This window comes from Cibotium barometz, chromosome 3, assembly GCF_041138505.1.
Source record: "Cibotium barometz isolate CiBa-2024 chromosome 3, ASM4113850v1, whole genome shotgun sequence".
NCBI classification, from domain to species: domain Eukaryota; kingdom Viridiplantae; phylum Streptophyta; class Polypodiopsida; order Cyatheales; family Cibotiaceae; genus Cibotium; species Cibotium barometz.
The window spans coordinates 70,365,266-70,509,444 of record NC_141048.1 but is presented as its reverse complement, the minus strand read 5'-3'; the positions used below and the strand labels follow the sequence as shown (position 1 = coordinate 70,509,444).

At 44.2% G+C, this 144,179-nt stretch overlaps 1 protein-coding gene across 1 annotated transcript; it reads left to right on the top strand.

Annotated features, from left to right (window-relative positions):
- Positions 1–46,825: 46,825 nt before the first annotated feature.
- Positions 46,826–134,981, top strand: LOC147640487 (uncharacterized). Its single transcript, XM_086781262.1, has 20 exons — positions 46,826–47,000; positions 47,154–47,354; positions 47,446–47,565; positions 56,110–57,725; positions 58,532–58,704; positions 58,829–58,908; positions 76,202–76,333; positions 76,539–76,655; positions 76,745–76,837; positions 77,234–77,311; positions 77,483–77,539; positions 89,573–89,993; positions 90,075–90,130; positions 90,235–90,326; positions 90,434–90,516; positions 117,438–117,517; positions 132,300–132,379; positions 132,542–132,587; positions 132,689–132,839; positions 132,936–134,981. Exons 4-20 carry the CDS (start codon positions 56,119–56,121, stop codon positions 134,432–134,434), a joined length of 4,845 nt encoding a protein of 1,614 aa, XP_086637388.1. The 5' UTR covers positions 46,826–47,000; positions 47,154–47,354; positions 47,446–47,565; positions 56,110–56,118; the 3' UTR covers positions 134,435–134,981.
- The last annotated feature ends 9,198 nt before the right edge of the window (positions 134,982–144,179 follow it).

Below are 144,179 nucleotides of genomic sequence, written 5' to 3'. Positions count from 1 at the left end.
GGAAACCTGTCAACTTAAGAGGAGCAAAATAGAATAATTTGTCTTTCCACCCCAAACCTTGCCACATACCTTTAGCATGAACCAATGCCAATTCTACTAATTCCCTTACCATAATAGACCATATTTCATCCTAATGCAGACATTTGGGAAGCATTAAGGCAGCCCTTGCTAAAGTATGAGTAGGCATATGCAAAATTTCAATGCCCCCTTCCCTTTTGGAATAGATAGCTTATCCCATGCCAACTAGGTTGGAGCCCTTTTGGAAGCTCTGCCACTCTTCCATAAAAAGCCTTTAATAGGTCCCACTATCCTTTTCCAATGACTCTTTCCAAAGTCCATCACTGGGCATAAAAACATTATATAAGCATTCAACACAGCATTATAAATTGCAATCCTATTATTATGAATTGCAATCCTATTATTATGAAAGGACACTCTAATCCCCTCCCATTTCCTTGGCTTTTCTAAAAACCTGCTAACTACCTAGTCAATGTTTATTTGTAACATAAACCCCAAAAGGGATTCCCAACAGTTTGACAATTTGTCCTTTCTGAACCACCTCACACCCCCACCTCTGCAAGTCAAAATCATTGTCCTCAGTCAAGCTTATAATTCTAGATTTTTGAATGTTACATATGGATCCAGATGCAACGACAGTCTTGTATAATTGCCAAAGCAAGTCTTATATTGTTATTCTCGGCTTCCAGAAACAGCAAAGAATCATCGGCAGAGCATTGTATAATCAATTGCTCATTGTATCTTAGTTTCAGCCCAGTGACACTCCCACCTCTACTACAGGCATCTTCTAGAGATACCACCAAGGGGTGGGAAGCAATAGCAAACAAGACGAGAGCAAGGGGGCAACCTTGCCACCTTACAGATCTTCTAGAGATACCACCAAGGGGTGGGAAGCAATAGCAAACAAGACGGGAGCAAGGGGGAAACCTTGCCACCTTACAGATCTATTTACCGCAAACCCCCCAACCACCCTCCCACTTAACAAAACATTAGAGTGCCCTCCTCCCCAAGTCAAGGTGTAAATACATGTTGCCATTTTAGTTCCAAATCCAAGTTTCTCCATCACTCTTGCAATAAAAGACCAATGCACTCTATTGAAGCCTTTTCCAGATCCAACAACATGATACATTTTTGCTGGGTTTTAAGGGCAACATCACTCCTAACATGGTTGCAAAGATATTATCATATATTGATCTGCGTTTAATATACCCATGATGTTTCTTAGAAATTACTTCTTGTAAAACAGGGGTAATTCTGAGAGCAATCACCTTAGCTAAGATGTTATAGACAACAGTCAATAGTGTGACCGGCCTCCAATGTCCAAACTTATTGCAGGCAGTTTGCTTTGGGATTAACTTCACAAGCCCTTCTTTGAAGTCCATATCCATGCTGCCAAAGTTGAAGGCCTTTCTACATACTTTCCCAACAATATCCTTTAGGGATGGCCAAAAACCAATGAAAAAATCCACAGATAGACCATCCCATCCAGGAGCCTTGTCCCTTCCTAGTTTTAAGAGAGCAACCCAGCACTCCTCAACATCAACATCCCTCTCTAGCCATCTAGCCTTGTCAAGGTCCACACTATGTTTGATTAACCTCAGCAATTTATCTTAGACTCTAGTTCTGCTATCTCTGATCATATGCCCTTGAAATGGAGTTGGGCTGCCCACTGATGGGGAGGAACTTGAACTAACTCAGTTTCCTACTAGGAAGTTGAGAGTAAATAACCTTCTTCTCAGGGATGATTTGTTTGTTGAATACATAGAGGAAGCCATTGGGAGGCTTAAAAGGAGAGGTATGCCAAATGGATCATGGAGGTAGTTTGCCAATGAAATGCGAGGCATCATTGAGCTATTGGTGGCAAATTGAGAGCTGAGGAAAGGAGGCGAGAAAGAAAGATGTGGGCAATACAATTGGAGAGGCTACAAATTATAAGCTAGATTAAGAAACTCATTTTGCCGAGGAGACCAATCTTTACTTCAAATGTCAATCTGGATTAAAACTTGATAATGTAGCTCTCAACTCCTCCCATTTTCCTTTTTCCTTACTCCTTACCCATTAGAATAGTACTTGCCCCACACCTATCCACCCTTTTACATTCCATGTACAACCTGAAAATCCTATTGCCTTATTAGTGACAAAGCCGTTTCAGGGACCATATCCACTTCCTCACCATCCCTTAGTGCCACTTCCTCTTTCTGGATCCCCTTCCAAGCTTCCTCCATAGTCAAACCTTTACACCGAAGAAGGGCCACTATCCTCTTCCCTCAAAGGGCTATAAGGATTAGAGTACATTAAAGAGCTCAAGCTACCTTGAGATTTGCTATGTTTTCCTTCTACCCTCTGATCGGAATGATTTCTTTTGGCTTCCTCTTTGGCCTGCCTAACAATAGTTTTCCCTTTTACTCTGACCCGCTCCCCTTCAGACTGTCCCTCGCCCCCATCCTACATTTTCTCTTTACCTTTAGCTTCTATCCCCTGGCTAGCAGTCGACTCTGTTTTTTTAATGTTATTTTTGCTTACCTCCTTTTCTCCTCAACTTTACCCTGAACTTGTTCTACACAATTCTTAGCTATATCTCCAAAGCCCCGCATTTAAACACGCTCCCAGAAAAGATCTGAATTTTAAACCCAATTCTAATATTCCCAAATCCTCTCAATCAACCTCAATAGTTTTCTGAGTATCTATGGTAGTATTCCAGGAGATGCACACACTATTAGCTTGTCTACCCCCCTAGCCTCATCATTTGGAAGGTGCAACATCGGACCCAATGAGTAAGCAATATCCCGCAAAGTCGGCCTAAACCAAGGTGGGAGTTCAACAATCTCTACCCACATCGGACACGCATTTTGAAGGCTTTTATTAACATCAACAAACAGTGGATCAAACGGAAACACGTGTACCAGCCTCTGCCCCAAGAAGAGAGGACCTTTCGCAAAACAGTTCCATAATAGACTGACCCTTAACAAACAGCACGTTAAACAAACCTTTACCTAGATAAAAGACTTTAGAGACCACCTTATCATGCAAGACAGTGCAGTTTTCTGCAAAACAGGCATACGTATTCTATTGTGGACCGTGCTACATAGCACGAGTTGTTTTCTGTTCAGTGTTTGCTTCATTACAGGTAGCTTTTGCATCAGTTTCAGTCAGTGGCCATGGCTGATAACAGCAATGATGTATTTCGCATGTTGTCTGTTGGATGACAAACTGGATGGAGACAGCAACTACCCACTTTGGGCATACATGATGCAGCATGTTTTGGTTGCAAAAGGAGTGTGGAACATTGTGCAAGGTATGGATGTACGTCCAGGTTCTGTGGATGTAGGATCTGTTGAGGATGTTGCAGGTTCTAGCAGCTCTACTGTTGGTGCTGTTTTACCCACTGCAAAAGGAGTGTGGAACATTGTGCAAGGTATGGATGTACGTCCAGGTTCTGTGGATGTAGGATCTGTTGAGGATGTTGCAGGTTCTAGCAGCTCTACTGTTGGTGCTGTTTTACCCACTGCTGAACAAGCTCGTTGGGATGGTAAAGATGCGCAGGCTCATGCCTTGATTGCACTTTCTGTCAAACGTAACATCACTCCACATATTCATTCAGCTAAAACAGCAAAACAGGCTTGGGATATTCTAGCTGGGTTATATGCGGGTCGTAACGAGGCAAAAATCTCTTACCTGCATAAAGAGCTAGAATCGAAGATTATGCAGGAAGATGATGACATGAATGTTTTTCTTGCTGAGATTAAAGATCTCAAGGAACAGTTGATTTATGCAGGCGAGATTATTACTAATCATTCTCTTGTGCTACAGACTGTTCTTGATGCTTTACCTGAGTCATATCAGACTTTTGCTTCCACGTGGAGACTTGTTACTGAGGATAGAGCTGATGTTGTCAAGTATGATACTTTAGTCAAAAAGCTCTTGCAAGAAGCGTTGTGCAGGATACAGAATGGGCGTTTAGCGTGTATTGCCAGTTTGACCCATCTGTACATGATGCATGTTTGGCAGTTTCTGTTGACTCTGATGTTTGGTATTTTGACAGTGGTGCTACAAAGCACATTGCCTCGCATCGTGATATGTTCACTTGTCTTGAGGCTCCTTGTCTTGAGACTGTCCCTAATGGGAATACTGTCACATGTGCCAATAATGCTTCTTACCCAGTGAAGGGCGTTGGTAAAATTATGCTTACTGCTACAAATGGCAGCGCTTTCACACTTTCAGATGCTTTGTATGTGCTAGGGAAAAGAAGAATCTATTGTCTGTCTCTGCGCTTGCTAGACTTGGACTTGTAGTCAAATTTGTGGATGACAGATGTACTGTTCATGATTTGACTTCTGGTGATATGATTATTGCATCTGGCACTTTGTTTCGTGGGCTGTATAGGCTCAATTCTTATGACAAGTGTGTGGAAGATTCAGCAAATGCAGTTTCTGATGAAAAGGCAATTTCAGATGCAAAACTATGGCATGCTCGTTCTGATCATCTGAACTTTTCTAGTTTGCTGCGTTTGCAGAAATTTGATATGGTTGCTTCATTGCCCCCTCTTGAGGCACCATTAAAACATGTTTGTGAAGGCTGTATTTGATATGGTTGCTTCATTGCCCCCTCTTGAGGCACCATTAAAACATGTTTGTGAAGGCTGTATTTTGGGCAAAATGCAGCGTTCTGCGTTTCCAAAGGATGGTTCTGTGCGGGCCACTCGCAAATTGCAACTTGTACATAGTGATGTATGTGGGCCTATGCAAACTCCGTCATTTGGTAAACACTTGTACTTCGTGACTTTCATTGCTTATGGTTGAAAATGTATCCAATTGTACTATGGGCACCCTCCGTTCTGATCGAGGGGGGGAGTATATGTCTAAAGAGTTTGATGCATTTCTTGCTAGTCGTGAGATAAAACACCAATGTAAAGTGCCGTATACCCCTCAACAAAATAGTGTTGCTGAAAGGAAAAACAGGTCACTTATGGAGATGGCACAATGTATGGTCAAGAGCCAAGCTTTGCCACATGCGTTTTGGCTTGAGGCTGTCATGTGTGCTGCATATGTACTCAACAGGTGTCCCACTAAGGCCTTGCAGTTTGTTACTCCATACGAAGCTTGGCATGGCAAGAAGCCTTCTATTGGTCACTTGCGTGTCTTTGGTTGCTTGGCCTATACTTTAGTGCCTATGCAACAACGTAGAAAATTGGACGATAAGGCTGTCAAATGCATTTTTATTGATTATAGTGCTGAGAGCAAGGGTTATAGATTGTATCATCCACAGTCAAAGCGTATCTTGATTAGTCAAGATGTTGTTTTTGTGGAAGATGTTGTGCAGCCTTTGTTATAATGTACCAAAGAGACAGGTGTGAGCTCACGGGATGTATTTGATATGCTGTTGCATCTGTTTACAGGTGGGAATTCAAATGTAAGTCCTAATGAGGCAAATATTCAGCCTATGCAAATTTCAAACGACATCATAGATCAGCCTATTTCTAATGCAAATTTACAGGATGTAATTATGAGGATAGGGCTGAAAATGAGCAGGCTAGAGATATGCCTAAATGACTGGTGCAAACCTTGCGTGATAGTAAAATTGATGCACCTATTTCTAGTCGTACTCATTCAGGTTTTCTCAGCATGCCTCTTATGCATCAGATTGTTTTGCTTTGGCTGTGTCTAGTATGTGTGAAGAGGAAGAACCTCTTTCATTTGTTGGCTGCAATGCAAAGTGAATATGATGCTATAATGAAGAATGGTACATGGTCTTTGTGTGATTTGCCTATTGGTAAAAAGGTCATTGGATGTAAGTGGGTTTTTAAGTTGAAACGAAAGCCAGATGGCAGTGTTGATCGCTATAACGCTAGACTTGTTGCAAAGGGTTATGCTCAAGAAAAGGGCATTGATTTTGATGAGACCTTTGCTCCCACTTGTCATATGACTACCATTCGTAATATTTATGCATTGGCAGCTCATAATGGTTGGAATGTACATCAGTTGGACATAAAGACTGCGTTCCACACATCACTGCCTATATATATGGCAATTTAAAAAAAAATTTGCACACAACACACACTGTATTAGATTGTGTCAATGTACAAAAGATAAGTTAGCCCTAGAAGGATGGGCGTATATACAAGCCGGGGAAAAAAACCTCCTAAAGAGGAAAAAAGTGCCCCGGCGGTCCTAAGTGTGTTCACACACATCACTACCTATATATATGGCTCCAACGGCCTGCATGTCCCTGATTTCTGTGCACCCTATCCCCACCGTAGATGTGCCATATAGTGCTGAGGTTTGGTGAGCATTGTGGGTGCTTTCTGGCCGCCATCCACACAAGTGTTCTCCCATGAGTATACATATTTTTCAACCAATCAAAATAAGGACAATTGTTAAATCTATCTGGTTTTTGTTTCCCAATCTCTAGGTTTTATAATTAAAATATATAAAAAATCATTCCTAAAATAAAGGCTACTTAAAATTCCCAGCGAATTTCAAGTATTAAAACCTTATGGATTACTTCACGATGGTATTAAAACCTGATGGTAGGTCTCCCGACTTTCAAAGCGCAATTCAAAACTCATTTTACGCCCAACACTTTTACTTAAAAAAATTTAAGTTCACAAAACTATTACAAAGTAAACTCGATTTACTCTGAAAGTAAACCTTGCTCCTGGCTAGTATAGTAAACCTTGCTCCTGGCTAGTATTAAAGTTTTTTTATTTAAGCCCATGGTAAGGTTACCAACTCTCCACGCGCACATCTTGAGTTAAATCCCCATGTTTGAAACTTTTTGGTTGAACGGTGGGACTTAAAAAATTCCAAGTCCCCGCCCAAGACCTAAGGCCAGGTTTACTTTGTAAGCAAAAAATAAAAAAAGTAAACCAAGCCATCCTAGGCTGGGTTTACTCTGCGGGCAAAAATAAAAAGTAAACTATGCCACGCCTAGGCAAAAGTAATCAAGATTCAAACTAGTGACCCTCGTGAAAGTAAGAAGGAGCTTTACCAATATGCCAAAGCATGCACGATGCTCAATAAAGGACATTTCCGAGGACCTCCGACGGTCAGCAACCGACGCCCTGGTTTACCAAAAAGTAAACCAAGCCCGCCACCCGCATCGAACGCCCCACGTGCCCCCGATTTCTGTCCACCCTCTCCCCACCCTAGATCCCATGCCTCTTGTTTATTTAATGCACTGTGCCATGTAGTGTTGACTCTCTGAGGCCCGGCAAAGACGTTTTGGCCTTGCCATAACCCGTTGTAATCCATGTAGGCATCATCAGCCACCCTCAGCTCTATATGGCACGGTGCATTAAAGAGACCCCCAAGTGGCATCTACGGCTGAGCGGGCCCGATTTTAGGCGGGGGCGATTCGGGTCGTTGGATCCCCGAAAGTAAACTAGGGTCGGATGAAAGTAAACTAGGGCCCTAAAGTGAACTAGGGCTGCCCCGCATAACAAAAGCATATATTGATATGGGCCAGTAGCAAATATTATAGCCTAATGGTAAGACTATGGCATCCCTAGCAGCACGTCGTGGGTTCAAAACCTTTCTTTTGCATTTTGAGACTTAGGCAAAAAAAAAAATCTAAGTCCAAACTCGGGAGAACTCGAGTAAACTCGGCAATATGGCAAGCCCAAGTTTACTGTGAGGTGACCCTAGTTTACTTTGGGGCCCTAGTTATTTTGTAAACTAGGAAAGGCGAAGCACAACATCACAAAAAAAACTCGGCTTGTGAAGTAAATTAGGATCACTAGTTTACTTCATAGGCCGAGTGTGGACATCACAAAAAAAAGCCCGGATCGCCCCTGCCCAAAATTGGGCCCCCTCAGCCGTAGATCCCACCTGGGGGCCTCTTTAATGCACCGTGCCATATAGAGCTGAGGGTCTGCCGCCCGCAAAACAAGGGATCCTCTTAGGTCGGAACGTGGCCATGCCGCATGCGCACATGAAGCTAGCTGTGTGGACAACAATTTGATTTGGCCATCGGCTCGATATGAAGCGTTCCGTTCCAGCTGGCGGGTGGATCTTCTGTAGGAATGTTCACCGGAAGAGTAGCTGCATGTGCGCATCACTTTTTGTCATTCTATATATTCATATCATCATCATTAGTAGAAAGAAGGGTGGGTGGCCATTCACGAAGCATGAAGTGTTAAATTTCGGAGTCATCAATCATTATTATTCGGATATATTCAAAAAGTAGAGCTATTAAATAATTATTCGGACTATTTACTCAGTTATACTAGTATATATATTTTTTATATGAGCGTATATCAATTTATATATAATAAAATGAATCGACACTGGACAGTGACGCTTGCAGCTGGACGCGCCAATTTGGCTTTGCTTGCCGCGTTGCATCGACCTGACCGGGTCCACGCGCATTCCCGCAGCGTGAGCGTTTTTTTAAATATAACAAAATAAATACGGCAATAACGATGTGTTCCTTCAAGACTTTGCGTGGTGGCAAAATATCAACCGTGGACGGTGGGAGACCCACGGATTTTTGGATTTACGTGATCTGTATTTTTCAAACTTCAATTGTGGAAAGGACTCTTGAGCTTCTCAAAAAACTGGCTGCTTATATTAAGAAGTTAGAAAGAGACAAGTTACAACATGTTGAGAACTGTAATGAGACCAATGTCTATGCACATGACATACAGTTCCGCAGGCCCTGGGCTTGCCTTTGACTTAATTGAGAAGTTTCTCTCCTCTTTTCATGAGTGTGACTTTCAAAAGGCATAGAGTGCTTTGATGAGCAACACATCCTTGGAGATGACGGCCTCTCTCATCTTCCACAATTCCTGAATTTGCTGTGTTATCTGATCCACTTGCTTTCCTATAGCTTTTTCTTGCAGAGCAGCCCCGATGAAGCTTGGAGTCCATGTCTTTCAACCTTCTTTGTATGCATCTTTCACCTACATGAATCAAGTTCTCTTTCGGCCTGAAATTGTTAGTATGCATACTGTTAAAAATGGAATCAAGTCTATTTAACCATAAGCACCATAACATTTCGGTTCTCAAGACAGCCCATAGTTCCAAGGTGCACCCGATGCCTTCTCCAAGTAACAAGTTTTTCCAACCAAGGGTGTAGCCATTCCATAGCTGAATGCACTTGGCCAATGACTCGAAACATTTCTTTGCAATAGGACAATGCATGAAAATGTGCAGGTCATCCTCCACCTCCTTGCATCTATGGCACTTCCCATCCCCTATGTTAAGTCTGAAGGCTTTAAGCTGGGTCCAAATAGCTTTGAACATGACCATCCAAGCTATTTCCACATACTTATTCCATAGCTTGTCAAACAGAAAATACCATTGCACTATGTCTAGAAGGATTCCCCATCTCTTGTTTAGTGTGCAATGGATAGGATCAGTCATCTGTTTGGGGGGAATAGGGAGAAGTCCTTTTTGATTCTTCCATTGGAAAGCTTTGTGTGCTGGCATATCTTTAATCGAAAGCAGCCAAGTGTTCGATTGGTGCCATAATTTGATTCTTATCCCAATAAGGTCTAATTCTGCATATGAGACATTATAATCTCTGATCAGATCAGCTCTGGACATCCAAGCATTGATGTCTCTGTCCCAAATATCCCACCATCAGCAGATTCCTTTCTTGTGCATTCTCAAAGCCGCTTCAGCTTGGGCATTATCAATTGGGGGGAGGGGAATGCTTGGCCACCAGATAGAGTCTCTCCCGTGTACCCCCCATGTGTAACTAGGCTTCTCAGACAGGATAAGGTCAGTCTTGATAGCATTCCAAGCGGACCAAAGCGAATGGACCAATTGGCTGTCAACTGGTTTCACCAAGTATTTGCTTGCCATAATTGTGAGCGGGGGGAGCTTCTTCCACTTGGGGAATTGTTTGAGCTGGAATTGTTCCAGATTTCTAGTGATCAACCAGGCCCAATCTTTAGAGGGGTAGAGAAAGCTTCTCAGCACCCACTTGGGTGGCACCCATTCTATTGGCCAGATTGGACACGTCTTTGATTCCAAGGCCCCCTTTACCTGTTTCCAAACAGCACTATTCCCACCTGACTTTAGGGATTTTCCTAAATCAAGGGGTCCCCTCCCCATAGATAGTTCCTGCATAGCCTTATGAACTGCAGTAGATCAGAGTCTGGTGGTCTCCAGCAGCTAAGAAAGTAGATGATAGAAGGGATAATGAAGTGGTTAATTGCCATCTTTCTACCCCCCAAGTTTAGATGCATTTTCTGCCATCTGGTAAGTTTCTCTTCCACCTTGTTTAGCACCCACATCCATCTTTGCTTAAGGGTGACCTTGAATCCCATGGGAATGCCCAATAATCTGAAAATTACTCCCTCTTCCAGGACTTTGCAGCCAACTTGAATCAGCCAATCAGGAGGCTTGTCAATAAGGGTCCTGATACCTGTTTTTTTATGGTTAATGACTGAGCCAGAAGCCTACAGTAAATGTCCAAGCACTCCCAAAAGCACTTAATGCTTATCTCAGTATTGGCAACCATGGCATTAGTATCATCAGCAAACATTTGGGTGCATAGTTGTTTATTGTTGGGCAGAGAGATACCATTCATTTCCCCTTTGTCCATCCTATCTTTAATCAGCCAGTTCAGACCATCTGCAGCAATAGCATAGAGGAGGGGTGCTAGAGGGAAGCCTTGTCTAATAGATTTGGTCAGGGAGAACGCGTCAGAGAGCACACCATTGACGTTCACCCTAGTCGTGGCATTCCCAAAAAGAGTACTCACCATCTGGTTGAAGTGCTGACTTGCCCCCATGTGTTTAAGGGATTCTAGAACATAATGCCAACCGAGCCTATCATAGGCTGTCAAAGTCAATTTTGAAGAAGATGTAGTCCTGTTCAGATTCTTCTGCATACTCCATACCCTCCCACAAGGTGATAATGGCATCCAGAATAATGTACCTTCCTTTGATGAATCCCTTCTGCTCCTGTCTGATCCAATTCTTTAGATGACTGGACAGTCTCAGCACCGCAAGGGCCTTGGCAAATATTTTGTAGGCACAGTTTAACATGGTAATCGGTCTCCAATTGCTCAAGTCATTCTTCTCCCCTTTCTTATGTTGGATAAGTTTTATCCACCCTTCATTGATCGGGCGAGGCAACGCCCCAAAAGAGACAGCCTCCTGCCACACCGCCAGTAAGGGAGACAGCAAGAGATCCTTGAACATCTTGTAGAATTCAGCGGGCATGCCATCAATCCCCGGGCTTTTCCTCACCTTTAGGCAATCTATGGCCTTGCCAATCTCTTCCTTGGAGATATTATTTTACCCACCTGAGCATGCATTCTTTTCAATTCCTTGACTATCTCCATTTCTTTGGGCAAGCCATTTTCTGTATCAGACAGAGAATGCTCAACCCTGTCTTGCTCATCTCCCAACGGGCCAGCCGTCATTGCGTGGGGTAGGAGCACTTGGTCATGGTCCATTTGATTAGTTTCGGCCAGAATTCTAGATCTATCCAACAGCGTGGATTGACTGATCTCTTGGGAGCCAACCGAATCATCCGGGTCAGATATGCTGTCTAATAAGGCAAAGGAGTTGGCAAATGCCCTGTGGTTTCCCGCCCTATTCTGTCTAAAGGTCTTATTCCTATTGGGCACTGTAAACTTTTCTCCCTTTTCTTTTGAGGTAGAGGGAACAAGGGGAGAAGGCAAAGTCGTATTCTTAATCATTCCAATAGGCTGAGCTTGGTTGATGGCTAAGGGAAGATTTGGGGCACTAGTGGCACTCAAATTGGGGTCTTTTGAAGGACACTCTCTGATAACATGTCCTTGCTTCCCACAATGGAAGCATGCGTCGGGTAGGTGTTTGTATAGAATGCTATGCTGGATGTTATACTCACCGCAATTAATTTCAATCTCATCAATAAGAGGCCTATCTAGATCCACTTCCACAAGGACCTGAGGATGCCAAGCCAGGTTGTAGTCATTCTTGGGTCTCATGCCTAGCACTTTCCCTATAGGGGAGACAATTTTTTTAAGCCGGTACAAGTAGAAGGGCAGGTTAGGAAGCTCAACCCACACCGAGCAAGCTGAGGGTTTTGGACCTTGAGGGTTAAAGTTCTTGTACCAACTAAAGAAACAGAATGGGATGTTCTTGTACATCCATTGCCCTGAACCTAGGACCTTCAGGGCCATATTTGGGTCCTTGAAAAGAAAGAGGTAGTACCCATTTGGGAGGGCTTGGATGATCTCTACCTCAATACCTATGGAATTCCAGTTGTCTTTTACCCACCCCCTAAGGAAATCTACTGGTGGTCTTGGCCCAAACATTAACCTAACTAAACAACGGGCTGTGTAATCAGTTTCCAGCGAATGAACCAGCTCAGGTGGAAAACCACAGGATTGATGGAAGAGGGTTTACCTAATGTGTCCATTACCTTAGCTAGAGCTTACTTGTTGATTTGGTCCTCTTCTTCGACTTGTTTCTGCAGCAAAATCAGATTTAGCTCTTCCACTCGGGCTCTGGAATCTTCCAGCTGTTTTTTGGTGTCCATGAAGTCTTCAAACACCTGCTCATACTTCAGCATGGTTTCTCTGTTGCCATCCATGGCCAGGGGCCATTTGTAGGAACTGCTGAAAGGCAGCGTGTGTGTTCTTGGCAGGTTGAGATGATTTATACCCAGAGCAGGTTCCCTGTTCTCTGAGCAGAGTAGGGGTTCCCCTCCACTCGGTGCCCATGCACCTGAGGGGGGGTGCTGTGGAAAGTGAGGAGGATAGAGGGCTTCAAGCCTCTGGGCAGGGCAGCAATCGCAGGGGTGCTGTGGAAATTGAGGAGGATAGAGGGCTTCAAGCCTCTGGGCAGGGCAGCAGTCGCAGGGGGGAGAGCAAGAAGGAGACGCAAGCACTCATGCGCACTCCATCTCTGTGGAGGAGCTCACGCAATGGTAACTTTCTGCTGTGTATTTTCCCAATTTGAACTCTTGAGCTTCCAATCCCGCAAATAGGGAGGTATTAATGTTCATTGTGAGAGGAAGGAGAAACAAGAGGCTCTCATGCTATTTGATTTATTGATTTCATTTTTCCCCATGATTCACATGGGTACCTATTAACTTTTCCTGCATTAATTAATTAATGCCCACTAAAAATGACAGGTTTTTAAACCTTGTACAGGTCACCGTGCAGAGACCCGAGGGGAGAGAGAGAGAGGTCTCCGTGCACAGGGCGAGATAGAGAGGGGAGCTCCAAGAGGGAGAGGGAGAGGGAGAGGGAGCTGCGAGAGGGAGAGGGAGATTTCGTGAGGGGGGGGAGAGAGAGAGAGAGATCGGCATCATTAAATTAACCCCCTCCATCACATCAGCATCATGACATGAATCTACCAAATCTTGTGTGTCAAAGGTTATCACAAAGACAATTGCATCAGTAAAAATGTTACCACCAATATAATATTTTTTACTTCGAAGTAATATATGGTATTGTGTATATGTGTCGCATGTGCTCGCTCTCTTAATTTACAATATGCCATGCGGCCTATGCTAAGCAGCCAAGAGAGAATGAATCCACAACATTATGCCAGGTTATCCAACTAAGCTAACACTTGCTAGTGAAGCATAGCTTATTGAATAGAACATTTGTAAAATTGATGAGAGCATGTCACCTTCAACCTCATTATATATAGAGAGAAGTGCATTAACATAATCTATGTTCCTACAAAGGAAATGGAGAGACGACACATGGTGAATGTGTGGCCTTCCCGCATTTCTGTATTGGTCCTTCAACATTGCCATGATGATTGATGTATGGAGAGACATTTTGTAATTTGCATTTGTAGTGAGACACTCCATGATTTGAACCAGCAATCAAATGCTAGAAAATTAGTGAACCGTCAAGACATTAGGAGCTAATCTCACCAAACCAACCATATGTACACATGTTGCGAACCACCCTTGAGCAATTGGGGAGAGGAGCAACAAGACACCAAAGTGCAAGGTTCTGAGACCACTCCACCACCTTGCCCTTAATCCACTGACGGATGCGTCCCATACCATGTAAGCAATTTTTTCTTGGGGCATACGGTCTAGGATCAATCCCCATGGGCTAGATCTAAGTCCAAAGCCACACTATGTTGTTATGGGCAGTGTTAATTCACGTGTATAGGTCCTCTTGCCCCTATAAAAACCCCAATTGATTATTCACTTTACTCTCCATCCAATATGTGCTAGTCACCAATTGCACCTAGTAAGAATGTTATATACTTCTCCCTTTAGAGTATATTTTTTTAAGTTGAAAGTAGGAAAATTTCTCTTCGAGGCATCCATGCTTCCATGAGCTATCATCCTCTTGTTTGCCTTTCCCACATATGAGATTGAAAGAAAGCTACATCTACATTAACCTAGATTGGCGTAGCTTAACTTGGATTGACCTAGCTTAGAGTGATTAGCCTAGGATTAAAGAGAAAAAATGATAATTTTTTTAAATAAGTGATTAGTGCCAAATTAGGCTTATTTGAGTTATATACATGACCACCCTTTCACATTACACTTTAATGTGTCCATGGTGGGCATGGTCCTTTTCCCAATCATTAATCTCTTGGCCTTGGGTCCAAACCACATGAGACCTTTTAAACTTTGTTACAAACTATCCCCTCCCAAGAGATTTTGTCATCAAAACCATAGATGTGTACAAATATAATCCACATGGATGCAATATATCACCAAGGACTCATGTCAATGATCATGCTCATACTCATGCCATGTATGTGGTACCAAGAACACATATATATGGCTGTAAACTACCCCAAAAGCCTTCAAAATAAGCCATAACATCTACACCATAATGGCATATTAAGAGCCTTGTATAACTTCCAAACACTATGCATTCAAAACCCAAGGGTATAGGGCTGTCCACAATGAATTTACAGGGAATTCCAACAAGCTAATTCACTCTTATTAAGCCTCGTTGAACCCCTTAAATGCATCCAATAACCCCTCAAACCCTTCCAATGTAGAGGCAGGTTGCTAAGAAGCTTCTTCCTTAGGTAATCCTTGCCATTTGACCAAGTATTCCATCAAGGTACAATTGCGTAGGATCCTTTCTCTTGTGCCCAAAATCAATTCCAGCACATACTCAATCATCCCCTCCTTATTCATTAGAGGTAGCTCATCTTGCACAAGAACTTTCTGCCCAAGGTAAGCTTTAAGATGTGATACATGAAACATATCATAAATTCTTGTGGTTGATGGAAGCGCCAATTGGTAAGCAACTTCACCAACACGTCTCAAAACCTTGTATGGCCCATTGTATCGGTGAGCTAACTTCGTGTTTGTGTTTCCCTTAAGAGCACCATTTCTAGTCTTGTGAATTCTTAAGAAGACCCTATCTCCCTCCTTGAACTCCAATGGCCTCCTATGAGCATTTGCAAAGTGTCTCATCCTTTCTTGAGCTTGCTTCATATTAGCCTTGCATTGTTGTAAGAGTGCATCCAGCTTTTCCATCTCCTCTTTTGCTAAAATGGAGTAACCATAAGCTGAGATTCGGGACAAATCATTACATTGATTAACATGTAATTAGCAAGAGATCATACACAATGCCTAATTGATTTAACCTTTCACCAAAGGATGGAAATAACTTTCCATAAGCCAATGTATAGTAGCTCTAGGCTCTAATGTATGTTGAAAAGTAATATGATCAAAAAGGTACAAATGCGGGTCCATGAGCCCCTTTTATACTTGAGCCCTATGACCATCAACCTAAGCTATATGACCATAAACCTAAGCTAACTATTAAAGTTTCTACTCGATTACAAACCATCCCTTCCCCAAAGATTTTTTCCTGAAAATCTATTATGTGTACAATTACCATATCTCCCATATACATCAATGAGAAGAGAAGGTTCCATCATATATACAAGACAATGGTAGAGTCTCCAAAAGTATCCATGTTGAAGTAGTATGAACCCTAAATAGATTCCATGAATCCATAGCATGAGCAATGTAGAACTAGACCCTTCAATCATATGATAAAAAAGGTACAAATCTGGATCCATGAGCCCCTTTTATACTTGAGCCCTATGGCCATAAACCTAAGCTATACGACCATAAAGCTAAGTTAACTATTAAAGTTGCTACCCATTACAAACCATCCCTTCCCCAAAGATTTTATCCTCAAAATCTATTATGTGTACAATTTCCATATCTCCCATATAAATCAATAAGACAAGAAGGTTCCATCATATGTACAAGACAATGGTACAGTCTCCAAAAGTAGCCATGTTAAAGTAGTATGAACCCTAAATAGATCCCGTGAATCCATAGCATGAGCAATGTAGAACTAGACCCTCCAATCATGAAAGAAGTGCTCTTGAAGCATAGTGGAATGTTATGACAGCCCATGTCGATGTTGAAACCACTTGCAAATCTCTCATGAAAACACTTCAAAATGAGCCCCAAATGGCATGTGCATGATGCCAAAGCATATACATATAAAACTACCATCATAGTAACCATTAAAGCTCATTGAAATCACCAAAAGACTGAGCTCATTGAAATCACCAAAAGACTCCCAAAAGTGCCTCTGCCAAATCTGTCTAGAAAATTCCAGAATGCACATCTTCCATTGTAGGAGTCATAAAAGCCTATATAATGCATGCCAACAAATGGTCAAACCACATTCTCCCATAATAGACCTTGTTGTTGTACATCAGAAAGTGGTTGCCATGTAGCCTCATCCATATATAAATCCACTAAAGCGTGAACAACGCTCCCATAGATGAATCCCACCATGGGGGTCAAATGGAAATGTATCCTTTTGAAATGCCGTGTCATCCACAATGTGTCCATTATTCCAACCACCAGGGTCAAATGGAAATGCATCACCCTCTTTTATGAAAGAGTGATCCTCATGTGACTCTTCAACTTATGTTCCTTCATGGAAGTCTTTAAACTCTTCAACTTCATGAGACTCCTCTCCTCCATCCATGAGAATCATGGTGACTACAACCTTCTTAGCTTTGCATACATGCCCGGGTGACCATGTCTCTTTGCACTTGAAGCATAATCCTTTGCTTCTTAACTCATTAATCTTTGGGTCATCCATCCTTTGAGTCTTGTTGAAGGTTTGAGGAGACTTCTTGGTGGAAGTGTTCCCTTTCTTTGCATCAAAACAAGCTTCAATGTTGGGCTATCCACCCCCATAAATGGTAGGAAATCTAGGAATGGAATAGGGTGGCATAGGAAGAGAATTTTTACCCATGTTAGAAGAAAATAATGGGTGGCATAGGAAGAGAATTTTTACCCATGTTAGGAGAAATAATGGGTGGCTTAGATGAGTCATTCATTGAGTAAAGTGGACTGTGATTTTCTATATTTGAGTGAGATTTGGGCTCATAAAACTCCGCCAACCTCATAGCCTCTTTAAGGGTAGGTGGTCTTTGCGCCGACACATCTGCCTTGATGGAAGAATCCAACCCATGCACAAATTTCTTCAGCTTCATTTCCTCACCTAGCCCTTCCACATACATGGATAACTTCACGAAACTCTTTATGTACTCCCAAATTGTCATGTCCTTTTGAGTGAGCTCATACCATTGCTCATGGTATCTATCAAGCACCAAGGATGTTTATCTCCCTTTTCAAATCATCCCATGAGTATGGTATATTCCCAAGTTTAACCATGTGTCTCCACCATTGGTGAGCATAATTTTCCAAGTGTAGGGAAGCAAATTGCACTTTATCTTTGTTTCTCTCTCGCTGATTTCCCTCTCAGCAGAATGGCAAGACAACAGTCTGGGGGATGACAGACCAGTCAGGCAATGTCGTGGGAGACGTGCAGTCTCCCACCAGAGTTTTCGGGTACGAACACCAACTCTCAAATGGTCTTGGTGACACACAGAGCAGCACTCTACTAAGCAAACCGTCACTCTCACTCTCTCAATTCTCACTGTGCACCTCTCCACTAACTATCTCACTCACTTTCTCACACATACACAACATGTTCAGTAAAACAGGGACACTTCATACTCAATCCACATAGTGCAGAGAGTAACACAGAAAGATAATGAAATGGCAAGATTGCTCTTAGTTACATTCCGGAAGTATTGCAGACTAATACAGAGAAATTGCCCAACACAGACTACCATTTCTTGAGAACTATCACTGTAACAAGCTTCATGACACAGACTGTCAACTATCAGTTGAGAGCATACAATGACTGCACCCTTCATACATTCACTCTATCTGAGCATCTATCACTCTTTCTATCTATCATCGTATCTCTCTTGTGTCCATCTGTAGTGACCAGTTGTCCTTTTACGTCGAGTCTTCTTGTTCTTGGCAACGACTCTCTGGTGGTTACAGTTCGCCACCTCCACACGTGCGATACCAAGGTGGTGCTCACGACGTGTGGAGTGGGTTGTCTGCTCCTTCTACCACCACTGAGCTATTGGGTGCAACACCTAACACGCCCAGTGCTCGAGCTTCTTCTCCAAAACTAGTTTCCCTGACAAATTTTTCTTTGAATCTTATGAACATCTCTGGGGGAGTATGGTTCGGGATGTATACATCATCGGAGTAGGTGGAGTGCTTCTGCATCCTCTTCAATTTTTATGCCTTTTCTTCTAAGCAACCCAAACCCCTTTTGTCGGTTTGTGGTGTCTTTTGATCAAAAACTTTTACCAGCAGTCTAAGTGGGGTCTGCCCTAGTATTTTCTTTTTCGCCATTGGTATGGGCCTCCACTCAACCTGTACAGCTTCTTCATATTCTATTGGATCATCTGAAGGTGAGCTTTGTACCTTTTTCACTTCCGGGTCTCCGGTGCCCCATTTCCAGACATTGACACTTGTAGGTGGTTGCATTCTAGGAGGAAGCATCCTCCTTTCCTCCGGTGCTTGCGAGAGCAAGAATTGTGAGCATGGGTGTTCTAGAGGAAGGGGTTTCCTAGTAAGCATGGATCTTATTCTGTCTACATTCTGAAAATATTGTCGTAGCTCTTTTGTAGTTCTCAGTAGCTCAGGGAACATTACATGTGAAGCTTCAAAGAATGGATTGTCCAGGCTGGCCCACGGAGCTATGCTGAGCTATTGACTAGTCAGTCTTTCAGGTGCTCATTTTCTTTGTGCAAGGCTTGGCTGGTGTCATGCAACTTTTGAACCTCAACCAATAACTCTTCGTGCTCCTTTCTGGGTACTCTGGGTGACAACATTTTCATGCTTTCTGTGGCTAGCTCAACATCGGCCTTTACCTTTGTGAGTTCTGCTTGGAGTTTGGCCATTTCTTCCTTTGCTTCCCTTAGCTCTAACTTCCACTATAACCTTATCTTTTGGGTTTGTTATACCCTTTCTGTCACTTGCTTCCCTTAGCTCTAACTTCCACTATAACCTTATCTTTTGGGTCTGTTGTACCCTTTCTGTCACTTGCTTTGTCTCCTCTATTTGCATATGGAGTGCGACTTTGTAGTTTTCCTAGTCCCCAAGCCCTTCTTTTCTAAGCTGATTTTCATCCTCCATGTAGTGCTACATTTCCAACTCCATGCATTCAGCTCATTGATGGTGTCTATTTCAAATTTAATTCTCCTTTCAAGCCTTTGTTTGTACTCCTCTACCTGCTCTTTGGCCTTGTCTCTCTATCGTGGAGAGCTTCTCTCAATATATCTGCATATTCCTTGGAGGGTGTGGCGTCCTACAACTCTTGCTGCAATGCCTTATTTCTTTCAGCTAACTTCTTCACCTCCTTTTCCCAGTGTTCTACTTTCCAAGTAATGGCCTTCAGTGCTTGCGCCAGATTTTGGTCTTCATTTTCTACTTGTTTTCCCTTCCCTAAAGCACTTGTTTTGGGGGACACCTGGCCTAGTGGCTATTCTGTTGATGTTGTTGTTGCTGTTGATGTTGTTGTTGTAGCTGTTATTGTTACGCGGCTCCATGTCTGCAGCATCGTCTTCCTGTAGGTCATGAATGACCTATTGTGGTTTACAAGACATTTGTTCTTGAATTTTTATCAGGGCTTATAGTGCCCAAACCTTGCTGAGTCTGGCCTTTGTTGTTTTTATCACTGTTGCTTTGGCATCCAGTGGTAGGCACATAACTTCTTCTTCTTCTTGGTTTTTCAGGGCTTGGGCTTCTGAGACTGGGCGACCTCCACACCATTGTGTTATCCAACACTTCATCCTTCAATCATTGGATGGTTTCAGCCCAGACCTTTGCTCGCTTTTTTGCTTTTGCTAATTCTGCATAGAGCCCTTCCACCTGAGCTTGGAGCAGGTGCCTTTCGCTAATGAGGGATCTGATCTTCCCCTCACTCAGCTCCTTTTGTTGTACTAGGGTCCTCTCCCCCATGCCGATCTTTTTCTGCATCTCCTCGTTTTGTTGTGCCATCATCTTGAAACAAGAACGCAAGAAAGAGCAAAAAGACGACGATGACAAGAGCGTAAGAGTTTAAGTCTGACATTCAATCACATCAAGCCAATGGAGATGATGTACGCAGAAATTTGCTCTCTAACTCTTTGGCTTTAGCTCTGGCATTTGTTAATCCAATTCTATGATTAACAAGACCTACCACCATTATCTTACATCAAGGAGTCACGATAGATACACCAAAGGGTCATACATTCATGATATGAAGCAATAGTGTCCAAAGCTACAACTTGGATGGGCGCCCGTAATGGTGTGACGATGGAGTATTTATGGTGATTCCTGCTTCAAGAGCGTGTGGTAGCAAGTTAGGATGAAGTCCTAAAGTGATGTACTTCATGGATATATTGGGTCAGGGTAGTGAGCCATAACAGCATTCATTATCATTCCATGCTGGTTATGATTCCGGGCGGCACACATTTGAATGATTGTGCTCTGGGCCTTCATCTCATACTCCTCCATCGAAGAGAGAGCCTGCAACAAGAGGATGTTTTGGGCCACAAACATCAACCCTTTGTTTGCATACAGGTGTTGGCTGGCGAGTTTCGCCTCCAACTCTCCAGGTAGCTTGAAGTTGTTGCTTGGGCCTTCCTGAACCTTATGTGCTAGAGTCACCACTTAAGGCCGTAGTTCTATTGGTATGACAACTTCTGTTCTTGTGGTCTATTCTTGTGGGTAGCTTCCCCTTTTGAGCTGCTTCTTCTCTCTTTTTCTGCTATTGTCCTTCTCTCCTCTTCTTCCTCCTTCCTTCTCTTTTCTTCTTCCTCCTTTTTCTTTTCCTCTTCTTCAAGCTTCTTCTTCCTTTTAGCTCTTCCGCCAACGGCTTCCTGCTTCTATCTCTCCTCTAACTCCCTTTTTCTTTCTTCTGCTGCTTTCTATTTCTTGACCTCTTTCGGGTCAGCATCTCTTCATCTATTCTGTGTTTTCTCTTCTTGCTAGCTTTCTGGGCAATTTTATGCCATTCCTCCTCATCATCTATGTCATCCTCAAACGAACTGAAAGTCACCTTTGTAGCTTTTAAGGATCCTTCGAATTCCTTATGTTGCTGTTTGACATAGACATCTCTTGTCCGACGATCCACCAACCCGGCAGCTTGAGCAATCGCCCTTAGGTGCACATGTACTATTGGGGGCTGTTTCTCCTTAGCCTAGGTGGCTACCCTCTTCGCCAAATTTTCTTTGTAAATGGTAGCCCAGTTAATTTTTTTTCCTTCTTCTGCTACTCTGAGCAGTCTGTAGTTTTTCTTGGACATATCTTTCGTTTTTCCCATGAACATTATAAGATTCCTCCCTCCAGCTTTTGAGGAGTAAAGGTATAAGAACCTCCCCTTTGAAATAGAAGAAAGATCTTGTTTTACTATGTTTTGGCCTAGAGAGAGAAAATGTCTAGAGTGAGGTAATTCAAAATTGAGATACCTTTGGATATAAAAATCCTCCTAGTGTCTAAAATGGATTCCCCCGAATTAGAAGTTCAAAATGAACTTTCCAATGTGCATTAGGAATTAATTAAAAATGGTATAAGGGACCTTAGCCTAAGGGTCTATATTTTCAAAAAAAATTGGATTATGGTCCAATTAAGGTGCAATGGGCCAATTGGATTAATCCAAGTGTTGGAATGAGATAAATCCAAAGAATAAAAGAAAATACCTAAAAATGAGTAAATGCTCACATAAGATAAAGAGTTGAATGAGTACAAGGTTTATTAGTTAAAAATTAAGAGATATTACTAAAAAAATGAGATATTTTAGAGTAATGATGCATTTTTGATACCTTGGTAAGGAAAGGGGGACCTTTGAGGTAGGCGCCTTTTTCACATGTGTGGTTGGGTTTTTTAATTCAAAAAAATGTGATATTTTTATCTATCCTCTCTCCTGGATGAAACTAAATCAAAAAGGAAGCCAAACTGATCCAAATCTTGTCCAAATTGAGTCAAACTGAACCTGGAAAATTGTAGAACCCAGTTGGACTTGGTTAGTGGCCTCCCTCACCTATAAATAGACCCTCATTCCTTTGTATTTTCATATTGGAGCTATACCATGCTAGTATTATATTAAAATAATCATATTTTATATTATCCCTTAAATTTTTCTCTCTCTTGGGAGCTTGGATTTTCTCTCTCTCTCCAACAACTCTTGGAGTTTCTCTTCTCCTCTTGGTGGACCAATTGATTGGTCGGGGGCTTCACTGCTAAATAGAGAATCAAGCCAAACTTGGAGGTAAAATCGATTTATATGGTTTTTTTTAATTTATCTCAATGACTTTCTTCTTCTCAATCCCTCTCAAGCTTGAGAAGCTTTCTAAATGATTGTTTTAATTCAAATCAAGCTTTCCCTAAAAATATTAATGTTTAATTAAGAGAAAGTTAATCTTTATGCTTATTTGTAATGCTTTCCCTAAAAATATTAATGTTTAATTAAGAGAAAGTTAATCTTTATGCTTATTTATAATGTTTTCTTTAAGTAAATCTCTCTCTCTAAAAGAACAGCCATCTTTATGGCTAAATCCCTTGGAAAAGGATGCTTCTCAATGATAGTCTCTTAATTCAAAGCTAAACTCTAGGCTTGATGAGCTAGAGATTAAGAAAATGATATTTTCATGATTTTGTGCTATTAAAATAATGGTTTTTTCTTTTAGATTTTTTATGAGTAGTTAAAAACTACTTTAATTCATTCTAAATGAGAAATGGATTATCCGAACAATTTGAAAAAAGAAGAATGTTGAAATTATCTTAATCTAATGGGATAATCATAGTTACGTTTATAATTATGATTTAAATTATGATTTAAATTATGATTTAAATTCATAGTTTGATTTTAAGCATAAAAGAGGAACTACTATCATATTTTCATTACAAGCTTTTACTCTTTTAGGAAAATTTGAGAATTATCAGTAATAGCAGAGCGAGGCTATGGTAAAAATTTTAGAAAATAATACATATCTTATTTTTATGCATAATGCTAAAAGAGAACTTCCTACCATATTTTAGGATTGGACATCCTATGCAAAAAGAATGATTTTCATTATATTCATGATGGGAATTAATTTTTTGTAATTATGCATAATTAATTGATTATGAGAGTAATTTTTGGTAAATTTATTTTTATGAAAAAAAGAAATTTCCATGATATTTGAGATCCAAATAGTTAAATGTTAAAAAGATGAATTTTTGGCATAATTCAAATTATGAGTGTTTATCAAAAGTGAAATTTTGAGTATTATTATTTTTGTTGGGAAATATGGGTAGAATTAATTTTTGTAAATCCCATGAATCTTTTATTCAAAAAGAAGAATATTGAATATATCTTACTTGAGAAATTTGAGAAAGAATGTGAAAATATCCATCAAGAAAACTTGGATAATTCTTATTCAGAAAAGGGAATCTAGAATCCCTAGGAAGATCGAGGAAGGATCCAATGAGTAAACGGAAGTTTAGAATTAGTTCTCATTAATGAAGCTTAAGGAATGAAAATACAATATGTAAATGCTCTTTCTGAGTTTTTACTATTCAATTCTGATAATGTTTATTTTCTCTTTTTAAACCTTCAACAACACTCTAATACGTAGATTCCATGATGGGATCAAGAAAAAATACCTTTAACTAGGCCAAGCAATTGGCAGAAACTTAGAAGAGTCCTATCAGTATCGAAAGTATAAAATGGTACTAAAAGTGGATGTGATAAGATGTGATGTGGATCTGAATGAATGTAAATGAATGTGATGGGATGTAAATGGATGCGATGTGATTAGATGAGATGTGAATGTGATAAGAGGAGATGTAAATGTGATGTGATAAGAGGAGATGTGAATGAGATGTGAATGTGATAAGAGGAGATGTGAATGTGATGTGATAAGATCTGAATGTGATGTGATATGATAAGATGTGAATGTGAAAGTGATGAGATGTGAATGAGATGTGATGATATGTGAATGGGTGTGATGTGATGTAAATGGATGTCGATGTGGAAGTGATGAGATGTGAATGAGATGTGATGATATGTGAATGGGCGTGATGTGATGTAAATGGATGTCGATGTGAAGGTGATGACATGTGAATGATATGTGAATGGGTGTAATGTGATGTAAATGGATATCGATGTGAAAGTGACGAGATGTGAATGAGATGTGATGATATCTGAATGGGTGTGATGTGATATAAATGGATGAGAATGAGATGTGAAGTGATAGATGTGTATGTGAATGAATGGATAGATGTGAATGTGAATGAATGGATGGATGTGGATAGATGTGAATGTGAATGAATGGATGGATGTGGATAGATGTGGATAGATGTGAATCTGAATGAATGGATGGATGTGGATAGATGTGAATGTGAATGTGAATGTGAATGAATGGATAGATGTGGATAGATGCGAATGTGAATGAATGGATGGATGTGGATAAATGTGATGAGATGTGAATGGAAGTGATGAGATATGGATAGATGTGGATGTGATGTAATGTGGATGGAATGAATGAGATATGATGTGGATAGATGTGGATGTGATGTAATGTGGAAATGTAATGTGGAAGGAATGAATGTGATGTAATGTGGATGGAATGAATGAGATGTGATGTGGATAGATATGGATGGAATGAATGTGATGTGATGTGGATGGATGTAAACGAGATGTGATAAGATGAGGATGGATGTGACGAGATGTGAATGAATGTGGGATGTGAACGGGTGTGATGGATGTGAATGGGTGTGATGTGATGTGAATGGGTGTGATGAGATGTGAATGGGTGTGATGGATGTGAATGGACGTGATGAGATGTGAATGGGTGTGATGAGATATGAATGGATGTGATGAGATGTGAGTGGATGCGATGAGATGTAAATGAATGTGAATGTGATGTGATGATATCTGAATGAATGTGGTGGGATGCAATGAGATGTGAATGTGATGTAATGAGATGTGAATGGATGTGATGTGATGTGATGTGGATCTGGTTAGATATGAATGGATGAGATATGATGTGGATAGATGAGATGTGATATGATGAGGATCTGGGTAGATGTGAATGGATGTGAAGTGATGTAAATAGATGTGAATGTGATGTGATGATATCAGGATGTGATGTGGATCTGAATAAATGTAGGTGGATGTGATGTGATATGAATGGATGAGATGTGATGTGGATATGTTGTGACGTGATGTGATGAGGATAGATGTGATGAGATATAATATGATGTGATTGGATGAGAATGGATGAAGGACGATGGAAATACATATGATTGGATGTGGAATAAGCAATGTGAATTGATGTAAAAGAATGTGGAATAACAAGAAATGATGTGGAACAATGTTGAAAGATGAGAGTTTGTTAGAAACTGTATTTATAAAACCTGTTTTTAAATGATTGTTTTATGTCAAGAATGTTGGGGAAGCATTTTGACCATCTTGTGAATAAGGTCGTGGAGACCTAAGTGATAAAGTTACAACAGCTGACAAAGAGTCAATGGAGGACGTCTCGCGTAGCAAGGTCAACTAAGGTCTTGACCAGCCTCAGTTCAATTTAAATGGTGAGCTTCCGGTACAGTGGATGAGGGACCAAGGAAGCGACCTATGAGTGAAGCACTAGGTGGCCTGCGAAGAAGCCTAGAGGGTGCTGACCATACGGTGCTCGGGCTCTGGGTCATCGAAGATATCCATGCATGCATCAGGGAAGAAAATGGAACAAGGAGTTAGAGTTGTTTTCTGAACTCGGGCATGGATCTGGTTGATTGGCCTTGCTAGTCCTCTCAACGAATGAGTCCATGGCTCTTTTATATGGATCTGTTGGTTGATCTTTGCTGATCTTAAATGGATCTGTTGGTTGATCTTTGCTGATCTTCAATGGAGAGTCCATCTGGATTTTTCTTATACGATTATATTTTCGGGTACTATGAGCTATGAACTATTGAAAAGGCCCCTGAGTGAACAGGTGGTGAGCGTTTTGGTTTTGCCAATGATGCCATAGGTACACCGATGAAGGAATGATTGGAAATTAGAATTCAAGCTAGATATTTTGGAGGATTATGATCAGTGATACTATGGTTTCATTAAAAGATTGTTTTAAAGACAACTGAATCTGTGAAACACTGTGAAACAGGCAATTTCATATTGGGTGTGTAAGTGATGTGACTATCTTGAAGTTTGCTTGAAGCGCCGGCTACTAGGGGGCCTGGGAACTCTTTTCCCTGGTACCCAGGGTAAAACATAACCAAATTTTTAAATGGATCCTATCACTACAGTGGTTGGGCGGTTGGCTAACCCGTGGGATTGGATGGGGTTAGGCTGGACTGATGGATCCCTAAAATGAGACTCAATTCTATTATGTTACGATAGTTGAAGTAAAATCCCAGATAACCCTTGTTCTATAGAAAAGAATCAACGACTGTGCCTCTTGATGAGGAAAAAATGATCCAAGTGCAAGTCTCTTCTTTGATCTGACCATGTGACTTACAGGTTCGGTCGGATCAGTTTGGTTAGTTAAGGCTCTTGACTATGTTAGAATAGATTTTTTCCGGTGGAATCGCCGATGTTTGCTGGGCGAGGGAAGTTTTTTCAAATTCGGTTTTTGAAGAACCGAGGGATTAGTCTCTTGTCCAGATATCCACGGGGGTGAGGCCTCGAGTGGGAGACTCTGCCCTGCGCACAAGAAGTGCTACTTCTGCTGCTAGTACCCCTAAATTTGTTGCGCTGAGGGGGCAAGGATCTTTCAAACATGACATTGTGCAAGAAAAAGATGAACTGTTCCCACCGGATTTCATCCACCACATCCTTCACCTAGTGCATGTTTCCAGTCTTTGGAATTTCTTCTTCCACCCTCGACTTCAAGTTTGTGTCCATTGCACCAACAATTGACAATCCCAGGTGCATGATCTACTACGAGCTCTGAAAGTTTTATGGGCTCCTTCCCGTCTATGTGCACTATGTTGATCTCCATAAATTCATTTATTAGTTTCCCCCCATCCTTGGGGTCCTGCAGCTCCTCCCACTAGTGCTTCAAGAGTTTTTTCAAACCCACACTTCTTCACCCACTCCTGATGTTCTTTCTTCATCATGTCAGGGCCCAATCATGGGTATATAACAACACAGCTGCTAAGTTTGAGGCAGAGAGTGGTGGAACAAACTCGACCCTCAATGCAAATTATTGCTAATTGGTTTGTCCAAGGGCTTAAGCCGGATATCCATGCAACAGTCAACACAAACCAAGTGGAAACTGAAAAGGAGTTCGAGCAACTGGTTGATCTGGCCAAAATGGCAGAAAAAAGAAGTCGAGAAAGGAGACAAAAGAGGAAGCCCAGGAAGAGTGTCACCACTAAAGAAGATGATACAAGTGACTCCTCACAGGAAACTCTAGTGGTAGTAAAGAGAAAGAAAGAAAGAAAAAAAGAAAAAAAACTGGGAAGACACAAGCAAGCCCCGGAGAATTGATGCAGCAGGTAAAGCAGCTGATGCAAGAAATAAAAAAGAGCAAAGGCTCAAATTTTCACAAAAACGTGTTCTATTCCCAATGCAAATAGGAAGGTCACCTCAAGGAGGAATGCACTATGCCACCAGCTTGTACCATTTGTAATATGTACAATCATAGTACATGGAACTACAAGAACAACATGAAAAATAGAGCTCCCATGGTGAACAGCACGGAAAGAATACCCCTAGGAATGGGGAGGTATGAAAATAGACACCGCAAAAATTATTCAGAAAGGAGAGGTCAAGGATGAGCCGATGGTTCTACAACCTTCACATGCTACTATTGTCAATAGCCTAGACACACCAAAGCAGAATGTGCCATGAAGAAAAAGCATGATGAAGAAAGACACAAGCAGAATTTATGCAGTTCAAAGAAAATCCACCAAACGCTAACATGATGCAGGCATATGACATACAGAGGAGGTGCATGACATCTTGGAAGTCACAAGGTCTAAAGCTAATGAACCTGGTGTAGTAATAACTCTGCTACATAATCAAGAATCACCCCAAGCTCGCAAGAAGGCAGCTGTGGACTGGGAATAGTAGAAAAAGGTGAGGATTCAAACTACTAAGGAATAGAGAGAAGGCAAGGTAAGTAAAAGGAGGATGGCTCATGCAGATCTTCCGAAAACAAGTGGAAGCAAACATACAAAGCACCTCAATAAGGAATGCCTGGAAGAAAGCCAGAAGAATGGTGACTAAAATGTAATGCAATGTTGTTGGATAGACAGGTCTGACTGAGACAAGTGGTGGACTTATGTCCAAGATTCAAGGCCAAAATCCTAATGGCAAGCATTGAAGGACTGAGCAAGGAATTAAAGCACTCAGTAGAGGAAAAAACCCTCGAACATAGCAATATGCAAGCCAAAGAACCCCCAGCATCCAGAGATGGATGAAGTGGCTAAAGTCACAATTCAACTGAACAACGTACTCATCATCAATGATGCAGTGTTGGATGGAGGATCCGAAGTAAATGTCATCACTAAGGAAACTAGATTGGGATTTGGTCTCAAGTGGGAGCCCATTCCATTCTACATAAGAATGGTAGATAGCAGGGTAGTAGTACCTAAAGGAATCATCAAAAAAGTTGACTTCAAGGTCAACTTAGTGGTTATTACCATAGAAAACCACATCGGGTCTTACCATGTGTTATTGGGAAGCCCCTGGTTGAGACATGGCAAGGTAAAGCAGGACTGGGCAGGAACAGAATCACCATCAAAAAGGGAAAGCAAAAAGTACATGTTGATCTCTTTGATGCAAAGGGATCAGTGAAACCTGCTCAAAGGCTAATCCATGCTAAAATATTCAACATGTCAGAAGGCTTTGATGACGATGAAGAGAACACAATACTTTGTGAACACCCAGACTCGGTTCCCTCATACATGTAAAATGTGGATGAAGTAATAAGGCATTATGCGGAATCAAAGGGTGAAAACGTAGAAGTAGCACAGACAATGAAATGAAGAGAAAAGAAGCAGATTCTGAAAAGACAGAGGGCTCAAAACTGAGCAAACCTTTATAGAAGAAAGCCTCGAAAGAAATTAAATGGGCCCGAAATCTAGAGCAAGAAGAAGAGATCTAGGAAATCCGAGATTGGGTGCAAAAGCAAAAGGAGAACCAGGAAAACAATGCTGCAAAAGTAAGCTCGAACAAACTACATAAGGTAAATCTAGGGGATGGAAAACAAGAAAAGCATGTGAAGATCAGCCTTGAACTGGAAGAAGAATTCAAATAGGAGTTAGTGCCCTTGATAAAGGAATAGCAAGATGTCTTTGCATGGTCATATGAAGACATGGAGGGCATCGACCCTAAATTCTTCCACCACAGCATCAACTTAAAAGAGGAACAAATAAAATCTCACAAAGAGGGCAGCCACCTGGGCTAAGGAGAAACGAGCCACAATAGTACATGCGCACCTAAGGATGATTGCTCAAGCTGCCAGGTCAGTGGATGGCTAGACACGAGATGTCTATGTCAAACAACAACATAAGGAAGTTGGAGGATCCTCAAAAGCTCCCAAGGTGACTTTTAGTTCATTTGAGGATGACATAGATGATGAGGAGGAATGGCAGAAGATTGCCTAGAAAGCCAGCAAGAAGAGAAAACACATATTATATGAAGAGATGCTGCCTGACCTATAAGAGGTCAAGAAACAGAAAGTAGAAGAAGAAAGAAAAAGGGAGCTGGAGGAGAGATAGAAGCAGGAAACCATTGTGGAAGTTGAAAGGAAGAAGAAGCTTGAAGAAGAGGAAAAGAAACAGGAGGAAGAAGAGAAGAGAAGAAGAAGCTTGAAGAAGAGGAAAAGAAACAGGAGGAAGAAGAAAAGAGAAGGAAGGAGAAGAAGAGGAGAGAAGGAGAACAACAAAAAAAGAGAGAAAGAAGCAGCTCAAAAGGGAAAGCTACCCATAAGAATAGAAGTTGTCATACCAGCAGCAAAACTTCGGCCTTGGGTGGCGACTCTAGCACAAAAGGTGCAGGAAGGCCCAAGCCACAACTTTAAGCTACCCGGAGAGTTGGAGGCGGAACTCCAACTTTAAGCTACCCGGAGAGTTGGAGGCGGAACTCCCCAGCCAAGAGCTACATACAAACAGAGGACTAATGTTCGTGGCCTAGAATATCCTCTCACAAACTCTCTCTTTGGAGGAGTATGAGACGAAGGCCCAGAGCACAATCAATCAAATAAGTGCCCGGAATCATAAACAGCATGGAATGCTAATGAATGCCACAACTAAAGCCAAAGAGTTAAGGAGAAAATCATAGATGATGGCACAGCAAAACGAGGAGATGTAGAAAAAGATCGCCATGGCAGAGAGGGACCTAGTACAACAAAAGGACCTGAGTGGGGAAGATCAGAGCCCTCATCAGTGAAAGGCACCTGCTCCAAGCTCAGGTGGAAGGGCTTCATGCAGAATTAGTAGAAGCAAAAAAGCTAGCAAAGGCCTGGTAGTAAAGAATGAAGTGATGGATAGCACAACGACGTTGGTGGTCGCCCAATTAGAAGCCCAAGCCCTGAAAAACCAAGAAGAAGAAGAAGTGTGCCTACCACTGGATGCCAAAGCAACAATGATAAAAATAGAAAAGGCCAAACTCAACAAGCTCTAGGATAAGGCGTTGCAAGCCCTAATAAAATTTTAAGAACAGATGTCTTGCAAATCGCAATAGGTCATTCATGACCTAGAGGAAGACGATGATATAGACAATGAGCCATGCAGCAACAACAACAATAGCACAATACTAGCAAACAGCAACAACAATAGCACAATACTAGCAAACAGCAACTACAGTAGCACAACAGAATAGCCAGTAGGCCATGAGTCCCCTAAAACAAGTGCTTCATGAAAGGGAAAATAAGTAGAAAATGAAGACCAAAATCTGGCACAAGCACTGAAGGCCATTACTTGGAAAGTAGAACACTAGGAAAAGGAGTTACCAGAGCAGGAGTTGCAAGATGCCACACCCTCCAAGGAATATGCAAATATATTGAGAGAAGCTCTCCAAGACAGAGACAAGGCCAAAGAGTCGGTAGAGGAGTATAAACAAAGGCTTGAAAAGAGAATTAAATTTGAAATAGACACCATCAATGAGTTGAATGCATGGAGTTGGAAATGCAACACTACATGGAGAATGAAAATCAGCTTAGAAAAGAAGAGCCCGAGACTAGGAAAACTACAGAGCCACCCTCCAGATGCAAATAAAGGAGGCAAATCAAGTGGGAGAAAGGGTACAGCAGACCCATAAGACAAGGCTATAGTGGAAGTTAGACCTAACGATGACGTATACATCCTAGACCATACTCCCCCAGAGATGTTTATAAGTTTCGAAGAAAAATTTGTTAAGAAAACTGGTTCTAGAGCAGAAGCTCAAGCACCGGGCATGCTAGGTGCTACGCCCCCCAGCAGCTCAGTGGCAGCAGAAGGCGCAAGCAACCCACTCCACATGTCATGAGCACCACCTCGGTATCGCACATGTGGAGGTGGCAAATTGTAACCACTAGAGAGCCGTTGCCAAGAACAAGAAGACTCGGCATAAAAGGCCATCTGGTCACTATATATGGACACAAGAGAGATACGATGATAGATAGAAAGAGTCATAGATACTTAGATAGAGTGAATGTATGAAGGGTGTAGTCATTGTATGCTCTAAACTGATAGTTGACAGTTTATGTCAAGAAGCTTGTTACAGTGATAGTTCTCAGGAGATGGTAGTCTATGTTGGGAAATTGCTTTGTGTTAGTCTGCAATACTTCCAGAATGTAACTAAAATCAATCTTTCCATTTCATTATCTTTCTGTGTTACTCTCTGCACTATGTGGATTAACTATGTAGTGTCCCTGTTTTACTGAACATGTTGTGTATGTGTAAGAAAGTGAGTGAGATAGTTAGTGGAGAGATACAAAGTGAGAACTGAGAGAGTGAGTGTGAAGGTTTGCTCAATAGAGTGGTGCTCTGCATTTCCCCATGACCATTTGAGAGTTGGTGCTCGTACCTAGAAACTCTGGTGGTGGGAGACTACACGTCTCCCACGGCATTGCCTGACTGGTTTGTCACCCCAGCCTTTTGTCTGGCCTCATAGACTTGTTGATCTTCGTCATGGCACTGTTTTCTAAGAGAGTGTTGCAGATGGGTGAGAGAGTTGTAAGAAAAAGGGCAGATTGTGAATGTGCATGTTTAGACTCCTTGTGTTCTTCTTTGCGATGTTTTCTCCTTTTCGCTTCCTTTTTTGGGGCGTTGTCGTTTTCGGCTTCCCAATTTTTGATGTGATGTGACCCTTGATTCATATCATGCCCACCATCTCAGCTTAATGGTATTAAAGCATTCTTGTTGTCTTCACGTCTTAGTGATGCGCGTAAGGTTTTAATGATCATGGCACCTGCCCTCCATGTAGTTGCTTATGCCAACATCATGGCCTTTTGAGTTGTTTTTTGACGTGGATCGCGTTGTGGTGCACACTTGGTCACTTGCTTTTTTACTGTCTTGGCTTTGATTGGTTGCAGAGATCTCATATTTTGTGGTCTAGTTACCCTTGCAGACTCACCACCCTTCCACGGCTTTGTGGTTTTTTGAATTTTCCATATCCACCTCCACTAATGAGATCATGCCACAGCATATGCTCCAAAACGGCTCCTGGTCTTCCTCTTCTTCTTCTTCCGGTGTAATTACCACCAATTGGCCCTTGTATTTTCTCATCCTGAAGCCATTTATTGTCTTTAGAAAAGATGTACCATCCAAGTTTTCTAAGGTAAAGGCATTGTGGGCTGACCGGGTCTTTCACTATGAATGGTCCTATCCACCGGATTTTGAATTTTTCGAGATGAAGTCCCAGCTTGGGATTTTAGACCAATACAAGGTCTCCTTTCTCAAAAATCTTGTGCTTGAGATGCCTATCAGTCCAAGCGTTTCTTCTCCCCGCTACACTATCTCCGCCTTTAGAGAGCTGATTTGCCTTCCTTCCTTTAAGGTTAGGAGTTCCTGTATTCTATGCTCTCGGGATTCTTAGGACAATTCTCTTGGTGAAATTTCTGCTTCTTAGGACATCTATCTTCTTCCTGTCAGCGGTGTAACCTTTCGGAAAAGTCCCATCTTCCAAAAACTACATCATGTCATAATACCAGTTTTCTTCCACTTCGACTTCTACTACTGTGAATAAGTTGGTATCTGGGAGTTGATCTTCCACACCCTCCAAGGCAGGTTCTCTAGAATCTAGTCTAGACAAAAAGTCTGCCACCGCATTTTCTTTTCCGAGTGTGTGCTAGATGGTGAACTCAAATTCTTGAAGTAAGAGCATCCATCTTGCCATTTTTCCCACCAGAAAAGCTTTGTTCACTAGATAAATGAGGGCTTGATGGTCCACACGGAAAACAAATTTGTTTCCCAAGAGATAGTGTTGGAACTTGTTCACAGCATAGATCATTGAAAGGGGTTCATGCTCTATTGTCATGTAGTTCCTTTCCGCTCTTGTGATGAGGACTTTGCTGGCATAATGGATGGGTCGCATATAACCTTTTTGCTTTTCCTGCATCAGTGCACTGCCCACTGCTTTGTCTGAAGCATCTACATAAACATGGAACATCAAATTCCATTCTGGGTTTATCATCACTGGTGCATATGACACCATGCTCTTTAGCCAATGGAATGCCTTCTTACACTCCAGACTCCATTCATACTTTGCATCCTTCTTGGTAAGCGCATATAATGGGTAACCTACATGTGCTAGATATTTAAAAAATCTTGCACGCCACTTCACCTTACCAAGGAATCTTTCAAGTTCCTTAATGTTCTAGGAAGCAGACGTTTTGGATATGGCCTCCACCTTGGCCAGATCTATAGCCAATCCTTGGGCTAACACAATGTGTCCTAGCAGTATTTCGGATTTTACAGCACACTTGGCCGGATTTAACTGGCAGCCTAATATCTTTGCATCTCTACCAAGTTATGCTACCACAAATTACACAAACCGCAAAGTGCATGAAAACCATAACTTGTTTTTTGAACATAAGTATTTGTAGTTCCAACAAGGTTCTAATATAAACTTGGCTCCCATGCATTACAATAGGCTAGCAAAGTTTGTTGGGGGCTTGAACAAGTCTGGAAATATAGGAAGCCAGCCCTCATCTTTGGGAGGATGTTCAATGGTGTGGGAAGATTTTCCCACAGGGTTGCCTATAGACAAGGACACTCCGCTAGTCCCTCACTAGAACATTTGGAATAAAGAGCTTGTTGTTGAGGCTGCATGTGTTCTTCGCAATCAATGAGTTCTTAAGAGAGGATGGAACCTTTGTAAGCACTTGCATATCAGTAATCATTTTGGTGATGTGGTGGAGACAGCCAAAGCACATGATCTTGCTCTACAACGTACTTTATATCTTGAGTTGTAAGAGAGCTACCGTCACTCTGATGAGAGAGATTTTGAAGAGGTACGAACCACCACTTTATTTTCTTCTAATATTGGGAAATCAAAAGAAAACTCTAAATTATTATTCAAACAAACGAGGTGTATGTCATGAGTGTGCAGGTAGTAATGTTGATTGTTGGGGTATTTATTCGACACCCACCAAGCGTCCGACAGTTTTATCTTTGCATAATCACGCTCATTTAACCATATCATAATGTGTGAAAACCATGTCAAATAGGTGTTTCCACTAAAGGACAATGAATATCAATCATAATGTGGTGTAAACACAAGTTTTTTATTACTGTGATTCTTCAACAATCACAGTAATAAACTGTGATTCTTCAACAATCACGGTCGTGATTTCTAACACCTGCAAAATTGTGCAACCACGTGGCCACAATGTTTTCTCATCATGTTTCCAATCTAAGAACCATTCTTTTGTAATGTCATGAAGTTTCACCACCGTGATTCTCAAAATCACACTTGTCGGTCATTTATAAAGCAAAACAGTCAGTAGGAACACTTTTACTCACCCACCACTAGTGGAAACCTCATCATCGACACCTTCTAGGTACATCTCTAGATGGGGGGACCATGGTGGGTGTATGCCTGACCTAGGGTACGACCCATCACCTAAAATTCCTTCGCTTAACCTTGCTAATAGTAGTAGATGATCTTGTCCAAATATCCTCTAATCCTTTACAACAATGGATCCAAATCCTTGCAAGTCAGCTAAATCCTTTCAATCCTCTCCAAATGTTTTGACTGCCACCAAAAGCTCCAACAAGAGTTTCAAGACTCACCCCTTTTTTTTGTATTGCATGGTATATCAACTGAACTAATTCAAAGAGCATTTAATTGTTCTTAATATATAAAAAAGCACATGGGAAGTAAAGTAGGTTGAGTCACTACAAAATCCTCTGACAATTTATAAAGGGACACATTCAACACTTGGCTAGGAAAATGGCTACCATGGAAGAACTCAAAAGTGTATTGTCTCTTCAAATTTAGATTACTAGACTCTGCACCTTGCACTATACCGTTGATTCTAGAATCATGTACCATCCTCGTGAATCTACAATATAATGGGACAAATTAACAATTTATGTAAAATCATGTTGAGAAGCACAATCATGCAATTAAAATATACATGGAGTTAAACTTACCTTTGACATTAAATCATGGAATGCATATCTTCCAACAATTATGACAACTCCATGTTGCTAATATTTGATCCATCCCTAGTATGCTTTCTAAACAACTACATCCAATACAAGTTTATTTGTGATATCCATTTGAATCTTCCTTGGACCACTTGTAGAGCAACCTCCGATGCTACCTCTTGCACAAGTATTCTTATCTTTTGCAATGCTTACCTTGATGTGCCTCTTTGTAACTCATGCAAATGTTCTCCTTATGTATCATCAATCTACTCATACATGGGTCATCAGGCATACAATAGTACACTGTAGCGTCACACATGCTTTTGCATACAGTTTTGGTCTTACAATAGAAATAAGCTAGAGAGCCATATTCATCTGAATTAAGCCAAGCGAGGGAAGCTTTTGTGTGAGCTTTCCTATTATTTTAAAAAAATACAAAGTCCCAACAAATACTTTTATCAATCAATGTTTATTGAAATTGAACTAAAGTATAAAGCTTACCAATCCATTATATTTTATTCGAGAAGTATTTAACTACACTCTTTTGATAGGGTGTGTCTATACATACTTTAGAGAATGTAGGAGATTCTTTTATCGTGATATCAATAATGGGTTGCTTTGGTGTGCTTATTGTATTGTTGCTTGACTCTCCTATTATTGGAACCACAAGGTATTATGTTGTTATATCTTTACCAAAGATATAATATGGTTCTTCTCCAGTGAGTCTCGTTGGATTGGTATAATATGATCTACATAATCCTCTTCTGGTTTGATTACAAAAACCTTCAATCTAGATTGACATTTCAACATAATCATCAAGTTTAGAAATATAAAAATATCCTCAACTAAAAAAGGAAAGAAAAGAAAGAGATTTGTGTTTATAAAGTACTATATGTTCCAAAAAACACAAATCAAGATAACAACAAATGCATAATGAGAAATAAAAAACGGATTTAGGTTTAAACAATAGATCCAAACATATCAATAAAAAAATAAAAAATATATTTTTGATATATAAAATAATATATTATTATTGACGATCATAAAAACATTCTTCAATTATTATAAAAAATGTCATCAATATAAAAATATAAAATTTATTTTTAATATGAATGTTTGGTATTAAATATGTACATATCTAACTCTTATATATATTAATTGTAGATATGATTAATTGACAATCATAAAAACATTCTTCAATTATTATAAAAAATGTCATCAATATAAAAATATAAAAATATCTAACTCTTATATATATTAATTGTAGTTATGATTAATTGACAATCATAAAAACATTCTTCAATTATTATAAAAAATGTCATCAATATAAAAATATAAAATTTATTTTTAATATGAATGTTTGGTATTAAATATGTACATATCTAACTCTTATATATTATTTTAATTGTAGATATGATTAATTTATTTGATAATAATTTTAAAATTTCATCTTTTCTCTCTCCTCCCTTTAAAAAATATTAATTACTTTTAGTTAAGTGAGAGAGGGTATTACTTTAAGGTAAGTGAGAGGGAGGAGAAAAGAGAGAGAGGAAAAGGGGGGGGGAAAGAGAGAGAGAGCCTTAGCTAGTTACCCTAAGTAAGGGCATCTTTAGCCAGTCACCCTTAGTAGTAAGGACAACCTTAGCCAGTCACCCTTACTAAGAGCGATGTCACCCTTAGTAAGGGCGACCTTATTAGGCAACCACTAAGGTCGCCCTTAGCCACCAGTTGCCCTTAGTAAGGGCGACATTAGCCAATCACTCTTAGTACTTCCTTAGGGGCAACAGTGCAACAGTCGCCCCTAAGTAAGGAGGAGCGACTCCTCTCTCTTGCTCCCCTCTCTTGTGCCCCTCCTCCCCCTCTATCTCGCCCCCTTTTTCTCCTCTCCTCTCTCTCTCTCTCTCTCTCTCTCTCTCTCTCTCTCACTCTCTCGCCAACAACAACCACCCCCTCTCTCTGTCCCCTCTCCTTTCTAAAAGCAACGCTCTCTCTCTTTCCCTCCTCTTTTCTATAAGCAAACCTTGCCTCCTTTCACTCCCCTCTCCTTTCTAAAAGTAGCACCCTCTCTCTTCCCCCCCCTCTTTTCTATAAGCAAACCTTGCCTCCTTTCTCTCCCCTCTCTCTTCTAAATTTGCTTCCCTCACTCTCCTCTCTCTCTTTTCCTAAACCCTAAATGATTTCCTTGCCTCCCCTCTTTATCCACTCTTTCTTTGTCTCTTTCTCCCCTCTCTTTACTAAGAGCGCTCTCCCCTCTTTGCTAGTGCCTTGGCTTCCTTGCTTCTTGTTTCTTTCCTTCCTCTCTCTTTCTCCCTTTATAATTCTCCTTGCTTCTCTCCTCTCAATATTCTCCTCATTTCTCACTTCCTCTCCCTATCCTCTCTCCTTTCTCTTTAACTCTCCTTCCCTTCCATTTTCTTTATCTCTCTCCTACTCTCTCTTTCACTCCTTCCTTCCCTCTTCTCCTTTCCATCTTTGTTCTCATATCTTGATTTTTCTCATTTCTCTTCTCCTCTCCCTCTTGTCCTCAATATGGTGTGTTCTCAACTCGAAAGAGGGACACAGGTGTTTCTAACATTCAACGATACAAAAGTAGCTACTTGCGCCATGTTACATGTAAACTTCTCAATGTCGATATGGTGTATGGAGTTCCTTTACCATCTGGATCTGTTGGAGTATCAATTAAAGATGTCGAAGTAGGAGAAGTGTTGCTTTCTTTTCCTCTTGAAGATGGTGATGTCTCCACATTAAAACAAACTAAAGGGTATATCATTTTATGGCCAACGATTACGTAAGTATTTTTATATCTGTTCATTCCTTGTTAATTATGTTTATTTTAATTATTTTACTTAAATTACTTTATCTTGTATATGTTCTTGTGTTTAGATTGATTCACACACAATGGACACACAACATGTAATTAAATCTCCAAAGCATGGCTAATGATTAAAGTCCACCGCTATCCGACAAGCAAGCCAGGAAGTAACAAGCATGAAGAAGAGGAGGAAAACAATGCAAGAAGATGATGACAGTTGGGTATCTCCACAAAGAAAGCCAAATCGATTATCTAAATTTACAAAAAAAGGTGCATCTTCAAAATCCATGAAAGAAACAAAGAAAGTGGAAGAGGGTATTGAAAAAGAAGGCAAGAATGAAGACCACTTTATGGTTACACATGCAACTCATGTTCGGCTTGAACTTATACCAGACAATCTAAACAGAGTAAAGGTAAGTGTTATCCACTTTATAATTAATCTTGCAAAAGTTCTTATTTTGAATAGCAAGCACAAACTTTGTATGTACATTGCAAGTGAAAAGATCCACTTCTTTGCCACCTATTCCCGTGTGTGGACTTGTGGTCCAAGAAGCCTGGCAAGGGAATTCTACACAAATAGCTATGTTGCCGATAGTTGTAGGTTCATTTTCTCTGTCTCCTCATCCCATAATCTTATTAGAGACATATCACAGGATGATATTAGTAGATGGGATGACATATGGTGAATGAAAATGAGGAGTTCAAGGATGTGATCAAAGACACAGAGTGGGCATTCTTATCTAAGAAGACGTTTTATGTGGGAGAGCAATCATCGCATTGTGGAATGGATGGAGAAGATAAGCAAATGTGAGTCATCTTAACATGTTAACTCTTTGAATGTGGTGTTAAGTTTTCTAAAATAGCAATGGACTAATTTGGTTTATAATGAATGTAGCATTCAAGAATGTTGTATCAAGCATGCATTGATGTTATCCTAATTGAATTTAATGAGGATATTGAGGGAGAGGTCCTCATCATCATAGCATGCTTCAATAGGTAAGTCAACATATACATTACGAGAACATTTGTTTAAAATCTCTTTGACTTAGGATAGTCCAAGTGGGGTATGTTTTTTCATTCCTACCATAACTTATAATTTTTTTATCATAGGATGAATGAAGTGGGCTATGTTTTGTCATCTCTTTTGGACAAAGTGTGCCTCATTAGGGCGCTTGGATTAGTAAATAAAGAAATAATTATGAAGCATAAAAGAGCGATGAACAAGGCATAGATGAAGAAGCATGCTGTGATGCAAAAAAAGAAGGTCGCCAATCTTTATACAACTGTGAACTTTCAGAGCTATCCCAAATAGTATTCCAAGTACATTCTTTATATGGCTTGGTAGAGGAATAAATAATTCTAACATTAACAACATAATATTAGCATCTATATATTCTCATACTAATAAAGTAACATGTGAAATATAGGATGAGTACCTCACTCTGTCACTAGAGAGATTGACCCCCTTGTAGATACCTTGCCTACAAAGGAGTTTGAAGACAAATGGAGGATTGCTTTTTATAAAGATGAGCGAAAGTTAAGGCATGCTACTAGATGGTTAGCCATGATTGCAAAACCTTGCACAAGGAGATGGTTTCTTTGAGTAAAAAAACCTATGTCCTTCCCTCTTAGCCATTTTGATAAGCAACGACATAAATTGGTTTTAATATTGCGGTTTGATTTTGGTGTTGTGTGTTGCAGTCGACTAGTGTAAGGAAATTAGGATGAAAGACCACATTGTTTGATGAAGGATAGGTTATATAGCTTGGCATCTAGCACACTATCAAATGACCAAAAAGCTGTGATTTTAGATATCTTGATTAATGGATATTCTTAGAGGCTTAAGGACTTGCAAATCCCAAAGAGTAAGCAATTATTATTTTTCTTAATTTTTTCATATATACAAATCATTGTATCTTGTATTAATAACAATATCAATGGCAATGCAACAAATGCAAGTTTATTCAAAGATTGGCTAAGATGAGAATTGATATGGCACGAGATTAGAGCATAAGGTATAGCAGTCCTTACACAAATTACTGATAAGTATCAAGTACCATTTCAAGATACATTTAAGGAGGACCTCGATAATCTCAAGATATTGTATTTTGGGAAGCTATTTGAGGAAATGGTGGGGTCCCTAAGAAAACAAGGCATGGTAGCTTCAAACCCTACTGTCATCAAAGCTACTAAGTGTGTTATATTCAGGTTTGTAATAATCTAGAAAGACCACTCACTACCTTTTTATGTTCTTGTATTTGTAACTTCGATGGAAACAATTGTATGTAGATGGATTCGTAAGTGCCATTCCAATAATTATATTGTAGCTATGCCAGCCATCATAAATGAGTGGTGGGATCTATGACATAAGAACATAATGTGTACATAGCAACAACTTCAAGAACTTTGGGATGCAGGGGTGTACAAGAGATGTCCACTATGCCTTAACTTTCCAAATGGGAAATTTCCTAGGAGCAAGAAGGAGATGCCAACACTCGGGCTTGTAAATTACAACAATCCAAGATAATATGTACTATATATCTACTCTGCTAGTAATTAGATTTTTTCGATAAATATCTAATATTGAATCATGATTTATATTCTGAAGACTCAAATTCTATGTGACCAATCACATCTTAAAGCAAAGGGCAAAGAGCTTATGGAAGATCAAGAGGTTGATAAAGATGAAGAGGATGATGATGATGAAGTGGTAGAAGTGCCAGATAAGGATGCGATGAATTAAAAGGAAGAAGCAAATACATGAGGGGAAGAAGATGATAAGGATGCTAACATTGCATCAGAGTATGACGATAGTGATTTCGAGGATGACATTCGGCCCATTAAGATGACCCCAAAATTTGACGAACGAAGGGATCATGCTACAACACAGGCATGCCACTCTTTTAATCATAATTGATTACTTTATTAATAAATAGTTGTACTAATAATGTATATAATTTGGTTATGGGTGCATATAAGCTTGGCTAAAGGTGAAGCGCCAAATGCACCATTTCAACATAATAATCCACTTGACCTAGGTGTTTTGACACCAATCCAAATGAGTTTGCTAGGTATGACTTTACTAAATAGTAATAACAATGTAATATATATGTGTAGTGAATGCATTTACAAAATGTATGTTTTGGAGGAGTGTCTCATGGTACAATAAGTATAGTAGTCCTCAGTGTTCCAAGCGTGTTGCAACATCAAAGTGCAATTTTCTATACTGTTGTAAAAACCTTAGCGCTCTTCACAAGTATACTAATCACTTGTGCTAAAGGATTTGTGTGATTTGTCAACATCTTCATAGAGAAACTAGCATGTTAAGTTTGTGAGAGTGTGCTAGAAGAGAGAGAGAGAGAGAGAGAGAGAGAGAGAGAGAGAGAGAGAGAGAGAGAGAGGGAGGGAGGAGCTAGGTTGGAGGGGAGGAGTTGGGCTAGGCTAGATTGGGAGGTGTGGGAGAAGATGGTGGTGGGGAGAGTTAGAGAGAGAATGTTCAAAGTAGAGAGAGGGTAGCCAAGAAAATATCCCTCCACCAAGCTTCCTCGATGACAACCCCTAATCTTGGCATTCTTCTCATGGGTGGCCTAAAACAAGAGAATCATTGGTTGCAAAGATGTATGGGTCGGTCGGGTCTTGACCCCATTTATGGGAAAATAAATGCAAAAAGCTTTTTTGCTATCCTTTTAACTAGATTCATAGTAATCACATGCTCATAGTCAATGGGTTTCATAGTAATCCCGAGCTTGGAATTAATAGACTTTGATTATGTAAAACCCAAGTATCAAGGACATTTATTGTTTTCTTATTCACCGTGTTTATATTTGAGTATGTAGCTACTCTATGTTATGTGGGATACGTATATGTTCCATTTGTTCGATAATTTGGGAAGGTATATGACATGTTATGTCATCTGGGAAAATTTCGCCTATAAGTTTTCTCGTTTTTGTATTATAACTCCGTAAAATTTTGTAGTCCAAGTGATTGGAGTTACATGTAGCCCAGCTGTTGATCTAATGACATCGAATTAATAGGGATTTGGTGTTGAAATGCAATCTACTAAGCATTTCGTAGAAGTGAGTGGCTCGAGCATCTTATAAGAGATAGCTCCTTCAGATATTTCAACTTAGGAAGAGTATATCCAATGAGTAGTACAGATATACTCAACCAAATCGAGGGAAGGATTTGGAGGTTTGATAGATAAGGTAAAGTGGGCGTAGTTCAACTTTACCAAGCAAACATCACCCAAAAGAAAAAAGCTAACATGTACTAATTTACGTTTTGGTAATATTTTATGAACTTTATACGAGGACCCAACATAACTTGTTTGTCATCAATTACAGTTACGTAGTATATTGCCACCTACGGGTAGGTAATGCATTGCTATTGTAATGAGGAGGCAATAAGGAAATGTTATATGTGTGACTTCATATTGGTCCTAAACACAAATTGGATGAGTGATGTTCATGTAATAGCATTGTTGAAGTATATAGAGATTGAGTTTGTTTGTCTATCAGTGTAAGGTGTGTTGGAGGCATACCTAAACCACATATCATAGCATATGTAGATACAAACCTATTAAATAAAAGGGAATTCTCAATTCTTGCTTTGTAGTAAACCATTTTTCGTGGTTGACATTGGTTTACGAATTGTTGTCTATAGTTGAGAATGATTTACAACCACACTGGTTTGTCTAATGTTTGACTTAGTAGAAATGTCCAGTGAACCCACATTTGTAGAGGTGTGTCTGGACGGTACTGCTAACGCTTCGATATTAGCATGATAACCCAAAGACATGTCCATAAGACATAGCTGGCTATTGAGTCACATGGTTGTAGTGCCCTACTCATGGGCTTGGGGGTTTATATGACTCTCATTGCTTGCACATTGCTCTTGATTTCTAGTAGTGCGTAGATACTATAGGTCACATAGATGTTGTCTATGTAGAGATCATCTTCGTTGTAAGATGTGTGAATTGTCCTAGGAAGAATAAAGAACTCAAAACTGTTCTTGAAGGACGCATAAACTTTTTGAGAGCATAGCTATCCCTAGACTATATGTAATGCCAATTGAATTTTAGCACATTATAGAGCATTTTGCTAAAGACTTGTAACAATTGCGTAAATTTGTTAAATTAAAGTTCATGTGGTTTCTAACGGTAAGACCAAAACATCTTTGATGTCATACAACATGCAAATAAATTCCTTAAACATCTTTGATGTCGTAGAACATGCAAAGAAATTCCTTAAATGTCGCAACACATTCAATATGAAGTTTTTGAGGATTTGAAAACTTCTGACATATACGAAGGCATGATATTATTCGATGCCTTAGTAAAAGTTTGTCTTTTATTGACATCTTTCATAGTTGCAAGTGGTAACTATGGTTTAGTGTTTCCAAATGAAACGTGAGTACTGCATGTTTCCTTGGTCATAGTGCTTAAGGAAAATACATGTTGTGTGTTGGTTTCCTTGTCCATAGTACTTGTTTGCACACATGGACACTTAAAGTTTTTTTTTATTGTTTTACAAGCAAAAATGCTTGTTAAATAAGAGGGGTAAGGCTGACCAATATGGCAAAGTTTATTCCAACTAAAAGATGTAAAAACATTTGAGCTTGCTAGGCTCTTTATCAAACATCTCTACAAACTATGTGGATTATCCGTTGTGCAGATATAGTGTTGGATAGCGATAGGAAGTTTGATATAGTTACTTTTGAAGGGAAATCTTCAACAAGTTGGATATTCTTTTAAGTACGGCCAATCATCCAGAGTTTGGTGATTAGATCGAAAAGTCAACCAAGTTTTAGAGCATATGCTTTCACCAACTAGATTTACTTCATTCAGGTTGATGCATGGATTCTAGTTTAGATCTCCTATGGTAGAGCTATATCAGGAGAAGATTTAGCACGCTGGTGGTGTAGCCTGGTAGCATAGTCTACAAACTTGAGTTGCTAGAGAGCTCTCGAGTACATTTAGTTTTAGATAGGAGATCTAAAACTAGAATCCATGCATCAACCAAGTTTTAGAGCATATGCTTTCACCAACTAGATTTACTTCATTCAGGTTGATGCATGGATTCTAGTTTAGATCTCCTATGGTAGAGCTATATCAGGAGAAGATTCAGCACGCTGGTGGTGTAGCCTGGTAGCGTATTCTACAAACTTGAGTTGCTAGAGAGCTCTCGAGTACATTTAGTTTTTCATGTCAGTGGCATGTGAAAACAATGTATCACCAAGGCAACGTAGTTTGCCTTGAAGTTTAGTTGTATCCTTCCAGTTACGATCACTTCCATTTGAACCAAAGAGGATTCATAGGTTTAGAGATAAGAACACGAGGCATACTGTGTACTGTAGGCACTTGTTAATTGGAAGAATAGGTTAGAGGAGACCTGAACATTAGAACAATTAAATTCGCTTACCAAAAGCTTTCCCCAATTTGTTTTGGTGGACAAGAACTATTCTTAAGGGGAGGGGGGGGAGTAATGTCACGTAACCTATAAACGGCATGTGGGAGCTCGACCGAATGCGAAGCCCAAATGCCAGAGTGTGGACGGCGAGTGCATCCGAGGTCTAGGGGTGAGGGTGCTCAAGTTGGAGCACTTGGGCAATTGGGTAGGCTTCTGGGCGGGCATACCCCTATAAGTGCTCGGGAGTGTGGAGTTATGTCTATGGTTAGGTGGTAACTAGAGCTCCTTGCCCTCTTGTGCTATGGCGGTGGCTATGGCGGGGTGACACTCGCCCTGATTGACGTATATGCCACGAAGAAGCCTCATCTCTAAGCATCAACGTTGGGAGATTGGGACACACTCTCATGTTGTGCCATGAAGATCCAGACGAGCATCCCATGCCAAGCATTCCATGGTGGTCTTGGCACTCATTCCACCAATCATAGGGTGCAGGATTACTTCTACCAACTACCTAATGTTAAAGGGCTCACGCCACTTCCATAACCAATGAAGGCCAGCATAAAAAACCTCTACATTGGCTATCCCTTTCCATGCTACCTACCACCAGGTTTCCCCAAAGCTTTTCACGACTTTGCCCTGCATTTGGCTACTATAGGTTGGTCCAAAACCATACCACTTAACCTTGGTTGCCAACTTCATGGCATATCCTAGACCACCCATACGTTTTCACCATAGTAGCAGCTTTTACCTCAGTTGCCAACTTTATGGCGTATCCTAAACCATCCATACCTTTTCACCATAGTAGCAGCTTTACCACTGAGGACACATGTTAGTATGGTTTTACTTGCCCAACCTACCATAAGGCACTTTGCCATCTTACTCACTGAAACGGGCATTTGTATTTTGTAAGATAGGGCTAGAACAACATATAAAGCGACCTTAACTTGTGCTTAATGCCAAATAGGGAAAGTCTAAGGACTTCGTTTACATACTTGCTTAAGACTAGCAAATAGAGGTCAGACCATTTTTAATAGCTAAAACAAGGAGCATGACATTTTTGCATGGCATACCACAACCTTATTGATTAAAAAGTTGAACTCTACATGTACTTATGATGGTTTGAAGCATTCAAAAGATATATGCTAGAATATTGTATGTTTCAAAACTCAAGTAATGTAACTGCTAGGATTTGGGGGCCGGTAAGGGGATACCTACCAAAACCGGCCTCCTAAAGAAGACCTTCTATGAATTACAAAGTGCTAAAACATGTCTTTCAATGTATTTCTATCGTGGCTTGAAGGGATTGGTTGAAAACATGTTCACTTATTAGCAGCGTGTTGCACTCTACAACACTCCAAGGTGTTTCCAAGGAATTTGAAAAGTACAAAAATTAGTTCGCAACAAGGTATTTCCAAAGAGATATATATGTAAAGTTTTGACTTTCATCAGTGTCTATCTCTTGTTTTCAAGGGTGTCACACTAGGGGGTTTTTAAACCCTATCCCCAATGATTTATTGGGCACCTCTTGGCCTGTGTTGACTTCATGTCCATTTATTCGATTTATCTTAGATTAATCACTGCATAAAATAAATTTTCTGCAAATCAAATGCCTAGAAGAACTTCTTATAGCAATTTATGTACTAGTTTAAACCATGGAGGACGACCTCAATGTTAAACCACATTCTGACATGAATACAATATTATAGTGGATTCACGCTTTGTTTATATGCTATGCAGGGGAAAAAAGTAGCGATGTTTTGATTTTTATTCATGGAATAACATAGGTTTGAAAGAAAAAGCAATAAAAAAAAAACACTTCTTAAAAGCTTTTATCAGCGCTGAGAAAGAGGAAGTAACCCACAGCATTCGAAATCTCCTTTTTTCCCAAGGGCCTGAAGCACTGATCGTCGCAAGCTCAACAGGAAGGTTCTCTCTCTCTCTTATTTCATTGTAAATTTCGTTTCAGAAGTACGCAGGTATTAAAGTTAGGGTTTGCTTTACGCATAAAATTAGGGCTAGGGTTAAAGTTAGGGTTTTGCCTTGCACAAAAAGTCAGGCGTTTTTTTTTTGGGTGGTCAGGAGAAATTTTCCCATGATTTCGAAGATCTGTGTGTAGTGATTGTCCGCCAATCAGACATCCACTCTTCTTACGACCATTCTTGTACGCTAGTGCTACGGAACTTCGAACGGGCAGCATTCATACGAGGAGGACGAAGACCTCGCAGGCGCCTTTCTCTCAAGTCGAACCAAGTTGCTGCTTCCATTCTTCTTCTTTACAAGGTAAATGTCACAGCTCAGTCTGGTTTGTAGCTTAATTGTAGGTTAATTTATGGCCTAGCAGGCTAAAAAATTCATCTGCCTCACATGACAGAGTTCCTCCTCACATAGCAGTAAAGTCTGCAAGCATGGATAGAGTTAGCATCGCACATACAAAGCTTTTTTGGATGGACATTGCATCGACTGCAGATCCAGAATTTACTTGACTGAACAAGTGCGGTATCTTTCTCTTGTTCGAGAAAATTTTAAGTCTATGTCTGCTTTTCCTATAGTTTACCTTTTAGTCTGATCAATTCATTGTAAAGATTCTTTGAGAAGTGTCACAGAACCGCACCCTGAAAGTGACAACCTACTAATATCAATTGCTGCCCACATTGTGGATGTGCTCGTAGGCTAGAGAGTGAGGTGATACGATAGGTTAAATCTATGGGTGGGTTTCAAAATTTAAGGAGTGACCAATTTTTGAGGCCTCCATTCTACATAACATATAGGGGATCGAGAGATCATGCACTTCGGCATCCCAAGGCAGTTGGAGAGGCAATGCAAAAGCATCCAATAAGAAGTTGTGGGATGTCCTACTCCAAGAGGGTTCAACTTGTTGAAAGAAGGTTTAGGCAATCCCTTCCCTAATCCAAGCTAGTAAGCAAGCCCCACAGCTCAGATCAGTGAAGAAAGAATGGACTTTGCTATGAAGCTGGCTAACGGACTTATTGGAATGTAGTAATGGACAGGGTACAGGCAGCCTGCATCCTACCTCTTCATAAATCAAACAAAGAAGCCCTCATTTTGCCCTAGCCCCTCATGTGCAGGTTGGTTTCTTTATGAAGAGACTGAAGCTGTGAAGGACGTCCAGGACAGGGTTATTTCTGGAAGAATTCGTGTAAGACCCTATATCGAAGCAGGCCTAGTCCGGCTGACCAGGTCTGGTGGTTGCAACAAAGAGGCTGACTCCTTGAAGTGGCTGGTGGGAACCTGTAAATATTACCCTTGGCCACCAATATAATCATCAAATGTGCAACCTCTTCTTTGTGCTTAAATAAAGACAATAAATTTTGTTATCATAGGAGTAAGTCCTTATCTGAAGAATCTTATCCTTATCCTAAAAAATCTAAGTTTTTCACGCCTGTGAAAAACTATTGTTGTTATCACAGTAAAAAGTCCTTATCTAAGTTTTTCACGCCTATGAAAAACTAGATTGTTGGGTTTTCACGTCCGTGAAAAACTCAATATCTTTTGATTAAGGAAAGATTTGGGACCTAAATCATCTTTGAATATGAAAGGAAATTAGTGTGCATCAATACTGGGCCATGGCACATGAAATAGACCTTAGGAAATACAAAATATTAAAAGGCAAAAGCCGTTGTTAGGGTAGCTGCCAAAGCTGCCGCGCCGCACCATCATTCCATTGCGGGTGCTGCAATCTTCTTGAACAAGCTTTCACTTTATTGTGAATGTATTGTGTACCTTCACCATTCACATTAGTTGGACCCAAATCAATACTTACTTCCTACAAAACACATATGATATCGTATAACAGCCTTCAAGCTCATATAAGTTTATGTACTCACACATCTACGGTGTTCCTTATGTACGTTCATTGGCTTCTGTGCAATTTGAAAATCCCCTTCCCCTTCCCCTTCCCCTCCCCTCCCCTCCTTCCCCTGGGCTTTCAAGCATCTATAGTGCTCAACTGAAAAGTGTCCAAGTATGCTTCAAGAAGTGCCGGATGCTCCTTGAAGTAATTCTCATCCAATCATCTTGTATCAATGGTTGAATAATTTTTAAATCTCACAATGTAGAACATTGATTTTGTCACTGGCAAGTCTTTTCTCCTCATGAAATACAATTTGCGTAGGTTTGATACCTCCTCGAGTTGGTGGATCTTCAGAAATAGGTTTCGTGGGTTTGGGCTCTACGTATCTCTTTAAGAGGTTCATGTCACATAAATGACGTAGTGGAAGACTTAAACATAGATTAACGCTAATCAAAACTGAGTAAGACACAGAAGAAGAAGGAGAGATAGATCTAATCTACTTCATATTGCTAAATCATGCTTTTTCTACAATGATGAAATCTCACAAGGTAGCACATTGACTTTGCCGCTGGCAAGTTTTTGCTCCTTATGAAATACAATTTGTGTAGGTTCGATACCTCCTCAAGTTCATCCCCTTTTGGTGGATCTTCAAAAACAGGTTTTGTGGGTTTGGGCCCTACGTATCTCCTTAAGAGGTTCATGTAACATAAATGACGTAGCGGAAGACTTAAACACAGATTAATGCTAATCAAAACTAAGTAAGACACAAAATAAGAAGGAGAGAGAGATCTAATCTACCTTATATTGCTACAACATGCTATTTCTACAATGATGATCTTGGATCTTAGATCCTGCTTATTGCATGCTCTAATGCACATGAGGGTTGCTTGATCTCGTTGATTTACTTCTTCGAGATGTCTTGGTTGCTGCTTGGTTCTCTAGTCTTTGGCCTTGGCTTGGGAACCTCTATTTGAATGTGTAAGAATGCCCCTTGACTTGCCTTTATATAGGGAATTGATAGCAAGTCTTATTCAAGTTGGCTAGGGCTTTTATGAATCCAAAAAGTCATCAAAAAGGCCTTTTCTTTTGCTCATATTATGCCCAATTTGTGTCCCAAATTTTTATTGGTTCATGTCTTGGTTACCTCTAGATATCTATTGAGAATCGAGATGCCAACCCAAAACAAGCCATAATCTGCCTCGTACTTCGCTTAGAAGGCGGTTGCAAGTAGGAAACATGTCCATGCACGTGACATCCCCTCCTCCTAAACTTGGAGCTTGGGGCAATTTATGAACTTTTGTGCCACTTTTGTTGTGGTCCATCTATAAGCTCTACTCTATATCCACTAGCTTAATATCCAAGCTCTTTGGCTTGGTCATTGGATGTTTTACAAGAGGTGTAGCCTTATCCTTCTCCCTGTCGGTCTCGGAAAGACTCTTTGGAAGCTCCACGAGAACTGTAGACCGACTTTATTCTCCTCTCGAAATTTAGAGAGATCTACTTGTTGGCTTTCTAGTTGAGGTTTGAGCGTTGGCAATCTTTCTCATAAACTTGCAAATACAATTCCGCATGTTGCAGGTGGCGGCTTTCGAAAGCCACTGCATGTCCCTCTTGGTTCAAAATAGCACCCAAACAATCTCCACATGCATCACACTCGACCACAAAATGTCTGTGCAAATTTGGAATAATAAGAACTTGCCCGGATATGATGGCATCCTTCAACTTCTGAAAAGCTATCTTTTCGGGATCCGACCAACAAAATGCTACTTTCTTCTTCGTTAGATCATGTAACAGCAAAGCTAAGAAATCAAAGTGTCGAATAAATCGACGATAATAAGAGCATAAACCAATAAAGCTCCTAACTTGATGCACATTCTGCATTTCCGGCTAATCCTTGATGGCTTGAATCTTTGCAAGATCCATGCGTACTCTATCTTTGAAGACAATATGTCCTACATAGTGAATTTGTGACAAGAAGAAGTCACTGGTCTTCCCATGGATGAAAAGCTTATGTTTCCTTAGCTCTTCAAAAACAATGGCAAGATGCTCTTTATGTTCAGCCTCACTCATTGAAAAAAGGATAATATCATCAAAGAAAGTTCCTGTGAGCTTGCGGTGAGGTCTAAAAATTTTATCCATCGTTCTATTGAAAGTGGCAGGAGCATTTGTAAGTCCAAATGGCACACTCTTAAGATCAATGCGACAGAAACAAGCAGCTCCCTCAAGTTTATCAAGAATATCATCGATTCGAGGAATCGGAAACCTGTTCTTGATAGTAATCTTGTTAAGGGCCCTATAATCAACACATATTCTGTATGTCCCATCCTTTTTCTACACAAGTAAAACTGGAGAATAATAAGGCGAAGAACTTGGCCTTATCAACCCCTTCTCAAGCAAATCATTTATTTGAGTCATGATTTCCTCCTGTTGGGCAGCACTCACCCTATAAGGAGGTCGGTTAGGAGGAGAGCTCTCAGGGATTCTGTCAATACAACGATCCTCTGGCCTCTTTGGGGGTAACTGTCCTGGTAGTGAATCAGCAAATCAATGAGCATATTCACTTAGGAAATCAATCTTATCTTGATCTACGGGAGTTACATCATCATGATCAACATCATCCTTCCACATTGTCAGGACTCCTCGATGGAAGAAGGCAATGAGAGCTATCTCCCGCATTGGGTGTGAGTGGGATGGCAGCTAGCAGCTGCTAGCATCATTTTATTTGGACATGTTATTTAGTTTGAACTTTGGACATGTTATTTATTTTGATCTTGGATTTTGAGCCATGACTCATCACCCACGTGGTGATCCTTTTTATTTTGTGTTTAGTGATTTTTGTTTAGTCATCACCCCACTTTGTGATATCATCATATCTTACATGTATTTTGTTTTTATTGAAATGAATTCAATGTGGTCTCTTATAAGTTATGTCAACAGTTTTTTCTTTTGTATATTTCAAGTTAAAAATATACATGCTTTTTCTATTTTGTATGGAACCTTTTTGCACTACCTCAGAAACCAAAGCCATCAAGGGGGGAGAAAAGTTGGTGAATATGTGAGTTAGTGGGAGAGATCTGGGAAGAAAAGTTGGTGATCTTGTCATCTTGGAGTCCATTGGCAACAAGCGAAAGTCTTCCTGTTGATCACTTCAATGACCTCATCATCAAAGTACACACCAAGTCCCTTCTGAGAAGCTTTGTACACTGAAAACAAATTTTCGGAAATCCGTTTTACATATCAAACATCATGTAAGGTGGCAGAGGAACCCAAAGAAACAATACCAACATTGGTGACAAGTTGTCACTGATGCGACAGAGAGAGTCTAGTAGTCCTCCAAGATATGGGCGACCTCCAAGATATGGGCTTGATTGGTCATGTGGACAGAAGCACCACTATCACTAACCCATTACACCACCTCAGGTGTGGCACTGACCTCTTTTGGAGAAGTCATCTCTGTGATCACGAGGAGTGAATCTTGTGAAGAAGTGGATGAATCTGTGATTGCCATGCATGCAACTTTGGCAGATCCCTCCTCTGAAACTTTGTCCTTGCCCTTGTCTTTGGTGTTGTCCTTGTCAGATGCTTTGAAAGCATCTATACTTGGCTTTGGTTGCTCGAGAGCTATCGAGCAAAGTAGCGAGCCTCAGTATGACCTGTCCTGCCACAATAATCACATTCATTGCTTTTGTCCTTGGACTTCTTTGAATCCTGTTTACCCTTGCCCTTTGCCTTTGTTTTTGTTGTTGTTGTTGTTGGAGGTTTCTTTTCGGCCTTTGCCTTGGCCCTTGTCAGAGTCTACAAAAGAAGACTCCGACTTGCCTTTTCCGCGAAGCATGCACTTGTCGTGGAGATAACTCACGACTTCCTCAAAGGGGGAAGAGGATCACGGAAGTAAATATTATCCTTAAAAGAATCAAATGCGGGTGAACTCTCCAATCTTCTCAACCATGTTATCCTTAAAAGAATCAAATGCGGGTGAACTCTCCAATCTTCTCAACCATGTTATCGGACACATTGATTGTGAGCTTCTCCAAATCTGACTCTAGTTTGGCAATCTTCATTGTTGAAACTCTCCCATACCACTCTGGATCTCCGTCCACATCCGATGAGCATTACTCTGAGTAGAGGTAAAACTGTGCCTGTATAGACAGAGTCATGCAATGGATGATGATAAGACGGGCCTGAGCATCCAATATGCTTCTCAAAGCAAGGTCCACCAAGTGAGGTGTGGAGATGGACATCCACACACCAGCTCCTTTAAGCAATAAGTGAGTGTAGAAAGACCAAGTACGATAGTTGGTTGTTGTAAGCTTCATGGAGTCACTAACTTGGGGAGGATTGTAGGGGTGGTATATGGGTAGGGGTGGGAGCAAGACCTAGATGAGAGAAACTTAGAGAAGAAAGATTGGGAAGAGGAACCACTTGGGGAGAGGGAGCAGGGGATCCAGGCAATGAAGGTGTTGGAATATCAACCGGAGAAGGAGCAGCAATAGAGAAATCTCCTGAACTCATGTCCTCTGACAAGAAACCTTCTCTAAATCAAGAGGGCTGTAAAAAAACAGCAAATAGCCTCCTCTCAAAGTTGTGGACAGCAAGAGGAGAGAAAGAAGAAAGGGAGGGAGGGTGGGAAAAGAGATAGAGAAAGAAAATCTCTGAGGAACCTTGTCCTCAGCACCTAGAAGAGAGCTTCAGCCTCCAACAGCAAAAAAATGCAGAAGTCCCAAGGTATAGATGCAGAAAATGCAACAAGTTGATGAAGCCTCTGCTTCAATCAGAAAAACGCATCACCTTCTGTGTGTGGATCAGAGTTTGGCTCTGATACCATGAAAGAAAGAGCAAAACACAAGTTGTAGGCCCAAAGCACAAACTGTAGAGATTGTTTCTACAGCCAATGAGCTCCAGCAAATATGCAAGAATGAGATGGAAAATGAGGTGAAGGGTGTGATTGCTTATATACCTCCAATATGTGCTAGCCGGCGAGCTGTAGCAAGCCGATAGCATTCATGAGCATAAATATGCCATAAATAGCATAAAAAAGCTCGTAAAATGCTAGAAAAAATCCTAAATAATATCTGCTAAAATATGGTAACGCAGTGTCTCATAAAATGACCAATGAAAAGGTACATGTAGGCCCTTTGGAGATGATATGTATTCCAACAGCTCTAGCAACACTTGGATAGGGGGCTGGGTGTTATGGGATGGCAGTGTTTGGGCAACAAGCATGGCCATGGTGTTGGTCTAGTCCTAGCTTGGGGGTACTTCAGATGGAGCTATGTTTGGGTGGTGATTTGTTGCAGGCGTCGTATCTGTGTGGTTTGTGCGCATGTATTTTGTAATATGCACGGAAGTCTTCGTATTGGAGGATCCTGTCACACAAATGCTCACACCGTCTTCTGTATCCTGAGTTTCGCGAGTTTAGCAATCCACTTTAATACTTCAAACTTTAAAGAGATATGAGAAAGAAAGAAAGAAAGAAAGCTGTATTAACGTCTACTAGAGGCCGAACTCGACCTATGAGACAAATCAATGTACAACTGTCAATGTCTTCTGGATGTCCAGAAAAAAAAGAAGGGAAAAATGAACATGAAATAAACTATGAAAGTACTGAGCTAGTGGGGGCGTGTGATGGATGGAGCAATACTGCTAGAGGCTCAGTATGCAACCTATGTGCGCAGGGTATACAAGAATGCAACTAGATTGGGTCCCAAATTACCCACTGAAGGGCCCCCTATCCCGTTACCAAGATAGTATTTGCTTTATTACTTTAGAGAGAATGATTGTGGACTGTAGATAAGCCAAACGCAAGATCTTGGAGGATCGGAAGCTTGGCTGAACTGTACACGGCTGTAGAAACACCACAATGAACTGATCTTGAGCCTATGCACTCTTCCCAAGGGCATGAGGAAGGGCTGCACACCTGAGGCTGAGAAGGGACTGTAGTGGACTGTTCTAAGCTATGAAAATATGCTGAAAATGCTTATGAATGCTGTGTTACCTTCACCAGATGGATGGGGCATGTGTGGATGATGCATAGAAGGTTGTAGGCTGCTGTAGGACTGAAAACGCAAACCTGGACTGCTGTAGGACTGAAAACGCAGAGCTGTAGTGAGCTGTACACAGGCCAGCTGTGAGATATGCAGAAACCGCAGATGTGTTTGCTGATTTGGGGCCTGTGGAGGTACTGAATGGCTGCGCCTAAGGACTGTAGGGACTGCTGAACTGCTGCGTTGGAGAGCTAGGGTTGATTGAAGCAAAACGCAAGTGCTCCAAGGGCTGGATGAGACTATGGCTGCAGGCGGGTATGCTCCTAGGGCTGAGGATATGAGGCTTGCCTATTTATACTAGTTGGGAGTTGGTCAAAGTTGGCTGACTGGTCATAAAGTTATTAAACTTTATGTTATAAAAATGGCATTAAATGCTAATAAAATACTATAAAATATTGGAAAAATACCAGATAAATCCTAGTTAATTTCCTAAGGCTTCTGTGATGTTCTAAGTGATGCACAGGCATATGAATGCATGTTATGCAAAATGCAGAGTGCTTTCTTATGCAAACACTTAGGCTTCTACTGACTCTACATGCATGAATGATTCTCTCCAAGTGGGTTAAGGGATTTGACTGACTGATTGACCTGCTAAGGCTGAGGAATGACCTGCGTAGCTCGTGCCTGACTTATCTTGGACTGAGGATATACAATGGGGTCACGGCATACGACAAATATCATCCTACTGGGTTCTAATAATGTACTGATGTTGCACTGCTGATGATGAGCCATCTTGTCACCATGCACTAAGTGCAGAGTGCATGTGACATATTTGTTTGGCAGGAGCTGCCCAGGAGTCAAGGGGCTATTTTTCTTTGTAAGAGTTGTGGTATATAAATAAATATATTTTTCAAGATTCAGGGCAAGTACTTTCTTGGGTGCCTCATAGAGCTCTCTTTTTATTTCATGTTGTATTGGTGTTTACTTATTAATGGGTGCCTTGTAAATAGATCTGGCTGTGCTTTATTGCGTACTTTCAATGCCAAGTGTGTAAGCTAATAGGATCCTCTGTGTGTATGCCATACTTGTTTGATGGTATTAACATAACTTTACTGCCTTTTTGTTCTCAATAAAGTTTTCATGTTGTGAGAGATGCAATCCTAATTATTTCAAAGTCGAAGTATCGGTGGCATCCGCTTACATACTGATCTCATATTTGTATATTTGTATGCACTTGCAGGGTGCTCGGATGGTGAAGATGAGGAAACTTGTAGAGGTTCCTTTGGGCCAGCCAGGTCATATAGCAGACAATGCTCTCTTTACCGGTTTCTTGGAAGATGAGAGGGGGTATTTCAGTGATGCATCTTTATATGATGATGATGATGATGATGGTACTGAGGATGAGTTAGCCAAGCCAGAGTCTAATTTGGACGGTTATGATGCACTAGACTTCAAGCAAACCAAGACCTGTGTACGCATACCGGCATTTAAAAAGAAACCCCAGAGCAAGCTTGCAAAGTGTTTGTTACAGGATCTAAAAAACTGTAAGATTGCTAGCAAAAAAGCAGACAGAGACACAGATGGAAAGAAGCAGCTGCTGGAGAGGAAGAAAACGAAAAAGGCTGGCCTGAGAAAGACTGAGAGTAAAGCACACATTACAAGTGCTATTGAAGTAAAATCAGAGCAAGGTACAAGTCCCCACCTAGAGAAGCCCCCATCAGAGAGGTCTGTGAGCAGGCAACATAAGCTCTTCAAAAAACAAAAGGCACAATCCAGTGCTGAACTTGGGGAACAAGGAAATGCTAGCTCAGCAAGCTCCCATGACAGTGAAGTGGATGTGAAAGCGCAAAGGAAAGTGGAGAAATCTGCGAAGGTCATTTCAAAGAAAAGGGAAACTGTTACAGTCAAAGCTGAGTATGGTGTTGAAATTGCAAGCGAGAAAGCAAAAGACACCAGGGTGAAAGCAGAGAACTTGCCAGAGACATCAAATATAAGGGGAGTGACTGCAATCAAGGCTTTCCAGAGGAGGAAAAAGCTTTGCAAAGCTGCAGAGCTAGCATCAGCAGCTGAAAAAGAACACAAAGGTAAACGGAAGGTGATGGCCAATAATGCTATGAAAATGAAGGGAAGGATATGGGAGAAAAGCGTCTCAAAATCTCCCATCAAAATCCAAGGAAATGATAGCTCATTTTTGGGAGGCATGCAAAGAAAAAAAACAGAAGGACAAACTGCAGATTCAGATGTACCACCTGCAGCTGCTCATGAAACCAGTCAGATGACTAGTTCCATCAAATACTCCAAGCAAGGCTCACCAAAGCACAAGGAGCAGAAGCTTGTGAAAGATGAGGACGGGCTGCCGAGGGCCAGGATATCTGGGGAAGGAAGGTCTAAATCTTTGGTCAAAAAGTGCCTTCCAAGCATAGGGAATTCTGTAAAAGGTCTAAAGCACAAGGAGATCCTCAAGTATGAGGATGTTGCTGGGTCATTGTCGACTAGGAAAAGGGAAATCTTCAATGAGCAGCAAACTCTTGCAGTTACAGATGCCAGATTGAAAGGTGGGCAAGCAGTGAAAGATTTGTGTGCGAGCTTAGAGACAGTGCATAGTATTGTTGAGCATCAAAGGCCTGCTGTGGAGAAAGATGGTGACAATGGTGTGGCCGGAGAGGAAGTGTCCAGTGGTGTTACGGAGGGTGGCGAAGGGAACAAGGAGCATATGACTGATGAAAAGGGCAATGGAAGCAGTAATGCAGAGCCTGCAATCACAGATGTTGGCTGGGTCTTGTGTGACAGTTGTCACAAGTGGCGTTGCATTCCTGCTTCCTTGGCAGATATCATCGAAGCAACAAATTGTGGCTGGTAAAAGTACTAAAAGGATGCTAATGTGTGATCAGTATCAACTATAGGGTTACTGTTTCATACAGTGTTAAGTTTCATCTAGAGTCAGGGTTTCCTCCAGGGCAGAGGTTTTTAGGGTCATATTGGATTGAGTTTTTTAAGTGAATGTAAGTGCTACAATGTGGGTTTGAGGTGCATGATGATTTTTTTTTTTTGGTGTTTTCCTTTTTCTCCTTTGGGTAGCTGATTTATTTCGTCATTGCCTGTGCATGCATTAAGCATAGCATCTCACACCATGCAAAAATTAAGGCTGATTGCATAGCATCTCACAACATACAAAAATTAAGGCTGATTGATTTATGTCTAGTTTATGCTAATTTTTCTATCCAAAGTGGTGCAATTGCGTGACCAGAAAACCCTGTGTGTGTGTGTGTGTGTGTGTGTAGCGTTCATCATGGCTAAGTCTACCTTTTATGTCCGGAGAAGTGATAGAATCTTAGTATGGTGGTTTATCTATGAAGATTTGTGCGCTACCTTTGTGCATGAGACTGTACCTACTCTTGAGCACTGATGATGTGAGAGGGAATGTCATAGCACTTAGTCTATGTGATGGTTGATGAAGTTACGATTCGAAGCTTTGTGAGTAGGGTCGAGATGGCACTTTGATCTTTGTTAAGTTTAAGAAATAGCCTGAACTTCCTTTTGTATATAAATATTTGATTCGGCTACTTTTGGGCTCCAGTTGTGCATTACAGGACGGTCATGTGCAGTATTTCTTTTTTATGATGTTCAAAGTTGGTTCTTGTTTCTCTGTGTTTTGGTTCTAGGTTATGCAAAGACAACCCAAATAAAAAGTTTGCGGATTGCTCTGTGCCTCAAGAGAAGTCTAATGCAGAGATTAATGCAGAGCTTAACATTTCAGAGGTTTCTTTCTGTGAGGAGGGTGATGGAAAGGAACCTCCAATAGATTCAAAGCTCTCAAATGGCTTACAGCATCAAAGTAAGATTTTGTGTATGGGTCTTAAGGGGCGCCAATTGGTTGGTGGACTTGTTACATAGAAGCATATATGTGTATACTTGAACAAGATTTTTGGCCTTGATCTGACTCTTCTTGTGATTTGCAGGCCGCCCACAGGCCACATGGACCTTGATCAAGCATAACGTTTTCCAGCATCGTCGCAGGAAAACACAGACGGTTGATGAGGCAAGTATTTGGTTGGCATGCGAGTGGCTCCATGTTTAGTGTTTCTGTAGATTACCTCAATATAGCGTATATACTAAAGCATGTATGCTTCTGCATTTGCAAAATAATTGCTGTATGCATCTGTTCAGATCAGCATTTTTTGGTGAGCTTGTCCATGCCTGTAGCAGCCAAGTGCATTAATAGTAGACTAGGTGTTAGGGATTCCTGCAACAGAATCTTCCAAGATCTCTTAAACATAGGACAAGCACAAGATTAATCCGGATTAAGGTTGTGCAGGCTAGCTCACCACACAACCATAGATCCCGTACACACACAGAATCTTCCCGATCATAGGGGCTAAGGCTCCGTTTATACAGGCTTACACCAGTCAGCCTTGGCGTCCCATACCATCGGGTCCTGCCCTAAGGGCCATCGATGGGCAGTCTGCCTCAAGGGATGGACAATTGGGAGTGATTGCATCCATGGTCAAGGCACATACCACCATCTTGTCACATGACAATACAATAATAATCATCCACTTATCACATAACCCTCACTTAGTTTTTGCCAATAAAAGCTATACTTATGGGATTATTAACTTGTAAGCCTTAACCCTTATAATCAACTTGCTTTTCCCAATCATTGGGTCCCCTAGCCCCGGGGCCCTGGATTAGGTTGTCTACCCCTATAGTTAGCATCAGGTGCATAACATACTTCCCCTCTTCAAGCATTTACATCCTCGTAAATGAACTTGGGAAAATCCTATTAGAAACCTGACTGCCACATTGAGTTTACCTCCGTCCTTATCTTTCCAAATCCAACAATCATATACATAAAGGGGCTCTTTTGTCCTACGGGTTTTTCCCCTTGGATATTCGGTGTGAAAGGACACCTAGACTAGGTTTTATTATTATCACTTGTACTTGTCACTCATCGTTATTGTGTGAATGTACGTGCAAGTACTTCTCCCTCTCCCTCTCTCAATCGATTTGCTTCCTGTGTGTGTGTGTGTGAGAGCTTCCAAGTTCCATTGCCCCACAAGCCCTAGCTCTAGGTTCCTGTGTGCCAACATTTAGGGTTCCTATTGTTTTTAGGGTTTTTGCTATTTCAGGATTTCTGCTCATTTTAGCGTTTCTTCTCAAAATCTGCCCAAACAACATAACAACACACCGTGAAATGTGCCTGACCAATTCAAAATCAGAAAACCCTAATTTCAAAACTTTATGACCTGCTCGTACAGCTGTACGGCCAAAGTTTTTTCTTCACACGTGTGTTCGCTCTACTCTGTACATCACCTTTGCAAAATCTGAACCTGTTTGAAGGTGGTCGTACTGTGCTGATGTGGCATTTTGTACGTGTACACAAAATTGACGTTGCAAAAGCTACCAGAATTTGGGGCTTTTCTAATTATGGGGTTCTTGAGCTTCCCAGCACACACATCACTATTCCGGTGTCAACAAATTACATCTGGAAGTGCAAAATCGAGGCTGTTTTCCACTCTTTTCTTCAGTTTCTTGCAACAGGTTTGCGCAGGACAAGTACAGGTGATTGTATTTGGTGGCAGTTTGTGCTCATTGTGCCTGGTAGTGCACATAAGTGCATATTTGTGATATTTTTGCCTCTCGTAAGATCTTGTTAGTTGTGCATTTTGCAAAATGGCACAGAATGCAGTAGATGTATTTGGTGTTTTTTCCCAAGAGGGCAAACTTGATAGGAACAATTACTCCTTGTAGAGTTTTATGGTGAGGAACTTGCTCGTCGCCAAGGGTTTGTGGGGATATATTAATAGTGATGACCCCGGTAGTGTAGGCATTGCAGAGTGGAAGAGGTGCTCAAAAGGCTCTAGCACTTGCTCCTGCCACTTAGGAATAGAGAAGATGGGATGCACGTGTGCCCAAGCCATAGTTTTGATCTCTTTGTTTGTCAATTGGTCAATTATTCCACACATCCGGTCATGCAAGACTTTCACTGCATACATGGGATGTGTTGGAAACTATGTATCAGCCCGGCAAAAGAAATCAAATGGGAAAAAATTGCCTAATTAAAGCTTACAATATGTAAAAAATTGGTTTTTTACTGAAGTCTCTACTCTACATCGACATTTGAAGGGCTACAGCCTTCAAATTTCTTGGGGGCTCTCTGTGTTCATCATTCACAGCACCATGGATATACATAGGAGCAGCACAAGATTAGTCTGCTTCTTATGCGGGATGGTGCTTTGAACATCGTCAAGAGCACTGAGAAGAGACTAGAGGGAGAAGCTAATTTGCAGAAGATACAAATCTGGGAGGAAAGAATGGCAAAGCCCTCACACACATTGGCTTGGGACTTGCAGACAACCTTATCCATCACCTCGATTTGGAGAAGACAACAAAAGAGGTATGAGACAAATTGGAAAACCTCTTTGGGAGAACAAAATAAACAACTCTAAAGTGTTCTCAAAACAAAAATTCTTTGGTCTAAAAATGAAAGAAAGTAACAGTCTACAAGAACATCTAAGCAATCTTGGGTCCATCCTTCAACAACTGGTGGTCCTCAAGGCAAAAGTTGACGAGGATGATAAGAAAGTAGTCCTTCTATCAAGCATAGAAGACATTTCAAAGTTCGCGGAAACCCTGTTCGTACTAAGGATAGCCCGAGAAATGAGCTATGAAGAGATGGTGACCATCCTCATTGACAAGGATAAATGTCTTCAAGAGCAAGTTGTTGCCAATATCTTTTTAGAAAAGGGTTTCTTCACAAAACAAAAGGTTAAGAGCAAAGGGAAAGCTGTCAAGTGCACCTTTTGCAAGAAGCTACGTCACACAGAAGATTGTTGCTTCAAAAGAATGGCAAAGGAATAAGAGAAGAATCATGCCAACTGGTGGCTGAAAATGTAGATGAAGATGAAGAGTTTGAAGATGCTCTAGAGAAACCAGAAACCTCTACGGTACGTGAAAAAGATTTCACTACGACAATATCCGCTCTCTCTTTTAGAGATAGATATTGATTGGGCATTCTAAATATATGTATGAGTCAATAAGGGTTCTCTGCCCGGGATGTCCTCCCAAACATTATTATATTCGTTTGTGTGTTTGTATTTTGCCCTGATGCTATAAAAGGCTTCGTTCTATTTGTAGGCTTTGTTTCTCAACTAAATCCCTGTTTTGAGTTCAGGATGGTTGACATATCTAATGTGTAGTCCATAGTTGTTTCTGTACGGCGTATGATGCCATATCGTACGGAATGCCGTACGGTACGATATCATACGGTACGATAGCATACAGACTCGTACGGGTTTTTCAGAAAAAAAATTTGGTCTTGTTTTTGCTTGTTTATGGCTGTTTGAGCTTCCTCTGTACTATGATGCTTCCCTCCTTTTTAAAATACTCCATATCTCGAAATTGGAAATACCTAAGTTTATAAGTTTGTTGGGATTTGGAGTCTATGTACGTGTGAACACTCCCTATGAGTGCTAGTTCGTATATGTGTGAACCACCTCTTTAAGGTGGGCAAGTGTGCATTAAAGATAAGTCTTTGGGGTTGGTGTAATCCTAGGGCTATAAAAAGCATTGTACTTGGTGGAGCTTAATCCCACATCAATAAACTTCATTCAGTCGTGCAATATTGTCTCTCTACCACTCTCTCTCCTCTCTCTACACACAATCGACATGAAGAAGCTCCGCCCACCTTAGTCTGCTCTCCATCGATATCGACAAGGATAACATAACATACTTCCATGTTCAAAAAATTTCAGAAGTATTAGGTATTTTAATACATAAGTATATGCAGGCATCCTCATCCGAGATGATACTCCCCGAAGAATGCTCCTACTAGGCCAAAATTGTGTCCAATCCAGAACACCTCTAATAGAATGACTAGCATATCCTGCAATTTCTTGTATTTTAACATTGAAATCCAAGCCAAGACTACACACCTTTAAGTTGTAAGTTCAAGGGCAATTTCTTGCATTTTAACATTGAAATCCAAGCCAAGACTAGATACACACCTTTAAGTTGTAGGAGGGAATTTGGGCTAATACCCATACTAGATCACTACCTGACTATTACTAGTAGTCATATGCTTAGTACATTATAGACTGACTGTAGGGATTTCTCTCCCAATTTGATGGTCCCTTGGATTTAATTTATCCTCCTATTTGCTTGACGGATTGAGGATAATTAACAAGAACTCATACCCTATCAACCACTATCTACTTAATTTTCATGCAACTTCAACTTCACCAACTTCACTACTCAAAAATTTCTAGAATAGATCTAAGATAATTGCACTAATCAACACTTTACCTCATAGTCTTGGCCAGACATAAGTTTCATCGAAGGCCAGTACATGTGCCGTTAGCAAAACATCGACTCTATTCAAACACCAATTCGTGGATTCATGGATGTTCCCATTGTAGGAATGTAGTGGGTACTCTTCCCACAACGATACCCTTCACATAAACCGTATCACCTCCGAAGATAGAATCTATGCGATGAAACAACTGATCTCAATATCATTGTCATCATCCTCTTAGTTTGGGTCACACACACACACACACATATATATATATATATATATATATATGTGTGTGTGTGTGTGTGTGTGTGAGGCTTGATGCCAAAACGGATCAATGCGCCTAACGGTTTCGAAAAATCAATGAGAGAAGAATTCAAAATTGGTGAAATTGTAAATGCTTCATCTCCACCAATCAAAATCGCAAGCAATCCAAAGCATAAGTCTCTTTCTTGTATTTGATTTTCCAAAGTCAAGTCTGCTCACCGTAGATTAACTATACCCTCATGGGATAGGGCACCCCATGATAGAAATATAGATACTTCGAGAATTCTTACATGCGGTATATCGTAGCATTCCATACTACCAGGATATACCCCATAGAATCCTCTTTAGACTCAAAAGATTGGAGTGATCAATTTCCCCACTGTCCCTCTCTTAATTGAGGTAGGCTTCCACCTAAATGTCATGGTCAGACCTTGAGGTTAGCGCCGTATCAATGTCTTACTCAACCTTTCCGGTACCATCTGTCTTAATGCAGGTTTCTCAAAATTGTTTGCATTGAAAAAACAAGAAGCTGACATCTCCACAATAAATTTGTCCGTGTAGCATATCAACTATAAATGATCCTCATATAGCCATGATAGCTAAGTTCTTCACATGAATTAATGAAAAGCCTAATGTAGCTCCTTATTCCTGACAAAGGATTGCATATTTGATCGAATCTATGGAGGGAAACAGATATTACTAAAAATAGTGTCATATTGGTTCTAAAAAAGAAATAACAAATCATATCATCACAAATTTTCAATCTATTTGAGGAAAGTGATCAATCTTTCACCCTTTGAATCCTTGAAAACAATGCTCGATCCCCAACCCATAGATTTAGTATGTCCATATAATCAAGCTCTTTCAAAAGAACTTCTGCTCAGATATACAAAACTCTTGTGTCTTGTCTGGAAAACTTCTACTAAAATATCACTTGAGAAGGCATACTACAATTGTATTGAAGAATCCGTATGAGAATCAATGAACATTTGCTTCTAATTTGGGCTTGAGCATGGAAATTAGATAAGAGCTTGCATGTGTACTCAACATTGTCGTTAAGACATTTTCCATAGTTGCACGCTTTGATGAAAGATTCGTGTGCAAATGAACTATGAAGGTAAACCACAACTAGCCGTTTATAACACGGTTATGAAGGGATATCTATTATGTATAACCTTAACTACACATTTCGAAACGACCAGTAAACTAGTACACTCCAAGGATATTCAATTGCATCATATCCATCCTCAATGTGATGATAACTATGCAACTATCACATGGCAATTGTAAGTGGAAATCAGTTGCCATTTAACAAAAAAAATCTCATCAGGAAATTGGTACAATTAAAAAACTAAATTTTGACACCTCAGTGTGGGGATCTCCCCTCATGAAGTAGGGGCCTTTTTCTCATCATTACCCCCAATTCTTAATCAATAAAATGAGATATTTTCATCTCTCCTCTCTCCTCTTTCAAAACTAGATCCAAAAAGTAAGCTAAACTGACCCAAAAATGGTCAAAAATTGACCAAACTGGCCTTGGACATAAAAGACACCCTTGCCTCCCTATATCTACAAAAGTCAATGTGCAACAAATGGGTAGCAATTGAAATTTAGAGGCTCACTTTTTCCTATAAATAGAAGCCATCTACATTGAATGTTTTAATAATTCAATTGTTTTTGGCCTAATAAGTCAATATTAGGTAATTTGGGAAAAATCTCACATTTTGGGAATGCTTTCTATGGTTTTGACTCATTAGAGTCTCCCAAAATATCCATGAAAAATGAAGTTGCACTAAAAACTTAGCATATTGCTAGGGAATTTTGTTGGATTCACACATTTGAGAATGTTTCAAGCAATACATCCTTGAGATCCAAAAAATTGTGCACTACAACAAAGGAATGTGAACAATCACATCCATGGTCCACCTGTATAGCAGACAAGACCATGGGCCAAAAGATTGTGCAACTAAGGTTATAATCGGTAAACTTCATAAATTAGCAAGGTCCATGATCACAAGCAATAGTAAGTATTTACCCTCAATCCTCTCCAGAGGGCAAAATCGTGGATATCACCTGGAATCCTGAGAGGCCTTGATAACCACCCTAGAACAGTCCAAAAACCCCTTTGGGAAGCCTTATTGAAGTACAAAATGTCAACTAATTAGGGAGATTTCACACATGACTATTAATGCGTTTTGTCACGTAGCCTGTAGCGGCGTACGTGGGAGCTTGACTGGTTGCAGAGCTCGAACGCCGGAGTGCGGTTAGCGGGTGCAACTAGGGTCTAGGGGTGAGGGTGCCCAAGTTGTAGCACTTGGGCGACTGGGTAGGCTTATGAGCAGGGAGGCCCCTATAAGTGCTCGGGAGTGTGGTGTTATCCACACTCTCCTCTATGGCTCGGTGGTGACTAGAGCTGCTTGCCCTGACGGTTATGGTGGATGACATCTCCATAGCATTATCGCGGTGTTACATTGGTATTAGAGCAACGCTTCGATCCGTTGTCCCTCTCTATTACTTCTTCGCGTGCGACCGGGCTTCGAAAGAGAGAAGGCTTATCTTATGGATATTACTTGGAATTTTGAGAGGCCTTGATAACCACCCTAGCACGGTCCAAAAACCCCTTTGGGAAGCCTTACTGAAGTACAAAATGTCAATTAATTGGGGAGATTTCACACATGACTATTAATGCGTTTTGTCACGTAGCCTGTAGCGGCGTATGTGGGAGCTTGACTAGTTGTAGAGTCCGAGCGCCGGAGTGCGGTTAGTAGGTGCAACTAGGGTTAGGGGTGAGGGTGCCCTAGTTGTAGCACTTGGGCGACTGGGTAGGCTTATAAGTTATGAGCAGGCAGGCCCCTATAAGTTCCCGGGAGTGTGGTGTTATCCACACTCTCCTCTATGGCTTGGTGGTGACTAGAGCTCCTTGCCCTGACGGTTATGGTGGATGACATCTCCATAGCATTATCGCGGTGTTACATTGGTATTAGAGCAACGCTTCGATCCGTTGTACCTCTCTATTGCTTCTTCGCGTGCAATTGGGCTTTGAAAGAGAGAAGGCTTATCTTAAATTTTTTATGGTTACCTTTCTCTCTTGTTTCTCTTTGCTCTGCAACGAGTATCTCTGTGTGAGCTTAGAGGAAGAGTAATTTTGGGGAGTTTATATCTATTTTGTGTGTGTGTGTGTGTGTGTGCGCGCGCGCGCATTTATAAGAGCACCATTAGCGTTGGCTTTGTAACAGGCAAATAGTAGAGCACACATAATTGTGTGTTTGTGAATTGCAGTAGCTCAGCACACACGAGAGAGAGAGAGAGAGAGAGAGTGCAAGTATTTCAGTAGCAATCGTGAATGCTTGACTGTGTGTATGCTGAGAATTCAGCCAATGCTATTGTTGCAAGAGCACAAGACATCATTTTGGGCTCAGCCACCGAGTGTGTAAGTGATGGACACACATGAAAGAGTTCAACCACGGACTATAGTGTGTGCAAAATAGGGGTGTGTGGTGCATGAAACAGCGAAGTGTGTGTGTGATGGGTGCACACGAAGTGACGGTGCAGGAGAGATTGAGGGAGTTGTTGAGTGTGGTATTGGGGCGCCTCTGCCAGAATAAAATGGTCTGGCCATTGGAGGTGGATTGAGCGCCAAGCTCTTGAAAGCGGCACCTCTTTTAAGCAGCTCCACACGAAAGTCGACCCCCTCTTTGACGTCACAGGAGGAGGGGGGCTAGCTGAGAAGCTTGTCAAGGGTGGCCAGCCCACCACCACCAATAGGGGCAAGGAAGGCCCACCAGCCCACTATCACTAGTTGTTGCCTCTTTGTTGTTGCAAAGGACCATTATTAGTTAATGTTTTAAATAAATAAACAGTTTTAACCTTATGATCCACGTTTGCTTAAAAATTTTGCGGAGTTTCCCACGCCGGAATCACTCGCCTTGACCCACAACAAGCCGATATTGGTTACCAAAGTTTGAAATCTAGCATCAATAAAAAAGAATTTAATTTCAAAACAAGACCACCACGTGGTAGAAGGTATCCAAGTAATCTTACGTGTATTCGGTGTGACCGACATTATCGGGTGTCCTTTGTAGCCCAAATTAGCTCTTACTCTCGTGCGCATGCCTATGGGCATCTAGGAGGATACGAGCGACATGGAAGAGTATTCCAATTTCCGACATAGTTCAGAATCCCTCATGGAAACGTAGCTCGTGAGCGGCATTGCGCATGCGTAGCCACACCTGGTGTAACTAGACGGGGACCCGGAGCAATAAACAGACACTTGAGATGCTAAACCAAGATATGAAAACACAGCGGAAATAACCATAAACAATATCGAAACATTGCACTGAGCCGGAATTGCTGGCCGCTCATAGGAACTGTTGTATTCCAATGAATAGAGAGATATACATATAAACCAAGGTGCGGGTGCAGTCTTGCACCGGGTTTTCCACAAAGCTCAGCAAACACTTGCTCAAAGATCCGGGGTACCAATCAGCACGGCAACTAGTGCAAATCAGACCCTGAACAACAGCCCGATACAGTGCCAAATCCAGCCCCGAAATCCGTGCCAAAACAGCCCCCAGAACAGAGCCTCAAATCTGCCCCAAAGGAGCTCTCAAATCAGTCCTTGATGTCTCCAAAATAATCCGAGAAAAGTTCTCAAATCACTGTCCCAGATTCCTCCAAAAACAGCCCCCGAACCGATGGCCAGCAGGGACTGGTGAAGAGAGAGAAGGAGAGCTGTTGTGTGGGCAGCACAAGAGAGAGAAGAACCTGCTGGTTGCTGTACCACTGTATGGCTAGCGAATCTGAGAGGAGGAGAAGCTGCCCATTTGTCGTACCATTGTACGGATTGTGCTAGAGAGACAAAAAGGGTGCCCTGCTGCTATACTGTACAGCTTGTAGACTGAGAGTTTGCGCCAGAGAGAGGACGACTGCCCAGCCGCTGTCCACTGTACGGCCAGCGCATGGGGGAGAGGAGAAACTGCGCAACTTACTGTCCACTGTACGGGCAGCACACGGGGGAGAGGAAAAGCAGTGCTGTCCACCTGTACGGCCAGTGGAAGGGCAAGAGAGAACCAACTGTACGGTCTGCGCCAGAAAGAGGAAAAAGGCTGCCCGTGTGTGTGTGTGTGATGTGCATCACCACTCCTCCCTTTTATAGAGTCGGCCAGCCCCAAATATACTTGTGCTTCTTTCCCTGTTTGCCAAAAGTGCTTGATGGGCCAAAATTACCAGTGTTTATGACTTATTGGCTAGGTTTCAAACAGGTGCCTCCTTTTTTCCACTTGTCTATGCCCAAAATAATAATATGAGCAACCCGTCTTTAATGATGTGTGAACACACCTTATAAATGTTATAAGTCACTTTATATGTTAAAGATCCCATGCTGCTTCCGCTCAGAAGCCATCTTTTGGCCAAACTTTGCTAGTAAATGCTCCAGCTTTCTTATGTGGAAAATCCTAGATCGCACCTTGGTTCCGGACAGTGTGTGAAACAACACTGTTCAAGACTGGTGAGAGGACCAAATTGGTGACATCGCACTGTACGATCTGTGCTAGAGAGAGACAAAAAGGGTGCCCGCTGCTATACTGTACAGCCTGTAGAGAGAGGCAAAAATCGAATGTTGTACCATTGTACAGGCGGCTGAAAAGAGAGAGCAGGTGTTGCCCAGCTGCCGTATAGTTTGCGCCAGGGAGGGAAGGACTGCCCAACTGCTGTTCACTGTACGGCCAGCGCATGGGGGGGAGGAGAAACTGCCCAACTTACTGTCCACTGTACATGCAGCACAAGGGGAGGGGAAAAGCACTGCTGTCCACCTGTACGGCCTGCGCAAGGGGAAGTGAGAACCAGCTGCACGGTTTGTGCTAGAAAGAGGAAAAGGCTGTATTCATGTTTGCATGCTTGGAACTGTCTTCGCGTGACTTGTATTTTTGTGTTTGCCTATTTGACGTGCCACTTACTGAGCGGGAATGCCTGCCAGTGAGTCATGAAGTTTGCTCTGTCTTCTGACGAGTTTTGTTGCGTGTGAACAGGTGGTAAGTGTATTGCATTTGTTTATTTCATAGCATTCTTTTTAACCTTTGTTTTTATAAGGTTGCAGTTTTACACTCATTAATGAGTGGGCACCCTTCCCAATATCTCATGGTGCCTTTGTTTTATAAGGTTGCAGTTTTACACTCATTAATGAGTGGGCACCCTTCCCAATATCTCATGGTGCCTTTAGAAGGGTGGGCACCCATTTTGGGCACCCACGAATGGACCATGGTGGGGAGAGAACTCCTCCCTTAATCTTGTGTGTGGGGGTGGGTGCATGGCCACCTACCCACCCCCCTTGGGAACCTTGGAGCTGGCCGCTTCCATGCAATCAAGGTGGGCCGGCCAGCTGTTGGTCGTGGGCCCCTCCATGCAAATCAGGAGTGATCCTCCTCTTGTATATAGGCGGCTGTGCATGGCCACCTTCTGGTATTTGGCCGCCAAGCGACCTCTCCATCGTTTACCCGCAAGACGGCTGCACCCAAGTTTTGATTTTTGACGTTGGCCCACAGGCGAGTTTGCTTGCTCTTGCGCACAGCTCTCCTTTCATCTTGCCCTGCAGGCGGCTGCGCACAGGCCACCACCTCTTGCCTTGCAGGTGACTGTGCCCAGGTCCTCCCATCCCTCTCGCTTTACAGGTGGCTGTACAACTTGCAGGCGGCTGCGTAGATTCCATCTCTCTCCTTGCTTTACAAGCGGGCGCACATTGGCGACTGCAACTAGACGGCTGTGCCCAGGCGGCTGCGCACAGGTTCTTCTTTCTCCCTTGCCTTGCAGGCGGCTGCATACAGGCTTCACAACAGGCGAATATTACATCCCATACTACGGGGCAGTTGTTGGTTCTCCATCCTCAATCTCTCAAGCTGGCAGCAACAGCATCAATAAAGACTTCTCTTTTCATATGTGGGTGCCTAGTACTACTGAAGGCCATATCCGTTATTTTACAAGGTAAGTGGATTGAGATTCAAGCAAAGGTCTTTGGTGTAAATCTTACAAGGGATACTCTCTGCTACCAACACCCGTTCGGTGCCGGGTAGTCCAAGCTTCTGGAGAACCACGGTCCATGAGTGTCGAGATCGGGAGAGCCAAGCGTTAGTAAGGGTGCGCCTGTTTGTGCGTGGTCCTGCAACACCAGTGGGGCGCTCTCTGCGGATTCCAGTGATGGCACAGGACCGTAGAGATTAGACTTCTTCCAGTGGATCACTCTCCTTCGAACGTCTACTTCAAGTCTCTTGTTTGGTAACTATATTCATCTAAGTTGTACATGGACATCATCTAGTTCATTGAACCCATGGAGCATTGTATCACTTAAATACTCCCAATAATATATCATATATTGAGGGGGGGGTCGGCTCGTTCCGGCCCTAGTGCTGGTGTCCATTGATCATCCTTTCATTTCATTTCAGTTTTCAGTTGTTATTGAGTTGTCCATTCATATTGTGATATTTAAGTTGTGCTATTTACGCGTGTGGGTGTCCAATGGAGTCTATTCCCATTTGACGGGATCGGTTTCACCTATGGTGCTAGCAATAACATCAGATAGCCCCCGCGGCATCGTATGTGCCCGAGGACCTGCTCATATAAAGCATAGATGCCCCAAATTATCTTTGATGGGATCCACAATGATTGTAGGTGCTGGAAGAGTCTCTCATGGCACCGTGTCAAATGCTTTGCGGAAATCCACAAAGTAGTAGTATAATCTCTTCTCCCGCGCCCTAGCCTGGTCAATCAGACATCTCAGAGTGAATATATGGTCAATAGTGGAGAAAGCTTGTCAGAATCCAGCCTGCCCTCGTACTCGCAATCCCTCCTCCTCTACATATGAGCTCAACTCTACCTCAAGCACTGCGTCATAAAGTTTGGCCAATGTATGACCAATCATGATAGTCCTGTAGTTGGTGGGGTCTAGCATGTCTCCCGCTTTGTGGAGAGGCACGATGGTGTGCATAGTCCACTCAACTGGTAGGCCCTCCACTAGTGCCCTATTAAAGAGGTGAGCAACAAAGGGTCCGAGTGTGTCAACTGCATAAATAAGATGCTCACTCTGTATACCTGTGTGGTCAGCCGATCTCCCATGCTGTAACCGGCGGATAGCTCTCTCTACCATCGAGGCGGTAAAGAAAGTAGAGGTGGTAGGGCGGGACTCTTGTGGTTGTGGTATGGGCGCCTACCGAGGGATATGGTAGAGGCTCTTTGCATATGTGTGCCATGTGTGTGGATCCTCAATCGGGGTACAAGGGCGAGGCTCTCTCATCCTGTGCCATGCAGTGGCTGCATCTCTGCTCATGAGTAGGTGGTATATATCCCAGTACTGTGCCTCCTCATATGCACGCCTCTTACGGCATGTGAGGGTCCTCATCTGTCGGCTCACCTGTCTCTGTGTAATGGTCCCCAGTGCTCTCTGGGCACGGAGGTGTCTATATACCACCGATTTTGGGGCATGCTCCCAGATCTATCTGTGTATGCAATGTGTGTATGTTGGGGGAAGCTGCGGGTGGCGGCCGTATGTAGTAGGGATGACAGCTGGGTGGTGAGTGTGTCTAGAGGTGACAAGGGATCCATCTGGAATAGCCCGTCATATACATGATGCTCATATATGTCTGCCAAGTCATGGGTGAAGTAGAAAGTTGTATGCGATGCCTGTGTGGGCTGTGTGGGTGCTGGTGTGGAGCTCGCTAGTGATAGTAAGAGGTACGTGTGATCCGCACCAATAGGACAGGGGGGATGGTGAAAGATGTCACTGCTTGTGTGGTCTCCATGGACCCCATGATGTAGTCCACTGTGCTACCCCCCCCCCCCCTCCCCCCCCGTGGAAAACATGTCAGTGCTTCTGAATCCTGCCAGTGTCTCATCCCGTTATAAATAACGAGATGGTGTGCGCTCCTAGCTCAAGTAAGTGATGACCATATCTGGTGTTATTCGGCCCCATGTCCTCTGACACCCTGCAAGCTCCCGTGTCCTCCACGTCTAGTGTGTGCATCACCTCGGGGTGCTCGAAATGATAAATGTCGCACTGTCGGATCTGTGTCTGTGCATTGAAGTCCCCCATAAGGACTTCCCCCAGGTTGGAGTAGTGTATGATCTCATCTGAAAGGGCTGCATATGGTGACTCTCCCAATGGCCTTGTGTCCTCCTCCTCCCCTCTACTCTCCTCCTCTGCTGTCATGGCATATCTCGATCCTCTAGGAGAGAAGTAGCATAGAGCAATGTAAAACACCCTGTCTGCTGAGAGCTGGAGTCTAATCCACATGTATCTAGCCTCTTGGTCACATGCTACCACCTGTAGGTGCTCCTGTAGCTCTCGCTTGAAGAGTACCGCTATACCTCGAGATCCTCTCGATGTGCTCTGTCGTGTGGTCCCCCTGTATGTAAACTCCCACTGGTAGCCCTCTACTTTGGGTAGCCTGCTCTCTGGGCTCTGGTGCGTCTCTGTAAGTAGTATGATGTCCCGTCCCTCCATGACCTCCTCCATCCTCCCAGGATGTGTCCAAAGTGCTCCATTTTAGTTCCAAAGTGCTATGTGTATCTGTGAATCTGGATCCTCCATAGCCGATGTCCCATAGGTAGGAGAGAGAGAGAGAGAGAGAGAGAGAGAGAGAGAGAGAGATTAACGTCTACTAGAGACCCAATGGACCTATGAGACAAAGCCTGTGAATACACTGTCCTATGAGACCAAAATGTTACATCATGTCCATGGAATACATCATCATTGTATTGAAAGTAAAACTAAAAGAAAATATCCGTGAAAAAAACAAAGTGCCTCAAGCTCTCGCATCAGCCAAGAATATCTCGCATAGGGGGCTGCAACATGGTACCCAATGTAGTGAGGTTGACAAGGTGACGTGAGCGTGGGTGGCGGCCACTCTGTCGGGTGTCGGTTTTGCAAAGCTGAGTGTGAGTACATTGTGTGAACTCAATGTACTATGTTGCTTGAAGAATAAAAAATGAGTACAATGGGGGTCTTCTATGGGTAGAGCTGTCTCATCTTCTTTACACAGGCAAACACACAACTAAAAAAAATATGCACATGCCACACACTCGGATAAGATAAGTGGATAAGTGACTGTTCACACATGGGCGGACATACACACACGGACACGCACCCAATACTTAAAGAGATACTAACCACCCCCCTTCGGGTTAACGGTGAAACAAACCTTTAACACGAAATGGAAGTGAAGGTATGGGAAGGTCTTACTCCGGACTCCGGAGCAGTGTCTAGTCCCCTACAAATTATTGGGTACAAAATAAAGCATAGATAATAATAAAAACGAACATATTATTTAGAAAATTCGAAAGAGGAGGTGGACCAAATAGATGTACTGAAGCCTGAATGAAGAAGTGTCGATGCCGAACAATCTTGGACTTCTGGTCCCCCCTCGCATGCATAGCACCCGCCGAACAATCTCGGACTTCTGGTCCCCCCTCGCATGCATAGCACCCCATGGGCACTCTCATGGCTCAACTGGGCAAGAGAAGAGGCCAGCCAACACTGCGTCTCATGCAGCATGATATTGAGAGTGGTCCACGAAGACAGAGCAGCATGATACTGAGAGTGGTCGGTGGAGATAAAGCTGCATCAAGATGTTAGTAGTCGATGCCCCCCCCCCCCCCCATTAGTAGTGCTCTAGAGAGCATAGCTGTTATCCTTCCAGTCATCATAGAGACAACTAGAGGTGTCGGTGATGGGTTGGCATGATTCGGAGCCTCGTACTATGTTGCAAGATCAGGATTCTCCCCAATAAAGTTCATGCGTTCCTTGTCCTGAAATGGCCAAGCTTTCCTCAATAGGTACACTTCCGGGGAAACTTTTTCTTGCGGGATGAAAGAGGCTGCTTTGAAGTACGAGCTGCGTAGACCTTGCCAGAGTCTGTAGCAGTCGGGCCCTTGTACCTGAGACGCCAATCTTCCTCAATGAGGAGACCCACCATTTGTACGTTGATTGGCACAGAGGACGGCCATAATTTTGGAGTATTGAGGAATGTCCTCAATCCGCGAAAGGAGAGCTGCCTTTTTGTCGCTCTTTGATGGAGCGGCACTGACATTGCCCAACTGATTAACTAAAGAAGAAATTATGTTCAAGTAAACTGTGAGATTTTGGGATTCATTCATGCGCAGATTAAAGAACTTTTGTTTGAGGAACACTTCAGAATTACTAATTTTGTTCCCAAACAATTGTTCCAGTTTTTCCTAATTTTCTTTAGCTGATTTCTTGAGATCTAAGTGATGTCCCAGATTAGCTTGAAGGTTCAGCCCAATGAGTCCAAGTGTGCGGTCGTGGCTAGTTTCCCAGATAATCTGCTTTTAGACTGATGCTCCAGTACCCCCCATGTCACTTCTCGCATAAGCTGCAATGTGATGTGGGAGTGCCACGTGGAGAAATGCACGGTCCCGTCAAATATCTCGATAGAGTACATGTAGGATGTGGCTGATGAAGAACCAATAGACTCCATATCTGCTGTGGGTTCGAAAAATGTAATGAAGCAGGATAATTTCTGCAGATTAGGGTTTGCAGAAGAGTTGGTGGGCAAAAGAAGATTGACGTGAGGGAAGGTGACTCTGATACCACTGTTGGACCAAAGGTGGGACCAAAGGTGAACTTTGCTAGAGAGAGAGAGAGAGAAATGAAATGAAATGAAATGTTATATTAACGTCTTCAAAAGGCCATAATGACCTATGAGACCAAAAAGTTACATCATGGTGGATCTGATACAATGTCTGGATAAAAAACCAGAAAATGAAAAATAAAGATGATATTACTGGCACCGAGAGAGAGAGAGAGAGAGAGAGTACATTGTGTGAGCTCAATGTACTATGTTGCTTGAATAATAAAAAATGAGTACAATGGGGTTCTTTTATGGGCAGAGCTACCTCATCTTCTTTACACATAGGCAAATGCACAACTAATAAAAATATGCCACATGGCACAGACACTAGGATAAGATAAGTGGATAAGTGACAGTTCACACATGGGCGGACACACACACGCGGACACACACACAATACAAAAAGAGATACAACAGTCCCGTGACGATTGAGATTGGAAAAGCAGAAAAAGCCTGAAAATTGCCCGAAAAATCCAGAAAACGCTTGGAAACAATGGTTTGGAACCAATCATTCTTCAGATTTGTGAACAATCCGTACATGTCCAAAGTACTGCTGTTTGTACAATCCGTATGGCATGTGTACATTACTACATTTCTGTACAACGCTTGTACAGCCCTGAAATCTGCTCAAAATCTAAGTTTCAGCCATGAAAACCCTAAAGCAGCTTGCTTTAAGCTTTTCGTTGTGTGAAAGCTGGAACACTGTGAGTCTCTCCTGGAAATGTTACACCAACCCTGGAAGTTGATGATTAGCATGGGAGATGTGTTGGAAGGAGTCAACCAGCTCTCTGGTGAAGGCAGCTAGCCCATGATGTGCACGAATCAGCCCCAAACCACCTTTTTTTGATAACTTGACCCCCGCTTTTGACGTTGCTTTCCATGCCAAGGGCCTCTCCCTTGGGCATTTCACCTCATCTACTGGCCTCTCCCTATTATATGTAGCTCTTCCTTCGAGGACTCTTGTAAATATAGGTGATGTACAATTGGTTGAATTGTACATTTTTTTTTTGTTGGCTTTCTAAAGGTTCTTAGCCCTTTCTCATTCTAGGGATGCTTTGGTAGCTTAGTGCTACATGGAAACAAATGTGCTAAGTTTTTGACCTACTGTTGTGATCTGACACACTGTTTAATTGCTGCAGCAAATGGTTTGTGGGTGCATGCCTCCAGAAGATGGTGGTGGTGGTTGTGGGGAGGATTGTTTAAATCGCATGCTGAGCATTGAATGTGTTTCTCAGACTTGTCCCTGTGGGGATATCTGCTCCAACCAACAGGTATGTATGCAACTGTTTGTCGTAGCATGTGAGATTGAAATCATGATATTGTAGTGAACCCTAAGATATTATCATACTTACTTGTCCCTGTGAGGATATCTGCTCCAACCAACAGGTATGTATGCAACTGTTTGTCGTAGCATGTGAGATTGAAATCATGATATGGTAGTGAACCCTAAGATATTATCATACTTGCAACATGCAGTTCCAGAGAAGATTATACACAAAAGTTGGTTGGTTTCGTTGTGGGAGGAAAGGCTTTGGCTTACAAATTTTGCAGGATGTCTCCATGGGAGCCTTTATCATTGAGTATGTTGGAGAGGTGAGGGACTAAAAAATAACTTTATTTGTTAGATACAGAATGTGCAAAATGTCTCTACATATTTAATGATCTCTACTAAACGTTGTTAGGTACTGGATATGGCTGCCTATGAAGCCCGCCAGAAAGAGTATGCTTTGGGGGGCCAGAAACACTTCTATTTCATGACATTAAACAGCAGTGAGGTAATTTCCCTTTCAGATGGATTCCACAATTTCTTGATATTCAGCTAGAAAGTGTTGCAGCACAGGATGTCCATAAGTTGAATAGTCACACAGTCGGGTTGATCCATTTCAGCCGACTGTGGCATGGTTGGGGCAGAGGGATAGCAGGAGAGGGAGGTGGGCAGGGACAACTGAAGGGAGATCCATTTCAGTTGCCTCTATGGGGAAGGGTTTCCCTCAAAGGATTGGGAGGCTGCCCCTCTTTCCTCCCTCCCCAACACGCTTACCCCCACTGCACACCCCCCCCCCCTCCCCCCGCGGCGTTCTTCCTTATTGAGTAGGGGGGAGGGCGGTAAACGGTGTTTCTGGTATGATTCCCAAGGAAACAATTTTTTTTTTTTGAGAAACTGCATGCAGGTTATTGATGCTTGTGTGAAAGGAAATCTGGGACGTTTCATCAACCATAGCTGTGAACCGAATTGTAGAACCGAGAAGGTAAGAAAAAAACTTAGAGAGTCAAATTTCTGAAGCCGTAACTCATGTGATTATGAGAACTGCTGCCATGGATTTTGCATGTGGAAATTGTTTTTTAAAATCTAATTCAGTTTTCTGTTTAGAATTTAATAATTACCATTTTTAATAGTCTTATGCTTGTGGCCTTGACAGTGGATGGTAAATGGTGAAGTTTGCATTGGTCTCTTTGCCATTAGAGATCTTAAGAAGGTGCGCCCTCTCTCTCTCTCTCTCTCTCTCTCTCTCTGTCTCTCTCTCAATAGTTCACATTACACTTTTTGCTTGCTTCTCATTAGTGTGTGTCAGTTTTGTTTCTTTTTCCTATTACATACCACTGTGTGTGATGGGTATATATTGATGGACCACCATAGTTTTATCGATCCTTGTAATCTTCTGTTAAACTATCATAACCTTGTCTTTCTTTTCATGCCACGGTGCATGATATACTACTCTTCATGTGTAACTATGGTCTCATAGACCCTCATAGTCTTTTGTAAGATGTTAATATAATTCTCTCTTTCTCACTTGAGGTTAGCAGTATGGAACTGCAATGGCACCTGGTGGTCAAATCCAGGAGGTTTGAGTGAGATTCTTATAGGTAGGGATGTCATTTTCTATACAGAGACTCATCAGAGCCCGAGAGGGGTTTACGATACATAGCCGGGTATGAGTGGGAGTCAGCTTTCCGAGGCAAGACATGCACACCAGGAGGAGTATGTGGCTCGGGAGGGGTAGCTTTCCTTTTTAGACCCCACCTCCGTCAGATTCTCTGCATCGTGCGGAAGGACGAGGATGCATGGTATCTTTGGGTGCAACAGCTTACCGGGGATTGAGTTATCCACATTGCGGTGTGTTATTTTGTACTGAACCACTCCTCTTACTCCGCACAGCATGGCCGGTCACCATACTTACCATTATATGGGGATTATAGAGTTCTCACAGCTGGGGGAAGCCCTCGTGGCACGTGCTCGGGGATTTCAACGCTAGGACGGGGAGTCAGCAGGTCCCACTACTTGATCTGGACGACCCTATTAGACTACAGGAGCTGGACATCACTGACATGGGGTTATAGAGATCATCATAGGACTGTGAGGAGGTCACGGTGTATGGGAGTCATTTCTTAGAGTTGGGAGCTGCATGTGTTCTTGTTATCTATAACGGGATGTCCTGATGGCCCTCCAATGCCCTCACCTCCTTCCCTTACTTAGGAGGCACCGTGGATTACTTGATGGGATCTCTGGCTTTGGCACACCTCCTTCCGACTTCTCCATCCCGCCACCCCCCTTTGAAGCTGACCATGCCTACCTCTCTTTCACTCCTCCCCCCTCCCCCCCCCTCCATCTCACATTACATCCATGTCCATTTTGATCACGAGCTTGTCCCTGTTTACTTCGACCACATCTACCGCCAACTCTAGGATGTGGATCCTACTGTCCCCCTACCCGCCCTCACATCATAGCTCATCACCATTCTCCACACATCTGCCACGACTTCTTTTATATGCATGTGGCGGTCTACCGCCAAGCCGCCTTGCGGTTCCATGCCCTAGAACTGCTGGTATGATGACGAATGCCGAGCCACATGCTCCCATCTTAAGCATGAGGTACATATTGGGCAAATCACGAAGCGCCAAGTGCAATAGATTTCTCAACGCCTCACCCAACGCAAGAAACGAGAGTTCCACGATCGGAAAGAGGATAAGTTATACTGACTCTTCTTACAGCCAAACTGCAAAGAGGGAACTCTGAGAACATCGCCCGTCCCACACCTATCACTTGCTCGGACAAACGACACTCCTATGCACACTCCCTCTAGCATATCCCCCATCAGCCACCTCTACCCCCACCACTTGCACCTTCTTCACAAAGGGTATGGTCCTCAAGGTCATCTGTAAACTACGTAATGTGCGGTCCCAGGATCACAAGGGATTCACTGCCAAGTACATCTCACATGCGATGATACCTTGGCACCCCTACTAGCCTACATGTTCAATAGAGCCCTTGTGAAGGATTTCCACCCTCTTGGTCCGCTAAAACCATCACCACCATCCTCAAAGCTAGAGACCCACTTGATCCTAATAATGATAGGATGATCATGATTGGCCATGTAACGGAAGGGCAGCTGAAACACGGAAATCTTATCAATCTTGAAAACTGACCAAACACACCAGCATGCCAGATAAGAGAGAGATAACAACTCTACACAAACACCACACTAGGGGCTAGAATGGTTCAAATCAGGTCCAATGTCCACCTTTTGGCTGCCACATGTATTAAAATAGGCCTACCGAGTGTGAATGACTTATAAGTTGTTCGGTGGATGTGCACCCATAATTATTAGTATGTGAAATCATAAAGCTGTAAATTGGGTTTTAGGGACACTTACCACCTGCAAAACACATGTAGACCACCTATCAGTCCTAAACACATGTGCACATACATGTCCACAGGGTGCTGAGGCATCCCTGGCTCCATGGACAACACAAGCAGTAATCTCAGGCATTGTCCAGGCAAACAAGACAAGTCATCCAAATATAAAATCAAAGTCATGCACACACATGAGTGCAACTAGATTGGACGAAACACCCATTTGCTCAGTTGTATCAGATAAAATGTTCAAGGCTTCATGATCCTTCTGGATTCTTCCCAGAACATAAATACAGAAGATCACCGGGATAGCTAGTCCCAGGAAATCATATCATGTCAGGCTCCATGAGCCATACATGTACACACCATGTGAGGCTCCACAAGCCATACATGTACTATCATGTCACGCTCCATGAGCCATACATGTACTGTCATGTCAGGCTCCATATGCCATACAAACATACCATGTCAGGCTCCACAAGCCATACATGTATGTCATGTAAGGCTCCATATGCCACACATGAACAATAGGAAACAGAAGTTGTGAGGAATTTTGTGATAGGCCACACATTGGCCAAACTCTATGGATTGGTGCTAGAGGTGGAGCTCGGTTCATTTTGCAAAGAGACATGGATGCAGTGCTCTTAGGCTTTCAGAGGAGCTACTCTACCCTTGACCACATCTTCACCCTCCATGCCATTATCGAGGGGGGTAGAGCATGACATCAGAGGATTTACTGCTGCTTTGTGGATTTCTACAAAGCTTTTGATATTGTACCCCGAGCTGGCCTCCTACAGCATCTACAGAAGATAGGAGTCCCATTTGACATGGTTTGGAGCATCATTGTGTTCTATGAGTCTATCACCTGATTGAGTGAGAGCCCAAGAGGTACATCGTAGGAGATTTCCAACACTTTTGGGGTGAAATAGGGTGCCCTCTATCACCTGCTTCTTTCTTTTTCCTTGGGAAAAGAATCCTTCTATTAGTTACTGAGAAAAACAACCAAAATGGCTTCATAGAAACTCGTCCTCAAATGGGAAACGAGAGTCAAGATGCATAAAAGGGGGAGGATGCTCTTCTCCTCTAGCTGGCCGCGCTCTTGGAGGAGAAAGCTATCTCATACAATGGGGGGAGGGGGAAACAACCACAGGCGCCACCACTTTTAGTGAGAAAGGGACCATGATGCCAGACCCACAGGAAGGCCTTCTGGCGCTTCCGCATGCGGTCTGAGCCACCTCGAAGCTGAAACCGGCCTCTGGTAGAAACCAAAGTGCGGTAGACTAGCAGTCACCCTTCCACTTGTAGTCCAGATATAAAAACAAATTTAATTGGAGCTAGAGTGCCCCAAATCTGAAATGAGAACGACACCTGTTGGCCCCAAAGCTTGGCGCCCCTTTCGGTATTTCTTTATTCAAATTCAAAAAGATGTAAAGCTCAGCACAACAAAACCAGCTAGGAGACTACACCTGTATGTCCAATCTGGCAGCCCACAAGACCTCTTAGCACAGAGAATTCACAGACAGATCTGTGTCCCACAAAAGCAACACTCTGTGTTTCCCTCTGATCAGCCAAGGCCATTCAGCAGGGCAGCCTTGAGCACACATCTGGCATATCCCAAGTACATGGTTCCACAACTCAGCACAAACATACATCCACTGTCCAATCTCTGTTTCCACCCTTTCAATCTGCCATACCCCTCCTCTCACAAGGGGCCAGATAGCACAACTCTGCAGCAGACATAAGCCAATGGAAAGAAAGAAAGATGGACAAGTTCAGAGCTTACCAAATCAGCACGTGGTTCTGCACTCGAGAGGCCAATTGTACCAGTCTGTACTTTCCTCCTTGCAACCACTTGATTGATACATCAACTAAGCTCTGAGAAAGCTTTGCCTGCAGCTGGAGATGCACCGCCCACTACTGTTCAGGACTGAACAGAGCTGAAATTGGTTGCACCTGTCCGTACAGGTCAGCAAATCACTACTGTACCTGTCCGTACAGCCTCTGTAGCCACCTGTACCGTACAGTACAACACTCGCACAGCTGCCGCCTGCTGTCTATTCTTGCCAGCGCAGCCTGAATCAGCGTCGCCTGTACCTGCACCTCGCCGTACCCCTGTGCCAGTTGTCCGTACGACTGTACCTGCAGCACAGCCTGCAACACGTATTGTACCCGCCTTCAGCTTCTGTTTGCGCCGCCTGCACCTGTAGCAGCCATACCCTGTACGGGCAGCCACGTGGACTGTACCTGCAGCTGTACGGGCACTTCTGTACGGAAAACAGCAGTCGAAAACCAGCAGCAGCAACCATATGCAGTCGACCAGCCTTCTCCTCTTCTCCACGCTTGCAAACTTGCACGACTCCCAAAAAGCAAGAGAGAGAGAGAGAGATGAGAGAGGCGTGTAACTCCAAAAGTGGAGTGGCCTCTCTCCAAAATTATCCTAGGCCCCCAACTTTAATAATTATTGAAGTTTCCTAGGGGCCACTAAGGCCTAGGGGCCACCCATGTTTCAAACATTAAAATTCATTAATGTTCTGGTCCCCCTTCACACCTGAAGATGTCCACACATCATTCTCTTTGTCCGGGCACCCCAAATGTGAATCATTTAATATTTTTCGCTCAGCAACCACCATGCCCACACTTGTGTTGTTCCATTTTCACAGGGTCATGACATAACCCCCTCTTGAAAAATGGCAAGCGTCCTCGATTGCATTCTGGTGATACAGCAAAATATCCAAAGTGAAATATACAATATGGCAAGATCAGCGTCCCAATCTCTCTAAGCCATGCAGATGTAACATCATTCACTGCAAACCAATGGTGTAGTAGTAGTCCAAGTTGTATACCACTGTGAACCATACACAACCACAACATCCAATGTGACTAGTACACATATATCATAGAAGTCCCATAAACAGATGTACTGTCAGCCATCAGTACCTTCGGGTGAGACAAAAACTGCACCAAGCGACCTCTAGATATCATCTGAGCCTGTCTGTATCAAGGGAGTGGAGGTGCTACCTCCCTCTTGAGCATCAGGCAATGCTCCAGACCCATGCTCTGCTGAACCTGAATGAGCCATAACAAGAGTCGGCTCCAACTCAAAGGCATCGAGATAAAGCTGCAAACCCTGAGGTGAATCTGTTAAGTCACCTTCCTCCATCCACTTCGCATCCATCGGTGAATAGTTCTTGAACTTCACAAGATAGCGACGGGAAACTTTACCTCGTACCTTTCTTTCCTTATGTGCCAGCATCTGCTCTGGAATAAGAACCTCATCAAGTTCCTCAACTTCCGGCTGAGCCTCATCTGATATATCCTCAGGCACATCCCCACGGAAAGGTCTAAGGAGACTCACGTGAAATGCATTGTGAATCTTCCAGTGATCTGGTAGCTTCAAGTGATAGGCCACCTCACCAATCTTTTCCAATACCTGAAAAGGCCCATAATAACGCATGCTCAACTTAGGGAATAAGCGCTCTTTACCCTTCATCTTCTTGGGTCTAGCCTTTTTATTAAAGTGCAAAAGAACCCAATCACCCAATGCAAACTCTAATGCACGTTTGTGACGGTCTGCAGCTTTCTTTTGCTTTTGCTGAGTTTTCTTGAGTGCCAACTTAACTCTCCGATAAGCTTCATCCATGCTCTCCACATACTGATCAGCCTCAAAGATCTTATCCTTTGTATGCAAAATGGGTGGTACCTTCTTCCCTCCTTCCACAATCTCAAAAGGCGCCTTGCCCGTCGAGGTATGGACAGTGTTGTTATATGCAAATTCCACCAAAGGAAGATACTTTTCCCATTGTTGCTTGTGCTCTGACACATAACGCTTAAGAAGATCGAGCACTGTAGAGTTAGCCTCTTCCGATTGACCATCTGTTTGTGGATGAAATGATGATGAAAAGTTGAGAGTTGTACCCAGAATGAACTCGTCATCCGTGGATCACGGTCACTAATGATAGACCTAGGCAAGCCATGATACTTGAAGATGTTCGCCATGAACAACTTCACCACATGATCCACTTTGATCGTCTTACGCACGGGAATGAAATGAGCCTGCTTACTGAACCTGCATATGATGGTCCAAATGCCATCATTGCTTGTTTGTGTCCGTGGCAGATCAAATATAAAATCCATGGCAATGCTCTCCCAAGGTCTATCAGGAATAGGTAAAGGCTGTAATAACCCTGGTGTCTTTTGACGGTCAAACTTTACCTTCTGACATACGATGCATTGCCTAACAAAGGCATCAACATCTCTTCTCAAGGTTGGCCAATAAAAGAAAGTCTCCACTGCTTTTACCGTGGCGTCAATACCTCTATGACCTGCATACGGTGGAGCATGACTTTCAATCATAACCTTGAGTCGCAATGGCTTGGTAACACACAGTCTGCTATGCATCAATAAAAACCCATCTCTGAGAGTATAGTGCTCATGCCGCTGACCCTCAGATATCTGATCATACAACCTGTCAAAGTCCTCATCATGGGCATACTGCTCTTTCATTTCATCAAGCTCATTTCATCAAGCTCATGATGATAAGCAAGTGAAACTGCTGAGACCTGTGGCTTGCGTGACAAAGCATCTGCCACTACATTCTTTTTGCCTTCCACATGCACAATTTGGAAGTGAAACATAGACAAAAAGTTTGCCCATCGCATATGCTTCTCTGAAAGCTTAGTTTGCGTGAGGAAATAACGCAAGGTCTGATGATCTGTCTGCACAGTGAAATCAGCCCCAAGCAAATAGTGTTTCCATGTAGAAAGAGCATGAATTACAGCCAACATCTCTTTCTCATAAACCTGTAAATGCTTCTCGGCATCTTGTAATATTCTACTCTCATAGGCTATCACATGTCCATCCTGCATGAGAACTGCCCCAATGCTACTTCCACATTCATCACATTGGACAACAAAAGCCTTTCGGAGGTCCGGTAATACCAAAACTGGATCCGAAGTAAGCTTTTCTTTAAGCTTTTTGAAGGCTGTAATTTCCTGATCAGCCGGTCTAATACGTATCTGATGATACCCGCTTTTCAAGTCAATACGACTAAAGATTGTGGAGCCCTGTAAGCGGTCCAAAATGTCATCGATCCTCGGAATGGGGAATCGATTCTTGAAGGTATTCTTGTTCAGCGCTCTGTAATCAATACACATGCGCCAAGAACCATCCTTCTTTTGCACTAAGAGTACAGGTGAGCAAAAGGGTGATGAGCTAGGCTGTATCAACCCTTTATTCAAAAGCTCCTGTACTTGACTCATAATTTCTTCTTGTTGGGCTGCACTAACACGGTACGGCGGTCTATTTGGTGGAGTACTACCAGGAATTAGATCAATGGCATAATCTTTTGGCCTCTCCGGAGGAAGTTCCTCTGGCAATGACTCGGAAAAACAATCTTGGAACCCATATAAGAAATCAGTCCTGTCCTTATCTAACATAGACAAATTAGACTTAGACTCATCATCTTTTGCATCCTTTACATAAATCAAGTACGCGGAAAGATGCTTTTTCATTACTGATGAAATTGCCGAAGCTGATACAATAGAAACAGATTCCCCTTTAAGTTTTACATCCAAAACATGTTCTTTCCCTCTATGAGTCAAAGTGATCTTCCTATTGTATGTATCCACCACCGCATGTACTCTGTGGCACCATGGCATACCCAACAAAACATCACATCCATCAAGTGGCATGATGAAAAACTCTTCGCTGTCCACATAACCCTGCAAATGAAGCCTGAGCTTCCCAATAATAGGAGTGACGGGTTCTGCATACCCTGGACAAGCCATGTTAGCCTCATATAACGGCCCCATCTCCTCTGCATGAATCCCCAATCGGCCAACCAAATCCGGTGAAATAAAGTTGGCTCTAGCACCTGTGTCAAAGAATATCAAGGCATTTTGATCTCTCACTTTGCCCCATGCCCTGCACAACTCAGTTCTCTTCACCACCTGGCTATTCCCCAACAAGATCAGGAACTAACCCTGCAGAAGGTTTTGGTTTCTTTGACTTGGGCTCTGCTTTATTGTCAGAGTCCTTTTGGGACTTTCTCTTGGGATAATTAAAAGACATATGTCCCTTTCTGTACAGTAAAAACATTTCCGAGCATCCCTCAAAGCTTATCTCTCCTCAGAAGTTCTCTTGGGCATTGGCAACTTCTTATACCGTGTCTCTGTAGACCCTTTTGCATCACGCGAAGCATGCTCTGACTTTTCAGATTTCTTGCTCGAGTTCTTACTGCCTTTAAATCCAGATGAGACTCTAGTGAGTAACGCATTAGCTGTCCTAGCATTCTCTATCATCTGTGACATGTTCGTTACTCGAGTCTTTATGCAATAGTCACGCACCTCCTTGGGCAGCCCACAACAATATTTCTCTACCTGCTCAAACAAAGGCACTGCACGGTAAGAAGTAACTGGGAGTAAAGCTTCCCAAAACTTCTTGTTGTAATCTTCCATATTTTCACATTTTGATGCATCCAACTTGTGCCATGCTGTCATTACATCCACCTCAAAAGTAGATGTGAGCCATACGGAAGAGAACACCTGTTTAAATTGCACCCAAGTAGTTGGTGCTATGCCCTGCTGAAGAATGCATTGCCTTTGAGAAAAGTCGCAGCTTTTCTCACCTTTGAGGACTCTGTGTAATTTCCACCAGAAAAAGCAGCATCAAACTGCTGTAAAAAGGTAAGTGCTTTTAATTTATTTTTGGCTCCACTGAATGTATCAAATTTCACAGCAGCTCCCCCTTCCTTAAAATCCTTCGCCTTACCCATAGGCGTAAGATTATCGTAAGGAAGTGGCTTCACAAGATTGCTACCCCCAGCATTCATGCCCATCATAGGGTCAACATTACCCATTCCCACACCTGGCATGCCATACATTCCAGCCATGTTTCCAAACATACCATTATGCATACCGGGCTGCATGCCACCATACATATTTGCTTGCATTCCAGGTTGCATGCCCCCAAACATGTTTCCTTGCATTCCGGACTGCATACCACCATACATATTCCCGTGCATACCAGGCTGAAAATTAGCTCCAAAAGTCCCTGGCATACCCATGCCTCCCTGAGGATAACCCCCAGTCATAGATTGGAACACCGAGCCACCACCAAAATAACCTGGATGCATAGTTTGCTGAGGAATAGATGGCTGTCCAAAGAAGGAACTCTGAGAGTTAGCACCAAAAGCATGCTGCATGTTCGGAAACTGTCCAAAAGATGGATCTTGTGGGAAGGCACCACTATGACCCTGAGTAAGGTTCTTAGAACGCACCTTCTTCTTCTTCTTTTCAGGCTCAGAACAGGATCTCATAAATTCAGCAAACTTCTCACTTTGTGTGAGCTGCATAAACACATCCATAACACCGGCCAAACGATTTTTAAACTCAGCATCATCTTCCTCTTTACTAGGCACATCTTCTGGCTGTGTTACATCCTCATAATGCTCATCATCTCCAGCTTGTTCTCCTCCAAGAATATCCTCAGATTCATTTCTCTCAGGAGAGGTCTCTTGCTCTTCCTCTTCATGATAAAAATATTCGTCTTCTGTATCAGACATGTTGCTGAATTTTTCAGCGATGACTTTCCTCGAGTCAACCACGAGCTCACCCCCTTAAGAAAGTTGATGATGGGTCCCGGCAACGGAACCTTGAAACCGGCCTCTGGTAGAAACCAAAGTGCGGTAGACTAGCAGTCACCCTTCCACTTGTAGTCGAGATATAAAAACAAATTTAATTGGAGCTAGAGTGCCCCAAATCTGAAATGAGAACGACACCTGTTGGCCCCAAAGCTTGGCGCCCCTTTCGGTATTTCTTTATTCAAATTCAAAAGGATGTAAAGCTGAGTACAACAAAACCAGCCAGGAGAATACACCTGTATGTCCAATCTGGTAGCCCACAAGACCTCTTAGCACAACACAGATCTGTGTCCCACAAAAGCAACACTCTGTGTTTCCCTCTGATCAGCCAAGACCATTCAGCAGGGCAGCCTTGAGCACACATTTGGCATATCCCAAGTACATGGTTCCACAACTCAGCACAAACATACATCCACTGTCCAATCTCTGTTTCCACCCTTTCAATCTGCCATACCCCTCCTCTCACAAGGGGCCAGATAGCACAACTCTGCAGCAGCAGACATAAGCCAATGAAAAGAAAGAAAGATGGACAAGTTCAGAGCTTACCAAATCAGCACGTGGTTTTGCACTCGTGAGGCCAATTGTACCAGTCTGTACTTTCCTCCTTGCAACCACTTGACTGATACATCAACTGAGCTCTGAGAAAGCTTTGCCTGCCCACTACTGTTCAGGACTGAACAGAGCTGAAACTGGTTGTACTTGTCCGTACAGGTCAGCAAACCACTACTGTACCTGTCCGTACAGCCTCTGCAGCCACCTGTACCGTACAGTACATCACTCGCACAGCAGCTGCCTGCTGTCTATTCTTGCCAGCGCAGCTTGAATCAGCGCCGCCTGCACCTGCACATGTCCGTACCCCTGTACCAGCTGTCCGTACGGCACAGCCTGCAACATGTACTGTACCCGCCTTCAGCTTCTGTTTGCGCCGCCTGCACCTGCAGCAGCCATACCCTGTACGGGCAGCCACGTGGACTGTACCTGCAGCTGTACGGGCACTTCTGTACGGAAAACAGCAGTCAAAAACCAGCAGCAGCAGCCATATGCAGTCGACCAGCCTTCTTCTCTTCTCCACGCTTGCAAACTTGCACGACTCCCAAAAAGCAAGAGAGAGAGAGATGAGAGAGGCGTGTAACTCCAAAAGTGGAGTGGCCTCTCTCCAAAATTATCCTAGGCCCCCAACTTTAATAATTATTGAAGTTTCCTAGGGGCCACTAAGGCCTAGGGGCCACCCATGTTTCAAACATTAAAATTCATTAATGTTCTGGTCCCCCTTCACACATGAAGATGTCCACACATCATTCTCTTTGTCCGGGCACCCCAAATGTGAATCATTTAATATTTTTCGCTTAGCAACCACCATGCCCACACTTGTGCTGTTCCATTTTCACAGGGTCATGACAGAAGCTGCCTCCACTGACCATGGAGGGTATGAATGCTATCAAGCCAGATGCTGCCACGCAGCTATGCTGTTGCAAATCTCCCAAAGAACCTGGTGACCAACGACCTGTGGATGGAGCTGGGAATCTCGGACATAATGCCGATCTAGCCCCAATGGCCAATGATCTAGCTCATGTTTGCCAGTTGCCACATGTAAAGGGTGATCTTCCGCGGCCGAAAACGATCCCACAATGGCTCCCCAAAAATCTGAGAGGCCTTGGGACCTTCAATGTCGTGCTGCTGTTGGAATGCCCTCTACCTTTGACATCTGAATCCTGCGACCTTGCCGTGCAGAGTAGGCAAAAAAGGGGGTCCAGCGCATCAGTCACATACCTCCATGGCGTAAGTCACATGGATCCCCAGAGGTACACGAGGCTTGCCCTGGAGCCCTCGAGATAGCTAGCACTTGATGGCCACCCTGGAGTATAGTATGCCCGAGTTTCCACTTGGTTATTTTCCTTCCTGGTCCAAACATGCCTGCCTGCCTGCCTGCCTTCTGCACTGCCAACCACTTGACTAGATCTGGTGTCCACCTCCATGGGTGATTACCTTCCCGCATCTTTTAGGATGAGAACGGCTTCCTTGAGTTGTTTGAATCAAAGTTGCACCATGTAGCAGGCTGGTTGGGAGATTGCAATGCCTTCCTTGGGGGTGGTGGTGGTGTGTGTGTGGGGGGGGGGGGGGGGGGGTGGTCTCGCAGCAGCCTTACTTGTCCAGGGGTGTGGGTTGTACATGTTTAAAGTTCTGTAATTTAGTCTGCCTGCTTTTGGCATTGATTATGCATTTATTTTGGCATTGCAGGGAGAAGAGATCACATTCGACTATAACTATGTAAGAGTGTGTGGTGCAGCAGCAAAGAAGTGCCTGTGCGGTTCTCGTGAATGCAGAGGATTTATTGGGGGTGACCCAATGACTCCCCGCTCAATAGTCGAGAGTGAGTCTGATGAAGATGACCCAGAACCTATCATGATCGAGGAAAGCTCTGAAGAAGAATCGAGAATAGAGGGCAGTAAGCTCATGATAGACAAAAAGCCACAGAGAGCCGAACTGGGCCCACCACTGGAGCTGCCTGATACGAAAAGGAACTGGATGCTTGGTGAGAGCAGTGAGAAGCAAGGTGCTAATCCCAAGCAAGTCAAGACCAAATCAAGTGCAAGAAAGTTGGGTTCCACTAATGCAAAGAGATTGACTATAGAAACGAGTGGAGGCCGATTTGAAGGAGGTAATGGCATGCACTTGTCATAGATCAGGTTTGGCTTTCTAGTTATCTCTATCATGAGTGTTTTATATTTTTTGGGTGCAGTGGAAGAACGATTGAATGAGTTGCTGGATGAAAATGGAGGCTTATGCAAGGGTCGTGTAAGATATATCAAGGATTATAGTCAAAGAATATTTGCAAATTTGATCCCATCTGTAGGCATCACTCCTGACCTTGGATTCCTGTGGTCTTTTTTAATTTCCAGTGTAATGCTGAGGATGCAGCAACTCGCTATTTGAAGCTTTTGGTGGTAACAGCTGCATCTGGTGACACAGTCAATGGAGAGGCATCTAGAAGGTTATTTAGTGAGCTTTGTATGCCAGTGGGCATTTATTTATGCTTGCCACTTGCAAGGTAGCAATGGCATAAAATTAACTATTAATGGCCTACCTGACTTTCTACAGTACAAGGGATCTTTCAATGGTACTGGATGCTTTGCTGAAGACCCAGTCACGGGCCATCCTTATGGGAATTGTCAATAAAAATGGTATCTTTATTCAGTCTTTCTGTATTTACCTGAATTTCATGCTAAATTTGCTCTGGTATTTGGTGCAGCAATTTTGTGTGTGATTTAGAAGAGTGCTTTTGAGGGTGGAGTGATTTCCTCCTCCCTTACTCTTCCCTGGGTGAATGCACCCCCATTTTTGATAGGGTACCATTGCTAGGCAACACTGCCTGCAGTGTGTAATTTCAGGTGTTCAAAAGGGTTTACCCCATTATTTGTTTCCCATCCTGCACCCCTAGCAGGTTTGAAGTCAGGCAAGGGTTCTTACAGCCCTTCTTGGCTGAAAATGAAGATTGAAGAGTAGAAGAGAATCTTTACAGGTAATAGGTTGTCTTTTCAAGCAAAGAGATGGAAACTCATGGCTATGAGAGAGAGAGAGAGAGAGAGAGAGAGAGAGAGGGGGAGAGAGAGAGAGATCCCAGCGGCATTGTCACTACTCTGGAAAATGTATTAGTTTTCTGGATTGTCTACTATTTCTGTCCCCCCCTCCCCCCTTTTCCTGAGTTTGTTTGTGTTCTAGCCCAGTCAGCTGTTGGCCATGAGGCCTGTGTACATTACCTTTGCATAATATTACGTTCTTACCTTTATAAAAGAGAGAGAGAGAGAGAGAGAGAGAGAGAGAGAGAGAGAGAGAGAGCATGGTCATGGAAACAAAAGAAAATAAACTAGATACAACATCATAGTGGGTACCATGTGAAGCATGAGAAAGGTATATATCTCCATATCAATACAATACTAAAGAGCTCATGTGGGTGTGGTGTTCTTCATCCATCTAGGATGTCCAGCATAGGGGAGTGGACGACTGTAGAGAGACTCCCAATGTCTCCTGCTACTGGGAAGGTGTCTCTATGGCGTTGGAGAATCTCCCCGTTCTGGAGCTGTCGTGTGGATGGCTGCTGTGGACCAGGCCGCTGTGGATGTTGAGTGCGCTGTAGCTGGTGAGCACAGGCCAAGGTGACTCCAGGGGGTTGAGGTAGGGCAAGGTGGCATTTGGTCCTCTTGATGGATCGGCAGGCTCGGGTGCCTCTCTAGGTTGTTGGATGGTGCTGTGGCCTGCCATCCTGTGCCTCAAAGAAGCTAGTAATGGTCAGCTGGGAGGTGTCCTTGGGCTGGGCTGTCCTCTCTCTGAGGAGGGAGTCCATGTGTCTGCTGAGCTCCATCAAGTAAAGTCTTAGGCTTTTCTGTCCAAGAAATCAATGATCGTGGGCAATGGACGAAATCCCTCTTGGAATGGCAGTAGAATCTTCCTTGGATCACATAATCTACCGGTCACCTACAGGTGTAATGCTTCTCCGTCTGAACCTCTGTAGAGCAGAGTCTATAGATCCTGTCCTCCCAGCATTGCCCTCTCCTGTCCCTGTCTCCACCCTGAGTGGGTGAGATGAACCCCGTACCTGCCCAATCGCGATCGTAATGGCATGTGACATATGTCTGGGTAGGTATCCTGGCGTCTGGATGAATCCATCTGCTGTGACTCTCAAGAAGACTGTATCTTTGTGGGGAGCTCCAACGGCCCGAACTATGTAGTGTGGGTATGTATGCGGGGTCTGCAATTTGATGATTTTCTCAACATTTGAGAAAAGCCCCAAATTCTTGATGGGGTAGAAGCTGGAATTAGGCCAACTTTGCCTTAATTTGAGGCAATGCCTGTGATTGTATGCAATGATCCCCTTAAAAGCATAGGCAGAAATGTTGTGTGGTTTGGACGAAGCGATTGAAGCATCAAATGAAAAGGGTCTTCCAAAATAAGGATATATATGGGAATATCAAGTCACAAATTAATGATTTAGAACTTGATAATTCCGAAAAACTCAAGGTAATTAGGGTTAATCCCGTTATCAGAGAAGGAGGCCTGAAACTGATGATGTTTACTTGATGGTTTGCCTTTAAACATAGCTTGTACCACCAATTAGAAGAACCTAAAAGAAATTTGATCAATTTTGATTGGCTCTGATGGGGGGAAGGGGTATGTGGAAATCCGGAATGAGTGGTATCAAAGCCGGAGATCCCATCAAGTAGTCCACTGTGCTGGAGCCTCCTCTGAATGGAAAATAGGTACTCGCCAGATGAGGGCCATCATGGCAATCCCGTTATAAATATCGTTATAAATAACAAATCTGTGAGCTGCCCTTAAATCAATGAAGTGTCTGCCAAAAGATGTGACTACTCCACAATCCCGAGAAGTCCTCTGCAATCCTGTCTCGTGTGGATCCTTCTCCTGAAGAATGATGGGATCATCCAAGTGAGAGAGAGAGAGAGAGAGAGAGAGAGAGAGAGATGTGATAGCCAACAAAAGAGAGATTGCACAGCACAACAATGATCGTGTTATGATAGTACTTCCACCATGTACAATGATTTATATAGGCACCAAGGCCCTATCTTATGTTCTCTTAATAAGAGGGTGTTGAACACTTGACTCTCAGATATCCAGCAGAAAGCTAGCCGACTATCATTTTGCAGGCAATCGTAGTGCAGAAGGTTCCGTTGCCAACACCCTGTTTCCTTTCACTACATTGTGATGTTGCCAATATATTCGCCATCACCAAAACGTCCTACTGCTGCTGGTCACCACCCCTCTTGTTCTGTCGACTATCTGGCCTCTGGCTGTACGCTATGCGGCAGCTGTACAGCAGTACAGTGATCTACAGGGAGATGCGCATCTGCTGTCCAGCCCCTTGACGCTGCTGGTTACTGATTTTGGTGCCTGTGGTGTGTAGCTTTTGCTGACACTTCCCAAATTTGACATCTCATCTGCCGCACTACTTGTTTGTGCCCGAGAGTGACCTCCGGTGCTAGAACTATGGAGAACTAGCTTCCGGTCAAACCGTGGTTGAGAGCGTAGTTGTCAGGTACGATACCGTACGATTCGTACGATACCGTATGGGAAAATACAGTATGATATAAAAATTTTTCTCATCATACAAAAAAATACGGTGTTTTAAAAAATTACTTATAAACTTAGGTATTTCCAATTTCGAGATATGGAGTATTTTAAAAAGGAGGGAAGCATCATAGTATAGAGGAAGCTCAAACAGCCATAGACAAGCAAAAACAAGACCATTACTCCCAAAAAAAAGTTAAATTTTTTAAAAAATTTGTTTTTTTTCCCAAAAAAATTTGTAGGAGTCCATACGGTATCGTACCTTCCATATTCCATACGATAGGCCATCGTTCGTTGTACGGAGACAACTATGGTTGAGAGAGCTAGGCTCTAGTATAGAAGTGCTAGTGTTGTGCGTGGTCTGCGTGGTCCTAGAATGCGTTCTCGCAACTCTTCATCTACAATGGAGATTCTACACTGACAATTTCTGTTTGGTTACATGTTTTTATACAGCTTGTTCATGGAAAATCTAGCTTGAAAGCCCGTGGAATTTGTACAAAATAAAATACTCCAACAATATACATCGGTATTGAGGACGGGGTCAGCACTTTCCCCACAAGGTTCTCCTTGCCGGCCTTCTACATCCCCATGGCTGGCTGCTATACAGGGCCTATTTCTCCCATCTGCCGCCTGCCATACAGGCTGATGTGTGGCTGATCTGGCTGCGTCTTTTGCACACCCACCTAGGCGTGCTTTTAGCCCCCCTCTGCTGTGCGCTTTTCATCTGCACACGGGGTTGATATCAGCCCCCTTAGTTGTGCGCAAAGCAGCCCTATATCCATGCTTGAATGCCCATTCACCTGTGTGCACCTCAGCCCTCATACATGCCCGGCATTCATGAACACCAAGTGAAGCCTTGAATCTGCGGAGCTTCTCTGTACCCAATGCTTTGGTGAAGATGTCAGCGACCTGATCTTGTGTGCTGACATAAACAAGGTCAACGTCTCCTGCTAAAACCTCCTCTCTGACAAAATGGTAGTGGATCTCTATATGCTTCGTGCGAGCATGAAAAACTCGGTTCCTGGCCAACTGTATACTGCTAATGTTGTCACGGAAAATGACAACTTGTCTATCCACTGATAGACCCAAATTTACAAGTAGCTTTCTCAACCAAGCTACCTCACATGCTGCCATAGCAGCACCTCTGTACTCGGCCTCTGTACTGGATAGAGCAACCGTAGGCTGCTTCTTGTTGCTCCAAGTCACAGCAGCACTCCCCAAGGAAAACATGAAGCCACTAGTAGATCTTCTATCTGAGATACTACCAGCCCAATCAGCATCTGTGTACCCATGTACACATATCTCTGTCCCAGTTTCATAAAATAGTCCACAATGCAAAGTAGACCTCACATACCTCAGTATGCGTCTCAATGCATCCAAATGCGGCTTCTGAGGAACCTGCATAAACTGACTCACCAACCCAACAGCATAGCTCAAATCTGGCATGGTGATCGTCATGTAGATCAAGCTTCCTACTATGTGCCTATACATAGTAGGATCCTCCAAAATCTCTCCTGAGTCTGCACTCAACTTGCCATTCTGATCCAATGGCACTGAGATAGGCTTACAGCCTGTCATACCATACTTGGACAACATGTCCAAGCCATATTGTCTCTGCAGTAATCCAATACCATGTGGTGACCTAATCACCTCAATGCCCAAGAAATATCTGAGCTCCCCCAGATCCTTCATCTCAAACTTCTGTCTAAGCAAGATCTTTACATAAAAGATCTCTACATCATGGTCCCCCGTAATGATCATGTGAGATCCCACTGTCCCCTCTGTGCACCGGATTCTCGGATGGTAGCAGCGGAAGTAGCTTCCTCTTGCGCGGGGCAGGGTTTCTCACTCGGGGCCTCGCCCTCGAATGTCCGGGCACGAGACTAAGCTGGTGGTCATTTTGAAAATCGAAACCGGGAAAATTTTCCATGCCCGGAAAGCGGGGATGATTCCACCTTTTTGAATTTCTTAACGAATTTTTCTAACGAAGTCAAGACTGAACTAACCTTCATCTGAATAAACCAGATAGAAGGGAAACTATAACAGACTTAACTTGAAGGAATCAACGCTTTTTTCCTAATTGAATTAGGCACAGCCGTTGATCTATTCATTTGAGAAGTCTTCAGGCTTTTAATTAATTACTCGAGAAATCAAGCAAGGAACATACTGACAGAGTGAACTGCGAGATCTGCTCCTGCGAGCTCCGCCTCATCCCCCCTCCCGCTGCTTCTCGCCGTCGCGCGCCCCCTCTCCCCCCCGCCTGTCCCCCGCCTTCTCCTCCGCCTCTCTCCCCGCCTCCTTCCTCGCCTCCTCCCCCGCCATCTCTCCCCCCCCCCCCCCCCCCCCGCCTTCTCCTCCTCCGCCTCCTTCCTCGTTTCCTCCCCCGCCATGTCTCTCCCCCCCCCCCCCCCCCCCGTCTCCTTCCTCGCTTCTCCCCCCCGCCTCCTTCCTCACTTCTCTTCCCCTGCCTTCTCCTCCGCCATCTCTACCCCCCCGCCTTCTCCTCCACCTCGCTCCTCTCCCCCCGCCATCTCTACCCCCCCGCCTTCTCCTCCGCTGCGCGGCTCTTCCTCCCCGCCTTCTCCCTCACCTCCCCTTCCGTCTCGCCCCTCCGCCCACCACTAGCTCCCCCGCCTCAGCTCCCCCCCCCCCCCCCCCCACCCACGCTCCGCCCCCGCTATCCTCTAACCTTCCGCCTCTGCGTTTCCTCGTAGGGCTGTGTCCCTCCCGTTGGTGACCCCGGTTTCTGGCCTTTTCCCTCTTAGGGACTCCATGGAAGCCGCTCCGACTACCCTTGCCGATTCCGGTCTCCGTCTGGAGTTCACAGCTGCAGATCATCAGTTGTTTGTTTCCACAGTATCCGCTCTTGAGGCCTCCTCCTTGGTCTGCAAGATAGTGGGTAGCCGTCCGATGCGGAGAGAGCTTCGCGACCTTCTGCAAGGCAGTCTCTTTGGCGTGCCTGCCAAGATTGTCAGCGTCGATTTTTTGGGACGTGGCTACTACCAGGTGGATTTCGAGTCCCCCCAGGCAGCTCAGATGGTGCTGGCTCGGAGCCCCATTGCCCTCCGCTCATCCCGGGCGTTCCTGGCGCGATGGACTCACGGTTTCGATCCTGCTTCTGACCCGCTAGCAGGCGTGACAGGTTTCCCCATCACTATCTGCTTTCTTGGACTCCGCAGGGAGTACTTGCCCCTCTTGTTATCCATTGGCAAGGCGTTCGGATAGGTGGTGGAGATGCCTCAGACAGCGGTTTCAGTGATAGCTCGGGCAGCAGGACTCCCGGCCATTCGTGTTGTGGTTCCGTCACCGGAGTCCCTCCCGAAGACGATCCTCCTCCCTTGTCTTTCTGGAGGACATCTGATACAACGCGTGGAGTATTCGGGTCTCCCCGGCTAGTGCTACATCTGTCGGGAGATGGGCCACCTCGCACGCGCCTGTCCCCGCAAGGGGGTTTATCCTTCACGTTCTGCCGCCTCTGGACCCCCTTCAGGAAGCGCGAGGGGTGGCCATCCACCTCAGAGACCGGACATCCCTGGCTCGTCTCAGCAGGCGTCATCATCTAACGAGCAGGCCCCGGCGGCGGAGGATGCCGCGCAGACCCAGGAGGCTGGCGGATGGCAGGAGGTTCGCCGGCGGAAACGCCCGGCCCGCAGGGACCGTCGCAGACGCCAGTAGGCAGCACAGGCTGGCGGACAGGCGACTCCGGCTGGCGTCCAGGCACCTACCCGCACTTATGCTCCAGTCAGGGATAGGCGGCCAGCAGGTCCCACCCCGATGGACGAGGATTCAGACTCAGTGCCCGTTGAGGCCGCCGGTGGAGCCCCCCACGTGGAGACCCCGCTCCCGCCTCCCCCCGCGGGGGGCCCCGCCCCCTCCATGGAGCAGATTCCTGAGGATCCCGGGCCGCACTCTGCGACCCCTGGCTCCTCTTCCCCTCACTCGGAGAGCACTCCTTCCAACCCCCCCCTCTCCCCCCCCCAGCCCCCCCCCCTCCCGCCTCCCCCGGCGGCCCCCCTTGACACCTATCCTCTGGCAAATGCCTCTCCATCCTCTCCTCGCTCTCCCTCCTCCTCTCCGCGAGCCACCATCCCTCCCTCGGCCTCTCCAGGATACTCCGCCAGACCACCCACTGCCCCGTGGCAGCGCAGTTGGGTAGGCCAGAGTTCAGTCCAGCGGCTGTTCCACCGCCACTCCGGGCCGGTGGAGATGGCGATCCTAGCTTTGCCCGCCACAGAGTTCTCTCCAGCCTCCCCTGGGGGGCCCCCGCGAGTGATGGGGCTCCCAGTGGATTACGGTTTTTTTCAGGTGTCTCCAGCTGGATGCTGGCCCGTTCGAGACACTGGTCGCGCCCTTGCGAGTTTGCGTGGTGTGCCATCCCTCTCGTTCTCCTTCAGTGGTGAGCAGCATGGTGGCCTTCTCCTTTCCTCTCAGTGTAGTGTGCCATCCCTCTCGTTCTCCTTCAGTGGTGAGCAGCATGGTGGCCTTCTCCTTTCCTCTCAGTGTTGCCCCAGACACAGCATGGGATTGCAACTCTGTAGAGGAAGTTTTGCGTGATCAGATACTGGAGTTTTCTCACCACTTCAGTGACTTGGGGCTCACGGACCTATTGCAGACCCGATTACACTCAGCCCGCATGAGCTTGTTTGGTATAGGAGATTGGCGGGCGGATCCGGTCCACACCTCAGTTGAGGCGGTGCTACTGATTCTCCTCCATGCCGCCCCGAGGGTGCAGCGTACCTTTAGATACATATATGCAGAGGATTGGTCTCACGCCTATGCCCTGGACAGGGCGAAGGCGGAGTGGGGCTGGACACAGAGACAGGTCACCCTCTTTTTGGAGAGACTCCGCACCCGGACAGACAGTGATTATTCTCCCTCCAAGCCGGCGCCCAAGACTCACAGAGTGGAGGGCAGATCATCTGGGCCGGTTGAGAGGGGTGAGCCAGTGGCGGCTGCTTCACTTGCCATAGCTCATCCATGAGGATCCTCTCATGGAACATCCAGGGTCTTGGTGGACATCGCTGCTACATTGGTCGGGGCAGACTTCGCCAGGAGATCCAGAGGGCTCTCGTTGGAGGACCCATAGATATCCTTTTCATTCAGGAACACCACCTTTTTGCCGGGCGTACCCGCACCTGCGGGAAGATCTTGCCAGGCAGGAGTCACACTTTTTGGTCACCGGCATATGGCTCCCAGGGGAACCAGGGTGGAGTATGCATCTCAGTCAGCGAGCAGCTTCTATCCGAGGTTGTGGATTCTGGCACTCTGGTCCAGGGTCGAGCGCAGTGGATCATCCTTCGGGTTGGGGAAGACCGCATTGGCTTCCTCAACTTCTACGCCCCTAATGGGGCGACCGGGAGAGCCGAGTTCTGGAGCACCATTAGGCAGTCCCTCCCCATGGCAGACCATTGGTGCCTAGGGGGGGATTGCAACATGCTGGAGGATGCAGAGGACAGGATGGGGGGCAGCCAGGAGACCATTCATGGGCCGGAGCTCGCTGCCTGGGAGGAACTAGTGCTGCAGGTGAGAGGCCAGGATCCGTGGACTCTCTCGGAGTTTGGCAGGTTGCAGGGGAGTTTATCTTTCTCGTGCTCGGATAGACGGGCCACAGGAGTTAACCTTTCCCGCATTGACAGGATTCCAGATTGTCTCATAGAGGAGCCCGAGATTGCGACCAGAGTTGAGCAGGTCTGGCAGGAGCTTCAGTTCAGGAGAGGATCGGCAGCCAGCGATCTTGCCAGGGGTTTGCAGGAGATCAGTAGGATGCTCAGACAGGCTGCCTTGGACCGTCTGGAGGCTTTCAGAGAGCAGGAGAGGAGCCTGCGGAGGAGTCTAGCTTCCCTTCAGAGACTTCAGGAGAGGGAGCCTACGAGCCCTTGGATTTCAGAGCAGATGGAGTCAGCTCGCACAGAGATCAGATCCATCGAGGAGAGGAGGGTGGAGTTCCGATTCCATGCTCGGGCTTCTTTTTGGACACAGGCTGGAGACAGAGTGACTCGAGACTTCTTTGAGGCGACAGGGCCTCGCTTCAGACGAGAGGGTCTCAGGCGTCTTCGGCAGGTTGATGGCCAGGTGGTGGTGGATCCCCCCAGGGTTCGGGTGATCGCCACAAATTTTTACAGGGATCTGCTCTCTGCTGAGCCAGCAGATGACAGGGTGAGAGAGGCTCGGGAGGCAGTCTGGAGCTTCACGAGACCGGTTGTGCCGGCCCATTTGCAGCACTCCCTTCTCTCACCCTTCTTGGATACGGAACTGGAGGAGGCTCTTCAGGCACTTCCTCAGGGCAAATGCCCTAGTGAGGACGGTCTCTCAGTGGCTTTCTTCCAGAGGTACTAGGGTCTCTTGCATAGGGGTTTCAGATTGGCATTCCAGGAGATCATGGAGTCGGGAGACATGCCGGACAGCATGGCAGAGGGGTTGATTCACTTGATCCCCAAAGAGGGAGGAGACAGACTGGAGATTAGACAGTGGAGACCGATCACCTTGCTAGGCACGGCCTACAAGGTCCTAGCTAAGGCGATCAGCAGGCGGCTTCAGCCTCACCTTCCGGACATCATCCACTCCACGCAGACAGGCTTCATCCAGGATAGGAGCATCCTGGATAACATCTTCTCTTTCTGGGAGGCTACGGCTTTGGCTAGATTTCGGCAGGAGGATCTGGCAGTGCTCCTTCTTGACTTCGAGAAGGCATATGTCGGGTGGACTGGGCCTTCTTGGAAGGCACTATGGAGAGGATGGGCTTCCCCCCTCAGTGGATCCGTGGGGTCTCTGCACTCTACACATCGGCCCATAGCCAGGTGCTGATATAGGACGTGCGCGGAGAGAGGTTCCAGCTCTCGCGCTCGGTGCGGCAGGGGTGCCCCTTGGCGCCCTTTCTTTTTCTTTTTGTGGCAGAGGCCATGAGCACTTTCTTGACGGCACAGGATACAGGTTTGCGGGGCCTCCAGCTCCCCATCCGCACCTCGGAGGAGCTCCTAGACTCGGAGTTTGCGGATGACACTGCTGTCTATCTTCAGGGAGGGGAGGAGAACCTCCGCCGCTTCGCCTCAGCCATGGACAGGTTTTGCAGAGCTTCGGGCGCTTTGATCAACTGGCACAAAGTCGTGTGGGTTGTGGGTCAGTTCTGTGCCCCCCCTGACTTGGAGGCCAGTTGATGGGTTTCAGTGGCTGCCCCCGGCACTACAGTGCGCTATTTGGGATGCTATGTAGGCATTGACATATCTCCGGAGCAGCAGATAGCCCCCCTTCTTCTGAGCATTCGGAAGAAGCTTCTGTATTGGAGTACCGCTCGTTTATCTCTGGCTGGCCGAGTGGTTGTGGCCAACCAGGTTCTGCTTGCTACCATGTGGTACATCACTTTTTGCTGGGCCTTCTCTCGGGCGTGCATTGGCCAGGTGCAGAGGCTCATCAGGAACTTTCTTTGGTTCGGTGGCGACGGGCGGCCCGCCAGGGCCAAGGTGGCATGGGCTGTGATCACTCAGCCGAGGGAGAGAGGCGGCCTGGGCATAGTTGATCCTATTTGCCAAAGCCGAGCTTTGCTTGGCAAGTTGGTGGTTCGTGGCTCCTACTAGGCGCTGAGCCGTGGAAGGAGTTTCTTGTTTCCGGGATTCTCAGCCGCACTCCTTCTCTTAGCGGCCCCTGGACCCCCAGCATCAGGTGGATCTTTACAGAGCAGCGATCCAGAGGAGTGGGCCTTGGCTTCGAGGAGCGTTTTGCAGCTAGCCTTCTGAGGGCCTGGGAGCATCTGAGGCCGTCACTCTTCCAGACTCCCCCGGGCACCGATGAGGAGCGCCTGAGGCAGCCATTGATCTGGAACCCCTTGATCCGACTTCCCAGTGGTCATATGGTTGGATCGCGATCTCACGTGTCGTGGGGCCCGTTGAGCTCCGGCCCAGCCCAGTCCCTAGACGACTGGATATGTTTTCAGCAGCTGCCTCTAGAGGCTTAGGAGAGGAGACTCTGCGGGATGAGGGGCAGAGAGTTGATGAGGCAGGACATTGAGGCGGCCATCCCCCGGGAGTGGCGGACTCCAGTACAGGACCCTCCACCTCCACAGTGGATGGGCGTCTTTACTCGGCATGAGATCCTTCTAGCGGTCTGCGGCTCAGCAGAGAGAGTCGCCCCACTCACTTTCGAGGTGGGAGAGGGAGGCCAGCTTCAGAGGACCCGACTAGATTTGGATGAGCTCCAGGGTTGTATTTTTCAGAGGGTGTGGGTGGTCGGCTTTCATCAGAGACAGTGGCATGTAGACCCCTCACCGACCTCGATAGGGGAGGACTTTTCTTGGAGATTATGGGCTTGGGACAGCAGGCCTCTTATTCGCCTTCAGTGGGATCTAGGTGAGTGGCTTTGGCGAGATCCCTACTTGGCCCCTACCAGCCCAGGCATCCCCTTTTTTCAGTACACAGCGAGGCTGGGGCGGCGGATCCAGAGGCACAGGATAGCGGGCACCCCGGCGGCGCGGCCGAGCATTGGCGGAGACAGGGGCTCTCCCCTGCCTTCCTTAGGGACTTCTGGCAGCGCCTTTGGGCCAGCTTCCGGCCCCGGAAGGTGACGCTTTTTCTCTGGCTTACAGTGCATAGAGGACTGGTTGTGGGGGCTTGGCTAGCTTTTGGCAGACACCCAGCGTTGTGCCCTTGGTGCGGCCATGCACAGGAGTCGCAGCGGCACTGCTTATGGGATTGCCCACAGGCACAGCAGGTCTGGCAGCGCGCTCTCAGGATGGTTTTTGCAGGCTCGCCAAGTGAGATGATGGTGACGTGGGGTGCGGTGGCTTGGGCCACGGACAGCGGCCCGGCCCTTGGATACGAGGACGTCCCTGGCAGTGTGACCATCCAGGTCTCTGACAGGGCGATGGCGGTGGTTCCGACGCCAGACTTCTCTTCGGCAGTCTCCCAGGAGGGGGACGGGCACAGATGGGAGACGATCAGCAGCATGACGGCTTGGCACATATGGAGAGCCCGATGTAGGGAGGCCATAGACCGCCAGAGGCGACTCCACCGGCGGAGGTCATACAGGCCCTCTGGGTGGACATCATTCACACCTTGAGAGGACACTGGGGGAAACTTCAGGGCGACTCGGATCGCATGAGAGGTCGCCGCAAGGCGTTCCTCCGCACTTGGCAGCCTGGCCCTTTCCTCATCGCGAGGGGCGAGGATGTCACTTGGTACTACAGGCCTCCAGTTTGGCTCTTCTCACCTCCCGCATGTACTACTAGGTAGCCCCCCCCCCCCAGAGAGCGGCCAGCCACGGGGGTGGAGCTCAGGTGTTCACTGTGTTTATTATCCCTCCTTGTGAGGTGAGCTTTGTAGCCTTATGGCGTTTTCTCATTAACTAATAGAAGGATCGTTTTTCAAAAAAATAATAATAATTAATTACTCGAGTTCTAAGCGTAATCCTATTAATCAATTTTATTATTAAAACTCTACTGATTCCAGCCTAACCCCATCTGGCCCATGGGTTAGCCACCACCCAACCACTGGAATAGTAGAACCAAACAAGTACTCACCCATCCATAATTGAAAGCCTTTCTTAACTTTTGCTTTAGAATATAGATACTCACACACTCCTCTTGCCTGCCTGTTTGCCATCGCAAATTTAGGTCGAGCAAGAAGATGCCATAGGCAACCAAGGCTTCCACGCAACAAGGGTGTACTTAGTGTGTATACAAGATACTCTCTTTCCCCTGCTCTTTTCACATCTATGCCTAAGAGCTCTCCTTTCCTTGCTTCTCCCACACTTCCATGGGGAGAAACTATGGCTTACTTGCGCCACACATCCAGTAAAGGCATTGTCTCGTGCACTTCCCATGTCAACTCATCAATCCCCACATTCATGGCTTATATCCTTGTGAGATACGGCTCTGATATCAATGTAAGGTTTCCATAGAGCTAACCAAGGATTATTTGACATAGAACCATAGAGGGTTAGGGTTAGACTGGCACACATGAGAAATCTATTGGCATATAGTACATGGTTGTAGTGCCACATGTGAACAGGGCATAACTAGGGGCACTTTTTCCCTTTGGGTTTCCCCCCCTAGCACACATGGTGTGAAATGACACCTACCTTTTTATTATTGTTGTACTTTGATATTACATGTGGATTGACTTCTCAGCTCCAGTGCCATAGTCACAAAAAAACCCGTTTCTAACTGTTGAAACCTCGAAATAGTTTCAGAAAACCCTCGAAACCCTCTGTAGTATGACAGTTTTGCCCAAATTTCAGGTTTTGTTTTTTAGGTTTTTGAGTTTTTTTGATGTTGCTCTCTTGGTCCAAACACGCCCCTGGAACTTTCCAACAGGCGGCTGCAAGGAAAAATCATGTCCATGTGCAACTCCCCTTGGCTACATACATACTCTCAATTGATGATTCTCTTGTTCCATTAAAAAACACGCTTAGAGAACTACCTTGTAATGAACCCACGGCTTGCCCTTCGTTGCACTGGATTTTGGTTTTGCATATTCTTGTGTATGGACCATGCTTAGAATGACCTCCCTTATAAAGGTGTCTCTAGGACTGGTTGGCAAACTACCAACGAGGCCAAATGAACATGACCATAAAAGATGTGTCCAAACTGACCATACCTCTCCGGACCACGGGCGCCTAGCCCGGTGCACAAAACGTTGCCCTCTTGGTCCAAACATGTCCTTGGAACTTGCCAACAAGCGGTTGCAAGGGAAAATCCTTCCCTGTCTTAAAAACCTCAAAACGTAACGTTTTTTTTCATGATCATTCTATGTTTTTAGGTGGCTTTGATATGTTTTTTAAATATTTATAATTAATAAAAATATTGATTTTTCGAAACCTCAAGGCTGAGGGATGAAACAAGATTTAGTAAAATGTAGGGCTTTTCTGAAATTCGTGCTTGATTACACAATTGGAGCTACATGGTACATAGAATTTTGGGGCTTTTCTGATTTATGTGCAATTGGCACAAAACTGAGTCTGTTGGTGCATAGAAATTTGGGGCTTTTCATTCTACAAGCCTTGTTTGGATATTTGTGCAAGGAATATGCAGGGATTTGCATTGCAAGTGTCGTCCGGGACACTCGAAAGAGTTACTGCACCCTTGTATTTGGGGCAAAAAGTTTGCTCATGAACTTGTAATTGCCTGGCATAGCACTCTGGTGCGTTGGGATTTTGCTTGGAGGTGTTTTTTACATCACACTTGGTTGCAAGTGTTTGCATATCTCTTAGCAGAGAGACTTTAGCATTATGGCTGGGAATGCAACTGACATATTCGGGTTTTGTCCCAAGAGGACAAACTGGATGACAGTAATTACTTTATATGCATGTAGTTCGAAACCTTCTTGTGACCAAAGGTTTATGGGGTTATGTATCAAGTGAAGATGTACGTCCTACAAACATAGCACTTAACACACTTGGCCGTGGTGCTTAGCAAGTTGTAGCACCTACTCCTCCCACATAGGAGCAGAAGAGATGGGATACTCGTGATGCCCAAGTGATGGCTTTGATTGCTTTGTCAGTAAAGCAATCAATTATAGCGCATATCAGGTCTTGCAGGACCTCATGACGAGCTTGGGATGTATTGGAGACCGTGTACCAGGTTAAGAATGAGGCAAGAGTTGCCTTTCTTAAATGGGAGTTGGAAAATGTGTCCATGGAAGATGGGGACAGCATGGCTGATCATCCTATGAAGATCTAAGATCTTCGAGAGCATTGCTTAACATTGATGAGGTCATTACTAAAAAGGAGTATACTATCATCAGTACCAGAGACTTACTTGAATTTCCACACATTGCTTACTCTGTCTATGCGGGGAAACCGGGAACCAATCTTGTTTGAAGAGTTGGTTGGTTTGTTGCTACAGGAGGAGCAGAATCGGAAGAGCAACTCTTCTGTCATGCGTGGCAGTGATGGGGCTTTTGTTGCCCAAGGCAAGGGCAAAGAAAAAGCCAAAAGTAATTTTCAGCCAAGGGCTGATTTGGGACAGCCTATACAAAAGGCTAAGAATGTTGCACGCAAGCCCAAGAAAAAGGGCAAATGTCCCTATTGCAAAAAGCCAGGTCACTATGTAAATGAGTGCAGAAAGCGGCTTGCAAAGGAAAAGAAAAAGGAAAGCGGCATGGCTGTAGATTCTTCTTCATCACCTGCAGGGAAAGATGATGCGTCAGTATATCTTGTGCAGGATGAGTGGACTTTTCTTGTTTGTAGTTATGATGCATCTTTAGAGCATATGTCTCTCAATGTCAATGAAAGGCTTGACACATGGTACTTTGACAGGTGCTTCTAAACACATAACCTCACAAAGGAATTTTTTAAAGAAGCTTATAGTTTCCCGTGAGCATTGAGGACAAACGATTAACATGTGCAAACAATTCTTCTTATCCGGTCAAGGGAGTTGGTGAGGTGATTCTCACAATAGCAGATGGCATAGACTTAGGTCTTCCAGATGTATTGTATGTGCCTGGGATTAAGAAGAATTTAATGTCAATCTCCTCTTGTGCTAAAAGAGGATATACAATGAACTTTGAGGACGACAGGTGCATTGTCAGAGAACGTGAGAGTGGTTATGTATTAGTCACATCTGGCACATTGTACCATGTGCTATACCGGCTTGATAGGTTTCATAGGAGAGCATGATGCTGGTTTTCACTAACTCATGCCATGCAAGAGGTAGAATTGTGGCATGCCAAGTTTGGGCATGGGAATTATGGCAGTTTGATGCTATCATAAAATGGTGCAAGGCATGCCTTGTGTAGAGCTATGATCAAAACATGTATGTGAAGGGTGCATATTGGCTAAAATGCACAGAAATGCTTTCCCAAAAGATGGATCAACAAGGGTTGTCCGGAAATTACAGCTTGTGCATAGCGATGTGTGTGGTCCTATGCGGACACCATCGATCGGGAAGCATGTATACTTTGTAACCTTTATCGATGATTGCTCCAGATTTGCTTGGGTATATCCCCTGAAGGCAAAATCTGATGTATTTGCATGTTTTTAGCATTATGTGGCGCATGCTAAGAATCAAAGAGGTTGCAAAGTGCAATCCCTCCGTATAGATTGAGGGGGGGAATACATGTCTATTGCTTTCAAAGCTTTTGCAGAAAAGGGCATAAAGCATCAATGCACGATGCCATACTCTCCTCAGCAAAGTGTTGTTGCTGAGAGAAAGAACACGTCATTGATGGAAATGGTTAGATGCATGGTCAAAGGCAAAGGCCCTGCCCGCCTCCCCCTTTCCCCTAGGCATCTATTGCCTACTCTGCCTCCTGCCAACACCGCGCCGTAGCTCCCCTCCCCCCGGCTGCCTCTTGTCAGTTCTCAGCCTCCTCTCCTTTTTCCTGTCTTGTGTAGGTTGAGCTTTCTGTTTCTTCGGGATTTTCCGCTCATTTCGGCGAGTTTCGGCCTATTTTGGTCTTCACACGCAAGAGGACTCCATGGCAGTCGCTTCAGCATCCCCGACTGAAGCCGCCATTGCTTGCATTTTTTTCCGTAAACGGATCTTCAAATTTTTGCCATGACTGTTGCCACATTAGGGGCCTCTACCCTGGTTTGCAAAATTGTCGGTAGCCGCCCTGCGCATGGATAGGTGACGGATTCTTTTACTTGCGAGCCTCATTGGTGAGCCTACAAAGATCATGGATATTCACCCTATGGGGTGTGGATGGTATGAGGTGGAGTTCGACTAGCCAACGGCGTCAAACGGAGTCATGCAGTTGAGCCCCCTTGCATTGCGTACGGCGCAGGCCTTCTTTGTGCGGTGGCAGCACGACTTCGATCTTGCGTCTATCCTTTGGCTGGCACGTCGGGCTTCCCAGTGAGACAGTTTGTTTCCCAGGCTTTAGGAAGGAGTACCTTCCTCTTCTTCCGGTGATTGGTGGTGCCATCGGAAGAGTGATGGAGTCCCCCTCCCATTACTACCTCGGCCCTCACACGGGTTGTCACCAGCTTGGACATTTCCCAGTATGAAAGGGGTCTGGGTGACTCCAAGATGTCTAAATATTTTGGAAAGTACAAGCTTTGGGAATGGGGGATTATCCTAGAATACAAAGGACCACACTCCTAAAATTTAGGAGAGTTGCTATTTTTGGCCCGACTCCGATGGAAATTCTGTTCGTGTCATTACATCTGTAATTGAGCAAATACCAAGAGTTGGCAAAGTGCCTATGACAGAATGTCTACCAGTTGGGATATTTTTAGAGATAAAGTTTATGGAAGGACCCATCTCTTAGATTGGGACATGTGGCAAGAAAGTGGACCAAAGTGAGACAAGTGGCGTGACACTTGTTAGAAAGTGGATCAAAGTGAGACAAGTGGCCTCACACTTGTCACTTCAGCTATTGTGTGGCTCTCCACTTGTCATTGTAGCCTTCTCTTGCCATTTTAGCTCATGGGAGGCCCAAATGTATAAATTGGAGCCCTCTCTCTTCATTAATAGAGGCTCTCTTGTTGCACACTAGCCTCTACCACCGTTGAAGGCTTCCCTAATGATAGTTACTCTCTTTCTCTCTCTTGAAGGCTGCCCATGAAGAATACCGGCTGTTGGGGTCTGTTTTGGAGGCTTCCATTGCGAAGAAATACTGAAGGCAAGGGTATTTAATCATTTATTATGATTTCTAGCCATTGTACTTGTTGTGCCAGCCTTTGTACCTGCTGTACCAGCCATTGTACGGACTGCACCAGCTTCTGTACTTGCTATACCAGCCACTGTACCTGCTGTACTAGTCATTGTACATGTTGTACCAGGATTTGTACTTGCTGTACTTGTTGTACCAGCCACTGCATTGGCTGTACAAGCCATTGTACCTGCTGCACCAGCCATTGTACCTGCTGTACCGGTTGAATGGAGAGTTGTACTTGCTGTACCAGCTCTATTGCATGAAGACCCGTGGTTTTTGGGGAAGAATCAGTACCCACACGGAGGTATATGGATTATGTTGTTGGCTCGGCATTTCTACAGCCTATGTTCCAGCTCAGTTGCCTCGTGTTGGGCTGTGTTATGGATAATCTAGCATCTCCATGGGGAGAGTAAGGCCCTCAAAGCTTGTACATGATATATTACTCCTTGGGTAATAAAATACTCCGCCCGGGGGGGGGGGGGGGGGGGGGGGGGGGGGGGGGGGGGGGGGGGGGCATTCCCGGCCTCTTTGCGGTGTCACACGTGCGAGCTCCATTTTCAGCATTTGTGGATGTTTTATTGCTTTTATGTTTTAGCAAAGTGATGATGGATATGTGTTAAGGCTGTGGCCATGTTTAAATGTTTTAATATGCATTGATGGTATCAACAAGTGTGTCAAAGGCCCTAGTCCCCGGGCGGCGCCGCGAGTTACACGGGCAGCTGGGATTCCATCTCTCCGCGTCTGTGTTGCCTGCGAAATTTTGTGCTGCATTGTATATCTATTCCTAGCCTTTGGGGCGACCCCATCTAGCAGCTCGTGGAGTATTCAGGCCTTTCATGTCAATGCTTCATTTGCAGATAGATGGGCCATTTAGCCGGATCTTGCCCTCGACGGCAGTTCAGGAGACCGCCTCCGATGGTTCCTCCCCCCTGCCCATTCAGATCCTCACCAGGGGGTAGAGAGAGAGGCAACGTCAGACGGAGTCATGCAGCTGAGCCCCCTTGCATTGCGTACGGCGCAGGCCTTCTTTGTGCGGTGGCAGCACGGCTTTGATCTTGCGTTTGATCCTTTGGCTCGCATATCGGGCTTCCCAGTGTGACAGTTTATTTCCCAAGCCTTAGGAAGGAGTACCTTCCTCTTCTTCCGATGATTGCTGGTGCCATCGGGAGAGTGATGGAGTCCCCCTTACACTTCTACCTCGGCCCTCGCATGGGCAACTCGGATTCCATCTCTCCGCGTCTGTGTTGCCTCGCCGGATTATGTGCCGCACTGTATATCTATTCCTAGCCTCCAAGGCGACTCCATCCAGCAGCTCGTGGAGTATTCAGGCCTTTCATGTCAATGCTTCATTTGCAGGTAGATGGGTCATTTAGCCTAGATCTTGCCCTTGGAGGCAGTCCAGGAGACCGCCTCCGCTGGTTTCTCCCCCCGTTCAGATCCTCACTAGGGGGCAGAGGAGAGAGAGAGGCAGGTTTTCAGGCAGCGGAGCATCAGGTCTTGACTACATATGACCTAGTTGCCGGCGAGTAGCGAACGGTTGGTTGCGTCCGCTCCTGCTGTCCAGGGGACCGCCTCCGGTGTTCCTCCCCCCCCTTCCTCGTTCAGATCCTCACTAGGGGGCAGAGAGAGAGAGAGAGGCAGGTTTTCAGGCAGCGGAGTATCAGGTCTTGACTACATATGACCTAGCTGCCGGCGAGTAGCGAACGGTTGGTTGCGTCCGTTGTTGCTACTGTGCACGCCAGACTGGCAGAGCTCAAGAGGGATTGGTTCTGTCAGAGAACCATTTTGAGCATATATCCCAGCACCTTCCGTTGGTGACGTGCCCCCTCCAGTCATGGAGCGGGCCCCTCCGGCCCCACTGGTTTGGCGGCCGATCCCCCCCCCCCCCCCTCTTCTGGCCCTCAGTGCCTTGTGAGGGCCAGTTGACCTCTCTGAGCCCCGGCGGGCAGCCTACCTCTCCGATGGATCTCTCACACAGCAGCACCTGTATCCGGTGTCTCCGCCCTCCCACGCTGCCGCCCTCGCCTCCCTCCTCCTCCATCCTCGACACCGACTCTACTTGCAGTAGTTCACTCTGCCTCGTCCTCTCATCCGAGCTCTCCCTCCCCCCCTTCCGCTCTCCAGAGCACAACCCCCCCCCCCCCCCCCCCCCAAAGAGAAGAGGTAGCTTGCGAGTTCTGTCCCGCCGTTGATTCACCGCTTTTTCTGAGCCGATTGAGATGACCATTGTCGCCTCCCTAGTGAGGGCTCTCTCGGTGGGGCCCCCAGGATATTGGGGCTGCCCGTGGATTATAGTTTGTTTAGATGTTTGCCGGGGCGCGGAAGGACTTATATGTTGAGGAGACAGTAGCCCCCATTCGGGTATGCGTGGTTTTTCACCACTCCAAGCCCTCTACGCTAGATAATGGCGCGAAGATCTCCTCTTTCCCATTGAGTGTAGCCAAGAGGAACGGAGTGGGACTCAGAGTTGGTGGCAGCCGCCATCCAGGGATAGGTAGTTGAGCTCTCCCACCATCTCCACGATCTTCGCTTCATTGACATTCTCACTCATTTTTGGCCTTTGGCCAGGATGGAGCTTGGAGGCTGAGCCCATTGAGACCAAGACGGGGAGATGGTGCCTCCAGCCTGGAGGTGTTGCTTCTTGTATTCATGCATACTTCTGCCGCAGTACCTCTTCCCCCTTCTTACAGACACCGCCATTGTGATCCATGGAGTCCGGGTATGCATACGCTCGCGCTCGGATAGAGTGGCGACACATGGAGTACATGATCAGTGCCCACATGGTGGCGTGGCGTGCTGTCGTCCCCGCACGGATTGTGACTATTCCCTATCTAACCCCCCAAGACTCTTCGAGTGGAGGACAGTTCTGCTACCGCCGCATCACACGGAGATTGATATGTGGATTATCTCATAGACATACAGGGGAGCCTTAGTGCTTGCAGAGACGAGGCATCCTCAGTGGCGAGCTTCAGAGAGTTGGGGGACCCATCGACATTCTATTCCTTCAGGAGCATCACCTTTTAGAGGGGCGCATTCGTTGATGCGGGAAGATTCTTCCAGGCAAGAGTACTTTCTGGTCCCCATCCTTCGGCCCCTCAGGGACGTAGGGAGGTGTGTGTGTTTCTGTCAGTGAGCAGCTTTTGCCAGCAGGAAAGGCTCAAGAGTCATAGTCCCGGGGCGTGGAGAGTGGATTACCGTATTGATCGTTGGCTTCCTCAATGTTTATGCTCAAACGCCGCTGCAAGTGGAGCCCACTTTTGGAGCCCAGTCCGGCATGCCCTCTCCCAGCTGACTTTGTGGCTTGGGCGGTGACTTCAACATGATAGAGGCGGTAGAGGACAGACTTGGAGGTGGCACGGCCACCGTCTCAGGAGCAGAGTATTCGGCTTGGGAGGAGATGATTCTAGTACTCAAGGGACAAGACCCTTGGCATCTTCTAGAGTTTTGGCGTAGCCTGGGAGCCTTAGCTTCTCGAGATCAGATAGGAGGAGCACGGGCCCCAAACCTTTCTAAACTAGATAGGTTTTATGTTGATGATTGGTGTCCTGGTAGGCACTTCTTTTTATGATCATGCCTCGGTTATTCTGTCCTTAGAGGACCCTTGGAGGCATGCGAGCTCTAGGATTTCGGACAGCCTCATTTAGAACCCCGAGAATGGCAGCAGGATAGAGCAAATTTGGGCGCAATTGGACTTTATCTGCTGCGTGCACATTGGATGTGGGCCTAGGGGAGATTAGCAGTTTCCTGCAGGAGGTAGTTGGAGGGATTCCGGGAGCAGGAGAGGAGTCTAGCCTCTTTATAGAGGCTTTAAGAGAGATCCCCTGATAGCCAGTGGATCGAGAGTTAGCTGCTGCCGCCCGCACGGAGATTAGATCCATCGAGGAGAGGACAGGTATCATGCCAGGGCTCCATTCTGGACTCAGGCCAGCGACAGAGCCACAGGGGATTTCTTTGAGATAGCCGCCCCCACAGGAGGAGAGACGACATTTGTAGGTGCGTGGCTAGGATGGAGCTATTGTTTCAGATCCCCCCCATGTGCGAGCCATTGCCATGGACTTTTTTCGATCTCTTCTCACAGGTGCCCCATTATCTCCACAGGTGGTTCCCCCTATCTTCGGTCCTCCTTATTGACACCATTCACTGCTGAGGAGTTGGCAGAGGCATTGATAGGCACTTCGCAGGGCAAATGCCCGGGGGCGGATGGGCTTCCAGTCTCTCTCTTTCTTTGTCATTGGGACCTCATGGAAGGGCGGTCTGTGAGTAGTCTTCAGTGAGATTATGATCACATGTGCCATGCCAGAGAGGCTCTCAGAGGGCTTGATTCAACTTGATTCCCAAGGAGAGTGGTGAAAATTTAGAGATCTGGCAGTGGAGATGCATCACTCTTTTAGGGGACAAGACAGCCTATAAGATCTCGGCTAAGGTCCTTAGCAGGAGACTTCAGCCTTTTCTCCTAGACTTGATCCATGACACTTAGACTGGCTTTGTTCAGGATCGAAGCATTCTGGACAACATCTTTACCTTTTGGGAGGCGATAGCTTCGGCCAGGATGTGGCAAAAGGACCTCATTGTGCAGCTCTTATACTTTGAGAAAGCTTATGATAGGGTGGATTGGGAGCTTTTTGGAGGGCACAATGAGTCAGATGGAATTCCCCATGGAGTGGATTCGTGGAGTTTGAGGACTTTACTTAGCCTCACACAGTCAGGTTCTCATTCAGGGAGCACGTGGTGAGAGATCCCCCGTTTCCGCTCGGTTCGGCAGGGCTATCTCTAGCACCTTACCTCTTCCTATTCGTCGCCTAGGCCATGAGTAGTTTTCTCTCAGCCCAGGAGACCGAGCGTCAGGGATTGCTTCTTCCGCTGCGCACACAGGAGGAGTTGCGTGACTCAGAGTTTGTAGACGACACAATAACTTTCCTTGTAGGAGATGTGGGGAATTTCTAGAGATTTGCGGAGGTGATCAGATTTTCTGCCGCGCATCAGGAGCGCATATCAACTGGTACAAGTTGGGCATTGAAATCTCTCCCGAGGCACCTCAGATGTCTACCTCGTCCCCACCGACGTGACCAATGAAGTCAGCCACCTCATCGATGTATAGCCCAAATAGTGTAGGAGAGAGTGGGCATCCTTGCTTCACACCTATGGTGCTAGCAATAACATCAGATAGCCCCCCGGGGCATCGTATGCGCCCGAGGACCTGCTCATATAAAGCATAGATGCCGCAAACCATCTTTGATGGGATCCCCAATGACTGTAGGCGCTGGAAGAGTCTCTCTCGTGGCACCGTGTCAAATGTTTTGCGGAAATCCACAAAGCAGCAGTATAATCTCTTCTCCCATGCCCTAGCCTGGTCAATCAGACATCTCAGAGTGAATATATGGTCAATAGTGGAGAAAGCTCGTCGGAATCTAGCCTGCCCTGGTGCTCGCAGTCCCTCCTCTACATATGAGCTCAACTCTGCCTCCAGCATTGCGCCATAAAGTTTGGCCAATGTATGACCAATCATGATAGTCCTGTAGTTGGTGGGGTCTAGCAGGTCTCCCGCTTTAGTGGAGAGGTACGATGGTGTGCATAGTCCACTCAGCTGGTAGGCCCTCCACTAGTGCCCTATTAAAGAGGTGAGCAACAAAGGGTCCCAGTGTGTCACCTGCATAAATAAGATGCTCACTCTGGATACCTGTGTGGTAAGCTGATCTCTCATGCTGTAACCGGCGGATAGCTCTCTCTACCATCGAGGCGGTAAAGAAAGTAGAGGTGGTAGGGCGGGACTCCTGTGGTTGTGGTATGGGCGGCTGCTGAGGGATATGGTAGAGGCTCTTTGCATATGTGTGCCATGTGTGTGGATCTTCAATCAGGGTACGAGGGCGAGGCTCTCTCATTTTGCGCCATGCAGTGGCTGCATCTCTGCTTATGAGTAGGTGGTATATATCCCAGTAGTGTGCCTCCTCATATGCACGCCTCTTATGGCGTGTGAGGGTCCTCATCTGTCGGCTCACCTGCCTCTGTGTAATGGTCCCCAGTGCTCTCTGGGCACGGAGGTGTCTATATAGCTCTCTGCACTCATCATCATACCAGCGATTCTGGGGCATGCTCCCATATCTATCTGTGTGTGCAATGTGTGTTTGATGCGGGTGGTTGCCGTATGTAGTAGAGATGACAGCTGGGTGGTGAGTGTGTCTAGAGGTGACAAGGGATCTATCTGGAATAGCCCATCATATACATGATGCTCATATATGTCTGCCAAGTCATGGGTGAAGTAGAAAGTTGTATGCGATGCCTGTGTGGGCTGTGTGGGTGCTTGTGTGGAGCCCGCCGGTGACAGTAAGAGGTACATGTGATCCGCACCAATAGGACAAGGGGGGATGGTGAAAGATGTCACTGCCTGTGTGGTCTCCATGGACCCCATGATGTAGTCCATTTAGCTACCCCCCCCCCCCGATCGTGAAAAGCATGTTAGTGCTCCTGAATCCTGCCACTGTCTCATCCCGTGTCGCGCTCCCAGCTCAAGTAAGTGATGACCATATCTGGTGTTATCCGGCCCCATGTCCTCTGACACCCTACAAGCTCGTGTGTCCTCCACCTCTAGTGTGTGCATCACCTCGGGGTGCTCGAAATCATAATTGTCGCAGTGTCGGCTTTGTGTCCGTGCATTGAAGTCCCCCATAAGGAGGACTTCCCCCAGGTTGGTGTAGTGTATGATCTCATCTGAAAGGGCTGCATATGGTGACTCTCCCAATGGCCCTGTGTCCTCCTCCTCCCCTCTACTCTCCTCCTCTGCTGTCATGGCATATCTTGATCGTCTAGGAGAGAAGTAACATAGAGCAATGTATAACACCCTGCCTGCTGAGAGCTGCAATCTAATCCACATGTATCTAGCCTCCTGGTCACGTGCTATGAAACCGGCCTTCAGAAACCAAAGGGCGGTGGAACAAACACTTGCACATAAAACACTTCAACACCATTGAGGACCTAGAAAAGGAAAACAAACAGGGGGAGCTAGAGTGCTCCTGCAAATAGTACACGGACACCGATTGGCCCCAAAACGCAGTGGCGCCCCTTGCGGTATTTCTTTAATTGATTATAAGAGCTTTGATTACAATATAAAGCTGGTAATTCAGCCGTCCCAGTAGAACTCCTGAAGCCTGCAAAGAACCTGCATCTGGCTTCATGTCCACACGGCATCCACAAATAAATCCAGCCATTGTTCACATCGAAAGACTCTCCCACATTGAGTCTGCATACAGAAGCTTTCTCCCATGATCAAGGCTGCCACAACCATCCATAGCCTCTCACACTATGAACAGCATCACACCCTGACACATCCAGTGCTTCTGCATCACAACACAAACTCCCAAACTGTCTCTCAAAAGAGAACTCGTATCACAGCACAGCATACCATACAGTTGACACACCTGTACAAACCCTCTCTACCATCCAAGGGTACTATCCATCTCTGTCATGGATTCCTGTCCCCTGTCTATCCAGTAGCAAGGCTGTACCAAACATGTGTCCATTCCTGTACCCTTTGCCTGCATGTGACCTATCTCCTGGAGAAACCCAAAAACATGCTTCCTCGTCAACAACGGCATACATCTAGTTACCTGTTCCCTCATGAAACATCTGGCAACATAGAGATGCCCAAAACTGTAGGTCCCTCTGTTCCTTTCTAGCAGGTGGAAAACAATCTGCTCCATGAGCACGCAGCCATGCGAGCTTGCATCACTCCCATGCCAAGAAACATAACCAAAAGACCTGTACTTGCAGCCAAAAACCCAAGTACATAACTGAATTTGCAGCCAAGCAAAAACAGCCCATAAACTGTCCTGTTTCCACCCTCTGAACTGCCAAACCCTTCCTCTCACAAAGGGCCAGAGAAAACCACTCTGGAACAGTCTTGAGCCAGTGAAAAGAGAGACTCCGAAAGACATCACCTGTAGTCCCACTTGCTCACAAAGAAAGAGAAACTTACAGTCTTGATGTCGGTTTCCACAAGGAAGAAAAGACTCGAGGAAAAGCCCCGAATTGTCTTGTCCTCTTGTCTTGCAGCCGGAAGAGGGAGAATACTTGTGAGAGAACCTGCTGTCCAGCCTTGTGTTCCCTTCTCACAACTCACACTTCCCAACTGACAACCATCTTCTTGCCAAAAGCAAAGGAGAGAGAAAAGAAAGAACCTGCAGGCGCCTGTGTACTCTGCAGCACAGCAGCCAGCTTATCCTCCAAAAAGCCAAAGAGAGAGAAGAAAAAGGATCTGTGTTTCTGTCCTATTGTGCAACACACCAGCCAGTAGCTTCCCTCTTCAAGAGTCAGTTCAGAGCCTGAATTCAGCTGCGCCTGCATACACAACAGCTTTGCTTGCTTGCAACTCTCTCCAAAAAACAAGAGAAAGCTGAAGCGCAGCCCTGCAGCCTGCCTGTTTTCAGAAACCCCTCTCCCTTGCGCTGCCCGCCAGCCTTTCCCTGCAGACCCGCGTAGCCACACATTCTAGCCTGCCGGTATGCAAGAGCAAGAGAGAGAGAGAAGCCAGCGCAGTCCACTTCTCCCAAAAAAAGCACACATGTCCACAAGAGATAGGCGCCTACTACCTGCCAGCCCCTCCTCTTTCCCAAAAAGCACACGTTGCCCCAAAATAGCTTATGGGCCACGTTTTCTTCATAAATGGCATTAAAAATTACTTTAAAGGTTTTTAAAACCTTTTAAGTTAAAATTCCTTTGCCCCCTTTCACACATGGGGTTATCCACACATGGGCTTCCATCTTCACTCCCACTTGATGCCATTCACACTGTCAACCATGTCCCCGTGCACACCTGCATCTTGTCCAGAGAAAAACACAGGGTCGTGACATGCTACCACCTGTAGGCGCTCCTGTAGCTCTCGCTTGAAGAGTCCCGCTATACCTCCAGATCCTCTTGATGTGCTCTGCCGTGTGTGGTCCCCCTGTATGTAAACTCCCACTGATAGCCCTCTACTTTGGGTAGCCCCCTCTTTGGGCTCTGGTGCGTCTCTGTAAGTAGTATGATGTCCTGTCCCTCCATGACCTCCCCCATCCTCCCAGGATGTGTCCAAAGTGCTCTATTGCAGTTCCAAACTGCTATGTGTAGCTGTGAGAGAGAGAGAGAGAGAGAGAGAGAGAGAGAGAGAGGCCATGCTCCCTTACCGCTTAAGCTGGTCTCACTTGTTGCATGTATTTGGGTGGAAACATCAACAATTAGTGGTTATGATGAAAGTTTACCTAGTTATGTGAGGAACTATGAAATCTTAGACCCATTTTTAAACTTAAGGGATCATACGGGTGACCATATTTGTCCATAGTCAAAACCTGTCTAAATTGATTGTTAAAAGTCATCTTGTTGGTGATAAAATTTGGTATTGGCACAGCCCTTTTTGGTTGAAAAAATGATCAATGTGTTTGACATTTTGAAGCTTCTATGATCAGGTCTGCAGATACTGCACAACATGATAAAGCAAAGTAAGAAGGACTATAAGAAGACACCGATCATCCGCAAGCTTTTGAAGGTGTGGGCAGCTTACCTGGCCGTTTAGTATTAATCTGCATGGTTTATTGATGTCTCCTCATAGCGTAGTGGTTAGCGAGTCAAAGTATCTAGGCGAGGTCGTATGTTTGATTTATGCTCTCTAAGGCATGGGAACGACATTGCAAGGCGGTTGGGAAGAGCCTGTCAAGAGGTGTGTGGGTGTGTAACTGTCAACAGGTGTGTGGGTGTGTAAAAATTCTCAAAGAAAAGAAAAAGATTTGTGTGTGGGGATGATGGTCTGCTCACAGGTGTGTGGGTGTATGCTCTCTAAGGCATGGGAACGACATTGCTAGGCGGTTGGGAAGAGCCTGTCAACAGGTGTGTGGGTGTGTAAAAATTCTCAAAGAAAAGAAAAAGATTTGTGTGTGGGGATGATGGTCTGCTCACAGGTGTGTGGGTGTCAGTGTAAAAACTCCCAAAGGAAAAACAAAGAGAAAGTTACAATTAAGCCAGTACGATGTGTAGTATAGTCCTGAAAGAGGGACTGGTTTGCTCATGACCCAGCCACCTTGTGAGCATCCTGGAGCCTGAGGCTAGACCAAGAGTCCCCACCCAAGCCATGGTATCCCCATACCACCAGGATCACCAGCCATGATCCCTTGAGATTTTCCCACATGGAAAATGGGTGCCAGGCTTGGCGACATGGAAAATTATGTTTTAAATTGTGCATGTGATTTATGCTGTGTTTGCATGTTGTGTGGGAGGCAGACGTGGACATTATTTGATTTTTTGCACCTGTGAAAATCCCTAAGATGCATGTTTGAGTGTGAAACTAACATTATGGTTCAGTTTGTGCATTCATCCATTGATTGTGGCTTTTGCAGATGGTAAGTTAAACCTTTGGCCTAATTTTTCGTTAAGTTAAAGCTAGAAAGCATACTTAAAACACATGGAGAAAAAGCATTGGTTAATAAACATCATGTCTTCATGTGTGAAATGGAGACATGTATGCCTTCTTGGTGAAAAGCATACCCAAGTCAGTATATAAGGATGATGTTCAGAGTCTCTGTGCTGGTTGCATGAACGAGCTGAACAAACATGTGTACGTAGGTGGTTCACAAGCTAGAGATGGAGTAGGTGCAGCTGTCTGCTGTAGATGGAGCACACAGCCACCAGCAAGGTCGCCTAGCGAAGAGAAGTAGACTGCTAGAGAATCAACCAACCTGCTGGACAGGGAGGAGTCGCCGACTGTAGCTCAGCCTGAATGGACAGGAAGCGTCTGGTTACAGTTTGATAGGAGCAGAAGCGTAGCCTTCAGGTGGTGGCAGCCGCCTGCTGAATAGGCAGAGCAGCCTGCAGGAAAACAGGCGCAGCCACCTGTATGGGAGGAAGTGCAGCTGCTGTGCAGGGGAGGCAGCCGCCTGTTGGAGAAGAAAAGAAGCAGCTTGCTGGTGAACACGCGCAGCCTGAAGTGATGCAGGAGAACCAAGGTGATGAACGCCGGGATACCTACGATAGAAGTGGTGGCTCCAGCTCTTTGGTGGTGTGGGTAGGTGACCGTGCACCCACCCCCACACACACACAAGATAAGTGAGGCTCCCCACCTTGGCCCCTAAGTGGGTGCCCACTTTTAAGTGAGTATGGACATATAACCTTATAAAATGAAAGGTTAGAGATTAAAGTATTAAACCAACATGTGTAATATACTTACCACATGTTCACATGCACCAAAACTCGTCAGAAGACAAAGCAATTTTCACGACTCAATGGCAGGCGTCCCCGCTCAGTAAGTGACACGTCAAGCAGGCAAACACAAAAATACAAGTCATGCGAAAACAGTTTCAAACATGCAGAACATGAGTGCATGTGCAAATAGTATCATGGATATATCTCCCGTTCATGGAACAAGTACAAAATATCTGTCGGGCACAAAAATGGCACGACGTAAAACATAAATCCTGGTCTTCCTATGGAGTGACAGTCCCATAGGTAAGACACAGTTCCAGGCACGAGCCTCCCTATGGAGTGACAGTCCCATAGGCAAGACATTGCACGAATACTGGCTCTTCCATGGCGTGACAATCCCATGGATAGAACACAGTCCAGGTCATACACAGGTGGCACCAGTCTGGCTGCCGTCCATACGACACCTTCCAGCTAACACGGGTGGCAGCAGTCTGGCTCCCGTCCATGTCAGCAAAATACTGGCCTCTTCACATGAGACACCAGCTTGGCCTCAAGTGAACGAGACACAAAAACTGGAGATGGACCAAATGGTCGGCCAATTGGTGACATCCCCCCCGAGCTTCTAAAGAGTTGTCTTCATCTGAAAAGCCTCAAGATATGCCTGCAACAACTATGGGTAGTCAACAAAATAGTCCTCATTTACCCATTTTGCATCAATAGGCAAATAATTTTTAAACTTCACAAGGTATCTCCTGGAAAGTTTCTCTGCAGGTACCTTTCGCTCCTTGTGAAAAACAATTTGTTCTGGCTGGAGGATCTCCTCAAGCTCATCAATCTCGGGCGGATCTTCTGTGACAGGCTCATCAGGATCTGGCCCCACATATTTCCGAAATAGACTCACATGAAATGCATTGTGAATCTTCCAGTGACTAGGTAAAGCAAGCCTGTATGACACTTCATTGATCTTCTGAATCACCTTGAAGGGTCCATAATAGCGAGGAGAAAGCTTAGGATATGATCCTTCTCGTCTTGGCCTCTTCCGAAGCCTAGCTTTCTCAAATTTCAGCAAAACCCAATCACCTTCTTTGACTTGCAGCTCCCTACTATGCTTGTGAGCAGCCATTTTATGCTTATCTTGAGATCTTGCAATGGCTGTCCGCACCTGAGCAAAGGCTACTTCCAAGTCACGAACATATTCATCAGCTGCAAAAATCTCATCCTTTGTAAGAAGGATGGGTGGCAATACCACTCTACCATAAATAATCTCAAACGGAGCCTTTCCGGTGGAGACATGGATTGTATTGTTGTAGGCAAACTCAACAAGTGGAAGATACTTCTCCCATGCAGTCTTTTGATCTGCCACATAACACTTCAATAAATCCAACACGGCTGAATTTGCAGCTTCACTTTGCCCATCCGTTTGGGGATGATAAGATGATGAAAACTCAAGTTTAGTACCCATATTATCAAATAAAGCCCTCCAAAAGAGGCTGGTAGTCGTGGAATCTCTATCCCCAACAAAGGATTTAGGCATACCATGATGCTTGAAAATATTAGCAAGAAAAAGCTTTACCATACGATCAGCTTTAATGGTTTTCTTGACGGGCAAGAAATGAGCTTGCTTGCTAAACCTATCCACAATGGTCCAAATAGCATCATTCCCATGCTGGGATCTAGGCAAGTCCATAATAAAATCCATAGTAATACTTTCCCAAGGTTGCGAGGGAATAGGCAATGGCTGAAGCAAACCTGGAGGTTTTTGCCTGTCAAATTTCACCTTTTGGCAAGTAATACATGCATGCACATAAGCCTCAATGTCTTTACGCATGGTTAGCCAAAAGAAATATCTCTGAATCATGCGTGTAGTAGGCATAATACCTCTATGACCAGCATATGGTGGAGCGTGACATTCGTCCATAACCTTTGGACGCAAATCCTTCACCACACATAGGCAATTATCCTTCGTAAGATAACCCTCGTTGATAGCATAAGAGGCATGTGAATAACCAGCCATCAAATTAGTCCATATATGGCAAAAATCAGCATCCAAATGATACAAATCTCGCATAGCAGAAAAGTCTCCATGAGAGGCCACTGAGACTGCAGCTACATAAGGCCTCCTGGATAATGCATCGGCCACCACATTTTTCTTTCCTGGAGTATGCACAATCTGAAAATGAAATATGGAAAGAAAGTTTGCCATTCTCATCTGCTTCTCTGAAAGCTTTGTTTGAGATAGAAAATATCTCAAGCTTTGATGATCTGTCTTGACTACAAATTCAGCCCCAAGAAGATAATGTTTCCATATCTTTAAGGCATGAATTACAGCCAAGAACTCTTTCTCATAGATATCCATATGAAGCTCAACATCATGCAAACAACGGCTCTCGTATGCAACTGCATGTCCTTGATTTAGGACAGCTCCTATACAATCACCACAAGCATCACATTCAACTACGAATGACTTGTGCAAGTCAAGAACAATCAAAACTGGACCACATATGATAGCATGTTTGAGCTGCAAGAAAGCATCCTGTTCTTTTGAAGTCCATTTGAAAGTGGTTTTCTTCTTTGTGAGATCATGTAGAGGAGTGGCTATCATGGCGAAATGCCTTATGAAACGCCTATAGTAAGAACATAATCCCAGAAAACTACGTACTTGATGTACGTTTTGCAATTCGGGCCAATTTTGAATGGTCTCTATCTTTGCAGGATCCATTGTTACTCCATCTTTGGATACAATATGACCAAGATAATGAATCTCTGAAAGGAAGAACTCACTTTTCTTGGCATTAATGAAAAGTTTATGCTTCCGCAACTCTTCGAACACTGTGACCAAATGAGTTCTGTGTTCCTGCTTATTCTTGGAGAAAACCAAGATATCATCAAAGAATACTCCTGTGAATTTGCGATGGGGTCGGAATATCCTATCCACCATACGATTAAACGTGGCAGGAGCATTGGTGAGACCAAAAGGCATTACCAAAAATTCATATAATCCGAAGGCTGTCCTGAATGCAGTTTTATGGACATCTTGTGGTACCACTCGTATTTGGTGATAACCACTCTTCAAATCAAGTCGGCTAAAACAAGCCGAGCCATCAAGCTTATCCAAAATATCATCAATTCGCGGAATTGGGAATCTGTTCTTGATGGTAAGCTTGTTTAAAGCTCTATAGTCCACGCACATGCGGAATGATCCGTCCTTCTTTAGAACAAGAAGTAGAGGAGAGCAATAAGGTGAGGGGCTGAACCAAACCTTTCTCTAAAAGCTTGTTTACCTGCTTCATGATCTCTTCTTATTGTGCAGCACTCACTCGGTAAGCGGGTTTGTTGGGTGGAGAACTACCTGGCACAAGATCGATGCAACGATCTTCGGGCCTTTGGGGAGGTAATTCACCGACAATGTATCAGCAAAACAGTCGTTGAATGCATAAAGAAAATTCAGCCTATCATTAGTTATAGCATCCACATTTTGATGATTTGGCACAAGGCTATCACGAACAAAAACCAAGTACGCAGAAAGACTCTTTTTGATTGCTTTAATAATTTGGATGTGAGATACAAGTGGGATGGAATCCCCTTTTTTCCCAGCATCAATAAAATGCATGCGGCCTTTATGCATAAAAGAAATCATATTGGTCTTGTACTCTTTGCGGGGCTCAAGCCTATGATGCCATGGCTTGCCCAACAATACATCACATCCATTTAGTGGAGCAACTAAGAAATGTTCATTATCAAGGTAGCCCTGGATATGTATGCGCAACTTCCCTATCAACGGGGTAACCTGCACCCCTTTTCCCACAAATGCAGCTTCAGCTTCAATCGGAGGTCCCATGTTCTCTACCTCAATACCCAATGCAGCTGCCGTTTGCATAGAGATGAAGTTATCGGTTGCACAGTCATCAAACATGAATAGGACGGGTTGATCCTTGATTTGTCCCCAAGCCTTGCATACCATTCGCTCTTTTGCATCATGTTCAGTGTTTCCCTGCACATCGGGAACTGCATGTACATTAGCCTTGGTCTGCTTGTCCTCGTGCTTTGGTTTGCGGTCAGGGCATTGTCGAAACTTGTGGTCTTTGCTACCACAAGAAAAACACTTTCCCTCCTTGGCATATTGCTCTCTTTGCTCCGGGGTCAAGCCGAATTTGTTCTTCTTTGGGCCCTGATCTTTGGATGGGGTATTTTCAGCTTTACCACCCTTGTGGGTCTCCCGGAAGTTATTTTTAGGTAGCTGGCCACCCTTTTGCAGATTTGGGACAGCCTTGTCTTTCCCCTTTGAACCGCCTTGATCCTGCTTAATTTTGAGCACCAATTGCTCCGTAGCAAGAGCAGAAGCTGTGAGCTGTTGCAAAGTATGTTTCGGGTGCAATTCAATGCCCGAACGATATGCTGGTTGCAGTCCAGAGTGAAACTTCCTCTTTCTTTCATCCTCCGTGATTTGCATAAAAGGAGTTACTTCTAGCAAGACTTTCCAGAACTTGTTGACATACTGTTGCACGCTTTCATTATCTCTTTGCTCAAGCCTGTCCCACTTTTGGGTGAGAGTTTGCTCCGCATTTGGTGGCAAAAACTGAGCATAGAATCTATCCTTAAATTCCTTCCAGGTGCAAATGGGGTCCTTGGTGATCTTTTCAGTGATCCACCAATGAGCAGCGGTCCCTTTTAAGAACATGCGAGCATGGCGTACTTTAGACTTTTCAGTGAAGTTCTCATCGCTAAAAGCAATGTCGAACTGTGCCACAACTGCCAACACTTTGGAAGCATCATGCTCTCCATGAAAAACATCAACCTTAACAGATTTGTCACCTGCTTTAAATTCCTTGAGCTTTATGGCATGAGGCTCATGGTCTTCTCTTTTTCTTTTCCTTTTATCCAACGGGGCAGCCCTATCTGCATGGGCTCCATGGGTCATCATAGAAGTTTCATGAGGCATGGTGGCATGTGCTCCACGAACTTGAGAGTCAAATGCATGTGCCTTTCCTGCATAAGGCAATGTCTCTCCATGAGACAATTCAGTGGGCAAAGCTCTTCTAGTTGCAGACCTATCACCCCTACCATGGGATACATGTCTTGAATGCATGTGACTTTCATGCCCTCCATGAGCACTAGCATACATATACCTGTCAGGCTTTGTGCCTTGTGGAGAAGATGCATGACGAGAGATGACTGTCACCTCTTCCTTTTGCATAAAAGACCTCAACCTTTGAGATGTGGGATCTCCATACTTCAAGCGAGGAGGATTTCTGAATTTCAGCTTTCCGTCGTCCCCCTCTTTGAGGTCAGTATCATTGCATCAACTTTCCTTGCTTCAATGGGGATCTTCATGCAAAAATTTTAACTCTTGCTCTTGTGCCTGCAAAAGCTTTCTCATATGTTCCATTTCAGCCCTCATTGCATCAGGCTCTTCTTCTAGCATGACTGTCTTTCCTCGAGACAGTTGACTCTTTGATTCACTATCATTAACCCTTTCAAGGGGCTTGTGCCTTCCTCGCAGAGCATCAGAACCACGAGAGGCAGTAGATGGACCCCTCGAATTAGGCACTTCCAAAGGGTTGCCTTGGCTGTCCATTGTGTTAAGTGTGCTAGAGGCGGGGTGTCCAATACACAAGTTCGTTTCCCCACTAGGAAGAGGGAAACAACCGTGCTCTGATACCAATGAAACCGATTCCGTCAAGTGGGAATAGACTCCGTTGGACACCCACACGCGTAATAGCACAACTTAATATCACAACTTGAAATGGACAACTTAAAAACAACTTGAAACTGAAATGAAATGAAATGAAATAGATGGACACCAGCACTGGGGCCGACCCTCCCCTCAATATATGATATATTTATTGGGAGTATTTAACAAATACAATGCTCCATCGGTTCAAAGAACCAGATGATGTCCATGTACAAATGAATACAGTACCAAACAAAAGGCTCGAAGTAGATGTTTGAAGTAGAGCGAGCACTTGCATGGTGTCCAGTCTCTACGGTCCTGTGCTTTCACTGGACTCCGCGGAGAGCGCCCCATTGGTGTTCCAGGACCACGCACAAACAAGCGCTCCCGTACTAACGCCTGCTCTCCCGATCTCAGCACCTTTGGACCGTGGTTCTCCAAGAGCTTGGACTACCCGGCACCGAACGGGTGTTGCCGTGGAGAGATTCCCTTATTAGATTTATCACAAAGTACTTTACTTAAAATCTGAAAATTCACTTACTTGTGGATGGTAGATGGAAGACCAATACCCGGATGTGTCTATGTAGAAGGTGTAGCCACCTAGGAGGTGTAAAGTCCTCTTGTAGCCGCCAATGGAAAAGAAGTGCAACCTCTTGCAAAAAGGAGATGGAGCAGCCGCCTTAGGAGAGGTAACGCCTCACTGTAGGAACACAGCCACCAGATGTAGAGGAGGTGGTGGCTGAGCCTAAAGAGGCGTGGAAGAGCAACCAATATATAGTCGCCTGGCTGCAGTGGAGAAAAGGCAGCATGGTGGAGGAGATGGAGGCGCCCAGTCACCTGCAGCGTGTTGGACAGAAGAAGCAGCCACCTTGTTGAGATGGCACAGCCGCCTGCAGGAGAGGAGATGGAGTAGGTGCACCTGTCTGCTGTAGATGGAGCACACAGCCACCAGCAAGGTCGCCTAGCGAAGAGAAGTAGACTGCTGGAGAATCAACACAACCTGCTGGACAGGGAGGAGTCGCCGACTGTAGCTCAGCCTGAATGGCAGGAAGCGTTTGGCTGCAGTTTGATAGGAGTAGAAGCGTAGCCTTCAGGTGGTGGCAGCTGCCTGCTGAATAGGCAGAGCAGCCTGCAGGAAAACAGGCGCAGCCACCTGTATGGGAGGAAGTGCAGCCGCTGTGCAGGGGAGGCAGCCGCCTGTTGGAGAAGAAAAGCAGCAGCTTGCTGGTGAACACGCGCAGCCTGAAGTGATGCAGGAAAACCAAGGTGATGAACGCCGGGATACCTACGATAGAAGTGGTGGCTCCCTTTTGTAAAGTTTGGAGGGGGAGTTGCACGACTAGAGTTGGCTGGCTCCCCACGTTTGCATGTGGGCGGCCAGCTCTTTGGTGGTGTGGGTAGGTGACCATGCACCCACCCCCACACACACACAAGATAAGTGAGGCTCCCCACCTTGGCCCCTAAGTGGGTGCCCACTTTTAAGTGAGTGTGGACATATAACCTTATAAAATGAAAGGTTAGAAATTAAAGTATTAAACCAACATGTGCAATATACTTACCCCACCTGTTCACATGCACCAAAACTCGTCAGAAGACAGAGCAAACTTCACGACTCACTGGCAGGCGTCCCCGCTCAGTAAGTGACACGTCAAGTAGGCAAACACAAAAATACAAGTCATGCGAAAACAGTTTCAAACATGCAGAACATGAGTGCATGTGCAAATAGTATCATGGACATATCTCCCGTTCATGGAACAAGTACAAAATATCTGTCGGGCACAAAATTGGCACGACGTAAAACATAAATCCTGGTCTTCCTATGGAGTGACAGTCCCATAGGTAAGACACAGTTCCAGGCACGAGCCTCCCTATGGAGTGACAGTCCCATAGGCAAGACACTGCACGAATACTGGCTCTTCCATGGCGTGACAATCCCATGGATAGAACACAGTCCAGGTCATACACGGGTTGCACCAATCTGGCTCCCGTCCATACGACACCTTCCTGCTAACACACTGGTGGCACCAGTCTGACTCCCGTCCATGTCAGCAAAATACTGGCCTCTTCACATGAGACACCAGCCTGGCCTCAAGTGAACGAGACACAAAAACTAGAGATGGACCAAATGGTCGGCCAATTGGTGACACCCTCAAACAGATATTTGCTGTCTGGGAGGGAACTTAAATGTTAGAGGACCTAGAGGACATGCATGGAGGAGGACTAGACACTTTCTGGGGCTGAGTACTCCACCTGTGAGGAGTTGATACTCACCATGAGAGGATGGGGACCGATGGCACCTGCTGGAGTTTGGTCGCATCCACGGGAGCCTCTACTTTCTTGGTTCAAATAGGAGGATGCACATACCGAACCTTTCACGCATTGACAGATTCTATGTGGATGCATGGGCTTGCAGCCGCAAAGGCATGATTGGCATCATTGGAGGCACCACTCTCTCAGATCATGCGCGTCCTCCACCTACAGGACGCCGAGAGATTGATTGAGGACATCAAGATAGGCAGGAAGATCAAGGAGATTTGGGAAGCTCTTTCTCTCTCTGAGACAGGGCTCAGCTGCAGCGGATTTAGACTTGGGTCTTGGAGACATTGCCACTCTCTTACAGAGTGCAGCCCATGCCAGACTCATCTCGTCTCGAGAGCAAGAGGAGCCTTCACAGGAGTTAGCTTCCCTGCAGCACCTTCAAGAGCAGACCCCAGATAGCCCTTGGCTGGAGGCCCATATGTGAAGGGAGCTAAAGAACACTGGGGCCCTGCCCTGTGGAGCAAACGGCGACCCCACTGCAGCTGCGCGAGCGTATCCAAACCTAAAGCTTCACAGAGCACAATAGTAAGACCTGTACACGCACACCTGCAAGCGCACACACGCGCACACACGGACACAACCGCAGCTCTGATACCAGTTGAAGGAGCTAAAGAAGCTCAACTGAAACAGTTAGGGTTTCATGTGGGAGACACACACAGAGAAGAAGGGAGAGAGAGAGAGAGACATGTGGGGATAAGTCAACTCACAAAGTATGAGTGTGTGACTCCCCTATCACACATGTATATTTGCACTAGTACTTATAGTGCACTTAGTACATTAAAAGTACTAAGTGTACTATGTACTATAAAACTTATGGGCTTGTACACACTATAAGGGTGGGCATAATGCCTTTACCCCAACAATATTGAGACTGCCCGCATAGAGATTCACTCGATTGAGGAGAGGGGGGTTGAGTTCAGGTATCATGCCCGTGCATCTATGTGGACCCAGGCAGGAGATAGGGTCACTCAGGATTTTTGTTGGCTGACAGAGACAGGGTCTGCAGACTTAGGAGTACAGCTAGTACCATTGTGTCAGATCCCTCCACGTGTATGCCATTGCCACAGTTTTTTGAGCTTCCCCTTCTCTAGTGACGAGCCGAGAGAGACTCTTCGGGTCTGGGTTGTATGCCTTTTGTGCACTGGAAGAGAGAGTCGGGATGTATGCCTTTTGCGCAGGGGAGAAGCTGCAGGCTGAATTTGCACAAGGAGGGGGGCAAGGTGGCGGACCTTTAGGCGACGACTTCCAAGCCCCTACTAGGCACCACCTGAGAGAGAGAGAGAGAGAGAGAGAGAGAGAGAGAGATGAGAATTGGTCCTTGTTTCCTCTTTGGTCTGCATCTTTCCATTGTAAATTGTCCACTGGGTTTTTAATGAAGTGCAAACGCCCAAACTTATTATTAAGTGTGGGTGCCCATAGTTTAATGAAGTGTAGGTGCCCTTTAGTTTAATGAACTGTGGAGCTGCAAGATAGAGATAGCACCAAAAACGCTTACTTGTATAAAATAAAAAGTTGGGGACATTCTTATCACTTGCCATTAACGCATAAGCTATGTCAGCATACATTTTCATGCACACAATCTTGCAGGCACTTTTTCGGGCGTACCCAACCTAGTAGGATGACCACACACAAATTAAGTAGGCATGAGAACAGTGCATCCAACACATTTTTCATGCATACATGTGCACAAGATGTATCGGACAATCTCCCATTCTAAATAGCTTGTACTTGCGCTATTCCTTGGATGTAGGTGCAAACACAGGGTGGGGTCTTCAAATCCAAGCCAATTGTGTCTAGGTGCGGAGATGAGGTCCTAGCCCAATCTGAGCGGGTCTAGGTGCGGACATGAGGTCCTAGATGCAAACACGAGGGTCCCCTAGGCTAGTCCCATAAGCCCGAAGCACCGATAAATGTCTAGGTGGTGGCAAGGACCTAGAGAGGTCACAAGCTTGTTCTTAATAGCAGTAGTATTGCTAGGCCAAGATAGATCTTACTTCATCACTTTGGTGGATTAGTGCTATGGTTGTAATAAGCAACACTTAAGTGGTATGTGACTTCGATGCTAGAAGAGAGGTAAGTAGCAAGGTTAGAGCTGAAAGGTTGTAGACAATTCTTTATAAATGGTCAAACTCACACTTCATTCCTGTTAAGGAGAAGGGGTGACATAGATATGTCTTGGATGGACATTAGCAATGGCAAGATGCCTATAGATAGTATGTACTTATGCAATTAGCAATAGTGTGGACTTAGAAAAAGTCTATTATGCACTGCTACAGGGTGAGCATGTTGTTTATGAGTAGACTTCAATAAGTCATTCAATTCAAGTATGTTATTAGGGCCAAATTACCAAGGTGCAGATTGCGTACTATGGGATGCATATGTCGCTTTCTCTAACTGTTGAATGCAAGGGGGAAGGAAAGAAGCTCAAGTTAAACTCTGGAGACATGGAAGTAGCATGGGTTTTTAGTGTTAGGTGAAGCTTAGAAAGTTGAACCTAGGTATCAACATCTTGGTCTTGAGTTGTCATCAAGAATGATGAATGTTGTTAAGGGGCTGAGATTATCACGAGCCTAGTTAGTTGGCTAGCAAATTTGCAAGGATCAAGTGAATCAAGGCCAACAATCTAATGCTTTGGGCAAGGATCAATTAATTGAGACCAAGAGATGAACCAAACTGCTTGAGGACAAGTGTAGCGAACCGGAAGATCTCACCGTGATGAAGGGCTAACGGGTACCAATCATTTGGAAGATATTTTTTGCTACTTTCTTCACTTGCATTGTGGAAAGAAGTAGTAGTTTCACAAGGCTGGGCCTTGGGCTGCCCACTGATGATGCTTGATGTATTTCACTCCTTAATGGTAATGAAAATGTCAATTTAAGAAGAGGGGGGGACTATCCCATCTTCTGGCCCTAATGTTATGCAAATGTTCATGATGGAAAGACGCCAAATCTTTTGATATATACTTGTGAAATGATGTTTCGATGCTAATGCTAATTTCAATGGTTAATTACAGTGTTTAAGTGCAAATACTCCTGATTGCACCTTGAGATCCCATCCCTATGTGATCACACGTGAATCCATCAAACTGAGACACTCAACTAGTTTTAAATTTATTCACTGCCTTGCCCCTGGCAAAGGCTCAAGTGAAGCTTCATGACTGCGAACATTCTTGTCAATTGCCTCTTGCACTTGTTACTTGAGCATATCAACATACATTTCATTTGCCCAAAGACCTCTCACAATTGAGAGTAGAATCATTGTTTTTCCTTCATCGTGTACTTGAAACACATGAAATTGAATGGCAAGGTGAAAGTTTTGATTCTTATCGATATTTCAGCAGTGAATCCTCAAGATTTAAGAGCTGTTGCAGAATTTGTAGGTTTGAAATTAGGGTTTGCAAACCCTAATTCTTGGTACGCAGCACATGGTCGTGTTCCTCTATGTGGGGGACACAATCAAATAGAAGTCGAACAATAGCTGAAAATAGCTAGTAATGGGTTGTAAAACAGTTCTTCTCGCAGTTCTAGAGCTATAAAAATTGCTCCCCATTAAGAGTAGGATGAAGATAATCGATTGTAGTAGCCTGTAGAGGAGAGCAAGCTATAGCTCTAGGGTTTTTCAACAAATAGGTTTTTCTCCTTCATAAGCTATAAGCAAAAATTCAAAATCAGTTTTTTTTTCTAGAGAGAGGAGAGAGAATATTAAGTTGTGGCCGCATGGGGTGATTTGGTTTGGGAAGCAGTGCCATGTGTCCCCTGAGTTGGCCCCTTGAGTCATAAGGTGGTTTCCTACGCCCAAAGCCCAAATTTTGGGGCTTTCGAGTTTTGTCTTGTCCATGGCCATGTACATGCACAAGGTTATAAGCCTAGGAAATTAGGGATTTGTGACAACAAGAGGTCCAAAAGATATCAACATACATGGTGGCATAAGTATTCCTTCTTGTGGGTCGGGTTAGCCTCAATAGCAAAATAACATTGGTATGGGCAATGAAAGTCGTATCGTCACATTCCGTGGCCTCCAGCCTAGGGATTGGGCCCCAGGTATGTGGTTGATCAGAGGCGTTGCTCCGCAAGTTTGGCATTTATTTGGAGGACAAATTACGTGCATAGTTGTCACGGTACGAAAATACGATACCTTAAGTATGATATGAAATTTTCGGATACCGTATGATAAAATACGGTTTTTTTTTAACACTTACAAACTATGGAGCTTCAAGCTTGAATGTGAGGGAAGTTTGGGGGGGGGGGGGGGGACTCGGGAGGAGTCTATACTGCTTGAGAAACTAGAACATGGAGATGTGTCTCTCCTAGTTGGATCTCCCAATTGTCTCCAAAAAAGAACCTGCATGGGTAATGCAATACCAAAGGTCTCCCAGTGTAGCGTTTATGACTAAGGGACCGTCCTTGCACAAATACAAGCAATGCATCTAGGGTGATAGGTTTAGGGACTCCTCTCTAGATCAAAATGGCCATGTCCAAATCTTCTCCCTCTACATAACTTGAGGATCTGACTGTCTAGCCTACCTATACCAGGGATCTCCAAGTGATGTAGCAAGATTCTCTCATCCTACCAATCAAGTGTACACTACCAGTCTACCTTGCCAAATTTTTTAGGTCTCTCAGCAACCCCATATAGAATACTGAGTGGACACGAAAGTTGCGAACTATTGCAAGCATTTAGGATCTTTGTTAAGCAGAATTTCTATAATTTTTTTTAACATTTGGAATTTTTTCTCAAGGTTGGTAGGGGGAGGGGGGCCTCGTACCGTACGGTACGAATGGGTTTGTACCGGTACGAGAAACAACTATGATTATGTGTAGCCTATTTTGAACTTAAATCATTCTTCAGCCAACCCTTTCAGTCCCTCTCCATGGTTGTGAAGGCAGCAGTTAAATATGATGTTTGGTGGTTGCAACGCATTCATTAGCAAGGTTTGACCGGCACCTAGATCCTGCCATGTTTGATCAAAAGAAATGGTTGAACCAAGGCAATTATGCTAGTCTCTCTCAAGAACATAGAAAGACATCTTCAGGCTAGCATGCACTGACTGCCCTAGTCTTGGTTGAGAGATACCTCTGCACAAGTATTGATCTAGGCTTGGTTGTGGACTCATTCCTCTCTCTGCTTGTATTGCTGTTAAATCCAGGTGCTGGAATTTCTAGCAGTTAAGCGTATCCTGACAGCTGAGCAGATAAATTCTGAGCCTCTTTGTTACGGAGCGGAAAGGTTAGTAATTCTACATATCATATCAATTCTGAGGGAACCGCTGAATATGAAGCTGACAATCGCCATGATGTTGGGGTTGGAGCTTGGATTAACTCTGATTTTCAATGTTCTAAGCAGCTGTTTTTTTTTTTTGGGGCCCTTTTTCTTGTGTCTTTTGGACAGTGTAAGAGATACGATCTTTCAGCTTTGTCGACATGCTGATACTGAGGTACTTCGAACTTCTCTATCTTTTCTGGGAAATGCATCTTCAAAAGCCATGCACACTGAGGCTGCCTCGGATGCCTGTTGATAGTTTAATTGTACTTCTAGGTTCAGCAAATCGCACGCCGATTCCGAGAGAATTGGCTGAATCGGAGTTCTCCTCGTAAGCCATTCAGAGGTGCACAAGGGCTCTCTTCAGAGCATCCAAGTCGGCGGCTTTTCTCCAGGCAGATTCAGCATGACGATCCTGGAGCTGATGGTACTTACTTTTCAGTGGACTTTTTTGGGAAGCAGTAGGGTGAGGGTTTTTTTTTTTTTTAGTTTTTATTTTCCTGATCATGTGTGAATGGCTCAGGTGATATTTCCTTCAAGAATTCTATTGCAGCTCCACATGATGAGGTTACAAGGAAACGCAAAAGGCCTAGCAGGTGGGATCAACCATCACAAGAGGTGCTGGATACAACCTTGGCAGGTGGCCTGCCACAAAGCTTTTGGCCCTTCAATGCAAGCAATCTTCTACTTGGTAGCAGTCAACAGAGCGGTGCCTCAGATCACACTCTTCGGCAAACTGAAAGTGCCTTATCTGATGAGCTTGGTACAATGCATCCTGGCCCGCCTTCTTTTCCTGCCATTGATCCCCAGCATCATGCTCTTGCTGCACACACAGGAACACATCTATCTGGTGTGGTGAGTGGAATTCCTGTAGAGCAGTTCATGGCAGGATCATCTTTGGGGTTCATCTCACAACAGGGTTCTGTTTGTGTTGGCATACCAGTGGCACAGTTTCATGGGGCTTGTACCTCTGGGTCAGACTCTTCTTACTTTCCCCAAATGTTTGCTTCCGCTCATCAAATGAACCATACTGATGATGGGCATGCCATGCCCTCCAGCTCAAGAGTACTGCTGGAACTACAAGATCTTAAGGTGCCTGAAAGCGAGGTTGATCCACCTGATCAAGCTGGTGAAGAGCCCAACATAACATTTGGTATTGCCCCCTCTCAGTTTTTTCAACAGATGCATGGGCTGTTTGGTTCAGCATTTCATCCCTGGCAGTTGCAAGCCCTTATGGCTCCTCATGCCTGGGGCCCTCATCTCTCAGGAGATGCAAGAAGAAGGGATTTAAGCTTTCTGAATGAATCTGGCCCAGTGTGTTGGTCATCTGAGTTTAATGGATCGGATGAAGGTGTTGCTATGACAGCAGAGCCAGGTGGAGCATTAGGCTATGAGATAGAGCCTGAGCCACCAGTCCCAGGTTTATCGCCGCCTCCCCCTCTTGCTCTACCCCCTCCTCCGCCAGCTCAAACTTTGAAACGTGTTGGTGGTCGGCAGCACATGGGAAATGAACACCTAGGGAGAGGCAATATGCCTAATCAGCAGTGTAGTTCTGGTTCATGGAAAACATATAAATGGAATTCTCCCAGGTGGTCAAAATTTCATGGACACAAGCACAGGAACTATGGATTTAAGAGGGACTTCAGCTATTACCGAAGGAATAACCGGCAGAGCTTTCCAAGGCAGGGGTCCTTCTCACGTCCCCATGGTGATTGGGAGGATGCCTCTCATAGGCAACATTCAGATAGGCCTTGGGGTTATTCCAATTCTCGTGTTGTGGATCGTGAAGAGTTTATGGATACAGAGGTTGATCGAGAACCTTATGGAGTCTGCCACAATGAGTCATTTGAACAGACAGGGAATCCCTCTACTGGTATGCCGTTGGAAAGGCCTTGGGGATATGGACAGGAAGGGTACTTCAGTGAGGATGTTGATAATTATTCAAATATTCCAGGGGAGTTCTCACATGAGAGGGGTAAAGATGCAATAAACACTAGGAGTGTGGATAATGAGGGAAGCTAATTTTGTGATTTATTGTTCTTTTATGGTTTGTTGGACATCCGCCTCCCCATTTGCCTGTCATTTGTCCATGGATCTTCTGTTCTTGGTGGAGTTCCCCTGCAAGCCATCATGCTTTTGTTGTCCGGCTAGTTTCTCTACTAACTCTCAGGACCACCTGTAAAATGAAATTCATTTTTCGAGCAGAAAGCAGCAGGGCAGATTTCCTTTGTGTGTGGCAGGGGTTGTACTAGTGCACAGCAACAGGGCAAAGCTCTGAAAGAAAGGTCTGTTCAAATTGTGATATTCTTGTCTGGACATTTTGTTTGGACATACCCATTTCGTACAACTGACACAATCAACCATGGTCTAGGACCAAATTTTTTTGCATGCATTAGGGGAGAGGCTCTTTGTATGTTCGGGCCTGCTTGGATTTCAGAAGGAACTTTGATCATTTATATGAAGGCCTAAATTATCGTGCTCAATCCCCTAAGAGCTCAGTAAGCTTTGACTTGGAAATTAAATTGTTAATCTGTTTTGGGCATTTTATTTACTTACACGTGCTTCTCAAGGGATCTGTTTGAGAGAGAATAGCCTTTGTATGCCAAACAGGGCTGCGTTATTATTTTCCCAGTTGTGATTTGTATATGCAGGAGGACCTAAGCTTGACGAAAAACGTCCAGGAGTATTTTATGTATCACTATAATTTATGTATTATTTATTTAATTAAACTGAATTATAGTCAGATTATGAACACAGCCAAGAAAATATTGGTGAGGCACTTGGTGTGGGCAATGTCAAAATATGCTTAGCAAATATAAGTTCATTCAGAGCCAGAGCACATACCAAATCGATGGGAACTTGGGCTCATGCTTGATGTTTTTTTCACTCCAGGTGTAATTTCCAAGGGGCTGAAGAAGCTCGCTTTTGATAAGGCGACATACATGCTCAGGATTTTTTTTATTTGTTTTATTTTATTTTTTCCCGAGTTGTTAAAATGGTCAGGTAATCAAGCACCAAGTTGGATATGGGATCTATAGCTCAAAAACTACGTCATGTTCATGTCCATGGCAAATCTTTTCAGCACTAGTGGAATGAAGCTCAGCACATGGGCTAAAAGCACGAGGACAATCAGGTTTTAAGCCATAACAGTTCACCTTTTTACAATTCACATAATGGAAAGAGGCTGTTTTGCTGTTTTGGAGACATAGCTTATGAAGAATTAGTCAGTCATGCCTTCAACTCCTGTATGGGGATATAATCCTCAGGTTTTGCTGTTTTGCTGTTTTGGAGACATAGCTTTGAAGAATTAGTCAGTCATGCATTCAACTCCTGCATGGGGATACAATCCTCAGGTTTTCCTGTGTTGTTTTCAACATTTTTATGAAGCCCTATTTTGGGCAAAAAAAGAAGTGCGCCTTGTTTCAGCTGCAGTGGATGGAAATGGCTGTAGCTGGTTGGGCCATAGCAATGGTGCACACACTTTGCTGATCCTCCTCATGGATTGGTACACAGACACACACATGATCTACGCAGAGGCCGTGCGAGTGCGTTACAGAAGAAATTATGTTTTGTGTTTGCAACGTCCGCAAATTGGCTGCAGATCCTTTGCAGGAAGCAGATTTTCATTTTAAGCCATATTGATGGCTACTAGAAGTGTTGGGACACAGGTTTGTATGAAATATAAAAAATTTATGCTAAAGTCCAGTCAATTTGCTGGATAGATGCTAGCTAATGTTCCCTTATCGGCTGTTTTGATGAATTCTCTTGTACATATCAGTCTCTCTCTCTCACCACACAAAAAGCTAAAACAGAAGGTGTTTTATCCATTCCCGAATTTGTCCACATGCATTTGCTTCCAGCATGCCAAAAACTGTCTACCTACTTGAGAAGAGGAGCGGCTTCATGAGACCGAAGATTATCTCACGACCCTAGCAAACAAACTAAGCCTCGCTATTGAGGCACCTGACACCATGACTTGCAAGAGACTGGTATCAACATCAAGACAGTGGTCGAGGAAAATTTTAGAGGCACACATAAAATCAAACTCATAGTTGACGATGAGGAAATGAATTGAGGCAATCAAAGGCCTTTACATTAAGGTGGGTGGTTTATCCAATGGATGGTACATTGGTGGGGATGAGGAGGGGTTCTTTTATATTCAACCATGTGAAGTTGTGCGAAACAAAAGAACCACCCTCGGAAGATTGTTCTTGATGCATGGTCTACTGATTGGCTGGTAGCCCCCCTTCCCCCCCCCCCCCCCCTCTCCCTTTTGCTAGATCAGAGATTTAGCTTAAGACGGAGTAGGTTTGTAATGTGCGTCATAGGTCATCTTGGCATCTAGAAGACATTGACAGTTGTATATTCATTTGTCTCTCATAGGTCGAGTTCGGCCGCTAGTAGACGTTAATACAACTTTCTTTCTTTCTTTCTCTCTCTCTCTCTCACACACACACACACACAAAACGAATGAGAGAGCGCTCTCAACTCTCTCACAACCGCCCACCCACCCATGAGAGAGAGAGAGAGAGAGAGAGAGAGAGAGAGAGAGTAATCAAACAATTTGAGAGTCCTCTTAACCCTATATCATGCCTAATACCTATGCATTCACAACCTAATATAATTCTAAGATTTTCATAACATCATAGAAACTTCAACTTAACCACATTAGGACTTACAATGATTAAAAGCATCAACAATCGATGTATGCAACCAAGAAAAAAATGGCATAGTTGAGTTCAAGCATCACCTTACTGTAAGCTTCATTTACAATGTGTACATTTACGTTAGCAAGCTCTTCACATTTACTATATGCAAGATATTTTTGTATTAGCTTATTCCATTTGATTATTTTTGTCATTTTGTATAGTAAATTAAGATATGGGACCAAAAGACTACAAGAAATTTCAAGGAGTCGATTCAAAATGAAAGAGGAGTGTTATTTTTCATGATGTAATGTCTTAGAAATTGTTTAGGAGGACTCTAGACCTCTATTGGCTCCATATAAGTGTACTCTTGTTCTGGCTTCTCATTCTTAAGAATCTCATTGATATTATAGGAGTCACTTATTACGGAGAAGGGGATTGAGGTGAGAAAAGTGGGTGGTAAGGGCATTTTAAGTGCATGTAATATCCCTTGTTGGGGCATAATTTACCCCTAATCAGGCCTTTCCATTTGTGGACCTAGTGAGTAGAGTTTCCAAGGTCAAATAACACCTCGGGTTAGGTTGCAAGGTAAGCATAATTGTTGTGCTTGTAAAATTTCCCTCTTTGTGAATATAAGTGACCTTATGAGTCTAGCCTATGTAGCATCATTTGATTTTCTAGGGAAGTTAGTAGATCTACAATTTGCTTCCTATCTAGAAGTTCTTCGCTCTTTTCATTGTCCTTAGCCCTACCCTAGTCATCTAATTTACTAGGGTGGTTGCCAAATCTTCAATTAGCTTCCCATCTAGGAGATCTTTTCCCATTTTATCAACCTTAGATATTGATGTGTTATATGATACTTCTAACCATGCCCTTCTTGGTTGTTAATGTGAATGAACACCCTTGAAGTTATTATCAAAGTTTATTGATAATTCGAAGGAACTTATCCTTTGACTTAAAGAGCATTATGAAGAGTTCCTTCTAGTAGGAACCTACCAACTAGTCTTTTGTCCATGAATCAGTCACATTGATTGCATCTAGAATTGAGTTATCTAGCTCAACTAACTAATGTAGTCCCTTACAAACTCAACTCAAGTCCTTCTAGGAACCCTATGCTAGTCTTTTGTCCATGAATCAGTCACATTCATTACATTCAGAATTGAGATATCTAGCTCAATTATTGGAGTCCTTTACAAACTCATAGTCCAATTACGTGTCATTATACAATTGTGGCTAATAGGAACACATCTAGTTCCTTATTTGGAGAACTTGGTAATGAAGACCCATTTTGAGAAATTGAAGTGTGCCTCATCTTTCAGTTTTAGTGATCTAAACCACCAAAACCAGTCTTTTTGTTAAGCATAAGTCCAAAAGCACTTACCTTAACTTGGTCTTAAACTTGTTCAAATGCCTCATAGATTTTATTGAACATTTGTAGGGGTAAGATTGGGTCACATGCTCCATCATATTTGCTCACACAAATCGAAGTATCTTGCCCTTTGTTACACTACGACTTTGAACAAAGAGGCATGTCAATGGCTAGAAGTTGTTTTATATATCCATATGAATTATATTGCTCATACGACTCATAGAACTCCTATTCCGGACTTGCAGAGTCTACTAGCAAATTCATTGAGTATTACTGTTTTATTGGTGTGATTTTCCCAGAGAAATCTGTTCGGAAGGTGATAATAGTGGAGGTGGGTATGGCATTGGTGGCAATCTCTGCCTCTCAGTAAGGGGTTTTGATAAATGAGCACTAGATTATGTGTTGGTTGAGGTGCATTTGGAATCGTGGGTAGGGCTAGTGGTTTCTTTGGCATCGGGAGCATGGGTTGTGGTGCTGGAGTCCAACCTATTGGGATCCCTTGGTACCAAAAATGGGAGGTTTCCTCTGGTACTAGCAATGAGTACAAAACTTTTGTTGTTGTTGATTTGGAAAGATAAGCAGGTTTGGTTCTCTGAGCCTCGAAGGATTGATGAGGTGGTACCATTGGGATCCCTTGGTACCAACAATGGAAGGTTTCTTGTGGTGCTAGTAGCAAGAGTACAAAACTATTGTTGTCTTGGTTTGGGAAGATGAGCAGGTTTGGTTCTCTGAGCCTCGAGGGATCTAGAAGGTGGTGCCATTTGGAAACCCCCCTTCCTATTTCCATCACCAAACTTACCATTTCTAGATTGAGTTCAGCGCAGGGATTGGGGTTCTAGAAAGTGACGACTGATACTCCATTGGCTCTGGCAAAGCTTATAGGGAAATCCATGTTATGATTCCCTAGTTGTGCCAATACGTAGCCAATTGCAGGAAGATATAATAGTGAGGGGCTCCAAATGATGCAAGGACTGTGATGATCCACTTGGAACTCCAATTATGATATGTAACGGTTTTGTAGGTTTTGCATGTTCATTGGTGGACACATGGGTCATTCCCATTGGAACAAATGGAACAGTAAAAGCAGTGTCAAAGAATGGCCACTGACAAAGTTCGTGCATGGGGTGATAGTGATTGGGGGAATTTTAGAGGTTGGTTTTCCTCCTCTAATAAATTTGGATAAATCTCCTCTATGACCTTTTGTGTCGGTTCTGTGCTGGATTGAAATGGTTCCACAGAATCAAGACTTAGTGTGGGTCCATGGGTGGAGTACGTGGTTAGAGGGTCCATTGGATGGCCTTATACATGTATCTCTCCCTTTAGAGAATAAGTATTTTATTATATTTTTTAATTTTCTATTGGGGTCAATGTAGGAGATCACTTGAGCAATGTTTTTATAATGTCCGGACTCATAGTCTGGCACATCTTGACTTGTTCTTGTAGTCTTATTGCTATCATTCATCTTGGCAATCCTAAGGGTTGGATAACTTAGACACATACCCACTAAAGGCAATGAGCTCTAGCTTGATAGAACTTGTCACCTACTATCTTTGGATGCATAGTCATGAAATAGGGGGTTATTTCTTTGGATGCATAGTCTCAAGTCTTGGGTTGAAGGTGTGATGAGGTTCAAGTGTGAGTTGTGCACCAAAAAGAAAAAAATAAATCTCACCCAAAGCATGTGTTTCCTTTTAAATTTTACAAGATTTAGGAAAGATCATTGTGATGTTATTCCTAAAGAATGATGTGATTGCTAGGAATGATTTGTCAACAATTATAGGTATTTCCTTTTAAATTTTAGAAGATTTTAGAAAGTTCCATGTGATGTGATTCCTAAGGAATGACACATGTCACATGACTACGGAATGACGTGATTCATAAGAAATGACACATGATTTATCAAGAACTACAAGTAATTCCTTTCAAAACACACTACATGATTTGAATAAAACACTGCATAATTTTTCAGAGCCATAGTACCTAATTTGAGACAAATGCCACATGATTCCTAAAGAATTTACACACAATTCCTCAATAAAAAATGTATTCTCACTTTCACGAAGTGAAAATGCAAGTGTTATTAAATCAGAGGTGTTAACAATATACTAATAGCCTTGCACGAAGAGAAGAAGTAAAAACACAAGGGTCATTAAGGGAACTATGCAACCTAGCATCGAGAATAACCTCCTTAGACAGAGCTAGATCACTCAATTGCATACTCCATGTTATCACACCTGGAGTTCTTGCAAGAGTGAGTACAAAGAAAGAGGGGAAAACAACTCTATATGGAGAAACTCAAATCTCTGCGTTGTATTGCTTCAAGAAAGGGGGAGAAAAAGATTGCTAAATGAGAGAGAGAGAGAGAGAGAGAGAGAGAGAGAGAGAGAGAGAGAGAGAGAGAGAAGCAACACCATTATCCACTCACATGCATTCACAAGAAGAGAGTAAGCATGCAAGCTATTACCACAAGATAATCAATTAGGTTAATGGGATTACTTATTTTCTCATTACTCAAAATGTCTTACGTATAAAGCCTTATATTAACAAGTGGTTGGCTACCCATGGAATGTCAAGGGCACCCAAAACTAGAAAATTCAACCAAGGCTATGTATATACAAAAATATCATAGGTTGGTGTTACACATAAGCTTACAAGCTCGGCTATTCCCAAAATCACTACAACAAAGCGCTTAGCATGGATACAAAAGATGAGATACTAAGGCACCTTTGTGCAAATGAAAAGGTAATGTAAACCAATGTGGACACCCAACTCTATACAAAGATGAAAGAGTTTCTATACTCATTTAATAGGTTACTAAAGTCTATTTGGTGTTGTGTGTCATATGTGTCATATATATTTTTCTTCCTATTGCATTTGTATTTGTGCTAAATAGATTATCATAAGAATTCATCGTTGGAATGTAGTTGAATGGTCAATTTTTTAATGTACTTGCATAAATTTGATATTATTATCGTGTTTCTTTTTACAAATGTGTTGGTTTTTAAGATTTACTGAAGTTAATTTGGTGTTGAGATTATCGTTAAAACTTATCGTTGGAATGTAGTTCAATGGTGAATTTTCAAAATTCGATCTTGTTACCTGGTGCTCATTCTTTTAGATTTTTGGATTTCTTTGTATTATACCTTTTCAAAATGTGTTTTAATATTATTTTCTTTTGCTTGCTAAGATTTAAGTTTTGTGTAATAAAAAAATTCCCTTGACTTTCTGCAAGGTGGTGGGTCTCCTTTGGAGTCTTTTAACATACGCTTCTCGCCAAGGCTGCAAGCTCACCTCATGTCAAAGGAATATGCTTACAAAGCAAGCAAAAGATGAGGGCCTAGAGGGTGAACACTCCATCATATAGCAATGATCCTAATCTCCCTTGGATGACCACAAGGTTATTGTCTCCTTTAGAGTCTTGGTAATCTTGTCACGGTTATAAAAATGTGACTCCATGTATCCTGGGCCTACGAAATACAAAGTCTCTAAGATGTGTCAAGGCATATATCTCTTCTAGGCAAAAGCCTCAATCGTAGCTTTTATTAAACAATCCTATGGGCCTATGCCACTAAGCTCTCTCAACCTATATTGACCAATCTATGGAAAGAAAGAAGTAAGGAGTGTGCATGTTTGTTAGTCTCCAACAAATACAAGTTTGGAGTAAACATGATGGAGAAAATAACTAGTTAAGTATGAGAGACTGCGTTTTAAGTTATAAAAGGCATGGCATACCACGTGCCATGTCTGGCATGCGCACCACTTTAAGGGAGATGAACACTAGTCTTGTGTCAACAAGTGAATTGTCCAATGTAAATGACTTGCAAAGTGTGTATTGAAGAGTTCAAAGCAAGGTAATGGAAAGAGCACCTTGATAATCTTAGATCCCCAAATTGATCATATAATAATAAGTTAAAAAATCATTTGCCCCTTGAAAGTGTGGACCTAATTGGACCCTAACTCAGGAGGAAATAAATTAACTAATCACTTGTAGAAGGCAATCACTACAGCGAATTCACTACGAGGGATTTAGTCAAGTTGCCAACAGTGATAAAGAAGATGATAGCTAATACAATGCTGCATAACCCATATGTTATTTCCCATTGATAACACTCAACTTTCTAGCCATATATAAGACTAGAAACCCATGGCAAGCCTCAACTTTCTAGCCATATATAAGACTAGAAACCCATGGCAAGCCTCAACTTTCTTAGTGTGCGAGATGGGGAATCTAGGAAGAGAGAATCGTGGGGATTAAGCCTTAAACAAATTTGCTTAGCAACCAATAGCTTGTATTCAAAGCCTATTTAATGGCTCATGAATCAATGAAATGGTGTCGTGCTTTTAGATTCTGTGAGAATGATCAGCTTGTTTAATCCTCCATAATCTTCATTAATATCTAATTGTTTTTCACAAAAACTAGTCACTTGTATATGTCATTTTTTTCAGTAAACGAATATACAATAAGTCCCTTGCAATAGAATATGTGTGAGCTCTAAGCTTACCCCAAGTAAGTGTGCTATGTTTTTATTGTATGTCAAAACCTCAAAGGAAAAATGCATGACATAGTTTTATTGACAAAACTAGGTTTGTAAATTTTTCAAAGTAGCCATAACTCTTTGTAGCCATTTATATGGTAGTGATGTGTGGACGCAGGGTTAATATGTGATCTGTTGCCTCCCTCTACTCTGATCCACAAACAACTCTGCACTGTCTTCTTCTCTGTAAATTGGATAAAACTACAGGTACACCAACGTCGTACTGTTGATAGAACTGCAAGAGAGACCCCTTAATTGCAGTTTGGGTTCTTCTCTCTCTCCTTTGGTAACACAAACCACCTTTCCTGGAGAGTCCCTGAATACTTCCTCCATCATGCCTTTTGAACCCCCTCGTTGCCTTGATAGCCTTTGGAACAATTATTTTTCCTCTTTAAAAGGCTTTCTCCCTTGAGCATATGTACACACTCTTATGAGTGTGTGTAAGTGACCTTATCATGTCACTTCACTTGTACTTCAATCATTCTTGTCAATCTACTTTCAGTGTTGTGCTTCTCTTCATCTTTACTTTCCTGCTATGTCTGTGTGTGTTTGTTGCTACCTTTGTTTGCACTCCAACTATTGGTATTAGAGAAGGTTCTCTTGGACCTCATCCCCTTGTTATCTTCTCCTCAAGCTACTCTTTTGATTATCTCAGATTGAGCTATCCTCTTAGGTGGAGAAGGTATGCCTTATAGTGTGTTAACAACTATGTTAACAAAATTTTTGACGTGGTTTGGGGAATTTTTTGAGATGCATTTTGGGGTTCATTCATATGCTGTAAGGTTTCCACCCACCGGTAGAAATCTCAACGGAGTGTCATTTTGAACTATCTTTGTTTGATTTTGGGTTTTCTGCCAAATGTAGAAGCATTTGATGTGCAGAGATAGGGTTGTTATTGCCATTGACATCACATCTTTGAGCTTATCATCAACAACGTTGGTAGCATTAGCATCATTATCATCAATTTCTACATTCCTTTTAGTAACATTTTTACACTCTACACTGTCAATTTTCATAGAGTTTGTAGATTTCCTTCATCATTAGTGATCTATTGGAAGCCATCTTGGCTACATTATTCAATGGAGGTATCGGTAGTACCTGGTGGGTAGTTGGGATATTTGCATTTTGTGTCAGAGATCCAGGCTGAAATGACACACAATGTTGTATTTGGTATGCTTTTGGTTGAGGATAAGCTTGTTGACATGACCAACTATCTA

Bases quoted from the DNA above. Each gene is read 5' to 3' on its own strand.
- LOC147640487 (XM_086781262.1), top strand. From the start codon at position 56,119: ATGGTGAAGATGAGGAAACTTGTAGAGGTTCCTTTGGGCCAGCCAGGT. The intron at 77,540-89,572 runs GTGCGCCCTCTC...TTGGCATTGCAG, and splicing joins CCATTAGAGATCTTAAGAAG to GGAGAAGAGATCACATTCGA. The intron at 90,131-90,234 runs GTAAGATATATC...TTTAATTTCCAG, and splicing joins GAGGCTTATGCAAGGGTCGT to TGTAATGCTGAGGATGCAGC.